This window comes from Carettochelys insculpta, chromosome 1, assembly GCF_033958435.1.
Source record: "Carettochelys insculpta isolate YL-2023 chromosome 1, ASM3395843v1, whole genome shotgun sequence".
In the NCBI taxonomy this organism is placed as follows: Eukaryota; Metazoa; Chordata; order Testudines; family Carettochelyidae; genus Carettochelys; species Carettochelys insculpta.
In genome coordinates this window covers 182,947,106-183,091,284 of record NC_134137.1, presented here as the reverse complement: position 1 = coordinate 183,091,284, position 144,179 = coordinate 182,947,106, and the positions used below count along the sequence as shown (strand labels likewise).

Here is a 144,179-nt window from a genome sequence, read left to right as displayed (position 1 = left end):
ACCTGATCCCTCCCACCCCCTTCCCATGGCACTGGATCCCTCATATCCCCCTCCCAACTCTACAAGGCATCAGATCCCTCCTGCACATCTGATCCTTCCTGCCCTCAATTGTTCCTGCCCCACCGTATCTCTCACCCACCTGACAGCTGCACCCACCCACTTTTTCTGTCATAGTTATGCCACTGCTTTGAAGTCAGAAAAGGGCATTCAAAAAAGAACCTGGCTAGCTTGCTGCTATTATTGCAATAGTACTTAAAACCCCCCGTCGGAGCATCCTGAATGTCTCATCTGAATTTTGATTACTTGATCAACAGAAAGCTAAAACAAAGAGGAAATAGAGGCAGTTTACCCCACCCAAGGCAGCTGCCGTAATTATTATAAAGGAAGCTGCTGTCTCTACCTACAGAGTATGCTTTTTTCCCATTTCCCAAAACCACATAGCCTGAGAGGGAGAATCCTGCTGCCTGCTGGGTCTGTGGCAGACACAAATCAGCAGGGACAGAGGAGATTCCTGGGAGTTTGACACTCACAGCCTGTTGCCAGACCCAGATCCCGTTAGCACATTGGATTTCTCCATAGTATGAGATTTTAACCCAGATATATTTCCTATTGAGACTCAAACACAAAACATGGTTTTCTGTCTCCAAGAGCTTTTTGGCAGCTCTTTTTACTTTTTTTAAATTTTATTTTTAGGATATTAGGCAGTAGCATATATGCCCCTGTGAGGCTACATCTATACTACAGAGTTGTTTCAAGATAATAGCTATTATCTCAAAATAACTTTGCTAGTGTCTACGCTACTCTCACACTATTTCAAAATAAATTTGAAAAAATGGGTGCGCTATTTCAAAACTGATGACCCTCAGTGCAGGAGGAATAATGCTTATTTCAGAATAGATATTTCAAAATAGGCGCTATAAAAACTCAGAATAGCGTACTTTGAAATGAGTCATAATGGCACCCCAAGGCACTATTTTGAAATAGCGCAATGTGTCTGGAAATGCTATTTTGAAATGCATGTTGTATGCAACTATTATTTTCAAATAAGATATTTCAAAAGAGCTGTTTCAAAATATCTTATTTCTAAATACCACTGTAGCGTAGTCCTAGCTTGATTGTTTCTGAAGCTTTGCTCAGCACTGCAGGATATGATGGTTCCTGCAGGACAGCAAGGAAATGTATAATTCAATAATTCCTCCTTCAGTGAAGAATTTCAAAAGCTTGTGTGCAATACTCTTCGGTTGTTCTCGGTATATGACAGTAGACTAACTCTGGTTAATGATCCTGTTCTATCTTCCAGTAGATATAGGTTAGGCAGACCAAGGAATTTAGCCCTACAGAAAAAATCTGTTTGTAGTTAGTGTTCGGAGTGCAGATTTGTAAAACTTCTCAAATATTTGATAAAGATGGCAGAGCCATTATGCAAGGACTCAAATGTTATAAGATTTTAATTAATGCTTATTATTATTTCTATTACAGTAGCATCTAAAAATCTCAACCAACATTGGCACCCCATTGTTTAGGTATCATGCCCACAAAAGACCCTTTCTGTCTGCAGGTGTAGAGGACTGATGAAGGTGGGGAAGGGCAAAAAGACACACAAACATAATGTTATATTTCTTTTTTCCTAAAATTAACTTTCCAGTTTGTATTTATAAGTTACATTGTTCATAAAACAACAAAATTTACTAATTAAAGACTACATCCAATTTCTAGTAAAGTCAGTGGGACTTTGTCATTTATTTCAGTGGGAGCAGACCTGAAATGACGAACTTTTGTGAGTACCAAGATTTTAAAAAGCGAAGACTTTTTGGGTTAAATTCTCAACAACTAACCAAAAAGCTACCATGGATTATTTAAAGGAAATTCTGCTAAAGAGTTGAGCAGTTCCATAGGCAGAGGTTGTGTGTGATGCTGTCACTAACACTAAAAGATATAAAAAAGAGTCAAGATAAAACTATTCAAATTCTGAAAGTACAGATTCATTCAATAATTAATTTATTTCTTTAAGTGGTAGTTGCAATGTTAATTATATTAAGTTCTGCCTTCATTCGTTCAGCTCCTACACTGAAAAAGTGTGCAGCAACTATTTATGAATCTTCTGAACATTAGTAAACAACATTCAACTAACTTAGAAATGTTTGAATTGAAGCTGCTCCAAGGAATAGCTGAGAAGGTTTGAAAATTAGATGGTTATATTACTTGTGTTTAACTAAAGCTGGTGTTGTTTGATAAAAACAATTAGATTGTGCAATTTTTTTTTGTTCTTGTTGTTTTTGAAATGCAAGGCGTTGGGCTACGTGAGTGGCAGAATAGTTTTCTCTCTTCCAGCTGGCAAGTTCAAAAATGCCTACAGCTTTTTGCTGTAACAAGCACACCTCCTACTGACTGCATAATGAAATTGTGTTGTTTGAGTAATTATCAAGAAGGTGATCTTGCAATATCAGGTTATGTGTACACTTCAATTAAATATACTCAGCTGGCCCTTGTCAACTGAATCAGGCTCACAGGGCTTGGACTACAGGGATATAAAATTGCAGTACAGCTCTTCTGGGGTCAGGCTGCAGCCTGAGGGTTCCAGAGTCTGGCACAATTTTACAGCACCAATGGCTGACCCTTCAAATTCAAGTCAGCTAACCCAGGCAAGCCCTAGGTCTTTAACTGCACAGTAGATATAACCCCAGAGACCTCTTCTGGTAAGCCCTCTCTAGATGTCTTCGACGGTTTAAAAGAAGGGTAGCTAGAAACCTACTCTGAGATTTAGATCTTCAGAAATACTGTCATCTTTGAAACTAAGCAGCAACACTCGGTGAGAATAAGCACTTGCAGATGCTTTAATCTGCTCAACATTTACTTTCATTCCCATTCACAACACCGAAAAGCAGTCCTGTAGCACTTTAAAGACTAACAAAATAATTTATTAGGTGGGGCAGACCCACTTCTTCAGATCTGTAAACATACACTACTTCTTCAGTTCTAAAGAAGTGGGTCTGTCCCACCTAATAAATTATTTTGGTAGTCTTTAAAGTGCTACAGGACTGCATTTTTGTTCTGTGACGATATAGACGGCCTCTCTGTGACTGCTTCCATGCCCGCGTTATGTCATCCACATATCAGCTTCAAATCTCTCACTAGACCTTTTGCTTATGTTGAACATTCATATGCAATTTCACTTCACCAAATGTTGATACTTTCCTGTTCTATTTCTAGCTTTTTAAAAGAGGAAAAACAATCACAGTGCTCACAAACCATCAATAGAGCAGTGATTCTAACTGGCCATGTTTTTTCCAAGATTGCAAATGTTAATTTATAACTTCAAGGGTCCATTGTGCCTCCTAGCACTGTGCACTGAAGGAACTCTGCATTGCTGTTAATGGAGAACAGCTATAATGAACTCTGCAACAGGTTTAGTCATTACATTTTTATGCTAGGCAAACACATGCTCAGTTGTTTCTTTGGTACTGTTGTTACCTTTACCTGGATACTTTTTCAACAGCAACAGTAAGACATAAAAGGAGAATAAAGCCCTACACGCTTGCTAAATGTGCCCAAATATATATCTGGAATTCGGTATCAAATGTCTTTTTGGAAAGAGGAACTATTCATAGTCTGCCTGTTACTTTTAAAATGGGAATAGAGAATAACTGGAGAGTGCTGCAATTCAATACTAGAAAGAAAGTTTGACATTAACAAACTTCACCAATGCTTAAATGGATGATCCAGGGTAGAACACAAGATAGACTAGACCATTAATTTATTATAACCCTGCCAAATCACATGTTTTACAAAAGATTCATGCAAGAATGTGCCATGCCATCTACAGCCATCTCTTTTGAACTAGCAGATTTTCTGTTAAAATCAGGATCCACTCTGCCTAATAGTTGCTGCATCCACTTGTGCCAATGGTTGTCTCACTTTTACCCCTTCCATCGCCAACACAGACATTCCATCAGTTGAAAGGGAGGCTGAACAACCACCTTGCCCTACGCTCCAGATAATTGGCTGAGGCACCCTTTGGAGCCTGCTATTTTCCTTTAAACTCCCTCCCTACAGTTTCTCTGTCTGTTCTCCACATTCCCCAGCAAATGTGCATGCGCATCCACAAGTGTGAGTGTGCACGTGCACAGATGTGTGCACACAAACACCGATTTTCCTGCATTCTATTGCAGTTCTCCTCCCTTCCTTGTTCCACCATGTTCAGCTAGTCCTTGCACTATATCAGCTGACCTCCTGATAGTTAGCATTCTCCCAAAGATGAAGCTAAATTCAGTCCTTTGGGAACAATGGTGATTATCTTCACCTCAGCTTCTTCCTGCAGAGGCAGGCATCTTAACTGAGGATAATAGGTGGCATCAGCTCCACAGAAACTATCAGATGTGGTGGACGTGCTGAAAAAGAGCAATTTTTGTGTTCACAGGAGGGTTTTTGTACCTTAATCTTAAATATATCTGCTTTAAAACTACCTTTAGTTGCAGATGACCTTAGGAACCACCACTCAGTCAATTATTTTGTAAACTTAAATATAAAATGTGAGGAACCTTGACAGATTACAACAGCTAGAACCAATTTCAAACATTTCCTATTTCAAATGTATTTAAAAAAAACCCCTACACTGAAAAGTCAAAGGGCATGAAAACTAACACTGAAATTTCACACTGAAAGACCACATAAAGAATAATAGAGAGAAAAAGAAATGTATATCTTATTAGAACACATCTAACACTGAAATTTCACACTGAAAGACCGCATAAAGAATAATAGAGAGAAAAAGAAATGTATATCTTATTAGAACACATCTTAGGTATGGACCAGCATCCCAAATATACCACCAATTATGCTCAATATAAAGAATGAGACTGTGTCTTTAAGGAACATCCTTGTGGGGAGTTTGTGGAAGGCATGCTTTCCTTATGATCGCTCATTGGTTTTACGCTAGAATAAGTCCACTAATTTCATGAAAGTTAATCCTGATTTACATGCATGTAAATGAGAGAATCACTATATATGGAGAAGATTCCCAAGTCCTTACCTTTAGAATATCTTTATTCCACATATATTCCCAAGCTTAACTTTATTCACAAGTAGACTCATTAAATATATGTGATTATCCGCATGCATGAAACTATTCATAAGCATAAACATTTGCAGGGTTGAGACCTAAGGTATAACTCAATATGAATGTAAGAATCTGGCCCTTGGTATTTATTTCTAATCCGCTCACTGTGCAATAGGATTTCTGTCCATTGAAAACAAAAAGGCAACAAAACAATTTTTCATAAAAGAAAATTCTGTACGATTCTTAGCATCTCATTTTTGAGGAATATTTTCCACTAATCAAAATTCAAGCCACAGCTTAGCTTTTCTCTTTCCTGAGAGTGCCTGGATTATATCATATCTCTGCAACTGAGCCAATTCGGCTTTTGTGTGATTGAATTGGTTTTGACATTAAATTGCATATGGTGCCATTTTAAGGTACATATCACTGGGGAAAGGTGGAATAGTAATAATAACTTTGTTTCCTCACTTGTGTTATCCAATAAAATCTACATAATTTAGGCAAAAGTGTACTGAAGTACAGTGATTTTTATAGAGTTTATATTTTAAAATCTGTGGGCAATTTTAGTATAACCGCATTTTATTTCATGAATCATAGGGAATAGTAATTTTGTTTTGAAAACAGATTTACTTTGCCAATATTTTAAATAATTTTATAAGATCCTGGATATAACCAGAATTTTATGGCATGTTAGTGGAATAAAAAATATGAAGAATTACTTCAGTTTATTTATTTCCTTAAATGAACCACACCATAAAACTAGCAAGCACTTTAAAAAAACTTCTCTAAATGGTCCTAATTGTTGGGCTGCTACATTACACTGCTATGAAATGGCTGATGGTCACCATCTGGAGATCTTTATTACACAAAGGGAAATCACTGAATAATTGAATTATATAAAATGATGACTGTTATTCAACAAGGTAAAACAATTACTCCAAATTTAGACTTTTAGAATCCCACTGGGGCTTGGATGGACTTTTTTAAAAATAGGTTTCCCCTGTAAGCAGCTTAGCAATGTGGGTAATATCCACTAAATTTCACCTATTTCTACACCAGAGTGTTTCTGTAGTGTACGTTGAAAACTGTAGCGTGTTTATAGTACAAACTGTACTATGAAATTAGGCATTAAAATTTGCTAAAGTTTTCTAATGTAAGAAGAATGTGGGCAAAGCTAAGGAAGCCTGGAAAAAAACAGGTTTTCAAAATGTTCCTTCATAAAAGAGAAACCTTTTATCAACAGTAACTGTGATATGAATAGGATAGTAGAGAGCTAATTGTTTTTGTTTAATGATCACTGTGCATTTTATTTGTGCTTACCTCGTCAATAGTGTGTGCCTATATTAAACTATGAAGTCTACTCAGGTTTACACTATATTCATAGAATCACAGAATCATAGAATACTAGGACTGGAAGGGACCTCGAGAGGCCATCGAGCCCAGACCCCTGCCCTCATGGCAGGACCAAGTACTGTCTAACCCATCCCTGACAGACATTTATCTAACCTGTTCTTAAATATCTCCAGTGACGGAGATTCCACGACCTCCCTTGGCAATTTATTCCACTGTTAGACCACCCTGACAGTTAGGAACTTTTTCCTAATGTCCAACCTAAACCTCCCTGGCTGCAGTTTAAGCCCATTGCCTCTTGTTCTAACCTCAGAGGCCAAGAAGAACAAGTTTTCTCCCTCCTCCTTATGACACCCTTTTAGATACTTGAAAACCGCTATCATGTCTCCCCTCACTCTTCTCTTTTCCAAACTAAACATGCCCAACTCTTTCAGCCTTTCTTCATAGGTCACATTCTCTACACATTTAATCATTCTTGTTGCTCTTTTCTGGACCCTCTCTAATTTCTCCACATCTTTCTTGATTATATTCTTTAGTGGTTATCTATGTAATGTTCATTATGACAGAAATTACTGTAAAAACAATGAGAAGTCTTGTGGCACCTTTTAGACTAACAGATATTTTGGAGCATAAGCTTTTGTGGGCAAAGACCCGCTTCATCTGATGTAATGTAGTAGAGATTCTAGAATTGAGTACATAGCTCTGGGAGTAACAAATTGACACCTCAACACAGAATGTTATTCAATAAGACCATTTATATTTTAAAATGCATTTGTTTACTCCTGGATGTGTAACCAAAACTGTAGTTCAGACAAAAAACTTGACTGCACACCCAATTTTCAAAAGTGCCTAAAGATCTCAGAATGTGGCTGACTTTCAGTGGATTTACGCTCTTGCAGGCTTATGCATATTCACCAATCTCCTGTGCTGTTGTCCCATCCTTAACACGCCCTTCCTTGCCCCAGCATGACCCTATAATGGCTTGATGAGAGCATCATTGGCAGGCAGACCCATAGCTGTCTGTCACAATGCGTGTGATAGATGAATCCTTCCCCACCCACATACAGGGACATTAGAGCTCATTACAACACTCTGGCCCTATTCCCTGACTTCCTGGCCAGAACAAGGGCAAGGATATTGACCATTGCTTTGACTCCTGCATTTCCCTCTGCATCCTCCTTCTATTTCCCCCTGCTCTCTATTATATAACATGCTGAATTAGATAGTGACTATGTCTACACTAGAGTGATCTGTCAACAGATGTTTCTGTCAGAAGGTGTCTGACAGACTTCTGTTGACAGATCTTCTGTTGACAGATCGTGGCCAGACTGCCAAGTGGAACGCAAGAGCGATCTGTTTTGTCGACAGAGAGTGTCCAGACTGCTTGGTCACCCTTTTGACAGAACGGCCAACCAGAAGCACAGCAGACAGGACTGCACGGTGTCCCAGAAGCCCTGTCTGTTGACAGAGGTCACCCTGGAACATCCAGACCAGCTTCCTATTGACAGACTCTGTCAACAGAGGCATTCTGCCTCATGGGGGGGAGCTGCAGAATGCTGTCGACAAAACTCTCTAGTGTAGACGTTGCCACTGCGTATTAAGAAAAGGAACAGCTATGTGGAATGCATCAGATGTATAACAGACTTTTGGAGGATGTAAAATATTATAATCAATATTGAAAACTACAAGAGAACAAAAATTTTTTTTTACTATGTAGGGTCCAAACCAGAGAACCTTCATCATGCATCTTCTACAATTTGGCAACTTAAAATATAAGAGGAATGTAACATTCCATTTCTTTTAAACACTCTTTCAAATGCTTCTGTGTCATATTTTACGTTAAAAATATGTTAAGAGGATGTCAAGGTTTTGAAGTCAAACACCAAAGTTAAGAAATGGAGGTATTAAGTTAGTCTGTGAAATCTGCGCTGCTTGTACCTATGCATTCTGATTCAGTCTTTAATTACATGATCACACATTGGGGTGACCCTGTGCCCTCCTTCGTCCAGGGTAGTCACTTTTTTAAGCCTGTCCCAGCCATCCCAACTTTTTGGCAAAGTGGGGCAGTTGTCCTGTTTGCTTATTCCAACTTGGTGAGTTGGCAGGAGCAAACAGGACAAGGACAAATGCCTACTTTTGTGAAGAAAGTGGCATGTGGTGCAGAAGAATATGAGGAAGGAGTGAGTGGAGATGCCAACCCCTTTGCAGGGAGGCAAGGATTGAGCAGGGCATAGGCAATGTTTCAGTGACCTAAGCCTTGTGTAGGCGGGCTTCCAGCAACCACCTACCCCCGCCTTGTGTGAAGGAGCAGAAAAGGGGCTCAGGCCAACCCTATGGGGAGGAGGGTTGCTCAGGCCTGTCCTGTGCTGGGGCGGGGAGGGGAGAGAGAACTGGGCCAACCCCATGTGATGTCCCATTTGTTCCTTTGGGAACTATGGTCACCTTAATGGCACACTATTTTTCCACAGAATTTGTTTCATTCAGTGGACTTTCCATGTACTGTTTCTTCTTATACAGGTACTACAACTACCAGTGCTCAGGTGTTGCCCCAGCTCACAGGCTTGACATGGTTTCCATCACACGCAGGGTTTATGGTTTGGTTCAATGGCTCTCAGCATAACCACAATAAAAACTGTTCCCATATTCCTGTTTTATCTTCCCCAATCACTGTGTTATTTAGTGCACACCATTCAAATTCTGCACCCCTAATAACTCTATACTGCATATAAAATTACATATGAAATTATGAATAATTAATAAAGGAAGATTTTTTTCTGGGGTGTAACTCCTACTGATTTCAATGGATTGCCATCGATTTAAATGGGATTTTAGGCACTTCCAAAAATCTCACTAGGTACCTATTTGCATTTTTAGGCATCTAAATACCTTTAAAAATCTGGCCTTCAATTAACATACCATATTTCTTCTCACGCCACATAAACATGAAAATAAATCTGTTTAGTTACCCAATTCTCCATTGCTATAAATCTTTGCAAGAAAACAGGTATTAACCAGTGATTGAGTAGTAGCAGATGTTCAACTGAAACACTGGGTTTCATAACATAAGTTGAACTTCTCTAGTCCGGCACCCTCGGGACTTGACCAGTGCTGAACAAGAGAACTTGCTGCGCCATGGGAGGTCAGTATTGCCTAGCAGCATTACGAACAGTTACATGGCTTCCTTGGCTGTTAGAAGACATTTAGGGGTAAATTACAGCTAAATAACAGCACAGAACACTGAGAGCCAGGACTGGTGACTGTAAACAAACCTTATGGGACCATGGGAAACTTGGCCACAACCATGATAAGTGGTCATCCAGCTAACTAAAATTATGCCAAATTATGGATGTTGCTGGATGAGAGAATGCCAGACTAGAGATTTTCAAGCTGCAGAATTGAAAAGAGAATATAAGTGATTCCAAACTACATGTGGCTTCAGTTATTAGTATTCATTATATATGTAGTGGTTGTGTCTACAAGTCCTAACCAGGGACCAACCTCTTGTGAGATGATGTGCTGTGATGTGATTTTCTGGGGATTTCCCAGATCAGTCAGGGGTTCTGTAACCCTTGTGACTTTGGGTGCCATAATGCTAAGCTGGCATGGCTCATAGACCTAACATTAGTAGCCACCCCACAAGCATAAAGGTCTCCGCTCAACTTCCATCGGCCTAGTTACTTCTTGCAGAGTGATCCCAACGTGCATTTTGGGTCCTCAGTTTCCCCAAATTTGTTCATCTCAAGTCTTAATTACTGGACATTCAAATTTTCCCTTCTGGTTTATTACTTGCCAGGGACAGAAACCAGCTTCCAGTTATCAGTGCACTTTGGCACACAGATATCACGTAGTTTGCACAGCAGAGACTTGCTTGGGGTAAAAACATACAAAAAGTTTTATGTAAAAGATAAATCACAAGGGCAGAGATAAAACAATAAGAAAAAAGCAAACACATACAAGTTACACAGAAAATAAATACAAAGATGCAACTTCAGGGTTAACATTTGTGTGTTAAATTCCCTTTTCTTATCCTAGTTACCTATTGCCTTTGAATAATTTCTCCCAACATGTCCCCTCACCCAGATCCAGCATTCACACAAAGCCCCCTGCCTTTGAAAGTGTCCCTCAGTTCTGCTTAACTTTGCCCTTCTAACAAAATTTGCAGGATGTTTTTATCTCATTTTATACCAGAGAGGAATCACGCAGGGAGAAATTCCCTCTCACCATCTCAGGGTTTGCCCTTCAGCTGTAAATGGTTCAGGAATTGTTTCTTGCTTTTGGTTTTGTGCAAACACCTGCTTTGGGAGTAGGGCCTCACTGCTGTGAGGTGTATTTGAAATTGCAGTACAGACCATGAACGCAGTGTTCTTTATACATAATGGCATAAATTCCTAACCACAGTACACATATCTCATAACGATCAACATGTTCAGAATATTATAAACTTTCATTAAAGATCTTGTGTGACATATTTTTTAAACATAACAACATTGTATACAACTAGTTGATTCAGTTGCTTGTTCTTTGCGTTTCAGACCCTATGTTCTCCCATTGATGTGTCTGGACTCTGCCTATCACAAAATAAACTGTAACCCTTCTGTTAACGCCAGACGCCTGCCAGAAGGGCCGGGTTCAACTCTTGTGGGGTTTTCCTATCAAGGATACAACCAACCGGCTCGAGCCCCCACCCAGTGGCCTGGGACAATTTCACCCCCGTGCTGGGTGCCTGTAAGGCGGTTCTCCCCCGCCCTCGCAAGCACAGAGTCTGAGATAGAAATGGCTTGTTTAATGACCGTAACCTACCCCAAGGTTACAGCGACAGATGCAGTATATCTCAGCACAGAAGAGACCAAAACCCCTTTTACCCAGATACCATCCCCATATGCAGTAGAACCCAGTCTCTTGCTAGGGCTCTTGGCCCTTTTCCACACACACACACACAGTTACAGGGTGTACCCTCTGCAGTGCAGTCCCAAACTCAAAGCCCACAGATACATCACCAGGGAAATACTAGCTGCCCACTTGTCTGTAGCCTCCCCTTGCTGTCACCAGCCGTCTGCCAGTCGCCGTCGTCCGCCGCCGCTCCTACCAGCCGCCCGCCGGTCGCTGTCGTCTGCCGCCGCTCCTACCGGCCGCCCGCCGCCGTCTATCCTACCGGCCGCCCGCTGGTCCTGCTGTTGTCCGCCGGTTCTAACCCCATTGCTTGGGACTGCCCTAAGGCAGAACCCAGTGATTTCAGCTCTGTGTGGCCTCAGCTGCCACTCTGTGATTTCAGCTCTTGGTATCTCTAGTGTGGGGTTTCACAAACACCCTAGTATCCAGCTCTATCTCTTAACAGGTGGGGAGGGTTAGTCAAGCCAGGCTTATAGCTATATGGCCAAGACATAGGCAGGGCCAAGGCACTCAGCAAGCTGGCTCAACCAGTACCCCTCCCCTGTCTCTCACAATGCTTTAAAACCAGGGAGCCCTGTGTAATCAATGTCTTACACAGCTAAGGCGACTGCTCTGTCCCCCACAACAACCCAGAGCATTGGTGAGATCTCACAACTCCCGCATTAAGTGTCAGCTTAAATTGTGATTTTACAACTACATGTTTACAATAGACCAAATCTCATGGCTTACTTGCTACCCATTAGGCTTTGCCTGAAAAGGTATCACACATGCACACCTTTTGCATTCTCATGCAGATGACCTCTGGGAGACTCATTCCTCCCAGCCTTCAGCAGCACTGCATTCCTTCTGCCACATTCCCTACATCACTAAAGATAGATTTGTCACAGTTCATGGCAATTACACCTGTATTCTCTCTCTGTGTTCCAGCAACATAACCCACTCTAGGCTCCCAGCTCCTCAGTCATTGTCTCTCCTGGGTGAAGACCTGTGTCTCTGGCCCACCTGACTGGTAGGTGGCCAACTTTCTAATAGCAGAAAATGGAACACCCTTGCCCTGCCCCTTGCCTCGCTCCTTTCCCTGGCCCAAGGCTCTGCTCCCTGCTCACTCCATTCCTCCCCTCACTACCTCATTTTCACCATGCTGAGGCAGCTTGTTGGGTGTAAGAGGGGGGTGAGCATACAGATGGGTAGGCAACTCTATGTGCTGGCCCCACTCACAGGTGCCACACCCACAGCTCCCATTGCCCACAGTTCCTGGCCAATGGGAGCTGTGCAGCCAGTGCTCAGGGTGGGGCAACACAGAGAGCACCCATGGCTACCCCTACGCCTAGGAGCCAGACATGCCGCAACTTCCTGGGAGCCACATGGACCTGTGGAGAGAGATGTTTGCAGTGCCAGACAGACTGGAACCACAGCTGGTCAAAACTCAGATGCCTGGCAACACAATTGACTCTTTGGTTGGTTGGCTGGTTTCCCCAGGATTCACAGTTCCTTGTCTACACTGATATACCCCAGCCAGACAGCCTAAGCAGGCCTGCATCTGAACATTGCTTTTTCGCTGAAGGCTATGAACAACACAATTGCCATCAGTCAAGTTACTACCCACCCCCTTATCGACAAGAAAGTGAAAAATTACAGAGAAAACATTAAAACGAATAAAAGAACTTGCATGCTAAAAACCTTACCAGAGATCATCCCTCAGATGCCAACTTTGAGATCTGGTAAGTGTCAGTTCTTTCAACCCTTCCCAGGAAGGTGTGGGGCCTCCTTGGACAAAGGGTTTTGTCCATTTGCTAGAGCAGAAAGACATATCTGACTCAGGCTAGTCTCCAGAAGTCCTTTCTTCACCTCTGGGTCTCTGAAGAGTCCAATAGGAACAAGTTCAGGCAAGTTTCCCTTAAATATATCATGGCATGTTAAAGGAGTTACACTTGCACTAAAGCAGGACCTTAACTTACTCTAGGGTTTATTTTCATGTTATCTATGTTAATAAAATCCACTAAGAGCTAGAATAGTAACAGAGAGGGAGCCGTGCTAGTCTATATAGTATCAAAACAAAAAAGCAGTCAAGTAGCACTTTAAAGACTAACAAAATAATTTATTAGGTGAGCTTTTGTGGGACAGACCCACCTCTTCAGACCATAGAACCTTGATTACTATTTTTTGTTCTCTGTACCTTAAATATTGAGTCTGTTCTGGTCTGGCTATGGTCTGAAGAAGTGGGTCTGTCCCACGAAAGCTCACCTAATAAATTATTTGTTTTGTTAGAGCTAGAAGTGAGCCAAACTTCCAGTAATCTCCTTGAGAAAATATACGGAAAAGCTAAAATATTTCATTCAAATATTGAAATTTTGCCTTGCAAAATTCCTGCAGCTGAGATTATTTGCAAAGCATTCACCCAATTTATGTTACAAATGAATAGTCCAAAGTAAAAACATTTAACTAGAAAACTATATGTAATATGATCTGTGGCATATGAAGACAGATGACTCCCCTCCTGCTTCACAGAAGTAATCAATGTTTCCACCATAATAATAATCCTCACAAAGTAGCTGCATTTCTGCTGCTTTTGATTCTCTTGGGGCAAATACGTCTATGTTAGCCCAGACTGCAGCTGTAGTGAGCCAGAAATTACACCAAAATTTTTGGGTCAAGTCCAGGAAACAAGAAAAACAAGGCATTTAGTGGCTGTTCTATTTTTAACCCTGGGCTTTTGCTCCCCAATCCAGCTGGCATTGATAATGCCGGTGAGACACTGAGCTCAGCCACTTGTGGGAAGAGGCGATTCACCAGTCTTTCACCAATAAGCTTTCTGGTTGTTTCAGAAACAACACTTTCCCGTTTCCATGCCCCTTCATCTAGTCTTCCTTGGTGGAAAAGCTGTTAGCTACAAAAAAAGGCCTAATTGGTGAAGGATTATAGAATATATATATATAGTATAGTGTATACTGAACCCTGAAGGATAAAGGAAGGACACCTGAAAATGTGTAATTCCAGATTAAATGAACCCTCCATCTCTTCAATGAACTCCTCTATGACAATATCAGTAGGGATTAAATGTTAAATGAACAAGAATTAACATTCACACTGTGGTTTCTTCTTGTTCATGCTGAATTCTAATTCCATGTAGGTCCGTCCTGCAAGCAGTGTGTATTTTACAAGGTTATGCCAATGTGAAAATGTTAAATAAATACTATTGTCAAATAAATTTAATTTTAGGCTTTAAGAAGTTGTTCACAATGTTTCTGACAGTCTAAGATCTCCTTGGGCAGATTTCATCTTTAATTTCCCTGGTCTCTGTTCTGCTTTCACAGATTACTCTGTATTTTCAGTGGAAAAACTGAGGTCAGAATTGGGCTCAGAATTTCTTTTATTCAGGTTATTCAGGTACAGGCCTCTCATTGACTTCAGTTAAGTCACCACCGGATGGCAGAGGTTTACATTACGCATCCTTTGCAATTCTGGTCGCAATACCTCTAGCAAAATGAGCAGGTGACCTGCCTGAGCTGCCTACAAAACTATTTTGAGTTGCGCCTGACAGTGAAAAACACAGCTGCATGCAGCCAGGAGAAGATGCTGCTCTGCAAGGAAATCTAAGATTGGTTTAAGAACATAGTTTGGATCTGACACCTTTTTTCCATTATAAAGTATATACCCTTCTGTATGCATTGGAATCCTACTTGCTATTCAGTTTCACTTAATAGTTTACCTACCTGGGAAAAATCCCCACCTTCTCTTTCTCCTAGGAGTGGTACGGCTTGCTTTCTGCCCTGTCAAACAGCTCCCCTGAAACTGCAAAAGATAATGGAAACTAAGGAGGAAAAATAGCATGATGAGGACGGAACCATGTTGCTGTCATTGTGCACCACAGGGTACAGCTATACAAGGCTTGCCCTGTTCTTCTTCATTCTCTGTGTTGTGTGAGCATATGTGTACTCTTTCTTTAAAATTGTAAACACATGCTTGCCAGGAGAGGGGCATGACAAAGTTCAAGGCAGAAGTTCTATGCAGGAAAGCTATAATGAAAAAAAAAAAAAGGAAAAATACCATTTTCCTTCTTCTTTAGAAAATTCTTGTTCAGTGTCAGAGGAAGAAGACTCTTTCTATAACTCTTATCAGCCTTAGATCAATGTTCTAAATTGATTTAGTTTGAAACTCAGTCCTGTAAGTCAAAAAAAAAAAAAGTCAAAACTTAGCCTGCCCAATACGTTCAGTGAGTTAAAATCCACAGAATGGCCTGACAGGATGGAATGAAGCATAAGATCAGAATCTATAAGAACAGTGGTTCCCAACTTGGGGTCCACGGACCCCTGGGAGTCCACCAGGGTATTGCAGAGGGTCCGTGAAAAAAATAAAGTTAAATAAAAATGATCTTAGAAAATCAGTTTAAATAAATTGCAAAGTTACAATCAATTGCCGTCCAAAAATCTATGTTGTGGTGCCTTTGTGTGATGAAGTGATCAGCACGGTTAGAAGCACACAAAAGTTAGCCACACATTCAAAATGGATCTGTGGCTGAAATCAGGCTCACGGAAGAGAAAGGAGACTGATGAGCAGAGCGCAGCATCCGCAAGTGGAACTTCTAAGCAAATAGACATAAGTAAATGAAAAGTGAGAAAATACTCCCCTGACTACTTGAAGTTTGCATTTACTTGGTCCGACAGCGAGGATGAACCATGACCAATGTGCATCCTGTGCCATGAGGTGTTAGCAAAAGCCTAAGACATGCCAACATTTGCCATCACCTAACATAGAAGCAGCGTGAATATGAGTCCAAGCCTCTTGATTTTTTTCACAACAAGCTTACCGAGTTCAAGGCAAGCAAAAAGATTATGATGACGATGGTTAAGGGTAGTGACAATATAAGGGTAATTGAGGCCTCTTACCAGGTAGCCCAGCTAATAGCCAAGAAGAGAAAGCCACACATAATCAATGAGGCGCTAATATTACAATGGCAGCTAAGACCATTGTACATGCTATGCTTGGGGAGAGGGCATGCAAACAAAATTCTAATCCCTGCGCTGTCTCTGATTATTAGGAGACCATGAGCAAATCACATGCCTCCTCTGACTGAATTTCCCCATTTTCAAATAATACAGTTCAACACAGAATTGAGGAAATGGCTGAGAACATGAGGGAACATTGATGACTAGAGTATGCCAGAGTCTCTTCTATGCACTACGAATTAATGAAACAACTGACATCACAAATCTGGCACAACTTCTTGTCTTTGCCAGGGATGAACACAGTGGGAAGGTGAACGAGGACTTACTTTTTTGCAAACCACTACCCACATGTACAACTGCAGGGGCAATTTTTTGGTATGCTGAAGTGTTTTATTGTTGGGAATAATATTGACTGGAAAAACACATTGAGGTTAGCACAGATGGGGCTTGTGTTATGACTGGTCAATACTGTGGAGTTATCACTTGTATTAAATGAATAGCTCCATATGCAACAGTGTTCAACGTAGCATTCACAGGGAGGCCCTAGCCACCAGGAAAATCCCTGCCCACTTAAAGAGCATATTGTATGAATCTGTGAAAGTTGTTAACTACATCAAGCCCTGTCTTCTCAATTCAAGATTGTTTGTAGTTCCATGCAATGAGATGGGCAGGGATCACTGTCAACTGCTGCTGTGCACGGAGGTCGGCTGGGCCTCCAGAGGGAAAGTCCTGATGCGTACTTTTGAGCTGTGAGACAAAGTGAGAATTTTTCTGGTGGACACAAAGTTTAAGCTCACCATTGCTTTCATGATTTAATTTGCTAAATTGGCTTACTTAGCTGAAGTTTTGGTCTCAACCTGAGTCTGCAGGGAAAAGCAGTGACATCTTTTCAAGTTCAAGAGAAAATTGAAGCAATAATAAAGACATTAGAACTGTGGTCCAGTCAAATCGATCAGTCAAACTACAACTCATTTAGCAATCCTTCTGACTTTTTGATTGCATCAGGGAGCATCTGCAAAGCCTAAAAACACAGCTGCAAGACTGCTTTCCAGTTCCAGAGACCAAAAACAACTGGGGATTACAAATCCCTTTGAATGCATTATTGGTGACACTCTTGCTAGTTTAACATCAAAGGAGCAAGACAGCCTAATCAAAATGTTTTGTGAAAGCTTGTTTTTTCCCACAAAAGTTCCTCACGAAGTACTGGCTTCATGTCGTCGCTGAGTATCTAGAGCCATCCGAGAGGGCCACATGATATCTGATGCCTTTTGCCACAATGTATGTGTGTGAAGCAATTTTCGTGGCTTTTATGGAAATAAGGACCAAATACCAGAGTAGGCTTTGTGTTGAATGAGACCTACAATTGAGACTGTCATCACTCCAAGCCTACATCCAGTATTTGAAGTCAATGAAACAACACCAGAGATCCGACTAGGTAAGCCAAAAGTTAATTGTTTGTTGCTATGTAGTCCCAGTCACTGTGGCAATATGTTGTGATGAGATGTTGTGACATCAGAAACGAGTATGTATCATTTTAAACGTTGATGATTTATATTTGCTTTTTCATTTAATGACGTGTAATAGTGGCTGGAACTGACTTTGGCGGGGGGGTCTGCGAACAGTTTTGGAGGGGGGTGATTGAAGGTCTGCACCGGTGAAAAGGTCGGGAACTCCTGTATTAGAGAATTCTAATCCCTGCGCTGTCTCTGATTATTAGGAGACCATTGGCAAATCACATGGCCTCCTCTGACTGAATTTCCCCACCTGTAAAATGGGGATTGTAATTTTACCTTCCTACTTCACAGGCAAACTGGACAGATTAATTACTGGGCACAATTCTGAGTTCACCCTACTCCATGTTTAGACCAATATAATTCCATGGTTCTGATTTACACCTAACACATTGAGAGGAGAATCCAGCACAACATCTTCGCAGTTATTTGAAGAACTACCAAAACTGCCACTGCTCACTGGGCTCTTAGAAGACATTGAAGGGTAAATTAGAGCTAAGTAACAGCACAGAACGCTGAGAGCCAGGACTGGTGGATGTAAACAAACTTTATGGGACCGCAGGAAACTTGGACATACCCATGATAAGTGGTCGTCCAGCTTACCTAAAATCACACTGGATTGCAGAGTTTGCTGAATGAAAGAGTTCCAAATTCAAGAGATTCAACCTGTATTACCTTTGGCGTTTAAATACAAAGGTAGTAAGTGCTTTAGAAATATCTAAACTAAGCAGCAAGAGCCAGAGTCCATTTTATATACTATGAAGATCTTCAGCAAGCAGACTGATCATCTCAGATGCAAAGTGACACAAGGTATAAATGAAAATATTAAGGTATTACCATTATTACAAGAAGTATGTGTTTATTGTGGTTTGTGTTTCCAATTTCTTGAACTTCGCAAACTCTTGTCGTTTTTCAGTCTCCTACTGCTTTTACACACTCCGCAGTTCCGAAGGGTTATTTTTTTAATGAATTATATAAGCAATAACAATCAAGCTGTATTCCTGGGAATTAATGATTGGCTGGGAGAAATTGAAGGCCCAAAGCACTGCCAAGGATCGTTAATCCTACTTGATCATTAATCCAAAACATTACCTTGTGCCAAGATCATTATTGCTATTATAAATTGCAGATGGAAAAATGCTGCCATATGGATTTTTATTGGAGATACTATCATAATTGTTACATTTAGTGCATTTCAAAAATTAATTATATTCAGGAGGATATATTCAGAAGAGTCAGATAGCCAGAATCATTTTCAACAGGTCATTTTGTTTAGTATATTTATTGGAAATACAAGAAAAAATATTTATTGAATTATTTTCCATGTGTTAGTGTTGTGGATTTACTCAGTAATAGTGTTGTTTATATATAATGTTTTTTTTACATTTTTATTCTTATCCTAAACTATGTATTTCTAAAGTTTGTTTCTCTTTCACACAAAATACCTCATTTGACTGGAACACTGTTGTAAGTTTTGTATATTTTTAAACTGATGTTTCAAAAACTTTAGCAAGAAAAATGGATGAGGAAATGTCTTTTACCGGACCAACTTCTGTTGATGAAAGAGATGAGCTTTTGAACATACACGGAGCACTTCAGGTGAAAATATGACTGTTCACAGTGACTGGCTATTTGGAATAGTGTATATTTAAATATGAAGCAGAACTTTTACAATAGCAGGGAGTAGTAGTGAGCCCCAAAAGTGCCACAGAAACTCATTTAGAGGAAAGTTGCATTGGTGACTTGGGCCTAAATTTTCAAAGATATTCAGGCAGTAAACTTCTATTGAGGCCAATGGGAGCTAGGCACCTAAATACCTAAGTGATGTAGACTAACTTTTAAATTTAAATCCATCACATAGTATTCCAGTGGTTTTCAATTTAATACAAAGTACTAATTGTTTCAAATTGGAATTTACTGTATTTAAACATACAGTTTACTCACATTTTTTACTCAGTCAGGGCCTGACACAAAGCCCAACTGAATCCATGAAGAGAACCCGCTGACTTCAAAGGACTCAGTCAGGCCATGGATCATGAACTACAGTACACCCATGATTTAGCAGACTAATGGGAGGAATGGGTGTGTCTGTTAATGCCGAAAGTCTATTATATCCAACTAGTTATACTGTATGATGATGCACTGACCTTCCCCGCCCAACACCCACTCCTGTCCTCTACTCTCCCATCTTCCCTTCCCCCTGCCTGCCTCGTTCTTCCCCTCACACTTCCATCTCCCTCTCCCAATTACCAGGAGCAGAGCTGAATGCCGGCCTGGCTCCTTCCACCTCCTGCACCTCTCAGCGCTGCAGCTCCTCCAGCCCTGGCTCCCAGCTGCCTGTGCAAACGTAGAGCGTGGCCGCCCCCAGCCTGCTAGCAGGCAGCAGCCTCTGACACCATGGCTGCTGCTCAGTGCCACTGCAGGCAGAGGCAGCCGGCCACCGACATGCTCCGCGCACATGGGGCTGGGGAAGGAGAGCTCCTTCAATCTGCTGCAGCCCCCGTCCCCCTACCAGCTCCTCTGGGCCTGGTGGCTCCAGCCGCTGTGGTGGCCCCTCCAGCCCGAGACAGACCCAGCTGTTCCAGCAGCTCCTCCCGCGTCTCTGGTGAGTCTCCAGCATTTATTTGGGGGTTGTGGGGTGAGGAACGGGGGGCTGGCAGACAGTGTCCATTATGTCCAAAGTCCGTTATATCAGGGTCCATTAAATTGAGGGTTTACTGTATCCCAGTTCTTTTCATTTGCTAATGAAAAGAAAGGTTATGGGTTTGTTTTTTTCTAACTTCCATGCCGTCTCAAAAGAAAGGGTTCTCACATGAGTCTGTTACTGTAGGGCAAATATTTAGTCCATGGGTGTTTGTATGTGGAAATCTAAACAAAACATTGGAATTATTGGTTTCACGTGGGACTATGGTAAAGTCAACTGTGTGTTACTCTCAGCTGAATTTCCTCATTTAAGACACTAAGGCCGTGGCCGCACTAGCCCCTCCTTTCGGAAGGGCTATGGTAATGTGGCACTTTGGAACATGCTAATGAGGTGTTGCCATGAATATGCAGCACCTCATTAGCATAATGGCAGCTGTGGGGGCTTCAAAACTGCTGGTTTCGAAACACACGCTGCCTGTGTAGCCAGGGACCTTTCGAAACGACCCCCTGATTTTGAAAGCCCCTTCTTCCCAAAAGCAGGTGGGAAGAAGGGCCTTTCAAAATCTGGGGGCCATTTTGAAAGGCCGCTGACTACACGGGTGGTGCGTGTTTCAAAACCAGCAGTTTTGAAGCCCACATGTCTGCCATTATGCTAATGAGGCACTGCATATTCCTGGAAGTGCCTCATTAGCATATTTCAAAGTGCCATATTACCATAGCCCTTCCGAAAGGAGAGGCTAGTGTGGCCACGGCCTAAGAGCAGCAAACTATATATGACTGTAAGGTATTAAGGTAAAATCATAAAAAACATTGTTCACTATGATTTGCATTTCTAGTTTTTGTGTTACTATCTTTAGTTGAAGCCATAACCTATGTTTATTTTCATCCCCTTTTAAAGTTCTAATTGTTGTTTTCTTTACCTGTCAAATTCTGTTTTTAACCTGTGCTGCAGTATTACAGAAACCATAGCCATGGCAGTAAGACCACAGATGGAAGTAAGCCAGAGCATCACTCCAGCAAGAACTCTTTGCTAAGCATGGGCAGCCAGGCAGGATAAAGGGACCACCTGTGGGCATGCCCCCCGGACCAGCACTGCCCCAGCCATGAGCTCCCCCACCTGACGCCATTTAAGGAGGGTAGAGGAGTTGAAGACCCCCAACCCCTGAAATTTGTACCAGGATGCTGCTTTGTTCTTCACCTTGCCACCATGCTCAGGGAGTGAGAGGAAAGCATGCAGCTGCAAGCATTCCTCCCCTTCCTGGCTGGGGAGGGGAAGGTTAGGAGCAAAGGAGAGAGTGATCCAGGCTGTGAGCTTCCCTCTTTCTCTGTGAAAGTGAAAAAGGGGATGGCTGAAGCCCCCCGCCCCAGCCGCCCTGAATAGTGCCTTTGCTGCCTCACCCCTCTCTACACACACATACTCCAACCCCCTGCACTGAGTCCCCCAGCTCTCTATCCTGAGCCCTTCCTTACACCCCCAACCCTGACTCCTACAGCCCTATACACATCCAGTTCCCTGCCCTGGCTCCACATCCCCAAGCATCTGCCCTGATTCCTGCATCCCTCACATGCCCATCCCTTGCCCTGGGCACCCACCACCCATACATCACAACTTCCTGCTCTGAGCCCTTTGCATTCCACCCTACTCTTGTTCTTCAAGGCCCTATTATGTTACAACCCTTTGCCTCCTCTTCCCTGCACCCTTACCCCCGGCCCTAGGGCAGGTGTGATACAACAGTATAGCCACTTCTACACATGCCACCTTTTCTGCTGGAAATTTATATCCGTGCCTCATTAACACTTTTTGGGCCATTTATTAGCATGCCACTTTCGGAAAACGGCCTACCTGTATGAAATTTAAGTTCCTTTCACCTCTTGTCAGTTCTTTCAATTAAACCATTTATACTACAACTGCTCTCAGCATGCTACATGTCATATCCTGAAAGAATGCTAACAAATTCTTGTGTTTTGATTAAAGATTCCCATTAGTAAGGGGAATGAGCTTTTCCTACTTACTCATAATAGTTTAATAAACATGAGAAAAACTTGGTATGTGAACAATTTCTGCAAACAGACTCTCTAAATCTATTTAGGAGCAAGACTGATAAATTAGATTATTTTAGCGAACAGATATGATTTAAACTCCTGAATGGATTGGAAAACATATTCGGGATAAGCACTTAAATCCTTACAGAACACTTTGGCAAGAAAGTGGAATAAGAGCATTAATTTAAAAAACACTGCCTCTTCAATTATTAGCTTTCACATCAGTACTTAATTAAAAAAAAATCAGTGCCTTTTGTTTCAGAATGGATAAAAATAGACTGTTTTCAGGAAATGTTTCACTGAGATATTTTTATAATCCTAGGATTATTTTCAATTATTTTATTGACTTTTTTGCAGGGCTGCATGCTTCAGTTCTTTTAGACGCATTCTGAATCTTAATCTAGTAAAACATATGTTAATTATGCATGCACCTTATGTACACTGTATGGCCACGTCTACATGGCATGCTGCTGCCAGCAGTCATGCAAATGAAGGCACTGGAGAATGCAAACGAGGTGCTAATTTACAAATCACGTTCCTTAGTTGCATACTCTTGCGTGATCACTGCCCCAGCAGAGGTTTCTGTTGCCACAAAACAAGCTGTGTAAATGGGGTTCTCTTGACCAAACCCCCTCTTGTCAATAGCCCCTAAGCCCTCATTTTTGTGAGGGATAAGGAGCTGTGGACAAGGGGGAGTTTGGTGGGCAGAATCCCATCTACATGGCTTGTTTTGTGGTGACAGAAGGGTCTGCTGGGACAGCGATCACACAAGTGTGCAAATGAGGCATGTGATTTGTAAATTAGCACCTCATTTGCATTGTCCAGTGTCCTCATTTGCCCGACCCTGCTGGCAGCAGCACACAGTGTAGATGTGGTCTACGTGTTTGCCACACTTTTTTGTAAAGCCTTAAGTTTAGATCTGTATTTTCTATTTCAGGAAGCACTTACAAATAATTACTCAATTAATATCAACAACCATTTAGCACTAGCAATATTGGTTTTGTACTCTCATTTTCTTGGTCAATATTTTCAAAAATAAAAGCCTAAAGTTAAACTCGTAAATCTGAATGCCTGAATAAATGGTCCGATTTTCAAATGTGTCCCAGCAGGTAGTCTCCAAAATATGGCATGGGACCTGAAAATTAAAAAGCCTTTGAGTCTCAGGACAGGATTTTCAGACAGCTGTAGGAATACAGACCCAAAATCATTCCATCAAAGTTCAATATTTTATATCTTCTCTCTGGCTTGATCTGTTTGTACCCTTTCAATTTCAAATTACTTTAAGTTCTTCCTCTAGTATGCCTCTACTTCCTGCTTACCCGTCAAGTCTTTCAGAGGCATCTTTACTAGTCACCCTTAGGAAAACTCTGGTATACAGAATACAGTGGCAAAGAATTTTCCTAGTCCTTTGTTTTGGCTATGTTATTTCTCTCTGCAGCCCTCCACTGGCTCCCCAGTCTATATCATATCAAATATCAGCTATTTGTCTTCACTTTTAAGGCCCTTTGTAATCAATCCCTGACTATGAAGAGTCAACTACTGTCTTCATTTAATCCATGATGCAACCTCCATCCTCTACTTGTTGAAGTCTCAAACAAACCCCTTTGCATTTTGTTCTGTGCCGTCTGCAAAGTTACCTCAGAGTCATCCTGTAAAACCCTCAACTTTCCTTTGGTGTGATGCCCACAGAATATTTAGCAACAGTTAGGCTGCTAGTGTGTGAAGACCGCCACTAATTATGTTGACCAATCTTGTCTTTTTTCCGAGTACTCATCTGTTTGACCATATACATTGGTTATCTCTGGTTTTATCCTTAGATTGTAAGCTTTTTGGGAAGAGGAGAGAAGATGACTCTTTTCTATTGTTCTGTTCATACAGTGTTTACATCCTGAGGCCGTGGTCCATATCTAGGCTACAATAATAAAACAATTAAAAAAATTTAGAGCTGCCAGCTTAATAAGGTGCATTAGTACATGTTTGGGTCTGTCCGTCAGTTTGTTGCCATAGTCCCCTTCATGCCTTCTTGTGATATATCTTCTATTCCAGGAGTTAGTCTTTGTGCTTTGGCGAAACCAATCACAAGTTTGGAAAGCACTTCCCTGGGCTTTTACACAACTCACATTCTGCCCCGAACAATAAAAGCTGGTGGCTGCTGTCCTCCTCTAGATCTCTTTGCTCCTCTTCCCGCACTGACCTCCTTCTGGCTGCTGGAGAACCCTACTGAATCCTTAATTTCCAGTGCTGGCAAAATTTCAAGGAACATGCAAGTATGATACAGGTATCAGGTATGGAGTATCCTTTACAACATGGTCAGTGCATATTCTGTCCATTAAACCTTGAATAATTTACTCTGCATAATCCATGTCAGATGCATGCACTTTTAGAAGCATGGATTTCAGTGTCTCTCCACCCCTTTGCCATCAAGTGCTGTTAGACACTGCCTTTATAACTGTGCTGGGGCAGTCAGTTTATTTGATATTCCCTAACACAGTGATTCCCAAACTTTTTGGCATTATGCCTCCTCTGAGATTTTTCAGAAAGCTCTATGCCCCCCCACCTCTTCTTTACGATCATCCAACCTGCCTTCAACAACAAATTCAATTTGTAATTTAAAATTTAAAATAAACACAAAAACTTTGTATAAACATTTATTTAAAATTAAAAATAAACACAAATTGTTTTTCTTGGCCCCAAAGATTTAATAAAAATATACTTTAGCATCAGAAATAGCAGAAATAAAACAAATTTAATGTGAAGAATGCTGCTGCATTTTTTTCATGAGTAGGGACATCCTAGGTTTGAAAGATGAAAGCATGCAACGCAAATTATTTTCGACATCCAGTCGATTTGTTTCGTACTTAAAGTGACTAAACTTGAAAAGCTTTTTTCAAAGAGGTACATTGATGAATACGGAAGAATAATACATAGGCTTCTTCTCCAACTTTTGAGTACATTGGGAAATATTTTACCTAAAGTTCCTCCAAGCTTTAGGTTTCAAAATTATCTTTTGCACTGGAATCATTTTATTTTGAGTGCTTGTTCTTGCAATACTTCTGGCAATAAATCAACATCAATGTTGAATGGATTGTGTACTAATTTATGAAAGGGGTTGCCAGAAAAGTTGTCTGGAAAATAGCAGATGAATTCATCAGCAAGACAGTCCAAATGAAACACAATTTTCTTCTTCAAATCATCTTTACAAATTTCTTGGAAACCTTCATTTTCATCAAGTGACGAAAATGTTGGAAAAGTCAAAAAGTTAAGCATCTGAACTTGTGTTTGATGTTTCCAAAGCTGGTTTTAATTTTCTATGTATGGTTTGATGGCATCGTGGTGTGCTTTAATATTTGCAGCATTGTTTTCTTGCAGCTTCAAATTGAGGTTGTTCAAAGATTCAGAAATGTCCATGAGGTACACTAGTGAAAGTCAAAACATTTGGTCCCTAAGCGCAGAATATAACTCTTCATTTTTCTGATGCTTAAGGAAAATTTCCACTTTGTCTTTCAGTTTGAATAATCTCAAAAGCACGTTCCCTTTGGAAAGCCATCGTACCTCCATGTGAAACAAAAGAGTTTATGATCCCCTCCCAAATCTGCGCACAGAACTGCAAAAAGTCTCATATTTAAAGTGCTTTTCTTCACAAAATTGACAACTTTGATGGCCAAATTCAATGAGTCATTTAGGTCATCTGGAAGGGCTTTAGCTGCCAATGTGTCTGTGTATGACACAGTACATTGTGGTTATGGCTGAAATTTTTTCTTTCACCAATATCACAAATCCAGAATGAAAGCCAAACATTGCTGGAGCACTGTCTGCACATAGACCAACCAATTTTCCCCATGAAAGTCTATTTTCTTCAAAAAAGTCAGAAATGGCTTTCATAAAATCAGAAGCCTTTGATGTGGTCATCCATTCCTTCAAAAAATAATTTTCCTGATTAGAATAAATTTAATGGATGCAAGTTACTTTGATAAGTTATCGTGTATGTTTATTTACTACTACTATTATGTACAGATGCGTGCTGCCTTATATATATATATATATATATATATATATATATATATATACACACACACACACACATACACGTACACACCCCATTTTATATATATATATACACACACACACACACACACACACACACACACACACACACACACACACACACACACACACCATTACCCATAACCGTGCAAGACAGGCTACCTACTCACATAATAGAAAAGTCCCAAACGCTCCCATGAGTGTGCTAGAAAGTCTGAAAAAGTTCCATTGCCTTCTGTGTCGTTCTTTGGCCTCCCCACTGACCGAACTGGTACCCCATATATTGAAAAGCAATAAATAAATAAATAAATAAATTGCATTTTGTGATATGAAATATGAAAATAAAAAAAATTACAGCACTGGTCTCCAATCTTTTTACACCCATGATCACTTTTTAAATATCAGGACAAGCCCCAAGACTCCACTTCTTTCTTGAGGCCCTGCCCTCTCCATTCCTCTCTTCTCCATCATTTGCTGTCCCCAGCCCTTACTTACTCTGACTGGGTTGAGATGGGAGGTATGGGCTCTAGGGTGGGAATGAGAGATTTGGGTGTGGGAAGGGCTGAAAGGTGCAAGCTCTGGGAGGGAATCTGGGTGCAGGAAGAGGTAGAGAAGGGACTGCTGGCTCAGGAATGGGGCTCCAGGTTGGAGAGTGCTGTGTTCAGGTGGTGTTGGGGTGCTGAGCAAACCACAGGCTTATGGATGGAGGGTGCAGGAGTTCAGGCTGGGGACTATGTGCGGCTCAGGGCATGGGGGTTGGGAGTATGATGGGCTCAGAACACAGATTTGCATCATGAGAGTTTTGCAGTAGTCTTGTGGCAGAAGACTGGGGATGTGAGCAGCACAGGACAGAGGGTTTAAGTGTATGATAGGCTCAGGGCTGAGGTATGTGTGGGGATGCAGGGGTGTTATCATGCTGTGGCCAGATGGGGGCTGGACTCCGACTGGGGGCTTGTTGGCCAGGCTTCAGTTTTACATAAAGTATGTCCAACACAAATGTTTCTGCATCGTCTTTATTTATGGGAGGGGCAGGGAACCTGTACTCTTGAGTGTCTGGGCAAGGAGAGGGGACAGCTTGGCTGATACTTGGGGGTCCCACAGCTGTATGCCAGGTCTGGGGTCTCAGGAAGCATGTGTGCTGTTTCCCCTCCACAAACACCCAGTGCGTTTCCTGAAAAGCTGGGTATGTTGCCTGCTGGCAACTTCCTTCTGCCTTCCTGTGCATAGGGTAGAAGAGTGGGAGTCCTGGGTCCGCACCAGCTCAGACTGATCAGGCAGCGCATGCCCTACTCCTTGCTCCCCACGGCAGCTGTGCACTGTCTGAACAGCGGGAGCTGGCATGCACCTGGGACTGTCACTCTTCCCCCACCCCCCCAGGAGGGCAGCAGGCAGAAGGAAGTTGCTGACGGGCAACAAACCCAGCTTTTCAGGAAATGTGCCAGCTGTTTGGGGAGGGGAAGCAGTGCATGCACTTCCTGACACACCAACTATGCACACAGCTGTGGTACTTCCCCCCATGCTGCTGGAAGCCAGGGCTACCTCCATTTTTGCAGGAGGTAACACCAGTGCAGGCTCTTTCCTGGGATGGGCAGGATTGACAGGGGGTCTGGGTCACCTTGCACCCTCCTGAAATTTCTTCATGCTCCTCAGTTTTGGAGCCTATACCCTAACATATACAGCTCTACCACATGCTATCCAAATGATGTCCCAAGGAAAAGAACTCACTAACATACAAACTGTCCTTTTTATGTAATTTTGTTTGGTTTAGTATTGCTTATTTGGCATTTACCCTATGCTAAATTGCCAGAACACACTGTGGTCATAGACTTTGCCAGTTTATGTTCTTTTGGTTGAAAACATACTTATGAGTAACAACAAAGCCCAAAGTGTGTGTTTTTGCCTACTCTTTGTTTCCTGTGAAATTTCCCTGTGAAGACTAAACTGTGGGCACGCATGATTGGCAGGACCAGACGGGTGGGGCTCTCTGACCCTTTCCTCATCTGCGTATGGCCTATAAACCCCATCATTTACTCCACTATTACATTATGCACCTTGTGCTTTTGGAGGTGACGTCTATTCAGATGAAATGTAAAACCAAGGTCTTGTTCACTTGTGACTTAAAACCCCATGTCAGTTTTTCCCAGTAGTAGTAGGCTTACTCCCAGGATCTTTGCCTAAATTTAAGCAATTATATTCTACATACCTATATGTTTCCCTTTATGTTCCATTGGTTATAGTATTATTCACTGTCTTAAAATGCGGCATAGTGCATCTCTATAGTATTTAAAAGTTTCTTGCCTTCTTTTTGGACAATGCAGGAAATGATTTCTGGAATATAAAAGTTTCTAGCCGTTTTCTGAAGTTTAGCATATATTTCTGGAACTTTGGAGGAAAGATACAATGTCATTTTTTATCCTAACTGCTTCATCTCTGGAATGATGTCAAAAGCGCCTGGAAATTCCACTTCTGAAATGTTAATCAGACAAATATGGCTTTCAAAAGTTCCACTTTCAGAAATTAAAAAACCTTGGCCCAGTATTTCTCACTGTAAATAATTCAAAACATTTTCAGTATTGGTTCCTACTACAGTATCAGGCTCTTAAATCCACATTTATACTCTTAGTTTTCAGCTGCTCTGTATACTTGCATCTTTTACTAAACGTACTTCACTGATGCACAAAGTGATCTCTTACATCATCAGGTTTGTATATATGTGATTAAATGCTCTTGTGCCACAGAAGCTATGTCACAGTGTGATAGCAAATGTTCTCAGTCAGTCAGTGGGGGTGTGAGGAAGGGAAAGGAAATTATCAATCTATCAGCCTTGCAAAGTGAAACAGAGGAGGTTCACCTCTTCCTCCTCCTCTCAAGGGCATGACTTGGTAGCAGTTCCACTCTTATATACTGAGACAATTGCAGTGGCTCCTTTACACATAATCCACCGGGAAGAAAATCTCAGCTATTTTACCTGCTCATACCTCCAATGATGTATTGATTTGTCAAACCCACGCAGATGAGCGTAGTGCCATTTAGATAGGCATAGTTTCTAAGAACCTCATGAAGGCCACAAATAGCTAAAGAGTCATGGATTAAGTATCAGTGGTTTACATGAATTACATGGAGTTCAACAGGGAATGGGCCACAGAACTTACTCAGTGCAAACAGGCAAGTTATGTCTGTCAGAAACAATTTTTAATCTCAATAAAACCTTGTTTAATAACATGGCAAAGATACCATTAAAATGGGAATATTAACTTTCAATAATTTCTAGAAATTGAAATAGAATCTGTTTTGGCAAAAACATTGCAGTCTTTTACCAAGAAAAACATTTTATGCAGTTATGTAAGCAATAAAAATAAATGTTTTATACCATTTACCCAGAAGGACCTATAAAATATTAAATAAATAATTATCCAGAATTCTTGATGTGTATAGCAGCCAAAAATAACATCTAGTACAGCTGAAGATGGTGAGGTCATTTCTTGTATTGCACTCCCAACACTGACCACCTGCAGAGATGCAAAAATATAATTTCCCAAATATAGACATACTGAAAAATTCTCAGTCTCTTACATGGATTTTATTTTGTCAAGGTAAGGGAATTCAATACACATTTGATTTGCATCACACATAGTTGTTCCAATGTAAAACTTCCCCATGCATTTCTGAAGCTGATACTGTCTTTGCCCAAAACAAAAGTGCTCTGATGCTAGTCTTCAGCATTCTCTTCCAGCTAATTTAAGTTGTAACATTGGAATCACCATCTAAAATCAAAAATTTGCTCTTATAAAATGAGACTGTGCTCTACCACAAACAATCATGCAAACTAATTTGAGGGGGATGTAGCAAATGTCCAGATTTACTGAACAACAGATAATGTAATACTTATCCAGAACTAAAACAAAGGCCAATATAGAACAGGATATTCCAGTAAACGTAAGTCTTATGTTTTAAGTCATGACCCAAAAGTTATTATTTCATAAATTGCTTAAAAAAGTAACTTACTCTTGTTTCGGTATGGAAGGAGTTCTCTGCATAAGGGGTACATCAAGTGGGGGACAGGCCCCCTCAGGGAGGGTGTGAAACTTCATAAGGGGACAGAGCATGATTAGCTGCTGGGTCTCAGGCTCATCCATCTCATTGAAAATGTTGAAATATGTTACTGTTTTTATGTCTGCATATTCACATTTATATATCAATTGATAAAGTTTTTACATTCTACATACTTTTTTTTTTTTTTTAAACACATGCCAAAAGGGTTTTTTTTCCTCCCCCCCCCATATGATCAACAGCAGCAACTAGCCTCCTCCAACCCTACATCTTGGAGCATAGGCCACTGACGATCATTCACGAGCATCCCTTGTCCTAAGTGATCTTTTCTGGTTCTGACCAGGTGTATCCCATCTTTTTAGTATCTGCCTTCAGGTCTCTATGCCAGATGTTTCTTGGGCACCCTCTTTTCCTTGTGGGTTCCAACTTAAGGCTTGCCTTGTGATGTTAGTGGTTGGTTTTCTGGGGGTATGTCCAATCCATCACCATCTTCTCTTCCTGATTTCTTCTTCTGCAGAGGTTGGTAAATCTGTTGCCACAGGTCATGGTTGTTGATGGTGTCTAGTCCAGTGGATCCAGAGGATTTTATGGAGGCAATTATTGATTTGATTAATTAATTAATGATTGATCTGGATTTTTTGACTGTCATCTTTGTCATTCTTCAAGTTTCTGCTCCACAGAGTAAAACTGATTTGACCCTGGAGTTGAATAATCTGATCTTAGTTTGAGTTCTGATCTGCTTAGAATTCCTGATGTTTTTCATCATAAAAGCTTTTCTTGCTTTCCCAATCCTCACTCTCACATCAGCATTGGTGCCCCTCAACTTATTCCAGTGTCCTGCTGCTAATATGACTGGCTCTGTGCTACTGATGTTGATTTTCAAGATCATAGTTTTTCCCTTGTGGATGTTCAAACCAATTGTAGCCAAGATGTCGGCAAAGTCCAATATCTGCTCTTGCATCTGTTGGTAGCTGTGGGACAGAAGTGCCACATTTTTCATATGAACATAACTGAAATTTCCATCATTTGGATTACATTAAATGGGTTGGGGAGGGCTGCTAATTACAGGGATGAAAAGTGGGGCCCAATGTAAAAAGTTTGCTCACTCCTGTTCTATATCAGAGAGTGAGTGGCTGTTTAACTACTGGAAACACATGAAATTATTGGGTGGTTCTAAACCCACAAGACAGATCAAACAAATATACAATTACACTTGTATTTTCCATTTGAGAATATCTGTGTATTTTCAAAACATTAATTATGCCTCTAAGCACACAATGAATATAAACAATATTAAATTATCTGAAAGATATTTTATTCAGCAAAAGGAAACTAAGTATTGTTACAGTTTATATTATTTCTCACACTGGTAGGTGGTTTGACTGTGCCTATGGCAAATGGAATGCTTATCACAGCATTAATATTTTCAAACAGTATAACAAGAAATAAAAACTAAAATACTGAGGTTGCTCCCCTTTTCATATTTAGTCCTATTCATTACCTCTTCAGCTCATGCATTTTATCTTTTTCCTTTCTTTGATCTCTATCACTATCATACAAACAGCACAGTCCTGAGGTCCGGGCAGAGCCTATGGCAACCCCCTACCAAGTGCCCCAGGCACAGGGCCTGGAGCAACCCCAACCCTCTCCCCGATCCCTCTGTTTGAGAGCAGGCACTGCATTAAAGTACAGAAGAAATAAAGACCATGCAACCAGCTGATGCTCCTTTTGTGATCAACCCTTGGGGGTGAATATGGCAACAGTGAGAACTTCTGGGTATGTTTACACTGACTCTTCCTCACATAACCATTCAATTGAATTATTTAAATTCAAATGAATTTGGCCAAATCTGAATATAAAAAATTAAACTGAATACTCAATGGCTTTGGCACACTGGAGCTGGTGCTGCCTGCCATTTGTGGTCACCCTAGGCATACGCAGTAATGGGCACTATTAAATGTGCCCTGTTGAGCCGTGTGTGCCTGAGGATGGCCCTGAGGAGGAATTCTGCCATTAGCATAGGTAATCCCCCATCACCAAAGGAGGTAGCAAGGTCCATGGAAGAATTCTTCCCTTACCTACCGCTGCCTAGATAAGTACTTATAGTCTAATTACATTGCTGAGCATGCCTGCAGATTCTTCACATACCTGAGCAACATAGCTATTAAGGGATATAAAATCCTGCGTAACATAACGTTTAACCAGTTAAACAATGAAAAGAGGAATGAGTCTGGAGTTGGCCTCCCCCGCAACTGAGCTAGAGCTGCCTCTGACATGCCTGCCAAACACAGGGGCTGTGGTGGGGTCCATGGGGCTGGAGAAACCCCCTGCCTGTGGCTGGCAGGGTACTGCTCCAACCCCCACTGGTTAAGGGGAAGCAACAAGCATTAGCTCTTAAGGGTGACATTTACCAGTTAACCGTTCACATCCTTATCAGTTTTGCCAATATATTTTCTAGTGTAGACCACACCTCAGTCTCTCCTCATTGCACTTCCAATGATTTTCACTCCAGTCTCAGCTAAACAATAATTAGCTCCTTAGCCCTCCCACTCCCCAGCGTGGTTAGATAATCAACTATTCCACTTCTATTCCTGAGGAGGGTGCAGGCTAACGAACAGGCTAGTGATCAGAAGCCCAGCCTACCAGGGACTCCCAGCACACTGTTACAAATCTCTTGAACGGATCTGAAGGCAAAACAATAGCCCTTGCACATAGGGTTACTATATTTAAACTTTCAAAAATGACAGTCCTGAGAGGGAGTGTATCTGTATCAATAACCACCAACTCACATGATAGCCATGTCCTAGGTATAACACATTAGTACTAAACAAACCAGCAGTCCTGCAGCACTTTAAAGTCTAAAAAAATGATTTATTAGGTTTCACGGGCCAGACCCACTTTGTCAGATCTATAGAATATCCAGTCCAGATCCAGTTATGTAGCAGTGGGTCTGTCCCACAAAAGCTCGTCACCTAATAAAGTATTTTGTTAGTCTCTAAAACGCTATAGGACTGCTGGCTGGTTCTGTTAGAATACCGACTAACAGGGCTACCTCTCGCTAACATTACTACAGCGTGAGCTGCCAGACAGGGATACTGATAAGCATCAGAGGCAGCCGCGTTAGTCTGTATCTTCCAGAACAAGCAGTCCTGTGGCACCTTGGAGCATAAGCGTCCGTGGGCAAAGACCTCATGCATCTGACCTGGCCCACAAAAACATATGCTGCAAAATATCGCTGAGCGATGCTGACGCACGGCCTCTTTTCTGAAGGCTCAAACACAGTAACCCCGCCCGCACAGCGTGGGGCAGCGAGACAAAACAGGGTGGGGCAGCGGCTCCCTACGTCCCTACCAATTGTTCTGCGGGGGGGGGGGGGCGGCCTTTTTCCGACCAACCCGCAAGGAAAATATGAGGCTCCTTCCTTCCTTCCTCGCTCCCTCCCACCGCTGCCCCACAGCGTCAGGGACTTGAGGTTTTAGCTCCGCCCAGCGGGGGCTGAGGGCCGTTTGCAGCGGCGCTGGGGAAGGGAAGCCAGAGGCGCTGCCGTGCAGAGATGCCGCCCGCCCGAGCATTCCACGAGAACGATCCATTGTTCTGGGATCGCCCCGCGCGCACGCCAGGCGACCGCGGCAACCGTCACGGCAGCGGAAGCTACGCGCGTGCGCGGCGTGAATCCAGGGGAAAGCGGGGGAGGATCCGCGCATGCGCATTCCCACCGCGGGAGGAAGGGGCGGGCCTGGCAATGGGCCGGGATGATCCCCACGCCGCGGCATCAGCACGTGGGCCCGGGCGGGGCCTTCCGCGAGGTGTACGAGCCGGCCGAGGACACCTACCTGCTGCTAGACGCCCTGGAGCTGGATGCGGCCGCCATCAGAGGAGCCGGGTGCGAGCCGGGAGGGAGAGGTAGCAGGGGGCAGGGATAGGGGCAGCAACCAATGGGAGCAGCCGTACGTGGGGGGAGGAGCTGTGGGGGCAGGGATAGGAGGGGCTGTGGCTGTTAGGGGGCGGGGCCGGGTACTGAGGGGAGGGGCAGACTCACCGTTTCCTGGGCTGTCAGCGGTTTCCCTCTGGGACTATCCCAGCCCTGGCCAGGGTGGTGGCAAAACTCCCTAAACTCCCTGTGGCTTCAGCAGAATTGCATTCTTGTTTGCTGCAGCCACCTAGTACCTTAGCCCTGCAAGTTGCAGGGCTGCAAAGGGCAGGTCCTTGCATTGAGATCCACTTCTGTTCTGCTGTTATCTGCCCTTAGCGACGGTGTCATCAACCCATGCTTGTGCCAGGGAAAGAAACACCCTACAGGCTGGGCAGCATGTAGTGGGGCCTGTGTGGCATGGCACTGTGTGGGCAAGAAGGGCTACCCCAGCCTCTGTGGAGACAGGGGGTATGACTGAGCTGTGCAGCAAGCAGACAGTTGTTGTGAAGACTGTTTTATCCACTGCTAAGTCTGCAGTGAAAGAAGGAGGATTGGGCCATTGGAGTTCAATCACTTTTTCAAAATGCTAAAACAGAACACATGCAGGAACTGCATCCAACCTAGTCTTGTTCCCTGCACCTCCTTTTCTCCCTGGCCAAGTCACGGAAAGAGCCACTGCGGCAAATCTCCAACCCTCCTCCTGCCCTTGGTGGGTATCAAGAGCAGCTCCTGGCCAATATCCTCACCACCATTGGGGTGCACCATAGAGGGCAGGTGGAGAATCCAGGGCTCTTCACAACAGTTTGGTCTCCTTGAGTGGCTCTTACTACAGCCCACCTCTGTCTTCTGGCCTATCCTGAAGCAGGGCCTCAAGGGAAAGAGGAGGAACAGTGGGAAGGGGAACTGAGATTGCCTGAGGGTGCTCCTGCCTGCACTAGATAGTGGCTGGTGCTGCTTCTAAGCCTTGGGAAAGCGCACAATGGTGCCACAAGGAATCCAAGATAATGTTGTCCTAGGGTCATTCAATTTGGGATTGAGATTTGGAATTTTTATTTTGTGATTGTCCTGCTCAATTAGGGCTGAGTGGTCATCGTACTTTTAGCTCCAAGTGGTTTCACTAAATAGTGTAAACATCTGCTAGGTTTCAAGTTGCTGTGGTAATTTAGTCCTTGGCATGATGATCAGTTTTTCCAGGAATGATATGCCCCAAATGTCATTACACCAGCTTTTCTCTGTGAGGCATGGAATATTTTTAATTATTGGCATATAGAATGTGGTTCTCTGTTGCTCCTTTTCATACTCAAAATATTTCAAAGTGCATTGCAAACATGGTTAATTTGAATGAGACTCATACAATGAAATATCAGTATTGGCGCTCATCTTGAAACATTCTTTATTTATACGAGTCCAGGGCCAGATTAAACAAATGTGGATTATTTGCAAGTCATTGGTTTATGCAGCTGGAAGTGTGCTCCTAGATTTGGGTGAGTGGAATGTGAGCTAGTGCTCTAAGAATAACATGGGCATTGTACCTCAGGCAGCAGTTTGTGTTCTCAAGCAGGTCTGACCTTGGGTGGCTAGACTGAGTTTCCACCAGAACCACGGCATCTCATGCTGCTATTTTTAGAGTCCTAACTTGAGCCAGACTAGCGCAAGTTTGTCTACCAAACTAGCAGGCTTGCTCCCACCTGGATTGTGTAGATACACGCTTGGGATCCCAGTTTTATTTTGGCCCACTTTGAATGCTTACATCATGGCTGCTTGGTAAAGGAGGTGGAGATGTGTCTAGAACTATTGTTTTTGTGTGGTCAGTGGATGTTTCCAGAGAACAGATGGAAGGAAACTTGCAATGTGCCCCAGCAAGGACTGGGATAAGTTGGAAGCACCTTGATTTTCCAGAGGGCACAAGTTATCACAGGAGAACTGTCTGTCAGCAGAAAGCAGATTATATGGCTCACCACTCTTCTTGACCTTGAAGGCAGTATGACCAGTGAGCCTCATTATTAGTGGGGTCCTCTGTGGTTGCAGCAATACCTCATACAGGCCTGAATATGTCCATCCTCCATACTCTTGTGAAGCTGGTATTTTACTCACTTTGAATTGTTTGTTTGTATTTCACTTTAGAGTTGAAATCTCCCTTGAAGTAGGATCTGGATCAGGTGTGGTTTCAACATTTCTGGCTTCCATTGTTGGACCCAGTGCATTGTACATGCAAGTATTATGATACCAATTATTTTTTGATTGTTGAAGCTAATAGTATGAGACTTGTTAGCTCTTACGATATATACTGCTTTTCATTTCATTTCACCAACCCATTTTTCAAGTGTTATCTTCATTTTATAATGGATTTTTAAAGACATTTAGATGACTGTCCCCCAACTGATTTCAGTGAGAGTTTCAACACCTAAAAGCTTTGAAAATCTGGCCCTAAATTACTTGTTCAAGACTATCTTTTGGTTTGACAGGGGAGCCCTGGATTAGCGCTCTGAAATTCTTTCTTCCCATCTTGAACTTAATCTTTATTCATGTTGCCTCTACTATGTTTACTCAGAAATGGATCCTGCAAACACTTGTCTAACTTCACTCATATGAATCATTTTGTTGAGCTCAGTGGGAATGCTCAGATGTATGATTTCCCATAAATTGAGCCAGCCAACCACAGGGAGCCCATGTTGCCACCAATCTCTATTTCAGACATTAGCACTGATAAAATATTAAGCAAATGCACATGAGTTTGCAGGACTGGGCCTCACTGAGAATTTATTGTGCAGTGTCGTAGTCGGAAAGGCAGTCTGGTTATAAACATTTGTTTTCACAGACCAATTCATTTTAGACTGAATTTCCAATACCTGTTCCCAGCCCAAGTTTCACTTGAAAATCTGGTAAAATTCTCTTGGACTTTTTTGAGTTATCTAAGCATAACATGTAGAAAAGTTGGGTATTGTGTTGTATTGGTTGTGAAATATGTGATAATTTAATTCGAGACAACTGTAATGCATCTGCAGATGAGGACAAAGTTATAGTTCTGTCTGAGCATGCAACCTTAACTTCAACATTTCCTGGACTTTTGAGTACTTAGGCAATCTTAGTGTTTCCTTAGGATAATATTACTGTATGAAATTTCATCTGTGTGTAGTCACAGTGCGAGTAACAAGAATTGTATGTTCTTTTTGAAGGTTTAGATTAGTGTTTGCCAAACAATTGATCAAAATTGACTGGTTGATTCTGGAGACTCTTCCAGATGGTTGTGATCAATGGGCTCCCTGTTTGCCCTAACCCCATGCTGCCAACTGTACCCGGGAGCATCCAGTGCAGCCCTGGTGGGTGTAGAGATGTTGGGGGTGGGGGAGGTCTGGAGTTTTGATGCACTGCTCCTGCATGCTAGTATCAACCCCTGCAGCTCCCATTGGCTGGAACAGGAAACTCTGGCCAATGGGAGATGAGGCAGCAGTGCCAGCAAACAGGGGCAGCGCACAGAGACGCATGTCCCCCGTCCCAAGGGCATGTTGGTTCCTTCTGGAAGTAGCACGAGTCCAGGGGAGGCAGGAAGCCTGCCTCAGGTTTGCTGTGCTGACATGCAACAGCCTCTGCTGCTAGCCCCAGGATCCTGGCCATCTGCCCTGCTGTCATCTTAGGGGTTCTGCTGCTGGCTCGGGAGTCCTGCTTGGCTGCTGGCCCTGTGTGCAGGGTGCCAGCTGCCAGCCCCAGCTCGAAGGATTGGTGGTGGGTGCAAACAAGCCTGGAAAGAGTGCAGCTCAGCACCCCCAGTCCAAAAATAGCTCCAGTGTGCCTCCGCACCTTCGCTTAGCCAGCACTTCATCCCTCCTCCCCACTTCTGCTTCCCAAGCTCTAGTCCTGAGCCAGCATCCCAAACCCTTCCCTCTAGCCCCCTTTTTGCACCCCAAGCACCCTACTATATGCCAAACACCTGCCCCAGCCCTGAGCCCCCTCTCTGAGCCAGCATCCCTTCCTTCATCCCATCCCATCCCAGCCCTGTCCCTTGTCCCAGAGCCAGAACTCCAAATCCTGATCCTCCTCTGAGCAAGCATCCTATACATCTGCTGTACCCCAAGCACCTGCTCTAGCCCTGATCCCCCTCTCAGAGCCAGCTCATGTAGCCTGTCCTTCATTCCAAGCCCCATCCATGAATCCCTCCCAGAGCCAGCACGCATAACTCCTGCTGCATCCCAGTCTGCCTTCCAAACTCTAACCCCTTGCCTCAGCCCAATAAAAGGGAGTGAGAGTGCAGAGAGAGCAGCCGATGGAGTGAAGCAGGGATGGAATGAGCAGGGTGGGCTTTTGGAGAAGAGACAGGGTAGAACTTGGGTTGTCCTTCACATTCAGTAAGGCTACGTCTGCACTACAGGATGGGGTATGTACTCAGCATGGCTCAGCCATACCTTTGCTGCTGCAACTCCAGTTATGCTGCTATTTATACTTGTGCTAAGTGAATGAAAGCTGGCACAAGTATGTATGAGTGAGCAGGGGAATCCCATTTATTCACATCCAGGGCCTGAGGTGACATATTATGTTAATTTTTAACTGTATTTTGTAATGTTGATATGATGTTAATGTTTTGCTTTCAGATGTACAGATATCAACCCAATGGCAGCATTTTGTACCTTGGAGACTGCTGTACTTAACAACGTTCACCTACACCCGGTAATTACTGACTTGGTAAGATATTATTTCCTATAAGGGAACCATATAATAATTTTGTAATTGTTACAGGAGGTTTGCCTGTAACCATTCAGATACTGTCCCACCATGCTGAAAGTGAAAGGGGCAATGGATGTGTTTTAATTAGGCCACAGTTTTATTTACTTAACCTATCTGGGACTATCCAACAGTAGACAGTGCAGCAGGTCATCATTATTTTCTTAATTGTTCCCACCTACTCCAGGTAGTTTCCTCTTCTTCGCCTCCCCTCCCTGCCCCGCACCTCCCCCAGCTTGTTGCAGTCCTATTTCACTTAAGTCATATTAAGTAAGTCAGTTTTCCATAGCTAAGTACAGGAGATTTTCTATAGCTCAATAGCATATTAATGTTAATTTATTTATTTTTTCTGTTTTGATTTTGATCGATTATACGCAAAAAGTAATTTCCAATCCCACATATCACAAATCTGCATTCTCACAATATCTGTTGTGTAGTGAGAAGTGAAAATGTGTGTTCCTGCTATATTTAAAAAAATTAGCTAATAAAAGGACTGTCTAAATAAAACTACTTTGTTTCCTACTTCAATTTCATCTCTAGGTCACAGGATTGTTACCAAGATTAAATGGGAAGGTTGATCTACTCCTGTTTAATCCACCGTATGTGGTAACCCCCTCTGAAGAGGTAGGAATCTCTAAGATTTGAGGAGATGCAATGCCCAAAGCCGGTAGATATTCCAGATAATAGTTAATTTAACAAGACAGCACAAAACAGCTTCTACAATACCTTACTGGTTATCCAGAAGCCAGCAATACAGTTCCCTTTAAGCAACCCGGCTTTGATCTTCTACCTGAACATCCAAGTCAAATACAATGAGAATTACCAAAAGTTCTACCAGTCTGAAGGGATTGGACTCAATGGCTACGTCTACACGTGCCCCAAACTTCGAAATGGCCACGCAAATGGCCATTTCGAATTTTACTAATGAAGCGCTGAAATGCATATTCAGCGCTTCATTAGCATGCGGGCGGCAGCGGCACTTCGAAATTGACGCGGATTGCCGGCGCGCGTCTCGTCCAGACGGGGCTCCTTTTCGAAAGGACCCTGCCTACTTCGAAGTCCCTCTACTTCGAAGTCCCATGAGCTCATGGGAATAAGGGGACTTCGAAGTAGGCAGGGTCCTTTCGAAAAGGAGCCCCGTCTGGACGAGACGCGCGCCGGCAATCCGCGTCAATTTCGAAGTGCCGCTGCCGCCCGTATGCTAATGAAGCGCTGAATATGCATTTCAGCACTTCATTAGTAAACTTCGAAATGGCCATTTGCGTGGCCATTTCGAAGTTTGGGGCACGTGTAGACACGGCCAATACCTCCCAAGTTAATGGATTTTTCCAGAAAATCAGAATTTTCAGAGATGAGTGCATTGGCTCTCATGTCTCATAGCAGCCTGCCCGAAGGATTTTTCTGCCTTCAGGGAGAAACAGAAGTTGACAGGAGCCATTAAGATAGGCAGTTGGGAAGTCCAAAGTAATCTGTTTTAATTCTTCCAAAAATGAAATTGTTCAGAATTTCTGGCTTGTGAAATATCTTAAGTTACTTACTTTATTTGTTCAGACTTGAAACTAAATTCTTTCAAAACCTTAACATTTTCTATGGGACAGACATTCCTTTTTCTGGGCTATACTTGTCTTTTCTCTTGTATTCTTCAGGATTCTGTATTAATTTCTGCACTTCAAAAAGACATCCATGGGTGGCTCGTGTCAGCTGACTTAGATTGGGGAGTTCAGGCTCGAGAGTTATAAAATGGAGTGTATAAAATTGTGAAGGGGCAGATTTTGAGAGTCCACACCCTCACCCAAATCCAAACATTTTAAACATCCAGTTTTATAGTCCTGCTTCCTAAGCTCTTTGAGCCTAAGTCTGCTGAAATGGGCCAGCTGCAAGGGTTTTATTGGAATATAGACATACCCTTGGTGGAATTTATGCTAATACTTTCCATATGCAGCTAGGAAAGTATATGCTTTGAATGTTACAAAACATGCCTGTTTCCAAACAGTATCAGCAAAGACCTCCTTTAAATCCAAACAGAGCTCATGTGTTTGGAGGATAAGTCTGAAATTTGACTTGTATGCTGCATAAACTAAACTGTCATTAAGCAGTTTTACAACTGAAATTATTTTAATTCAATAAGCTCCTTATGATAGGGATTGTGGTACTGTTCTTTCTAAAGTGTAAAGAACATGTATAGCACTCTGTAGTCATCTGTAAACCATTAATAAAAGAAATAAAATAATCATCTTTCTTTAATTTCTCCTAGGTAGAAAGCCATGGAATAGAGGCAGCCTGGGCTGGAGGTAAAAATGGCAGAGAAGTAATGGATAGACTTTTTCCTTTGGTATCAGATCTGCTTTCAACAAGAGGATTATTCTATTTGGTTACAATTCAAGAGAACAATCCAGGTAATAGAATCCTTTTGTTTGCCAAACTATGTATCACTAATGCTGACATGAAAACTATGATCAAAAGACTAAGGTAGTATAGCTAATGAGACATTCCCGTTCTTGCATAATAGTTGTGAACTTTAAATTGAGTTATGTGCTTAACTCTGACGATGATGGAAATACTTCCCTCTACTTGGACTTTGCGATAGTGATCCTTTCCTTGGACATGGGTGCCTAAACCAAGTGAACCCTCCTTCTTGCTCACTAACTGGAATATGATATTGAAGGTATTGCTTCAGATTCCCACTCTGCAGGATTGGGAGCAGGGATGTGGGTCTCTTGTTTCCCAGCTGAGTGCCCTAACTACTAAACTTTAGGGGGACACACACGCACTCTTTTTCAATGAATACTTAACTATTTTATACAAGAGAAACAACTTTAATAGGAGATACTGAGAGAGACCCTCCCTCACCCAAACTAGCCCATTACCTAACAGGGGATTAATGTGGGAGACCCATGTTCAAGTCCCTGCACCATATTGGGCAGAGTGGGGAGTTGAACCCAGGTTTCCCACATGCTGTCAGAATGCTCTAACTGTCGGGAGTAAAGTGTGTGGGAAGGGCAACACCAGTTCTTCCTCAATTGCATCTGTGTCTGAGCCCAGTCCAGTAGATGTGCTCTACTGCAGCCTCTGAGCATGTGTGCTGGATTGGGCTCCACAGTTAACCTAAGTGAGGGAATGTTTTCTTTATGAATCCTGCAGAGGCTTAGGCATGAATTAGGTGCCAACTTGCTTGGTAAAATCAGGACTGAGGCAGCTGTGCATAGAATCATAAACCTGGAAGTTTCCTAGAGGAGCCTTCTAGTATAGCCTCTTACACTTATGGCAGGACAAAGTATTATTTAAACATTTCTGCTCCCTTTCCGTATTATGGAAAACCATTGGATTACAGGCACATCCCATTTTACTGGCACAGCCAAATCCGATCTTTCTTTACATTAGGATAAGAGGAAGCTGCATACCAAATTTGATGGCCCTAGCTCTGAAGATTTAGATCTTGAATAAACGGACTTGTAGACAGACGGATGCACTCTAATATATATTATACGTGTGTGTGTGTGTGTGTGAGAGAGAGATCTTTTGTTTTGTAGTTTACTTTTAATGAATCAGTTAAAGGGCAGGATTAGCTTGTGAGTAACGCAAATGGAATTGTAATGCTGTGCATTTTTAATTACAGATGAAATTTTGGAAGCAATGAAGAAATGTGGTTTAGAGGGTACTAGAGTACTTTCTCGACAAGCAGGAAGAGAAACTCTCACAATTCTCAAATTCAGCAAATCGTGATGACTAGTCTTAAATATTTCATTGCAGAAGAGGTTGAAAAGTATATGGTGTAATAATTATCAAGCTATGTTGTAACTATCAACTATAACCCAGATGAATTTTTTTGAAAGATTATACTATCTCCTGCTCACTATAGAAAAATTGAATAAAACATTCACTGTTATTTCCTTAACTTGGCTGTCCACTCACTGTGATCTGTGACGGGGCAGTTGTTTCTGAACTTGGTCTTCTGTGAAACAGTAGCTGAAATGTACACTTTAAAATGCTCACACTTTGAAATGAGAAAATGCAGTGGTATTTATTTTGTTTTATGACTGGATTATTTATATGTGATCATGCATTTTTTTTACCTACCTTTGTCTTTCATTATAGGTTCTCAAAACAATGTTCTTGCTTCAGTATTTTGTTGCATTTTAGGCTGTGTCTACACTACAAGATAAATTCAAATTTAAGGCAGTTAGCTCAATATTACCATGACTGTCTTCACTGTAAATACCATTAGCTCAATTTTGGGAGCACTAATATCGAGATTACAATATCACAGTTACCTGTTGGCTGTAGTGTGAAGCTCAAATTCAGAAGTTCGATTAAAGGCCAGTATGGAAGCGCTGTGTCTTAACATCTAATATATTAGCCACCACCAGTGTCCTGTATGTATCCCACAAAGCTGTGTACTGCACCTGGCTCCCAGCTCTCCGCTACTAGCGGGAGCTGGGAAAGTGACCAGGGCTGCTGTGCTGTCAATTTGCTGGGTGCTGCATCTTTGTTGGAGTCAGAAATTGACCAGGGCTGCTGCACTGTCAATTTCCTGGGTCCCCCAAGCTGTGGGGATCTGGGAAACGGACAGCACTGCTGCAGCTCTCGGCTCAGAATGTGGGGCTGAGGGAACTGTGGGGCAGAATCCCCCAGTGCACTGCTGCTACAGTCGGTGTTTGTTGATTTCAGTGTGGAAACAATATGTTGCATTTGTTGGGAGCCTGTGAGAAGTGAGGAAACTCAAAATCAAATTTAAAAAAAGGCATAAAATCGATTTTCATAAATTCAAATTTACCTTGTACTGTAGACACAGCCTTAAGGTACCTATTCTATATGGGTATCTGGTTTAAGTTAGCACTTAAGGCACTGATCTTGAAATTTGTGGCCTCAGTCATATTTTGCACATTACAAAATCACCAAAAGCCTGGTGCATGCATGTTAATTTTGCTCCCATAGTGGTAAAACTTTTGCTTTTCTTTTGTTACTGTATTATAGCTATGAATATGCCAATAGATATAACTAACATGGAGTTCTATTATGTGTCATCCATGGTCTTTAAGCTAAATGGAGTGGGTTAATAAAAATGTAAAAAGTTGAGTTCAACTTCACAAAATTCTTTTACAGTAGAGATTAGTTGTAGACTATAAAAAGTGAGGCTTAGTTCAAAAGTATTTTCAGCTGTCAGTATAATAAACCAACAAATAACTGTTCTTTACTAAACAGGTCCATGTGAGACTATGGTATGTTACCATTCTTATACTAACACACCATAAAATGCATACAATGGAGACTCGTATGGTCTAACAGTCTCCCTGTATTTAAGCATCTTCATTTTCAGTTTAAATTGTTTTTGCTGAAAAAAGCCTGCTTGTTTTTTTTAAAGTATTTGGTTTTTTTCACCCTATTTTTATGTCATTCAAATGTATAAAAATAACTTGCTTTATTAGGGAAATGCAATACAATACATTATATTAATACAAATTACAATAATACATTAGTCTTGCATATACAGTAGACCCTTGAGTTACCGCAAGGGTTCTGTTCCCCACACCTTTGCATAACCCAGATTTTGCGTAAGAGGGGGTCTGGCTTTTTCCACATCGGAACACACATTCTGCAGTTGGGGAAGCAGCAGAAAGGTAAGTCCTGGTGTTGGGGGCAGTTGAGGAGGGTTAAGCCTGGCGGTGGGTTACGGCCATGGGAGGCAGGTGGGAGGGGCTAAGTCTGGGGTGGGTTAGGGCTGTAGGGGAACAAAGGGTGGAGCAGAGCTGGATCTGTGTGCAGGTGTGGTGAGCCGGGCCACCAGGGGGGCAGTGGGTTGGACCAGGGCGGTGTGGTGGGCTGTGAGCTGGAGCCAGACGTGGGTGGGGAGTCAGCAGAGGGGTTGAACCAGGGCTCGGGAGGTTGAGCTGGAGTTGCGCCTGAGGGGTGTTGCGCTAGAGCCAGAGGCAGGGGTTGAGGGTGAGCAGGAGCTATGTGTGGGTGGTGAGTGGTGCTGGGATAGGAATCGGGGGTCAGCTGCATAAGAGCGGGGTCGCGTACTTTGGGTTTGTGCACTCTGAGACCTTATTGTATGCAAAGTTGCATGCTGAAGTAAGGCTATATATGACTTTAGAAGATACACACAATAAACAAACAGGAATACACGCAAGCTCTAAAGTGTGTGCATATCTGAATGGTCTGATGAAACCCTTATCCACCACATACACATTTTGAGTTGTTAGAAGAGAACAGATTAAAGATTTGGCATACTAAAGTGGGAAGACAAGAAACTCTGTATCAGAATACATTTCAACATGCAAGAAAAAATTCGAGGTTTTTAAGAAAACAAATAGGAGCAAAGGATGAAGGAGGGTGTGTGTTGCAAATGGTGTGGCCCAATTAGTAAATATAAATAATTATAGGTTAATAGTTCTAAGTCTGCAACAGTAAACTGTTTATTCAAAGGAAAAGTTTTGTTTGGGGAGTTAAGATATATTGTTGAACTCATGGCATTATGTTTTGAATTCTGTTTTAGTACATCAGATTGATGTGCTGAATTCTGTTTATCAGTCTGAGTACTTTTGCCCTATCTTTCTGTCCACCAAAATAAACTGATACTTACCCCAAATTAATAGTTATATATTTTGAACTGATTGTCATCTTTTGTTGTAATAAACTCTGATATATTCCTGGGAAAAACGATATAAAATAAACACTGAAAACAAAGGCTCCTACTTTAAATAATACGAATATTTTTGCAGTCAGTTTTCTTTTTGGCAGCAGAGAGTCTCTCGCAAATCTGAAGTATGGTCTATTCCTCAAAGTTATAATATTGCCCTTACTGATCACGTTCCCTTCTATAGCTTGCGGTTAGACTGTTTATTTCAGATATGTACAAAAAGCTCCCAGAAGGCAAAACAACTTCAATAAGAGCCTGTAAATTTATGTACAGTAGGCTAATTAGCTGACAAGCTGTAGATATAAACATTCAATTTTGTCTCTTTGCTACAAAGCCATCCGTGGGGTATAATTACGGGTAAGAAAGAAAGGAAGACGAGTAGCATGAGACCAAGTCCTCTCCCAACGGTAATCATCAAAATGGCAGATTATTTCTGGCTCACTGCATATAACATCTTGTCAAAGGAGGCCCCTTAATCATGTCTATTCAAGGTTTTAATTGACCATGTGGCTAACCAGCAGATACCCTGAGTGAAAGGAGAGGCGCTCTGTGCCCATGGAGATCCTGTAGAACGTGCCTTAATTCCATCACCAAGAGGTTTAGCTGATGTCTTACACCCTTCTGCACTGAGTAACTTGCCCGTTCTGGCTCTCCCTGAGAGAGTCCAGAATAGCTGGAACATCCAGTCCCTGGAAGGTTTGTTGTTTTCTTGACATCATTACCTCCTGCATGAATGGGGAAGTAGGCCCTGAGCATTGAAATCTTTTTGCAGGAGAGGAGTCTTGCAATGACCATGAAGGGTAGTCCAAGCATGATTAATGTTTCCTTTGCAATAGCCATTCTGGCAGCTATGAGCTGTCTGGGTCTGAATAAAGACTATGACCTTGGTGAAGGATATCCAGTCTCACTGATAAATGCAGTGGGGTGTTCTTATGCCAACTCCACCAACCCTGAAACCCATGGTCTCCTTGGCCAGTGTGGAGCCAAAACTAGCGCCATTGCATTTGTTGCTTTCACTTTTGAATCACCTTTGCAAGTAAGTGGAGTGGTGGAATGCATAAAGCAGGTTCTGTAGCTGTCTGATAAAGAGAGTATCCATCCCAGCAACTTGGCATGTGCTTCCTTCAACAACTTTCTGCTTTTACAACTGGGAAACAGGTCAACTGTTAGGACATTGCAATTCTGCTACTTCATGGAAAAACTCTTTCAGATGTTCCTTGGGATCACCCACCAACTGAGGGAGTCCAGTGCCTGCTTCCATTCTGAGCAGACTGAACCACCACTGAACTGCTACCATGGGGGCACAAAATTGGGCAGCAAGCCAAAGTGGGTGTAGGCAGCAGCAGCAGCTGCTGTGTTACTGTCCTCTGAAACTACAGGCAAGGAGGATTATCCCATATGTACCAACGAGGTTATACTATTAACGTTCAGTTTACAAATACTTTACGATTACCTTATATTTCAGATCAAGCTTTAACATTAAATTACCACTGACTTTCTTATCACATGCTTTCAAGTTAACTTTAATGCAACAGTACCTACAGCTAATAATTCACATGAGGAGCATTTATAAATGGAATTTTAATGGTTCCAGAAATTCAGATCTCCATGCCACCTACCTAAATTCACTTCTAAATGAGAGGCACCATCCTTCTTAATTACAAAACATGTTGCATTGTACCTACGTAGGTTAAGTTGAGTGAGCTGTAGTTGAACCCTACTTTGGTGAAAACATGACTACTGAAATAATCTCTGAACTTTTAAAATACTTTAATATTTTAAAAATATACAAATTAACACAAACCATTTTTATATATTTTCTTTTATTTCAAATAAATGTTTCAGAACTCTTTACAAAAGCACAGTCCAGAAAATCAGTATAGATCATTCCTGTAGTCTAACAATTAGTTAATTCTGATATTTCCAAAAAGTAAGTTGGCTTCCTTCAAAGTACAATTCTTGACAAGACCAGTGTCTCCACTTAATTTACTACTTTGTTCATTTTTTGAACAGGGAGGAGATAGTTGTATTTCAAAAAAAGGTCTCCCGACAAAGTGGACAGGTGGATTTGTTGCTAGATGTGAACCATTTGTACTAAAAGAGAGAAAAAGAAACGTAAAATGTGAACAGAATGAATTTTAGAAGTATTTTACACTCGAACACTTTCATTTTGTTTGACAGGTGTAAAGTTTTATCAACTCTAGTGACTTACAACTTACTAGTGAAGAGCCTCTGTCGACAGCATACGGACAAAACCCAGCACTATCCCCAACAGGGTTCTGCCTCTGCTATGAGGCACAGCGCCTTCATTGACAGATTTCTGTCAACAAAACAGCTGTGTAAATGCCCCCACAGACCTTGCTCGACAGAGCATCCACAACAATGGGCAGCCCTACCTTCTGTGATTCCTGCTGCTTGTTTTTTTGAGAGAGCAGACAGGCAGTCCCGCTGCTTTGTTGACAGAGCAGTGCGCTCTCCGAATTTACTTTTGTGTGAGGCTGCACTCTTTCAACAAAAGTTTTGTTGGGAAATCTCTTCTGACAGTGACTTCTGTTGACAAAGCGCTGCAGTGTAACTGTAGCCTTTATGTTCTAGTAAAAGTTATTTGCCTAATAAACACTGCATAAGCAACTTCTGCCAGCAGAAGCAACGTATATAAACATTAGTTTCTGAAATATACTATCAAGGATTCTCTTTGTTGTCTCATTTTAAGATGTAGGATCCACAAGTGAGAATCCCCTTGGGATTTTTATTCAGAAAAGCAGTAATTTTATTTTGTGTGGCAATACGGACATCAATCTTATCTGACATACTCACAATTACCATTTTGTCAGCTCTAATATAATTTACATACTGCCATTTGAACCAAATATTAAATTAAGGCAACATATAATCATGTATACAAGGCCAATTCTGGGCACTTACCAAACAGGCTGAATGAAATTTTTTCTTGCACGTTCTGCAGGCTTTTTTGGGAAGAGAATAATTTGAGCCATGAATGACTGAAAAACAGATCATGCAATCTTCAATGCCTTCAAAGCGCTTATCCACGTTATTCTTCCACAATGCCAAGCCTTCCATAATACTTCCATTCTAATAGAGGGAAAGAGTCATGACAGCAATCAGTGGTAAGTTAACATTTTAGAATATCTTATTTCTATTCTAGTAGCCCCCAGAAGACCCAAGCAGGACTGGAGAGCCAATGTATTAGGTGTTGTATAAATATATAGTGGGGGCTTGGACCCTATCCTCAAAAATTAATTTAAGATGACATCCTATTTATGAAAAGTATGGTAAAGGGATGAAACATTTACAATTTTTATGTATATAATCAAGTAAAGCCATGCATTTCAACTACAATGAATAGTATCCAGATACACATTCCTCTCTACAGAGCTCATAGTGTACAGTGTCAATTTAAGAACATTTATAAAGCTATTTGCATTAGCCCTTTTGTTAGTTTCTTACAAGTGTAGAGCAACAGTTGTAATTAACAATCAACTAAATCAATTTCAGAGGGCATCATATTAGAGGAAGTTTAGAGATTCCAACAGTTCATCATCCACAGATGCAGAGCCTGCTGTTAAAGTTTTAGTCAATACTATATTGCTAAGATTGTGCTATTATTTTTGTGTCACAAGATGTCAAACGAAGAGCTTTGCCTAAAACTTCACCTGGTGAGTGAGGTATGTGCTTAACTGTAGCATCCAATTGCGCCACTGCTGAACAGCCACACCGACTCTCTTCCCACTCTCAACTGTTATTGATCCCAGTGGATAATTTGGCGGAAGATGTATTATCAGTTCAATAAATATATCATCAACTGAATAGGTAGCAATAACTTCCCGAGTAGCAGATCGAGCTTTTACCTGGAGAAAAACAAACAAACATTCAAAAGACTGGCAAGAACCCATTTTACGTTTAACATATACTTTGTCAAGTCCTTTTATATTACATCACACACCCATCATTTACTGCATATACTTGGACCAGGAAAACAAGGGACCAATAAATCTTCTCATTAAAGAAATATGTCAGTCTTTGTCATGCAAAACAGAACAGAATGGGTACTAGCCAATTGGATTAAAAGATAGTTGACACTCACTGATAAACAAAAAATTACATTAACTAGAAGGTATCACGCTGACAATGGTCTTACAGAAAACAGCACTTACACTGTACGAATAATCTCCCTCACTGAAGTGCATGCAGCAAAATTTTCCAAACTACTCCAAATATAGGAGATCAGCAATTATATAATGAACAAATATCATTCTCTTAGACCAATAACAAATTCAATTATGCTATCAATCATTTATGATAATAGACACAAAGCTGTTCTAGTAATTGTCAGAGGATCAGTCAGGTTCTGCAAAAGCATCTCTGCTTTGACCAATACAGCATTATGATGAAGATCTAGGGAAAAATCTTGGCTCTACTTAAGTTTATGGCAAAATTGTTGACCTCTAGAGGTCCAGGAGTTCAATCCAATCACAACTGCAAGAAACCACTATCCTGTGATAATTCTTTTCAATTGTTACTGTCTCAATGATCTTTATCTAGATGACACTTAAAAGCACCTTTCTGGATTTAATGCACAGTTAACTTTAGAAACATTGGAGAGTTTATAATACAGTATTTCAGTTATTACAAAACGGTTCACAACTTTTTGAGAAGATAAATGCCTTACTAACCATCATGCCATTAAATAACTGTGTGCTAGTCTGCACAGAAGTTATTTCTTGTAAAGAAAGTACACTGCTGACATATTTGGTTGTAAATTTATCCACAACATTGAAGACACGTTTCTCACAGCTATTCCACCAAAGCCTAACCATGGCTGGCAAGTCCTTCAATGTCATATGATACACTGAGCAAGCCAAATGTGGAATTTGAGATGACAGTACTGCTGTATCTGGGGGAAAAAAATAAAAATTTTTATAGCTATATCTACCTACTCATCTAGATAACAAAGCATTGTTTCTGCCCCATGCCCACAGGAGCATTATTTTATTTTAATAATTTAATTCTATCACAGAACCCATTGCTGGTGATAGAAAGCATGCCAACAGTTCCTAACCCTCTTGTTCATTCATGATACTCTACTTGTAAACATTCAGGTTGAACAGAGTCAGAAAAATTTCAATGGAACCATGTTCCCTTGGAGAAAGCAGCTGTGTCTAAAAGGAAATGCTGTGCCAAGTTGCGTTCAATTTGCTGAAATTTTACCCAAAAAAGGGAAAATTGTTCCAACAATGTTCAAGTGTTCCATTTGACTGTTTTTACAATGAAATGTTTCATTTTCTTTCTAAGCAGTTTTTCATTTTGTTTTGGTTATGTTATAAATATAGTAATATGAAAAAGATGAAATCAAAAGAAACATTTTAATTTTGAAACTATTTCCGTACTTGTGTTACCAATATCACTAGATTATTGGAAAAATAATTTTCAAGTTTAATTTGCTTTTTCCACTTCTCTGGTAGTGGAAGTGAAAACTCACTAATCTACTTAACTTTTATCTTTAGAAAATTTAACCTTCTGTTAAGTATTTTGAAGAAAGTTTTATTAGCTTTATATAAACAATCTAAAATGTGGCTTAAACTAACTAAAAATGTCCATTAAGAAATGAAGCAAGAAATCTGCATACAGATTTACCTTACTGTAGACTTAAATATTTCCCCTTTCTTGCACCAGCTAAACCCTGAATACGTGCAGACACAGGGCACTATTATTTGCAGAGACATGCTGGTATTACCTATTCACCACAGCCTTTTCTGTGATGAAACTAAAGAAGGGAAACTGCTCTCTAAGATGTATTCAATTTCTTTCACTAAGAAGCACATTTTAACTTTATTAAGGCTGAAGTTACTCTGTGTGAACAAATCTCAAATATATTTATACTAACCTCTGACACTTAAACAGAGCTCTTCAGTAAAGAAAGTTTTTGTGTCCTTATCTGCGACTTCAGTAGCTGGCCCTGAAACAACTGGGTTTTCTGGCATAAGCCTGAACAGGTGATAAAGCAGTTTATTCAGATTCTTTGTCCTTCGAAGGTACTGTGAATATAAAGCCCGCAGCTGTTGGGGGGGGAAATAAAGTATTCATGAATCCTAATAAGCAGCAGCTTGTTGCAAGGATATAAACAGATATATGTAACACAGGAAGGATGATCCAGTAACTAAGACATTTGCCTTGGTCTTGGGAGACTGGTTCAATTCTTTGCTCCACTGCAGAATTCTTGTATGACTTTAGGCCAGCAGCTTAGCCTGTCTGTACCTCAGTTTCCTGTCTATGAAATGGCAATGTTTCCCTACCTAAACAGGGGTAGTGGGAGGGTAAATACATTAAAGATGGTGAGGTGCTCATATACGGATGGTGATGAGGACTATATAAATACCTAGGATACACAGATATCTACATGGGGACACTAGCGTAATGATACATATCTGGAAAAGAATTCTGGCACCAAGGTCTAGTACTTTCTTTTAAATGAACTGATGGAGCCTCCTGACTCAAGCTATTGAACCAGACTAGATCAAGAACTGAAAAACATACTGTAAAGAACAATCTTGTGCTTGAATAGGTGAGATGAGCTAAAACGATTGAAAAAAATCTAAATTTAGAATGTTATTTTAGCATTGCTTCCAATGACCTGTTAGCACAGACTTTATTTCCATTTCATTTATGCCTACAAAATGAGAGAGGAATCCAAATGGCTCACTACGGTATAGATTTTATGTAATGTCATCCTTTAATGGGGGGGGAGGGCGACTCCTCCTAACTGCACCAAGCGCCAGGGAAGCGGCAGCCGCGAGCACCCCCCACCCACCCATCCCCGGGGGCTTAAATATGAGACTATTCATCCCTTTTAAAAACTAAGTCAGGATGCCTTTTTGGCATCCAAAGCATGGGACCATCCCCGCCCAATATGCATTGGATGGTCACCGTAACTTTTAACAATAAAGGTAACATTTTTGGACAACTCTTTAAATGCTATTTACTTTATAACACAATACTAAATTTAGACTTAGGAGTCACTGATGTATACAGTAGACTGATTGTAAGAAAAGCAATGTATGCAATACACCTTACACTATGAACCATCACGCTGCCTTGAAAACACTGCTCCATCTCCCTCAGATATAGATTTGCATAAAGAAAGTCTGATAGCTACTAAGGTTAACTACAGCTGTATATTTAATTAAATGCACCAAATATTTCATGTTTACACATTACAGTTCAAATTCAAATTAGGTATCTCTTGCAGCAAGGTTGTTCTCCTTAAACAATCTACGGGTTCTACTTTGATGTGGAAGATGATTTCTAATGCCAATGAGTTTGTTTTAAAAAGGGCTTACATAGTATATATATTTTAAAACATTCTTACAGCATTATATTTACTATTCAGTTCCCTAGTAACAGCTTTCTGCACTACTGGGTCAAACACACAAGCTCTGTGGATAGCTTAATTGCAGAGCTAATAGTGCTGTATAAGAAATGCTCAGCATTAGGGATAGGCAAGATGGGTTACAAGTTCTGTCAGTGAATTAATGATCAGGGTTGATGGGTTCTAAAAAGAATGCCATTAATTCTGCATCAGCTGAAGACCTGAAGCCCCTGTATACTTAAAAGGAGGAAAAATACAAAGAGGAAACTTCAGGATGAGACATAAATGGATCTTGGCCAGATGGGAGTGTAAAAGAAAAACCCTTGGGAGGGAAAAAATCATTACATACATACTTGAGAAGAAGCTGCCTGGAAGAAAGTTAATATTAATTTCCATGTGAGAAGATATCCTAAAATGAAGCAGAACTCTTCACTCAGTGGTTGAACAACTGCAAACTCTCCAACTGGGATGCATTCTAGGATGTTTTCTAGAAAGAGTTCTTGTGTGGCAAGGACAGACATAAGAGCTGCAGGTGGTGACCTATAGAATGGCAATAAGACATATTTGGCATGTTCATGAGACATGCAAAATAAAGTTTTCTTATAACCCAAAATGGCTTTATTTTTTACAGTGTACTCAGCTGCCTCTCAGTACCAAACATGTCTATATCTCAAAAGATGCTCTCATCTTACAATGAAATTCTCTTCTCAATTCTGAACAGCACTATTACATTTTACTTCTTTCCCCTTAAATTGATAAACCTCTATTAACTTCTTGCAGAAAGTGCTGAATACAGAAATTAAATGCTAACAGGGGGATCTGAAAGGAGGATCTGGGCCTTTATTTGAGTTGCTTTAACTTATTTTTGGACAGAATGGAGAGTGTGATAATGCTGGATGAACACAATAAAAAGGACAATCGTTTCTTACCACCCAGGAAGGTGTTAACTAAGTGCTTTTGAAGTTTGATTTTTGCAGTGTTCTATATGAAATAAACCCCATGACATGCAACACCGCTTCCCCCTGAAAGATACAAAACTGAAGACAAAGTAAGTAAAAAACAAAACATACAAAGCTGATTCCTCTTCTTCATCACCATAGGATTTGAGATCTTCATTATCAAATTTAGGTAATTCACGCATTAATCTGTAGAGTTGAGAGAAAGGTGGAAAGTACCAGTTTTCAGTTTTACTACCTGCACCGTTATCACTTACACCAAGAAAAAGCATTAAATTGCTGGCAATGTATTTATTAAAAACAGTGGGGTGTCTATAAGACACGCATCCACATATTGAAAACTGGTTGTTTAAATTATAGGTGCCGGAAGGCATATAATCTTGCTCAACTTTTCCCTTTTATTATCTTTAATTTAAAACAAGTGTGGACAATAAGCCAGGGGGGTCGGGGATGGGACACAGACTCCAAGAATTTGCAAAGTAGTCAAGAGCTGCACTCTTCCATGGTATTAGTGGAGGAGGTACAGGGTTTGGGATCAAGGCTGGGTACAGAAGGAACTGGGGTGCTGGTGGGAGCGTGGGGTCTGGAAGGGAATTTGGGTGAAGGAAGCAGTTGAGAGCTGGGGCAGGAGTCTGGGCTGTGATGTAGAGCAAGAGGGGGTTGTGACCTGGGGCGAGGGATTGGGGTGCAGGATGGTGGGCAGAGGGATGAGAGGAAGAAGGGTATGGGGTGTCAGTGACAGGCTGTCGACAGGAGACTTATCTGGGTAGCTCCCAGCCAGCACCCCTCTGAGACAGACACTCTGCCTGCCGCAGACCCAAACCACTCAAAACTGCTGCCTTCTTCATGTAGTTCTCTGCTCCAGATGCTGGGGGAGGAGGAGGCTTCTGGGCTGCCCCTACACCCTACCAAAAAATCTCTCAGTTGCTATTGGCCAGAAACTGTAAACTGGCCAATGGGAGTTGAGATATTTGGCAAAGGCGCAAGAAGCAGCATGCAAAGCCTCTGCCTACCCCCCAGCACGTGCAGCAAAGAGCTACATGGAGAAGGAAACCACTTAAAGCAGCAGCAGTCTGCTCTGTGCCTGAGGCAGCTCACGGGCCAGACCCAGCAGCTTAGCAGGATGGATATGGCCCACGGGCCATATCTTGCCCACCACTGCTTAGGAGAACTCAGAAGTCCTAACATCTCTGCTTCTGATCAAGCCTATCATCTTTTAAAGACCTTTGAGGCTACTCTAAATGAGAGGTACAAGTTGCTGTGGCGCCTACGTTTCAGGTCATATGTACCACATTTCAATTTCGGGCACATGAGCTGTCCAAAGAACAGAACAATTTTGAGAATAAGAAAGAATTATTCCCCATTTTTCTCATGTACAAATGTCTGAAGATTTTGTTTCAAACACGTTAGTAAAAATTAACTTTAGGTAGAGATCAAACTAGGAAAATTTCAGTCCACTAGACAAAAGTTTTGGACAGCTATGCATGTCTCAAAACGCAGGGCTAGACTGAAAGCGCTTCCGCAACCCTGGATCGTCGTAATGTTGGTACTATACTTAAACCAAATATACAATTCTTTCAGAAAATAAAATTATGTTTTCATGTTCCTTGCTAAAGTTTTCCCTTTATGTTACTACATTAGTGTTAAATTAAAACATTTATAAAATTAGTCAGTATTTACACAGCATATATATCAAAGATCACTATATGTACATAGATTACCAGTTAGTGTTTTTTCTAAATGGAAAATTATATCACTAGTCTCCTCACACCTCAAAAAGCAAAACCTCAGAGTTTAATACAGAGAGGGAAAGATCACTGGTTGATTCCTTACTTATACAGCATGCGGTAGATGGTGATTTGTACAGGTCTAGCACGGAAGAGCAGCAATGGAGATAATGTGTTTAACAAGGTCTGCAGGTTATCTGGGAGATTTGTTTTCTGGCCAGCAACAAACTTCGCTGGCAGTTTGTGGTTCAACAACTGGTCCTTTGAAATGTATGTTAGAACTTCACCTAAGGACTGCAGTACAGAGTTCTGAAAGGATTTTTCAGATGCATCTTTGCTTTCCCCTGTTCATAATGAAAGAGAACAGAAAATTACTTTTGAAGATCAGTTTATTAGTTATAAGTAACTTCAGTCACACACAACTAAGAAATACTACTTCCTCTTATCTAAACAATCCAATACTAAATATTCTTAAAAATCTAAGTGCAATTATATATCCCTTAAATATTTTTCACAGATTGTTGCTTGTCTATTATATGCTAGTAAAATACTAAAATATAAGCGGAGCACCCCATTAAGTCAAACTTTAGGCCTGTTCGCTGTTCGACTTGAAAATATCTCAAGTCAAGTACTTTTTGCAACTATTGTAAATGTCATTTGCCATATACTTGCCTGTGACTTTTACCAATAAAGTTAACAGCAAGTTGTGAATGCCTTCAGAAAAGAATTCCTTCCATTCAGTGATCAAATTCACAGGAAGATTTGTGATAGCCTCAGGAGTTACTGTCTGGAAGTAAGCACTAAGGGCAGAAGCCAAGTCACAGCTGACACAGGCAAAAATTTGTACAAGTGGAACATGATAAAGAGAAGGGCTTTCACTTGTTGTCTGGAAAAAAATGACAGTAATTTCTTAGTCATCACTCTCCAAGAGACAGTTGTTTACTGCTACAGTTACACAGCTACATATCACTTCAGAATTTTATTTCATTGAGTGCTTTGAGATGTTTGTAGGAAAACCAAGTTTTAGTTACCTCTACAAAATATGCTATGAGAATTAGTAAAAATTGGCTCAACCCACTTCAGAGCTCCTCGTATTTGACCTCACAAGGTTATTTTAAAACTTCTGTTGTACCCCATGAAAGCAAATAAAATACAACAACTTTCCCCACCTCATATTAAGGTTTAGAATAATAGATTGTTTCCATTCTTAAAGAACCCTATATACAGTGATAGGAAGAAACTGCCACCAAGTGGATTTAAACAGAAGTGTATGTATCTGCAACACTAAACCTTACACTGCCAAGTAGGCCAAAACAATAGCTTAAAAAGCACCTTTCTTCCCGCCCAAATATAAAAATGTCATAACTGTCATTCATTACAGAATTTTCACACTGTGGAAAACTTACAGTCAACAAGAATTACTAAAAATAGAGAGAGAGCCGTGCTAGTCTATATACTAGACCAGAACAGACTCAACATTTAACGCATAGAGAACCAAAAATAGTAATAGTGATTTGTCAACCTTGATTTATTTTTGGTTCTCTATGCGTTAAATATTGAGTCTGTTCTGGTAGGGCTATGGTCTGAAGAAGTGGGTCTGTCCCACGAAGCTCACCTAATAAATTACTTTGTTAGTCTTTGAAGTGCTACTTTACTGCTTTTTAGTAATTCTTAAAACAAAAATGGTGCTTGCTCCCTTGGACAAAAATAAATCTCCTCCCCCAAACTGGATTCTTGCTTTTATTTTGTCAAGATCCACAAAAAGTCTTATGCCTCACTACTGAAAATCTTTTAAAAATGACAGGTCTATATAACAAGTCTGCAAATGTACCTGCTCCTATATTTTGGGCTGATAGCTTTAATATCCTTCCATTTTATAATGTTACTGGTGAAAAAAGATGAATATTTTTCTAGCCAAGGTAGATGATTTAATCATCATCATCATCAACAACCATGGGCTCAGCGCCCAGTGGTGTCTGACTCCTCTGTTACTATTTCCTTCCATAGATGGTGCAAACCCTGTACTTATATTATGTAAAGCTCTCCCACACTCTTGAAACAAAAACTGCTATAAGAACATATAGAAAGGTATTAAGGCTTAAAATGTTTATTGGCTTCCTTATTTAAAATACAGAAAAAAAATTGAGCTGAGTGTCAAATTAATAGTGTAAAATGTCTGTTCTCAGAGTCCTATTTTAGGATGCAATATTCTGTTCAACATTTTACCTCTAACCAAGCCAGCATGGAGCACATTATGAAGTCCCACTCATTGTCCACAAGTGGAGATGTGGGATATTTTAGCAATAGAGGTAAGTAACGGATCATCTCAATATTGAAACCAAGCAACTGAGGTGTTGCTTCTTTCAGATTGCTGCAACAGAAATACATACAGAGGTTATAATCATCTTCATTAATGCAGAGAAAGAAAATATTACTGTTCTAGCCTCAATGTCTTCTCTGAGACCAAATTCATATTCTAAACTGGAACCTGCTCAAGTGCTGAAAATACCCTTGCTGCTTCTGATGCTAGACTCTTATATAAACTACTAAGTCTATGTAATAGGATCAAGATAAATCAACATGTAAACCATCAAAAACTTCTGTGATTCTAGAGAGGTCATCAATGGCACATTATACTTACCTATTTGCTTAAACAATAACCTAATGTAAATCACTTACAGAGAGGTAGTCATGTTAGTCTGTACTCCAACTAAACAAAACAGCAGAAATGTAGCACTTTAAAGACTAACAAAGTGATTTATTTGGTGATGAGCTTGAAGTGGGTATGTCCCACGAAAGCTCATCACCAGATAAATCTCTTTGTTAAAGTTCTACATTTCTAATGTAAATAAGTTAGTTTAGTAACTGGAACTACAGTTTGCATTATATTCCAGGGCATAATTCAACACAGTGCACAAGATTTGATGATTTCCTGTATCCAATATGAAGGAATCACAGAGTTTAGTTTCAAGTGTGAGCATGGGTACAAATATATGGGTGTACAAATCCTATATTTTAAAGCACAAAGTGGTAATACCAACACCTACAATGATGGCCTATTTTAAATTCATAATGCAGGCACAATGCAATTCTCTTGCCAGTTTGTTCTCATTTCATGATACCATTACACAGATCTCTTCTGTAAACCCAAGACAGATGAACGTCAGGCAAATTAAAGTATTTCTTCTCTGAGTGTTAAGTCTTTCATCAGATTTTCAGGCCCAGATTTATAAATAAAGGTGTCTGAAATTCACCTCCCAAGTATTTATTTAGTTATCTAAGCTAGTGGTCTGATCTCCAGAATTCTTGGTATTGAGAAGCTCCCAAAAGAAGCTAACAGAACCTGATGGATGCTCAACAACTTTGAAAATCCCGCTATGTATTTTGGTTCTTCACCGAGGAAAATTCTGAAAGGATGCATGTCCCTAACTTCGGGCATCCAAGTACTCCTACTGAACTGGAAATTCAATAGACAGATTGTTCATTTTTAAATTCTTTGTCCTTCTAAATAGGCTGTTTAAAAATACAGAGTCAGATCTGGCTATGTTAAGTTACAGCTAGGTTACCCACCAGCTGAAAAGGAAGCTGTCCTCGCTATCATTTCTCCATGACATGATGATTTTCAGTATTCCAGGCAGTAGCTCTCGACAATCAATGCTTCCATTACGTAAGCAGGAGTTCAAAATGGCAAGATATCCAAAAGCTCCTACAGTACAGTCAAATACCATGTAAAAATAGCACATAGAACCAATACATTGAATGCTCTTGAATATATTCATGTGTTCTATTATCAAAACCACACCAGCACAAGAAAGGAAAAATGTATATCAATTATACTTTTTGTCTGTATCTTACATTACAAAAATAAAAACACTTATTTTGGACACTGTGTAGATCTCTCTTATTCTTTCAGTAATTAATCCACTGTTACTACAACCAAATGCTGTAAGTTTTTACATAGTTATTAGTAAAAATCATTTAAAAGCACAAACTTGTGTTGCAACAGCACTTTATGCTTTACAGCACAGATTTAAAAAACAAAGGTCAAGAGGTTAAACTATACATTTAGGCCACATCTATACAAGTGGCTTTTCCTGGCAAAATTGGGCTTTTGCCAGAAAAAAATGTGGAGTGTCTACACTGCAAATGACCTTTGTTGACAGTTTGTTGACAAAACCCAGCACATCCACTGGCAATGTTATACCTCTCCTCGTTGAGGTATAACGCCTCTCTCGATAGTGTTCTGCTGGTAAGAGCTGCGTAGATGCCCCGGGGCCCTTTTGTCAACAGACAGGGCTTCTGGTTCACCGGGCAGCTTTGTTTGCAGAGCTTCTGGTCTGCCATTCTGTTAAGAGAGGGCTGGGCAATCTGACTGCTCTCTGTCGACAGAGCAGATTGCTCTTTCGATCTACCTTTGTGTGTAGACGCAATCTGTCGACAGAAGTTTTGCAGGGGAAACCCCTTCTGACAGCAACTTCTGTCGACAGAGGCTTCTTGCATAGACATGGCCTCAATGACGTAATTAGGAAAAGAAAATATTACACGTGTAACATGCCGAGTTAATAAAACAAAAAGCAGTCAAGTAGCACTTTAAAGATTAGCAAAACGGTTTATTAGGTGAGCTTTCGTGGGACAGACCCACTTCTTCAGACCATAGCCAGACCAGAACAGACTCAATATTTAAGACACAGAGAACCAAAAACAGTAAGCAAGGAGGACAAATCAGAAAAAGATAATCAAGGTGAGCAAATCAGAGAGTGGAGGGGTGGGGGGGCAGATCAAGAATTAGATCGAGCCAAGTATGCAGACGAGCCCCTATAGTGGCTCAGAAAGTTCCCATCACGATTTAAACCATGTGTTAACGTGCCGAATTTGAATATAAATGTCAGCTCGTCCACTTCTCTTTCTAAAACGGAGCGATAATTTCTCTTCAGTAACACACATACCTTGAGGTCATTGACACAATGCCCCACTCCATTAAAATGTTGACTAACTGGTTTGTGGATCTGGAGTGTTTTGATGTCTGTTTTGTGCCCGTTGACCCTTTGTCTAAGGGAGTTAGAAGTCTGTCCAATATACAAAGCATCTGGGCATTGTTGGCACATGATGGCATATATGATGTTAGCAGAGGAGCATGAGAAAGTGCCCGTGATTCTGTGAGTAACCTGGTTAGGTCCAGTGATGGTATTTCCAGAGAAGATATGTGGACAAAGCTGGCAGCGGGCTTTGTTGCAGGGAAAGGTTCCAGGACTGGTGTTCCTGGGGTATAGACTGTGGCTGTTAGTAAGGATCCTCATGAGGTTGGGAGGTTGTCTGTAGGAGAGAACAGGCATGTCACCCAGGGCCTTCTGGAGTGTGGCATCCTGATTAAGAATAGGTTGTAGGTCTTTAATAATTGGTTGCAGTGGTCTGAGTTGGGGGCTGTAGGTGATGACCAGTGGTGTTCTGTTCTTGGCTTTTTTGGGCCGATCTTGGAGTAGCTGGTCTCTGGGTATGCGTCTGGCCCTGTCGAGTTGTTTTTTTACTTCTCCTGGTGGGTAATTCAGGTTTATGAATGTTTGGTAAAGTTCTTTTAGTTTTTGGTTTCTGTCAGTAGGATCAGAGCAAATGCGATTGTACCTAAGAGCTTGACTGTAAACATTTGCTCTGATCCTACTGACAGAGACCAAAAACTAAAAGAACTTTACCAAACATTCATAAACCTGAATTACTCACCAGGAGAAGTAAAAAAACAACTCGACAGGGCCAGACGCATACCCAGAGACCAGCTACTCCAAGATCGGCCCAAAAAAGCCAAGAACAGAACACCACTGGTCATCACCTACAGCCCCCAACTCAGACCACTGCAACCAATTATTAAAGACCTACAACCTATTCTTAATCAGGATGCCACACTCCAGAAGGCCCTGGGTGACATGCCTGTTCTCTCCTACAGACAACCTCCCAACCTCATGAGGATCCTTACTAACAGCCACAGTCTATACCCCAGGAACACCAGTCCTGGAACCTTTCCCTGCAACAAAGCCCGCTGCCAGCTTTGTCCACATATCTTCTCTGGAAATACCATCACTGGACCTAACCAGGTTACTCACAGAATCACGGGCACTTTCTCATGCTCCTCTGCTAACATCATATATGCCATCATGTGCCAACAATGCCCAGATGCTTTGTATATTGGACAGACTTCTAACTCCCTTAGACAAAGGGTCAACGGGCACAAAACAGACATCAAAACACTCCAGATCCACAAACCAGTTAGTCAACATTTTAATGGAGTGGGGCATTGTGTCAATGACCTCAAGGTATGTGTGTTACTGAAGAGAAATTATCGCTCCGTTTTAGAAAGAGAAGTGGACGAGCTGACATTTATATTCAAATTCGGCACGTTAACACATGGTTTAAATCGTGATGGGAACTTTCTGAGCCACTATAGGGGCTCGTCTGCATACTTGGCTCGATCTAATTCTTGATCTGCCCCCCCCACCCCTCCACTCTCTGATTTGCTCACCTTGATTATCTTTTTCTGATTTGTCCTCCTTGCTTACTGTTTTTGGTTCTCTGTGTCTTAAATATTGAGTCTGTTCTGGTCTGGCTATGGTCTGAAGAAGTGGGTCTGTCCCACGAAAGCTCACCTAATAAACCGTTTTGCTAGTCTTTAAAGTGCTACTTGTCTGCTTTTTGTTTTGATAGTGTATAGACTATCACGGCTTACTCTCTGTTACTATGCCGAGTTAATATAGCTCAGGAAAATATGACACGTTGACAGTGAACCCTTACTATTACATTCACTTATTTTTCCATTTCAGAAGAAAGAAGAAATGCATATCAATATCTTCTGGAGAAAAGGTGCGTTTTTTGCAAGCACCACATCAGTGACGTCAGCATTTCATTAACTGCACTCTTTATATGTACATGTCAAGGAGCATACACAAGAGTTGGTACTGCACTTACAAAGAACTTTACCAGCTCTTTTAAAAGTGAGCAGAGTACAGACTCAATGGAGAAGCCACTCTCTGACTAATGTTCACAAAATTGGGCACACATTCTTTGGCCAGGACACTTTGATGAAATAGGTGGTGAAAGCAGTTCCTCAGTCACCAAAGAACATGCCAAACACATGGGCCTCAGCTACATCAATCTTTTGAAAGAAGTTCTTCTGTAAGATCTCTTCCGAAAAAACTTCTTTCAAAAGAGTGTGTCCACACACACAAAAAAAAGCACACTGAAAGACTGACATGCTCTTTAGACAGACAGCAGCCACACAGCCCCCACTCTTTTGAAAGCATGTGCCAGTGACTGAAAAATCTGGTCCCATGAGGACTGCTCTTTTGAAAGAAGAGCCTCTGGACTGTCTACACATGCTTTTCTCTGAAAGAATCTTTAGGAAAAAGGCACTCTTCCTCATCTGGAGAGGAAGAGGGCTGCCAGAAAAAGTGCTGCATTCTTCTAATTTCAGATCAAAAGAGCACATTTTACGTGTGGCCACTCTGCATGTTCTTTCGGAAAAGGATCTGCTTTTCCAAAAGAACTTGCCAATGCAGACGCGGCCATGGGTATCTCCTATGGAGCCAGGGAATAATCTGAGGAGCCACTCCTCTGTTTAGAAAGTCTGAGATTTTCAGATTTGGCAAGAGATACATTCCTCAGTGAGGGGAGAGTGACGTGACAAGTATTGTGCTTTTTACCTAGCTTTCTGAATATGTGTGTGGCCAAAAATGTAAGAAAACTGGGAAGAAAGGGAAGGAAGAGTGTTTTGTTTTTATCTTAACAACGCTGTACTCTTCTTTGGGCAGAAACACAACTATGAAAAGTTTACGCAAAAAAGGAAAATTTTTCAGAGAGTTATAAAACTTTTCAGAAAGTTACAATTTTCAAAAGTCACCAGGGTACTTAACAGCCTAGGTCACATTATGTCCCACTGAACAGTGCTATGTCTAAATACATGAAAACTGGGGTCTGGGTCATTTGCTTTCCATTGTGGATGAGCCATATGGGTAATAGTTATACACATGAGAAAAGTCCTTATTAATTTTGTAGGACTGCTGGTTCAACATGAAATCAATTGAAGATAATGCATTTTCATTCCATTAACAACAATACTGTAAACAGTTGCCTTATCAAATAGTTTATGAGCCATTACTACAAATAAACTAATTAAAAAACCACTCTATCTTAAATAAATAAACTGGCTGAAGAGTGTATAGTTATATTACTAACCATCAGTACTGAAAAGCTCTGTTTGCATGCATGCCATAAGTTTAGCAGTACATTGGATAACTAATTCTTCCTTCTCTTCTTCAGGTAAAAATGGAGACAGGCTCTGAACCGTATGCAAGTTGCCCTCCGTTAATGGGAAAAACCTGTTTGTGCAAACAAGATGCCAAAAATGAAACTGGGAAACAAAAATCAGTTTTATTATACGAAAATATAAATTGGTTCCTGGGCATCATGGATCAAAGGATTATTTTCATATTCTGCTATTTTCAAGCTATTTATATACATAGTACATGGCACTTCTTTTACACTGAATATATAAATGATAACTTGTATCTATTCTGTATATTTTATTTATCAGAACCAGTAGCAACACAGTATCATCAGCAACAACATTCACTCACAATTACAAGCAATTAGGAAGTGCAGAATTAGAAGTACCTGTCTGTCATCTTATAAAGTTGTTTTATTTTACTGGACACCATATTCTTTGTATGGATCAATCTAACCAGGGCTAAGGCCCAAAGTCTTCCATACTCTTTTGATCTACAGAAGAAGGAGAAAAAGACAAATGGATATTTACATGTAGATTTTACATACACACAAATGTGCGAACATATCAAGGAAAAGACATTAATGAAAGAAATCGAAATGAAATCACATCACCAAAAGTGATAGCATTTAATAATCTCTATAGTTCAAATGAAAAAGGCAGAACAAGTCAAGAATGCTGTATTTCATTAAGTATCTTCTAAATCAGGACCCACCTGTTGAATAATATTTGTAAAAGGTTGGCTGTATTACCAAATGTACTTAAGTCTTCGTATGTAATACTGAGTACTTGGAGCATGTTGAGAAATTCCAAGAGGAGACATGGAGGATCATAAAGTTCTTCAATCCACTGCAATGAGTACAACAGTTCTGCAACTAACCAAACCAACAAAATTGACTGTTTTCATATCTGCATGGTGTATGTGGGGAACCTCTCTTTACATTTTCAGGTATCTTGATAACTCATCATAAAAAAAAAAACAAAAAACATACATGCACACATAACTTCAGGGGCTGAGAAGAATGATCTGGACTCTTGGCACCAACCCTAATGTATTTTTAGGTTAACAAATGGTTAAGTCAAGTCATTTTAAATGTTTAGATACTATTAGTTTTTTTAAAGTATGGCAAGGACTCTAGTTAGTGGCTCATCTACTACCCCTTCATATTTTTTTTACTCTTCTTGGCCCTAATTTTCGTGACTGAAGTTGTTAAACTAGGCTGTCAAGACTGAATTACAGATCGTAAACCCAGTCTGAATTTAGAAGACAGTTTTAAAATATTACCGTGTGTTTGTTTCTTCCTCATCCTCTTATAAAGGAGTGTGCTAAGAAATTCCATTCCACTTCAACAGCAACAGAAGATGACTATGGATTAGCATCATTACATCATAAAATGCTAATGTCAGTGGTCAGGTCTGATTTAAGAACATGAAAATAACTAAGCAATGTCACAAGAAAAAGTAACTGAACAAGAAGGAGGTATGGATGGAATGAAAAAGAAAAGAAAAATGGTTGCAGTGTCTTCGAGTTCCTGCCTAGCACTGAAAATGTACTAATACACTATCATGGATACAATGCGTGCATGCTCACCATGCACAAACAGTGATTTGGGATAGCTGGTATTTTGGCCAAGAACTACTAACACCTCAGTTCAGTGTAGGCTAAAGGTTAGTTGAAAGAGTAGGAATACAAGCAAAAATGCAACACCAGAAGGGTTCTGGATAGCTGACCACCACACTTAAAAGATATTTGTGCACTTAAAGCAGGAGCAGAGCAACAACTCTAAGACATAAAATAATTAATTGTCAGTTAGCCATACTCCAAACCTTTCTTTACTAATTGCTTTCGCTAATTAACACTATTTGGTTTTCAATTATTATTTAAAATCAACTGTTCTCTTTCTTACTTACTTATATTCTCAATCGTCTTTCTTTCTGCATCATAGTTTTCAAACACGACCTTGTGTTCCTGTATAAGCAGCACAATTTTACTTAACAGTGCTGCAGTACACAGGTGATTTGGAAGTTTAGTTGTTTTGTATAGCTTAACTTCTCTTCCTGAGTGTTCACAGTTTACACTCAGTCTTCCTTGCAAAAGAGGTTTGTGTAACCACTATAACAAAACACAAGAAAAGAGCTGTCCATAATTAAGCATAATTTTGCAGAATAATATGAAGACTTGGGCATTTGTGTAACTTTTCAAGTTCAAAACTAATTATCATGTCACTTATAGCTCTTATACTGAGATTCCAAATGTTCATAACAAATAACAAGTAAAAGCACCATAACTGAAGAACTATTCCCAACACAGGCATAAAACGTGCAGCAATGCTACTGGTGGGGGGATTCCTCAATTAAATTTAAAATCTTTTTCCAGTGTCACTCATATTAGCAACCAAATGAAAGAAAAATAATTTTAATTTCAAAACTGCAATTATGTCTGAAAACTATATACATGATATAGCTGCAAGAAATACTATGAGTATTACACTCTGACAGTAGTTAAACTGATAAAAATATGTTTTTGCTTATCTATTTGACAGTATTTTGAGGACAATCAGTTTTGCTGTTTTCTCTCTATAATTAGTAAATGAGTTAAAAGACAATAAAGGACAATAGGAGAACAAGAAAACACATATTAAAAGGATTATTTTTAAACAGGATTTACTTTTAAAAGGTCACTATCAGAAACTGCATTTTTAACCCAGTAACTGCAAAATAAAGCAAGCTAATGATATCCTTGAAACTGTATTTTATGCAGAATCCAAAAAGAGCAGTTTTTATATTTGCAGATTTTGTATATTGTTATTTAGGGTTACAACAGCCTAAATGTTCTGTGCAAGACTGGCCCTGTATACACAAACATCTGTATATATCCCTATCTTTCCATCCACCTCTGCTGCTTTCTCTTCAGAAACCTGGTCCTATATGTCTCTGAGCACTTTGGCCTTCATCCAGATCAGCACTTAAACATGTGATTACAGTGTAAGTATCCTCTAACTTCAATGAGACTACTCCTATGCTTACAGATAAGTATGTGCATACATATCGTTGTGGATCATGGCCAGAGTAGTGGACCTCACAAAATTGAGGGGATGGAATCCAGACAGGCAATGCAAGGGGTAGCATATATTACATAATTTCCATAGATTAAGCAGAAAAGATTACAGAGAACACAGATACAGCAGCTGTTTCATTCTGCAGCAGTTTTCAGACTACAGTCATTTTCATACCTCACTGGGTAGAGATTCTCGCAACTTTTCCCATTCAGAGCTGTTTGGAGTAATCTGTCCAAAATAAGCACTCAGAAGACAGTAAGACGGTTGATTAGCTTCCAGGAGCTTAGTCAGCAAATCATTAACTGCAGAGATCAAAACGTGAAGGCTGAAAAAGTGAGAAAAAAAAAATCTTCCTGAGAAATTAAGCACAGTCATTTGACAAGACGTGACATTTCACATCAGTAACAGGACACATCAATGGCTTTTCACTTTGCATTTTAGATCATGCTGTTACCTCACAGACAGAATTCTCATTGTTTTGACTTAAGTATAGGCAGATGCTGTTAAAGCCTGAGTCTTGATTATTTCATATTTTAATATCCCAAAACAGATACACAGTGAACATAGTTACCTTTTAACATCCAAAGAGGATGACTGAATTTCATTCTTAACCCACAATGCAGATTTATGCAGGAACATGCTCTCTTTCTGTCCATAGCCAACCTGATGCACAAGGGAGTTTAGGCCAGACAGCCAAGTATGCTTTAGTTTATTGACAAGTGAATCTAAACATAAAAAATAAAGTAGTTAAAACATGAAATGCCAAATTACATACTGCACAGTGACGAGCACATTCACTACATCCCTGCTCTGTTAATATGTGAAGTAGTCTATCTTGATCTTTTTTAGGCTGGAACCCAATTATTTTGGGTCAAAAATTTGGAGGACCCTTTTGCATTTACTATAAAAGTAAGTAAAACCAAGATATAATTATCAAAAACACCCCTTGAAAATTCAAGCATATAAAAGTTGTTAGGAAATGCCAGAAGTAAGGCTGCCTGCACCACTTTAATTTGGCCATATGTATGATGACAACTTTTTTAATTATACCGAATTATAGAAATGTAGGGCTGGAAGCGACTTCAAGATGCCATCAAATCTAGCCCTATATGCTGGAACAGGGCCAAGGACACCTAGACCATCCCTTGGAGGTGTTTAAGTTCTTCCTAAAATCCTCATGACAGGATTCTACCATCTCTCTTGGAAGCCTATTCCAGTGTGTAATTACCCTTACACAGCTGGAAGGTTTTCCCTAATATCTAACCTAAATCTTTCTTGCTTTAGATTAAGCACATTTCTTCTTGTCCTTCCTTCAGTGGACATGGAGAACTGACCTTTCTATAACAATCCTTAACATATGTCAAGAATGATCAGGTCCCCTCTCAGCAGGAGAGCCGGCAGATGTGCCAGACCCATGGGCAAGTTGGAAAGGAGTGTGGCGCCATGCTCCCAGAAGCAGTGGGTCTCTGGCAGAAGGGATAGGGCTGGGGCACACTCCAACCAGGCAGCCTTTGAGCCATCCAGAGCATACCATTCCATGCTCTGACAGCAATCTAAAGGGACTTGGACTCTGGCAATTACCACTGGTGCAGTAAGTAGTGGTGGCGGCAACCTGGAGCAAATGGTCCTTTTGAATCTCCAGGCTCTGGGGCAATTCACCCCTTTCCTCCTCCCTCCCCACGAATTGTTGGTGGGCCTGCCTCTCAGGCCTCCTTTTTTTAAAGTCTAAACATGTCCGATTATTTTATCTTCACAGGTTAAGATTTCTAAATCTTATATAATGCTTGCTGCTCTCCTCTCAACTCTCTCCAATTCATCCATGTTTTCCCTAAAGAGTGGCATCCTGGACTCATTACTCCAGCTGAGGCCTCGCCTGTGTCAAACACATCAGGATACTTACCTCCCATGTCTTACCTGCAACACTCCTGTTCCTAAAACCCAGAATAGTATCAGTTTTTTGGAGCTGCAGCACAATGTTGACTCTCATTTAATTTATAATCTACTACAGCCCCCAGTTTCTCTTCACTTCCACATATCCAGTTACTCTCCATTTTGTAGCTGTGAATCTGATTTTTCCTTCTTCAGAAAAGTATTTTGCCTTATTTTATTGTATTTAATCTTATTTCATACCCAAGTTGTTAAGGTTATTTTTAATTTTAAATTCTAATTCTATCCACCAAAGAGCTTCTAACCCCTTCCAGCTGGGTGTCAATTTTTTTACATCTACTCTCAACTCCATTATCCAAGCCATTAATGAAAATATTGAACAGACCCAAGAATGACACCTGTGGGACACCACTAGATGCACCTTCCCAGTTTGACAGCAAAACCCCAACATTCTCCCATTATGATCTTTCAACCAGTTTGCACTGGTTTTATAATAATTTATCCATACATCTTTCCCCTCGTTTGTTTATGAAAGTGTCACATAAGACTGTGTGAAAACCCTTCTAAAGAAACCAAGATATATCACATCTACTGCTTCCTTGCTATCCACTAGGACAGTAACCTTGTCAAAGAAGGAAATTAGAGTGGTTTGGCATGATTTGTTTTTCACAAATCAAAGACGGCTATTCCTTGTTGACCCTATTACCTTGTAGGTGCTTACAAAATGAATGTTTAATAATTTATTCCAGTATCCTTCCAGTTAGGCTGACTGCTCTATAAATCTCTGGGTCCTCTTTGTTAACACTTTTAAAGAGAAACACTAGATTTGTCCTTCTCCAGTATTCTGGGATGCATCCATTCTCAAAGATAATTGCTAATGGTTCTGAGATTGTTACAGCTAGGTCCTTAAGTACCCTACCCTACATTTCATCAGGCCCTAACAACTTGAATACACTGACCTAAATAATCTTATACTGGTTTCTTTCCCTGTTTTGTGTTCCTTCCTTTGTATTAATATGAATTGTGTGGACTATTTGGTCACTACTAAACTTCTTAGTGTACACTAAAGTTAAACAGGCATCTTTAGACACCTCAACCTTCTTGATGCCATCAGTTAGTAGTGCTCCTTTCTTATTAAACAGAGCACCCACGCTTTCCTTTGTCTTTCTTCTTCTCTTCATGTACTTGAAGACCCGCTTCTTATTGCCTCTTGTGTTCCTTGTTAAATGTAATTCACGTTGGCTGTGTCGACACTAGAAAGTTTTGTCGGCAGAAGAGGCTTTCTGTAGACATAACTCAGGAAGTGTCTACACACTTAAAGCGTTCTATCAACAGAGTCTTGGCAGAACTCTGCATTTGCCTCAACGGTATTATCCCTCAAAAATCTGAGGCATAACACTGTCAACAGAGCACTGTCAGTAACTTCTGTCAACAGAAACTTCTAGTGTAGACATGGCCGTTGTGTTTTAGCCTTTCTGTCCTTACAAAAGGGGTGAGCAACAGGAAGGACACTGTTCACCAGGGTTACCCCCTAGTGGGCTGTCAGCACAGCATTTACCTGCGCCTCTGCAGGTATGGGCACCTGCAGCTCTCCTTGGCCATGGATTGCCATTTCTGACCAATGAGAACCGTGGGAAACAGTGTGGACCGGGATCCCGGGACACTGCTTCCTGCAGCTCCCATTGGCTGGGATGTTGATCTGTGGCCATTGGGAGCTGCAAACACCCATATCTGTGGGATGCAGGTAAATACAGTGCTGGTGGCCTGCCAGGGGTTAATCCAGACAACCTGCATCTGGCCTCATGGGCCAGTTATTACCCACCATTGCCCTACATGCTTATGCTACTCTCCTGTATTCCTGCTGAGCAATTTGTCCAGATTTTCACTTTTTGCACATTCCTTTTTGATTTTCAGGTCATTAAAGAGCTTGTGATCTGGCCATATTGGTCACTTCCTATTCTTTTTGTTGTACCCCTGGTGGAATTCTGTGCCACTGCATAATACAAAATTTTACACCAATTAATGGTGTGTGTTTTAATTTTCCCTCTCAGAAATGATCTGCAGTACTGCTAGCCATCACTAGAGGCTGAGGGACCCAGTAGCAGAGCCCAGCTCACACACAGAAGACATGGCCTCAAGTGTTGGGGAAAGAGTTAGAAGGTTCTTGGCAGCTACAGTTCCCAGTACACCCTCAGGGAGGAAAATGGCAGCATACAGGAAATTCCATACACCAAGCATGGATCTTTGGGGCCTGGGGAGAGGGGGAGGGATGAGTGTCAGGCTGAGGCATCACAGCTGGGCTCCTGGGGGAAATGGGTGCTGGTGGTTGGGCAAGGAGGGGTTGCAACTAGGCTTCGGGGGTGGGGTTGGATATATTGGTTGGGAGGCACAGTGGCTGGGCTCTGGGCGAAAAGGGGTTATGAGTGTATGTTACCTCAGATGGACTCTGGGAAAGGGAGCAGACAAACAGGAACTGGCTTGGCATAGGGGTTTCTTTAACTCCCTGCCTCTAGGGCAATTTTCTGTGAGTGTCTGTATTATTAGAAGCACACTTACTGACTAGTATTTTGAAATAAATTACCAAAATAACTGAAATTGGTATGAATATGTAGTGTTATTTTGACAAATGAAATTTGTGGAATTTTAAAATATTGTGTGCAGAATTTTTATTTCTTTGGTGCCAAATGCCCCCAGGAGTACTATTTAGATAGTTGATAGTTGCGTGTTTAATACAGTCTCCTTGACAAACTGGCAGCCCTCCCACACTCTTATCTCTGAGATTTTCTTCCCATGGGACACTAACAAAGTCAGAGGACTGCTAGGTAAAGTCTGCTTTTTTGAAGTCCATTGTCCTTATTCTGAAGCTCTCACTCCTTCCTTTCCCTAGGATTATAAAGTCTATCATTTCATGATCACTTTCATTCAAACTGCCATCGAGCTTCAGATTTGCAAACAATTCTTCTCTGCTGGTCAGAATCAAGTCTAAAATGTGTGTCCCCCGCAGTTATTTCCCTCTCTTTCTGAAATGAAATTTTGTCCCCAGAACACTCAAAGAACTTACTGGACATTTTGTGTTTTTCTGTGTTATTTTTCCAGGTATCTGAGTCGTTTCAGTCCCTCATGACCACACACTATTTTCTCCCACAGGATCCCTGACTGAGTCAGTGCACAGAATGGACAGTGCTCACTTACTGATTTGATATTTTATTTTCTCCTCAGTGTTCAGTGCGTGACACCAGGCCTTATTTATTGCACTGTTCAAACTCTGCTTTGAAAACAGAATTTTTTGCATCCTCACAGGCTACATTACTGTGATCTTTAGTATCATATCAGAGTGTTTCACAAATACCAATGAATTTATTTTTATAACAGCCCTGTAACATAAAGAAGGTGTGGCATTATCCTCATTTTACAGGGCTAGGGTAAAAAGTATCCAATCTGATATATGTAAGACCTGATTTTTCAGTGTACAAAGCATTATGCAGCAAAGTTCAAAACACAGCTCTCATTGACTTCAGTTGTAACTGTGAGTGTTTAGCAAATCAGACACTGGAGTTGCTCGAGTCAAGCATCCAGAAAACAAAAACTATACCAAACTTTCATATTTTTTTAAACAGGAGGTCCTTATGCAACTTGATTAGCATTTCAGAGGGACAGTGTGGCAAATGCAGGGCCAGATTCCATTTTCCCAAGGCAACATTCAGCTGCCTTAACCATGAGACCTGCCTTCTCTTTCAGCATTCCCTTCCTTCATTTACTCCATACCTTCCAACTTCTTCAACAAATAAGGCATGGATCCTAAAGGCAAGTTCTGCTTCCATATACAACCGGGCCCAATGCTTATCCATTTAGAGTAACTATTCCCAGTCATTCTATCACTATCTGTCGTTATAATGGATTGGGGAAAGAAAGCAAAAGTGACTCTCTAATCTGGTAATTAGGACACTCACCAAAGAGGGCAGACCCCAGCTCAAGTCCTCTCTCAAATAACTAACGATGTATACAAAAAGTGGAACATTCTCACAAGAAGTGAATGAGACAGACACATATTAAAATAGCCCACAGTTCAGTAGCTAGGGCACTCCTCTGAAATGTGGGAGACCCAAATTCAAATCCCTCCTTCCCACCAGGAAGGGGGAAGAATGAGGGGAGGGGACAGACTGAACCCAGGTCTTCCATATCTTAAGTAAGTGACCTGACCAACGTAAAAGGTAACCACCACCATGAACACCTGTTCTTGGATCCTTTTCTTTGCTTTTGTCAAACTGTCTGAAAGTCTAAATAAAGTTTTTCCAGGTTAAAAAAATGTTTCAACATTACTAAAATGCTATGACTTTTTCAGTTTAGTTAAAACTAGCAAATTAGAGCCAGCTCTACTTCTAAATGACCAGTTGAAAAAATACTGATCCTGTTTTATGTGGATATTACTTGGGCAATATGTTGTGGATTTTTTAAAATAAAACCTTAAATTTCCAGAGGTGGCTTTTCTCTACTATTGTCTTGATCAACCTTTAATACAAACCAACATTAAACACACATGCAAATAAAATCAGAAAAATAGATGTTCCAAAGTCAGATTTTAGTTTGCAAAGTAATTCCTGCATTGCGTTACCTGACAAGCGTGTAGTAGCCTGGTTCTGAGCACACAGTTGGAAAATAGTGAACAACAAGTCTTCAGAAGATGGCATTAGTAAGCACCCTTTAACTGAGCTGAAAAAGTTAGAGGCCACGTCACATATGAATGATACTGATGGTTCAGTATTTCCAGCTTCAGAAAGATCCTTAGCTTCTAAAAGAGCTGCTTGAAGTTTATCAATAATTCTTTCAACATATATTTCACAAATCAAGGACTCTATTAAAAAAAGACATTTTATGATTACCCTGTAACAAAAGCCTTTACATATCACCAGATGTTAGTATCTGCCTGCTTTTCCGTATTTACTAATAATAAAAGCAAGATCAAGATCTGCTTTAATTCTGCACATGCTAAAGCTTAATTCATTTCACTGTAGTCAAAGACATCCTAGCTCTTCAACACCCAACTGAATACACCCAACATCCTCTTGATAATTTGCTACATAAACACTTCGTAGAGCCCTGTGCAGATACAATATTTATATCCACATCTGTAGCCACAAAAATGGGCAGCAATATCCACACTGACATCCACAGATGTGGACACCTGTGGATATACAGCGGATATTGGCACATTTGCAAGGTTCTAGTTAAAAAATGCGTGTCTGCATCTGCAAAAATGAGCTGCAGATACCCACAGATATAAAGCAGATACCTGCAGATTTGCAGCGTGCTAGTACTTTGTACATAATGAATGGTATACAGTGAAGCTATACCTCCTGTTTCATAGCCATCCACGGAAATACCTGACCCTGATTCATGAAAAGCAAACACTCAGTCCTGGTGCACTGCATTAGGACTCATAAGCTGGTGAGTCTGATTATTTACTTTTCTGGAGTGACAAGCAAGTTTGCCACACACTTCTCTGGGATGCAACACCAAAACAGAATAATAGTTCTTCGGCACAAAAAGAAACCAGCCTTCAAATAAGCTAGGAAACATTATTGCAAGCATTTTAATAACTATGAGGAAGATAACAAAATGATAGCATTATAAATACCTTGACTTTAAAACTGAGTAATATACCAGAATATGAAACTCATTAATAAGGATGTTGACACTTGCCACACTAAAGAAGCATCAAGTGAACAGGTAGCTACTCACAAAGATGAGCACCACATCTCTCAATGTACGTGCCCCAAAAATAAGCAGTCTGAGGACTTATAAACTGCTTCTATCATATGAGGTCAAAAGGCTAAGATATGGATTCATAACCCTTCAGAGGTGCCACTACTTTTTGAACAGTAAACTTGAGATGATATGGTCTGTTCTGCAGTTGATGATTTTGTAAATCTAGTCTTTGCAAAGAATTACACAATTAGACAACTGGAAAATCTAGAGAAAGAAGATTAACACTGAGCCTGTAAACTGGTGCATGGAAATGGATGCACATCAAGTCACAACAGCAGTTTAGTTTTTGTGACATTAATGGAACATGGGATACTAGCACTAGCAAATATACACAGAGAAGCAGTTAGATGTTACAAAATGCAGCATGATGAAAGACCTCACAAAGTCCCTCTCCTCTCCCCATTGATCCCCCAGTAGCAATTCACTTACCATTTTTAACATGCTGTGACAACACCAAGCTCAGGAGGGTCCACTTTTCTGAACAATACAATTGCGATGAGCTTGTTGTGGTTTTCAAACCCTTATTGCACAGATCATCTGCTAGTATTACAAGCTTCTCCCCTAGTACATCTCCTTTCAGCCATCCGGAGACTAATGAATGTTTCACTGACTCTGAACATGCCTGAATTACAAGAAAATAACTTTTTGCAAGGTTAATGACTTTAAGGATATAGGATTAATCTGATGCCCTTAGAAACAGTACTTCATTCCTATATATTAATGACCCCAAGTTATAATGTCAGCATTTCTCCAGAAATTAAGGCCAAGTCACATACTGGGGAAAAATTCTGCTAGGTGACGAGCCAATCATTATAAATAATAAACAAAATAAAAAACAGGAAGTAATTTTTAAGTGTGAGGCATCGATAGATGAGGAGGGATGAAACTGACACTGGGTATCAAGAGATCTGGGTTCAGTGCCCAGCTGTGCTACCAACTTCACATTTCACTTCAGGCAAGACACAAATTTCTCTGCGTCTCTGTTGTCTATCTGTACAAAATGGGGATCATAATATTATATTTTAAAGGCACGTTTTAAGGATAAACATATTAATATTTGTGAGTTGTTCAGATAACATGCTGATAAATTCTAGACAAATGCCTAAAAAGTAAAATAACTTGGTCCTAGTTTGTCAGTATTTCTGGGGTATGCAAATAAGTGGCTGAGTTTACACATCACAATTTCTATATATGTAGAATGCAGTGTTGTTTTATACAGAATAAATGGTTCTGGGAAATGCAGATCTATATAAATATCATATGATCCTCCCATCTCATCACCTTAGAGACTCCTATATGGTTATGTCTACACAAAAGACTCTGTTGACAGAAGTCACTGTTGGAAGGGATTTTCTGGCAAAACTGCCTGTCCCTCTCTCGACAGAATGGCTGATGAAAAGCTCTGCAAACAGGGCTGCCTGGTGAACCAGAAGCCTTGTCTGTGGAGACAAGGTCCCCAGAGCGTCTAAATCGCTGCTTTGTCGACAGAGTACTATTGGGAGAGGTGTTACACCTGAATGGGGAGAGGTATAACTCTGCCAGCAGATGTGCCAGGTTTTGTCAACAAACTGAATTTTGCATGTAGATGTTCCACGTATTTTCACGGCAAAAGCCCAGTTTTGCCAGGAAAAGCCTCTTTTGTAGACGTAGCCTATATGAATGGACATTAGACAAACTGAAGATGGAAGTTTACAATACAACCAGTGCAGTGCCTCTATCAGTGGTTTTCAAAATTTTTTTTATATTTGTGATTCCTTTCACATCGCAGTCCTCTGAGTGTGACCCCCGCCCTTCCCCCTCGCCTACCATATACATTAAAAAAAAAAAAGGAAGAGGGTAATTTGATTTCATGGAGTCTCAGGGCTGCCAGTGACCCACCAGTTACAGGATCTCGAAAGGAAGTGCTTCAGTTTCTAATGCTACATATAATAGGCTTGTGAGAGAGGTGCTATATGTAAATAATGGAAAAAATACATTTTCAAATTTCATTAGCAGCAGATTTTCAAACTGTGAATCAGACTAGTTTATAGTCTACTCCAGTTTAACTAACTGAAAACCTATCACTTAAAGATTGGCAAGTATCCAAAAATAAGAACACAAATAAGAACAGAACTTCACAGGAAAATACCTTTTGAATTATTTGTAGGAAAATATTCCATTTCAGATCCATCTAGTGGAAAAACAGATAAAACAAAACTATAGTTAATAAAACATATTCCACCGGGGCTACATCTACACTTCAGCGATCTGTTGGCAGAAGGCCCTGTCAGAAAACTTCTCCTGACAGTGTGTTCACACACAAAAGAAGATTAAAAAAGCGATCTGCTCTGTCAACAGAGTGTGGCTGGACTGCCTGGTCCTCTCTCAACAGAACGGCTAACTGGAAGCACAGCAGACAGGGCTGTTCGGTGACCCGGAAGCCCTGTCTATCAACAGAGGGGCCCCCAGAATGTTCACATGGCTTTTCTGTCGACAGATTCTGTCAAGAAAGGAGTTTTGCCTTGTGGGGGAGAGGCAGAAGGCTGTCAAAAAAAAAAAAAATGCTGAGTTCTGTCAACAGAACACATTCTAATGTGGACGTGCCGCAGGTTTTGTTGACAAAACGCTGGTTTTGTTGGAAAAGGCCTGTACCATACACATAGTATACAATAAGAAAGCTTAATAAAATCTCTGTTTATTGTCCAATTTTAATTTCTGAAAAAAGATATGTAGCGCTTGTAATGCCTTAGTAGTGAGCAAAGATTAACTCCAAATCATGATTATTTAGCAGCCAGTAACCAAATAAATTATAAGTGCCCAATGCCATGGTAAGCTGTTTCCCCCATCACCAGATCAAAATAGGGAGAAGTGATTGATTAAGGTTAATACGATAAATCATAGCGTAGAAAAAAAGTAGCTATTTAGAAACCAAGATCTTCAAATGTATTCATTATTTTCAGTAAATTATTTTTATGCAAAGTAAAATGGATAAACATTAATGTCATAACACCTTTCCTAGTATTCCAATTCTAAACTCTCCTACTTCCATTTTCGCTTTGCAAGATATATCCAAAACAAGTACACGCGTCCCTCACTCTACAAGCACAATTGGTTCCTTTTTGCTCGTAGGTGAAAAACTCATGAGGGACACTAAATTCCCACTAAAATACTTGTAAAAGTCTCTGATTGGTTCCAAGTGCTCGGCAGCAGGCGGTGCTGCTTTTGAAAGGTGAGTGAGAGTGGGGTTAAAGGCTGGGGGCAGTTTGGGGACATCAGTGGGAGGGAGGGTTAAAACCTGGTGGCGAGTTGGGTCCACGGGGGGCGGTGGGGGGTGTTCAGGCTGCTGCAGGTTGGGTCTGTGGGGCCAGCGGGCGGGGTTAAGGCTGCAGCAGTTGGGGTGCATGGGGCTGGCAGGGGGTTTAAGTTTCAGCAGTTTGGGTGCGTGGGGCCGGCGGGGGGTTTAAATTTCAGCGGTTCGGTTGCGTGGGTGTGGCAAGGGGTTTAAATTTTGGCACTTTGAGGTGAGCGGGGCTGGGGTTAAATTTTGGCAGTTCTGGGTGCAAGGGGGCGGTGGAGGGGTTAAATTTCAGTGGTTCAGGGGAGTGGGGCTGGCGGGGGGGTTAAATTTTGGCGGTTTGGGGTGCGCAAGGCTGCGGGGGGGGATTAAATTTCGGCAGTTCTGGGTGCAAGGGGGTGGCAGGGGGTTTTAATTTCGGCAGACCCGGGTGTGCGGGGCCGGTGGGGGGGGGGGGGTTAAATTTTGGCGGTTCTGGATGCGTGGGGGGTTTCAATTTCAGCAATTCTGGGTGCGCGGGGCAGTGGGGTTAAATTTTGGCAGCTCTGGTGTGCAGGGCTGGCGGGGGGGTTAAATTTCAGCGGTTTAGGTGCGGGGGGGGTTAGGTTAGGTTTTGGTGGTTTGGTGTCTGCGGGGCCAGTGCGGGGGGTCACACTGCAGCAGGTTTGAGACACGGGGAGGGAGTAAGTCTCGTATTAGCGAGGGGAGTTCACTTCTTGAGTGAACTAGGGGAGGTATGTGTGTCCCTCGTTTAAGTGAGTATTCGTAAACATAGTACTCGTTTAATGAGGGATGAGTGTATGTTCATAAATCTGAGCCGGAGTACATTTTCCACATACAAAAAAACCCAATTAATCCTACTGACGTCTGTAGCCCTCAAATTAGAACAGCCATCATATAAATGCTTCTATTTGCACGTAAAAAATAAAGTCTTACCTTAGTTAAATCATCAAGAATATTTTTTCTCTCTGTATCAATGTTACAGCAACCAAGGACACTATATAAAATATCAACCAGAAAATCTGTTTCTTTCCTCCAGTCTTCTTTCAACCAAGCTATCAAATTTTGATACAGAAACCGTACTGATGGATTTTCATGAAGTTTTATATCTACATGGGATTCAGTCTGAACACCATTTTCCTGCTCTAACAGAACTTGGAAAAGTCTGCTAGAAGAGAAGGAGTTGAGCAGAGCAGAAAGAAACTTTAAGTGACAATCAGACTTGTGTTCACTGATATACACAATGCTCAGTTCAGCGAGCTTACAGACTAAATCTTCTAAAGGTTCTTTCCTCAAAAACAAAAATTGTGGAGGATCAGTCAGTATTTCAGATTCACGACTGTTTGTCACTTCAGCAGACTTCCTGTTTTCTGTGTTTATTTCAGCTTCATTCTCATCTATAAATCTGATCTTTACAGTTCTTCTTTTGCTAGATTTCATAGCGCTCTCTGGGCTCTGCAGAATTTGTAGCATACAGGATATAGCAATCAAAGACCTCTCATTAGCATCTGTTGTATCAACATGGAGTAAACACATTTTTGAGAGCCTGTCCCAGAAATTTGACAATAGTCTCTGGAATGTTTCACCTGTGTCATCATCATTTAACATTTCTGCCTTTGCTTCCCAAGAGTTCAATGTTTCTGCTGTTTGGTAAAACAATGGACCAGTTTGTAATCTTGTCTCTTTAAGCACAACCTCAATGAGAGGAATTAACTACAAACAGAAATGTAAAAACATTTTTTGTAATTAAACATTTTCACAACTAGACAACAGTTTTAATTTCAACAATTTCAAGAAGCTCTGCAAAACAAACTGTTTAATATCTATTAAATATCAATTTAATACCAAGCCTGAATTAGCAACCCGCCCACTCTCTTCTATGAAACGAAAGTGGCATTAACAAATTCCTCCCCATTCCATTCATACTTTACTGTTAAAGATTTTAACATTTCATACAGTAATTCCACACTGTATAAGAAAGGCCTGTTTCATAGACAGGAGAATACAGAAACACAACTAATATTACTTTTACTTAAATTCTCTAGAAATGTTTTTATTGGTGAATAAATTTGCATTAGAGTGTTTCACAATTTTTTAAAGTTAAAATTGTGATATTTCAAAATAGAGAAAAAGATTTTTTAAAATATTTACATAATATATATACCTGATCACATATAAGCATCTGCTGAATTTGTTTCTGCTCATCTTCTTCACCCAAATTCTGCACCATGACAAATCGTAAACATTCCATAAATGCAGATATGATTGCAGAACACTCGGAATGGCTAGCTAGAGCTCGCTCACTTGACAACCTATATATATATAAATCAGGAAACATAAAACAAAAACAATAAAATAAACCAGTCACTCTTCCTACAATATTACAATACTTAAATGTAACATCATAGTAGCAGTTAATTTGAAGAGAAAGGGATAAGAAAGTCTATAAGTAACCTCAAAATAAAAATTGAGGAAAACAAGTTTTACATAAACGAAATCTAGAAATGTGGGTATCTAAGCATACTATTTTTTGCCTAGTTTACATATTCATAAAGACACAATTAAGGATGAAACACATTTGTAGCTTAAAAAACAAACACAGCCTCTACTATTTAACCAAATCTAATGTTTTAAATGCACCCAAAATAGTGCCACTTTTTACACTTGTGCTTTCTATGTGCAGTCACAGAGGCTATGTTGAGATTACAGGGATTTGCTGGCAGAAGTTTGTGTAGAAAGATATCTTGCAACAAAACCTCTGGTTGGATTGTGGCCAGACTAAGTGGATCGAAAGAGAAATCCACTCTGTTGACAGAGAGCGGCCAGACTGCCTGGGTGCTCTATCAGCAAAATGGCCACCCAGGAGCACAGCAGACAGGGTTGCCCGGTGTCCTGGAAGCCTTTCTGTCAACAGAAGGACCTCAGAATGTCCAGGCTGGCGTTTTGTAGGCAAATCTCTGCTGACAGCAGCGTTCTTCCCCATGGCGACCTGGGTATGGCTGTCAACAAAAGTGCTGCATTCTGTCAACTCACTGTCAACAGAAGACCCTTGGGAATCTGGACATTCCACGGGTTTTGTCAACAAAACAACCATTTTGCTGACAAACCCCTTTAGTCTAGACATAGCCAAAGAGAGAAAGTATCAAGGAATCACAGCAGGCAAACACTTAACAGAATTAATTTTCTGTTATCTACTTGTTTTAAAACGCTTTAAGTAGCATAGCTTTCTTTTGCTCCCAAACATAAATAAAATATTTGATCTAATATCATGAATTAGTGACACATACCCTTGAATTACTGAGCTGAAAAAAGTTCTATAAAAGTCCAGTTTGGGTTCTGTAATGCCATGAGGTACCTTGCTAATCAATGGCAAAAGATTAGGATATATAACAGTAGCTAGACCTCGTCCACCTTCTCGAAGCACTATCCATAGCTTTGGCAGAACTCCTTTTTTGGCATTTACGTGACTCCAACAGTCCTACAGAAAGAAGTAATTACAGGAATAAATTAAACTAAACTCTGTTTGGAAGAGCTCTCAGGTGGGTCACTTCATGTAACTCCCCACACAGCCGTAACAGCAACCTATCACCAAATCTAAATTTTTAAAACTCATTTTCTCGCTAAACATTTCAGTTTAACTCAATGAATTTTAAGGAGTAGAACACTTTAGAACAAAATCTTGATTTAATAAACCAAAGATGATCTGGGTAATCAACTTAAATCAAGAAGGTAATATTTGGAGAGATCTTTTGACTCATAATAAGGCTTTGTAAAATAGCTTCTCATAATATATTGCTACTTTTATGACATGTCTTTGTGTAACCCTCGCCTAACCCACCACTCCCAAAAACCAGGTGTTAGATTTCACAAAGAGTTACTATAGTTACAAGCATTAGTGTTTTGCAGTTTTAAATTATTTAGATCAGGATGGCCAACCAGTTAGAGATGAAGAGCCAAAATAGCAGTAGACAGAGTACAAAGAGCCACATACTACATATTTATTTATTGATAGCTACAGATATATAAAAACAAATATAGATAACACATAGATATATAAAAATATAATACATGGTTTGATGCCCTCCCTCTCCCCCAAAGCCAGGCACTGCCAGCCCTCCCCGCTCTAAATGTATGCCCTCCCACTTCTCCAGAGCCAGAGTCCTCCAGAGCCAGGCACTCCCGCTGCACCCCCAGCTCTAAATAAATGCTCTCCCCACCAGAGCCAGGCACTCTCAGCCCTCTCTGCTCTAAATGAATGCCCTTGCCCTCCTCCATAGCCAGGCTCCCCCAGAGCAAGGCACTCCCAGCCCCTCTCTCTCCCATTTTAAATATATGCCCTCCCCTCCCACAGAATCAAGCTTCCCCTGAGCCAGGCACCCCCAACCCCCTCGTTCTAAATAAATGCCAGCAACTCACCTGAGCCACTGCTTGAGCTGCTGCCACCACATGCTTCTCTCACCAAGCAGTGGGGCGCAAGTGCAGAGCAGTGTGAGGCTCTGAGGAGCCACATTTAAAGGCTCAAAGAGCCACACGCAGCTCAAGGGTCACGGATAGGCCACCCTTGATTTAGATTACTGGAGCAGACAATAAGAATCCAGGGTTTATATAGCGAGGCGGGAAAGGAAGGAAGGAGGGGAAAAGTAGATGAAGAAAATTAAGTTAAGTAGGATGTCTGCTGCTCCTGTGAATATCAAAGTCGGGGAAATTGCCCTTGTAATGCATTAGATATTTTACACATATCTTCGGCTTAACAGCAAACCGAGGGCACTGATACGTTAGGAAGGGTTAAGTCTCACACATTTAACCAGAACACTAGTCTCTGACTTACAAAGAAAAAAAAAAGTTCTCATTAAGTTTCCTGCATTACCTCTATGGTTACAAGGATGTAAAGCACAGCTTCCCAAAGAGCTGGACACACCACTGCATCGCTGTCATCAATACTCAGAAGAACTGTAGGACAAACTCTTGGGGCTTCAGCTTTCATTGACTCAGGAAGGAGCTGACAGAAAGTAGACACTACCTCAAAAAAAGCTGAGCGAACCTACAAAGAGCACCAAAACCAAAATATCTCAGTAAACCATGTATTATAATAATTATTCATTATTAGAAGTCAAAGGTCTATTTTCTCCATGCTTGTTACTAACATACTGTGATTTACTTTTAAAAGACACGGTAAATAAACATATGCATATCCAAAATGCTACTTTTTGCACAAAAAAGTCAAAACAAGTTTATCAGCTAATGCAAAGAGCATTAAAATATTTTGAAAAATAAGGAAATTATGTGACAGCAAATATTAATAGACCACATACTGCAAGAGAAGATCAGATTCATTGTTTTAAAAAAGGACATTATTTAGAACCTATATGGCACACATTTTATTCAGAAGCATCCCAAAATGAGTTAGCAGGCTAAGCAAATCATTTTGTGCAACAATGAAATGGAACACCACAGTTATCCCTCACAGATAAACACAAACTAAAATTTTGGCAGAATAAAGGTCAATCAAATAACTTAGAAAATGATCTGCCTAAATGTATCCAAAAGTTTATGAAGCTTGCCTACCTCAAAGGAATGTAATGAAGGAGATAGCTTGGATACTTGTTGGCCTATTCCAGGGCCAATACGTCTTGTGACTGGAAAACTGTGTTATATACAGTTGGGCAAAGCACCTGGTTCTTTCCCTATGTCTCTTTTCCACACTTTTGTGTATGACTTAGTGCCCTAAGTTTCCAAGTGTTGTGCTTATAAAAACACTTATAAAAATAAAGATGATGAAAACAGGTTTAGATACCTGCGGTACACTGTGCTTTCCATATTTCCAAAATTTGTGTTGAGACTGAAGGGGTATTAACTTTTCTTCCAGTGAATGAGTTTCATTCTGTGGCAACATGCAAAGCAACTTCTTTAAGGCTAATAAGGAACATGTCAAAATTCGAAAGTATTTGGCTTCTCTTTCTTCCTCTGGTACAGTTCTCAGGGAAAAAAACAAAACAAAAACAAAAACAATTTTAAAACATTAACTGAAAATTAACAGAAATGTGTCTTTACATAGTCTTCAATGGGCTTTTCATATGATTTTGATAATAAAATCCCAGGAATCTTCCTAGAGAGTGAATCAGTGTATATATATAACTACAGTATATACTTTCCAAAAATTGTGTGTGTTAAACACTAAACACATATTTACATTGTGAAATTGTAGCAAAAACAATATGACGTTGTCTAATGCTGTCTCCTCCAGTTTCTAGTGCCCTGTGTCAAGCCACCCTAAATCAGACAGAAAGGATTACTAAACAATAGGTAAATTTTTCAGAAGTGAATTAGGGATTCATATTTCTAAGTTTCATTGAAAGTCAACAGACTTTAGGCTCTTAAGATTTTTAGGTGTTTCTGAAAATTTTACCCAGTACCACCACCACTAATGCTGTTTGGCTTTGTTCTCCAACACGACAAAGGGACAAATGTGCTGCTAGCCCAAAAGTACAGATGTAGCAAAATTTCCAAGCACAGTTGCCACACATGGTATCATACTGAAACAATCTGGTGCAGCAGCCTCGTTGTTCAGAATAGAAAAAAGGTACCTCCCAAGGGAAAACAGAAACAACAACAATTTCTATCAATCTGTATAAGGCATAACAGGTTTTCAGTATAATTTACATTTTATTTTCTGCAAAAATCTACAACTTGTTCTTTTGCAAAATACATTTTATATCTACCAAAATTAACTGAATACAATTTTGGAAGAAAAAACAAACTTTTAATCTGTATGCTTTGAAGCAGAAAAACATACTGTGGATCACTGAGTGTATCAGGTGTTTCTTTCAGAAGGTGATCTTGTAGCATCTAGACAAAATACATGAGAACATATTTATTCACAGGTGAAAGTTAAGTACCAGCTCTAAGCCATGTGAGAGCAAGCGCTAAACAATGAAGCTTCAGCACCCCTCTGATGTAGGCAGGTAGTTTTCAGGCATGTTTCACAAGTGAGGAAGCAAAGTTAACGACAGTTGAATTGACCAACCCTGGTCACTGAAGACAATGGCAGATCCAGGGTCAGAAACTTCGTTTCCTGACTGCTAGTCTAGGGCGACCACATCTCCCTGTCCCAAATACAGGACAGGGAGATATGGTGGGAGAGGGGAAGCTCCTCCTGGCTCTACCAAGCCCCAGGGAGCTAGGAAGGAGACAGCAGCCCCCAGCGTTCCCCGGGAGCCCCAGGGAAGCAGCAGCCGCCTACACTCCCCCCTTTCCCCGAGGCTTGGGGAAGTGACTCCTGACAGCAGCTAGAGGAAAAGGTCAGCAGGGGAGGGCCCAAATATGGGACAATTAGTCCCTTTTAAAAATAAGTAGGGATGCCTTTTTGGCGTCCCAAATAAGGGACGGATGGTCACCCTACGCTAGCCCCACGATCCAACCAATGCTTGATCATACAGCCACTGTTCTGACAAAGAGTAATCCCATTTCTCCAGGATTAAAACAAGATATTCTAACCAATCAACTAAACAACCATTAAGAATTCCATATCAGGGCATTGTAATCACAAACCATCAACCTCGTAATCTAATTTTTCCCTATTTCACGTGGCTCTGCTGCAGGCATAACTTCCTTGTGTAGTTATATCTTGCACTGCACAAGGTTCAACCATGGTTTCAGAAACGGGTCCAGTCTACTACAGTAATTAAATCAGTTCAGCTGAACATCCTGCCAGCATCTGTTACCAGTGACAGGTAAATGCTGTTTGGAACGTACTCGGTGACTGAGTACCATCTGCTGGGCATACTGAAATGCTGAGCAAAGAAATTAGTCCCTATACATCCACATAGCTTTACAGACCCATGCAGTCTCAGTATGTATGAAAAAATAAGGGAAGTATTCAGGAATGTATCATCATCTGAGTGTCCATTAGCATAAGTATGGGCTTCCATTGGGAAGAGAATACCTTTCTGAATGCAAATACAAAGAGTATAGGAGTTAACATTTGCAAGAAATAAAACCCATCTCTCTTCATTAAAAGATGACAACTACTTGAGTAAAGCTTTATGGACTTGGTCTTCTGTAAACTCACATTCAGAACTTCTTCTTTACAAAATGCTAAGGCTTCAGGCTGTTTACTTGAAGGGAAAGCTGTCTCAAATGCCACTTTAGCTGCACATGCGGCAGGGGAGTACATATCACACTGAGCAACCAGCCAGTATCCCATGATACTTTTTAAATAAGGAGCCAAGTGCTTCTTTACTTTAAGAATAAGTTGCTCAAAAGCTTGTTGCGTTGCTTCTCGAACACGGCGGTCATGATCCTGTTTTAAAATAAAGGTGTTTTTAAAATAAATACTTTTTTTTTACACCTAGAATTACAAATCACAAATTCTTTTGCTCTTTTGTTATGCCTCAACTTCCCCCAATCAAAGGCTGCATCTAAAATAGCAAGTTCTTTTGGAGAATCCAGCCCTTTTCTGAAAGAACATGCAGAGTGTCTACACATAAAATACGGTCTTTCGATCCAAAAATCAAAAGAATGCGGCTTTTTTTCTGGAAGCTGTCATCCACTCCCAGATCAAGAAGAGCACCTTCTTTTGGGGGGGGAGAACATTTAGATGCTCCAGGGGCCCTTTTTTCGAAAGAGGAGTCCTCATGGTGCCAGATTTTTCGATCCCCGGCCCATTCTTTTGAAAGAGCGAGGACTGTGTGGACACTCACTATCGAAAGAGTGGATCAATCTTTCCATCTGTTTTTTTGCGCGCAGATGAGCTCTTTCAAAAGAAGTTTTCTCAGAAGAGATCTTCCAGAAAAACTTCTTTTGAAAGATTGCTGTAGTGTAAGCATAGCCAAAAGGAAAAGGTGTCTGTATTCAGATGTATGGTTTTAAATTAAGTCCTAAACCCTAAGCCTAAGGGCTTATATTTGCTAATTCCCCCATCCTATTCATCAATGAAATGAAACAATATTAGTCACAAACAATGCAAAATACTTCAATTAAAATGTCTATAAATAAAGTCTTAAGAACTAAAAATTGATTTTCGACATATATTTTCTAACTTTTAGGATTAATTGTTAATCATGAAAGTAATCCTGCTGATTCATTAACTTTAATGAGACTATTATCTTTATTATAAGAATGACTTTCAATTTCTTAACCTCTCTGTATTAACAGTATTGTCACCAAAGAGAGTAGGATGGGAAAAAGATAAATCATTTCTTAAAACAACCTTCATCCATATATAAGAGGAAATGCTAGTTTGAGAATTTCTGTGATTTTTTTTAACTACATAGATGTTGGAATACAGACAAGAGAGAACAATCTATTTCAGTATACTTTTGTTTAGTGTATATTTGTCTTTTTAGTTTAACCAACATGCCTATATTACATTTTACTTAGAACAGTTCTATTGATTAAGCTGCATGGAAATAGATTTGCAGACATTAGTTACGCCTCCATGCCACACACCTTCCCAAAGGCTGAAGATTATCCTAAATATTACAAATATTTTCCTTAGTGCTGTCGACTAATCAAAGTTAACTCACATGATTAACTAAAAAAATGATTTGTGATTAATCACAGTTCTAAACAATAGAATACCATCTAAATTTATTAAGTATTTTGGATGTTTTTCTACATTTTCAAATATAGGATTTCTATTGCAATACAGAATATAAAATGTAGTGTTCACTTTACATTGTTATTTTATTACAAATATTGACACTGTAAAAATTATAAAAGAAATAGTATTTTTCAGCTCATCTCATACAAGTACTATAGGGCAGCTGATTATAAAAACACAACTTACAAAGGAAACAATGCAAAACTCCAGAGCCTACAAGTCCACTCAGACCTACTTGTTCAACCAATCTCTAAGACAAACAAGTTTGGTTACAATTTGCAGGAGATAATTACATGCCAAATATTTGTGTGGCTCTTCATATTTCAGCCACCTTCCAGAGGACATGCTTCCATGCTGATCATGCTTTTCAAAAAAATTAGCTATAAATTTAATTAACTCAAACTCCTTAGAGGAGAACTGTACCTCTTGTTCTGTTTCTGCCATATAGTTCATGTTAACAGTCTCAGATGATGACCCAGCACATGTTCATTTTAAGAACACTTTCATAGCAGATGTGACAAAATGCAAAGAAGGCACCAATGGGAGATTTCTAAAAACAGCTATCACACTCGGGCCAAAATCAAAGAAATTGAAGTGCCTTTCAAAATCTGAGAGGCACAAGGTGGGGAACATTCTTTCATAAAAAAATGAGCAACACACTGCTGCAGATACTACTGAGGCCAAACCACTGGAAAATAAAATCAAATTCCTACTGGTGGTGCCCGACTCGCATGTTCATTTTCATTATCTGTCAGTTCACTGAGCTTTGGATTGTCATTGAGCAAAACCCATCATCAACATGGACACACGTCTTCTGGAATCATGGTTGAAGCATGAAGGAATATATGACTCTTTAGTGCATCTGGCAGGCAAATATCTTGCAATGCTGAAAAAAGTTCCATATGAACACCTGCTCTCATTTTCAGATGACATTGTAAATAAGAAGTGGAAAGCATTATATCCTATATATTGTAACCAAACTTGCTTGTCTTAGCGATTGTCTATATAAGAAGTAGGATTGAGTGGACTTTATGCTATAAAGCTTTACATTGTTTTATCTTTGAATGCTGTTATTTTTTGTATATAATTCTAATTTGTAAATTCAACTTTCACAATAAAAAGACTGTACTATGGTATTTGTACAAGGTGACTTTAAAATACTATTTCTTTTATCTTTTTTACAGTGCAAATATTTGTAATCAAAATAAATATAACATGATCACCATACACTTTGTATTCTGTGTTGTGACTGAAATCAATAAACAGGAGTGTCGCAACATTTGTGTTGAGAACCCTTGTGAATGTTAAATTTCATTAATATCATTTGGCAAATATCATTTTACCCTGGCTGGGGGAGAGAAATTTGGCGTGCTCCTGGGCAGCTCTGGGGAGGCAGAGACAGGCAGTGGGGCCATGAGAAGATGGCCACGGCACGGCCACTGACCCTGACTGGTTCTCAGAGCCCCGGGGAGGCGGCATCTGCTGGCACTCCTTACCTGGAGCCCCACGGAAGTGGCAGCCGCCAGCGCTCCCCGTCTGGAACCCTGTGGAGGTGGCAGCTGCCGACGCTCCCCGCCCGGAGCCCAGGCGAGGCAGCAGCCGCTCAAGAATAAATGAATTCGTGAACCTTAAACTCGTGAATGTCACGACCTTGCTGTATTTGAAAATGTAGGGAAATATCCATAAAGATATACAACATATGACTGAATTTATATTGCATCTATGTCTAGATTTGTCCATTAATATTAGAATAAGATAAATAGGACACTACCCTCAATTCAGAGAAAATTCTTATTAGCATAAAAAAAATCTGTGAATTTACATATACCATGCATAAATAATCTGTAAACCTCAAGCATTCGTTGGCACTGATAGAGTCATAGATTTTATGTTCCATAGCCCCTAATAAGAATACGAATTCCTCTAACACATCACAACAATGGTCCATCTATTCCAGTAGCCAACCTTCAACAGTGCCAGTGCTTCAGAGAAACATATTAGAATTTTTATAATGGAAAATTATGGGGTACTTGACCTACAGGTGAAGTTTCTTCCTAACTCCTGTCGGAGAAAGGTTTGTGCCCTAAATCATGAGAGTTTATATTCTTTAACTCTCTTATCCTAGCTCATAGGACTAGGAATGTTCTCGTGATGTATCCATATTATATATAGATACATAGATATATGTATGTGCCTATACAGTTAAACAGCTTTTTTATGTTCTTAGTAAAAACATGTTAATTTTAGATGCTAATGACTGAAAGTTTATATCCACAGAGCAGGCAAAAGCAATGCAAGCTACCTTATGTTGTCCTGATGATACATCCCAACCACTTAGGACAAAGTGCTCTTCTCCAAGCTTTATCAAGTTTTTTTTTTTAAATTAGCCATATCACAACATTACACAGTTTGATGTGTCAACACAATTGCCTTGTGGATTACCACAGAAACGGTCCAGAGCAAGTTTATATGTTGTTTTATTTCTTTCACAACTTAAGCCCTTTAATACTTACGAGTGAGATTTTACAGTAAATTCTCGGCCAGTAAGGAAGAACACCTTTAACTGCTGCTGATTCTCTTTCCTTACACAACGCCGCAAACTCCTGCATAGCCTAAAATCAAAATACCAACAGCACGAGATTAGAAAAATTCTCGGTGAATGTGTATCTTGAAATGTATTAAATTTATAAAACACTGCTTGATACTCTAATTCTCATGAAATTAGAAATTGATACACTTTTTGCAGTTGGCTCTGACACACTGGATAGCCAGAGTTACTCTTGTAAATACCCTATGCACCAGAACCAACTGATAGAACTTTCTAGAGGTCTTCTGCTACATCTTAAGACTGCATACAAATAAAATCAAGCTTCTGAGGTGTACAAAAATAATTTCAAAGATGCTAAACAAATCACAGTATCACAGTATATGCTATGGAATTTGCTAGTGTGAAAGTAACATGGATTATGTTGGCAGATTCCTTTCTATCCCTTTACACAAAAATATTCCCTTTCCCAAGCAAAATATCAAAACCATCCTGGCACAAACGAATACTTGAATTAGATGTCTGATGCACTTCTGTTTCATACAACCTTTTTCACATTTTTTTAAAGATTCTATGGCTTAAATCATGATCTCTTTGAAGTCAATAAGAGTTTTGCAAATGACTTCAGTGGAACCAGGATTTTACCCTATAAATCTTCAAGTTATCTTTCTCTTAAAGGAGTCATGTAACACTTTAAAGACTAACAAAATAATTTATTAGCTGATGAGCTTTCATGGGACAGACCCACTTTTTCAGATCATAACCTAACCAGGACAGACTCAATATATAAAGCACAGAGGTCCAAAAATTGTTATCAAAGTTGACAAATAAAAAAATTATCATCAAGGTTGGCAAATCAGAACAGCTGGGCGGGGGGTCACTGTAAAGAGTTTGGTCAAACATCAAAGTATGTAAAAGAGCCCTTATAATGGGTCAGGTAATTGCTGTCCCTGTTCAAACCACGTGTTAATGTGTCGAATTTGAATATGAATGTTAGTTATGAGCTTTCTCTCTGTAGATGGTTGTTAAAGTCTTTTTTCAGCAAAATACAAACACGAAGCTCATGACCTTTTAAATTATTTTGCTAGGTTTTAAAGTGCAACATGACTGCTTTTTTGTTTTGATAGAATACAGTCTCACACAGCTCTCTCTCTGTCACTATTTCTGTTAAAGGATGTTTAAAAAGTCTTCCAAGGGATATAATATACACATACTTTTAATTTTGTTATGACATCTCTTTTGGAAAGTTTTCGCAGCACCATTCGAAAATCAGCATCTACAAGGCAGTCTATTTCTTCTGCTCCTTGGACTGCAGGTACATATCCTAGATCACTCTGAGATGTTCCAAAGCCAATGAACCCAGGCACTGTTCCCCTTTCCTTGGCAAGAAGTTCTGCAGCTCTGCCACTGCTGGAGGGCTGGTACAGACAAGAAAGGAAAGTCAGTTAATTATTCATGTCCCCTTTAACTATTTTATTTACTACTAAAAAGCTGGCTGTGGAAACCATTTTCATGCACAACCTGAATCATTACACAAAGAAATGAGCTTGCAGGTTTCTGTCTTACAGTTGATCTGCTGGTCCCAGGAAAATGTTTCACATTATATGCCTTATCAATAAGAAATTTCACTTGTGTGTGCAGATGTGGTTACCTGATCTCAAAAAAGTTACCTTGATATTGGAAGAAGGTCAGAAAAGGGCAACAAAAATTATTAGGGTTATGGAATGGCTTCCAAATAAGGAGAAATTAATAAACCTGGGACTTTTCAGATCAGAAAAAAAGACAACTAAAGGGGGATATGATAGAGGTCTATAAAATCAAGGCTGATAGTGAGAAAGTAAATAAGAGTTATTTACCTCTTCCCATAACACAAAAACTATGGGTCACCAAATGAAATTGATAGACTGTTTAAAACAAACAGAAGAAGTACTTCTTCACACAATGCACAATCAAGCTGTAGAACTCCTTGCCAGAGGATGTTGCAAAGTCCCAGACTATATCAGAGTTTAAAAAAAAAGCTAAATAAATTCATAGAGGACAGGTCCATCAATGGCCGTTAGCCAGGATGGGGAGGGATGGTGTTCCCAGCCCTTCTGTCCCAAATTAAACACTACACTACACACGATTCTTCCCCTAGGGAGAGAATGAACAAACAGCGGTGACAGATGTCATGTCATTTCTAGATTACACTCAGGACCAGATCCGCGAAGGCATTTAAGTAAAGCTCTGCGAGAACACAAAATCTCTATCTTCATCTAGTCTGTAAACATGGTCCACAGATATCCACATCTACAAATGTGGCTATTCAGTTTTGCAGTACTCTAGATATGAAATTTGAATCTGCATCCCTTCACTATCCATAAACATGGTCTTCTGATATCTGCAGATACAAAGCAGATAGCCACAGATTTGTAGGACTTCCATAGACTACTACCTTCCACTGAAATCAGCGTAAGTTAGGAAAGTAATAACCTGTGTGGATCTTGGCCTTGGATACTACAATGATCAGCAGTAGAAGTGCCTATGTAGAACAGAGTCTGAAACCTAGATCTTTTTAAGCAAAGTAATAGTAATTTAAGATACCACATTAGTCCAAGACCCCTGTCAACTTTTGATTACACCTTTATATTCTTAAGAGAAGTCTCTTCCCCATGGCACTCTGAAAGGTCTGCACAAGCATCAGAGAAAATGACATCCTGAGATACCCATGGACATTTATGCAGATACTTTTCACATGACAAGCCCCAGTGAAAAGTCACCAAGTTTTACCAGCAATTATGCCAGTTCTGCCAACTCTATTAGCAGAAGAGAATCAGTCTATGGAAATGACAGACACCTGAAGGCAATGCTATATTTCAGGACGATCATATTGCTTGCTCCATCTCTGCAAGGTGTATCTCTAATTTAAATATAAAAGGGTTTTCTACCTGCTCCATTCTACACCAGTTGGTCTCAGTCATAGTCACTAACACAACACTACAGTTTCTATTTTGTGATGCATTTTTATAGCAGGGCTATTTTGAGTGCGGTATTTCATTCCTGGTAACTGTCATTGTAAAAGGATTAGTAGGAAGTTCAAAATAGCCCCTTATTTCAAATCCTGTTGCACTGTAGTCTGCCCCAGGTTTGAAATAAGGTAGCTTGAAACAACTTATGCAATTTGTACACCACAAATTGTGCAAGGATGCATCTGCCCTATGAGCTAAAATAGACTTTATTAAAATTGATTTATTACCGCTGGGTTTTATCAATTTGATTTTGAGCATCCTCACCTTCCTATGTGCTCGCAACAAAATCCACTTATTGCTGCTACACACAAGTTGCCAAAATTGACTGTTGCAGCAGTGCATTGTGGGAACCCATCCCACAGTTCCCTGAGACCCATAGCATTCTGGCTATTTTTACTGATATAGCATAGGCAAAAAATTGCCCTGCAAGTGGCTCTGAGTATCTGACATCTTCCCACATTTCATTTTCTACATTTCATTCCCCTCATACCCCTGCTGTGTTAATCAATCATCCCTTTTTCCAGGCAGAATCTGGCTTGCATGTATAAGACATGTGCTTTTTATAATTGAGTGGAGAAGGGTAGTAAAGCACTTAGGAAACTTTAGGAAAAATGTGTCAAGTTTCCCAACTCACAGGTTTTCAAAACAGGATGCAAAAGCACTGGATCTTTGGAGGTTCGGATCTGGATTTAGACATTCTGGCAAAGAAGATCTTCAGATCAATAATTATGTCTCAAAGTCCAGCCACTCTAGTGATAAATTTCTGAGTGCACCCGAATAGCAGAGCTACAAGCTGCTGTGCAAACACCCTTATACCCACCCCTTTCCAGCCAGAGTTCTACATGGTATACCAGGAGGGAGCCCAAGACTCCCTGAGCCCTCAAGGAACCAGCTGGAGGGGTCCCAGGGCACAAAGAGGCAGGACCCTCCTGGACCTGTGGGACGAGGAGGATCTACACCAAGACCCCAAGATGAAGCGCCGTAATGCCCAAGCCTACGCCGGATGGTCTCACCCCCTGATGCAGCATGGAGGAAGTCCAGGCAAAGGTGAAGGAGGTCCAGCAAGGCTACCTCCATGCCCAGGATGTTGGTTGATAGTCTGGGACAGGACCCACCATCCACATCTGGATTTAGACCACGTTGCAAAGACGACCCTCAGAACAAGAATTTGCACCTGAAATGTATGTGTAGTTAGACACGGGTGTTACACTAAAAATGCAATGGATCATTCAATCATTTGTGGTGCCTTTGGTCTCAAAGGACAGCTAAGCTAGTGACAAAGATTTTTCTTGGTTGACCAAAAAGGCCTCTACATGTGTAAATAGACACGAGTGTTATGCTGAAAACGCAATGGATCATTGAATCAGTTATGGCTGCTTTGGTTGTTCACCAACACCATGGGACAGGACCTGCCCCTATTAGCAGCAGACCCAGGCTTGGATCTGGGTTTAGACCTTCTGGCAAAGGAGATTCTCAGAACAAGAATTTTCATCCTTGCACCCACGCCAATTTCTGCAAATGTTTGTGCAAGTAGTAGACATGTGCATTACACTGAAAACAGAATGGATCATCAAATCAGTTATGGTTTGATTGGTCACTGCAAGCCTTACTTGGGGAACTCTGGTAACTGTAGAGCTACTATATTGTCTTCAATGGCCTTCAGATCAGGCCCATACAAAAATTTGGCCGTAAAGGACAGTCACTTTAGTGACAAAGTTTTTTCTTCTGTTGACTGAAAAGGCCTCCAGGTGTCCCAAGGGACACCCTGTCCATAGTAATCAATGCTCTATGATGTCTGCCTCTAGCCCTTCTCAAAGCCGCTGGGAGCACATGAAACCCGATGGCAGGACTCATTCCCAGCCTCTATGCCCAGTGGGCCCAGAGGAAAATCTTGGCTCTGAATTTAGACCTGCTGGCAAAGAAAATTCTCAGAGCAATACTTTGAGGATTCCAAACCACAATCTACAAACGTGCATCTAGGTACACAGGGGCGGTACACTGAATGTCCGCCCGATCAACTTCCGATGGCACTTCCTGTACCTATGGGTAATGGAGAACCAGAGGTTAATTATGGAGAGGGAGCCTGAGAAACAGCTGCCACCTTGGACTGCGTACAGTTTAAATCCTTTAAACATGATCCATTGGAGGGCAAGTCTGGTCCCAGCTCCTGCCTCTAGGACCTTGAAGCGTCTCAGCTGGCCCCTGAATATTAGCCACTGAGGGATACTTCCGCGGGGCACTTGCAAGGCCCCCGAATTGATGCCAGGTCCCTCCCTACCCTCCAAGTATCTTTAGCCAAAGAGGGAGACTTCTCCTGGGTGGCTCTGGGACCCTCACCACGTGCAAGCAGCATGGCAGCCTGTGCAGCATGTCATTTTATTGGTTCAGGGGCAAGCCACATGATGAAGCTGGGTGTGGAAAAGTTACAGACTGTGTGGTGCCTCTCAGAGAGGGAAGAAAAGGCATGTGGGAGGCAGGACAAAATGGAAACGGCTGAAAAGAAGTTTCTTGTACTATCATACAAGCACAACCCCCACCCACAGCCTAACTGCCACATGGTGTGGGGGTGGGGGAGCGCCTGGCACCAGGTAGTGCAGAAAAAAAAAATCTAGCAGAGGTAGACACAGAACCAGACCCCCACAGCTGCACTAATAGCAAAGAAAGAAAGAAGATTTTTCAGCCTCTTATACAAGCATGACCTACAGCCACAGGCTTCCAGGTGCCGAACTGACATGGTCTTCCTATTGCCTAATTCCTGTGCACCTGAGAGCAGCGGACATGGAAGAGGCCAGAGCGGAGAACTGTGGGGCACATACAGGACATCACTGGAGGCTAATGATTTTGATTTAAAGACTAGCGCTTCCTCACTTACCCTTCATTTGGAATTTTAGATTCAACCTGAGAGCTACAGCCGTCAGGTTATTACGATATTATTTCGATATTCTATTGATTTTAGTGCTCAATAAATCGAGCTAACAGAATTCACAGTAAAGACAGGCACTTGGTAAAACCAGGCCAAATGCCTTAAAATTGATAATCTCGTAGTGTAGACATAAGTTATTTTGAGCTAGGGCTACAGTGTCGCCCTAACCTAAGTGAATTAACAACAAAGTGAGAACAGACATACAAACTTGGGTGGCTAATTATTTCCTCATCGATTGATAACAGACTTCAGAGCAGTGGTTTCAACTTGCAGCCCAATCAGCACATGGATGTGGCTCATGTGACATTCTCAGGGCCATATAGGTAGTTTCTATATTGTTGTGTACATGGCCCACAATGATCAGCACGTTGAGAACCACTGCATTAGAGCAGAGGCAGGCAAGATACAGTCCACAAGCTACATGCAGCACACCAAGCCTTTTCATTCAGCCTGCGGCCAGGAGTGGTGCCACTCAAAGTAGCTGCCCCAGCAAAATCTCTCAGCTCCTTTTGGCTAGAAACTGACCTATGAGAGATTTTGCTGTGGGCAGGGTGGGTGGGGGTGGAAATGCAGCAAATTTTCTCAGCTCCCATTGGCTGGTTTTCAGCCAATACGAGCTGAGAAATTTGGCAGGGGCAACACCTGAAGCTTCCTCCCCTCTTACCATCCATCTCCTGCAGCACAGAGAGGCACATGGAACGCCAGTCACTGCGAACTGTCTGGAGTTGCTTGCAGGCAGGGAAGCATGCCTGAAAGGGCTGCTGGCTGGGAGCTACTTAGGCAAACCTCTGGCACCTCACTCCATCCCATCCTTCATCCCTTCCTATATTACTTCCCCAGCCCAGACTCCTCTCCTGCATCTATACGCCCTCCCAGCCCCTGCACCCCAATATCTCTTCCCAGGTCAGTATCCAAACACTCTGCTCCTCTGTCACAAGTCACAACTCTCTCTCAGACCCTGCACCAGTTCCTACAACCCTCCCCCAGACCAGAATCCTCTCACGCACTCATTCGATACCACCTCCCAGACCTGACACCTCAATAACCTATCCCAGGTCACAACTCCCTCCTACACCCAAACTCCCCTTCTGACCCCAAATCCTCTCTTGCACCCCAGACCCCTACCCCAAGCTCTCGTCTGCACCCAACGTCCATCCCAGACCCGGCACACCCTCCACAAAAAAATGTAAAAATGTGACTCTTGACCATTTACAAAATCTTAGAGTGGACCTCCCCTCAAATGAATGCCCAGCTCTGCTTTAGAGTATGGCTCATGGACTCATTTGTTGCATTTCAGTTGATGACCAGATGGGGACTCTGATCCCCTGGCCTCCTAACACAGGCCATAGCATACCACACTCCTGCAGGAGAGTCAACTATTTCCTAAAGCATGTAAGCAACCACTATTGCTTTTCAGCTCTGATTACTCTAGATGCTTTTACAGGTATAGCCATGGCAGCTAAGGATCTTTTTTCTTTGCGTGTGTGTGTGCGCACGCGCGTAACATTTGTATATGACCAAAAGCCCTAATGCAGAGATGGTCACCCCCCCCCCCAAAAAGTGTTTTTGACAACATGATTTATTTCACTGGGGTAACTGATGTAAACAACGCCAGGAAAGCACTTCTTCGCCCAGGCAATGTACATCCATCCCACTCGGGTTTACCACTCTAGCGAACCGCCCAGTGCAGCCCGGACCGTGGCAGCTTGTTTGTGCTAGGCTGGTAACATCTAGTAGGAGGGGGTCAGATGAGCGGCAGCATAACACCCCCTGCCCGGCCCGGCCCTGCTCTTCCCTTCCCTAGGCTGATCACTCCCCGGGCAAAGGCCGAGCCCAATCACCCCAGACACTCATCGCCCTCTGGCTTTAGGGCCGGGGCCCAGGGCAGACCAGGGGAAGGGCAGGGGGTGCCACTATCCTCCCCGCCCTGCCGCAGGCCTGGGAAGGGGCCAATTACCCCCTGCTCCTGGGGAAGCGGGAGCACCCAGCCCACGCTGCCCGGCCCGTGCCTCATCCCGGCCCAGGCGGACTCACCCGCACGTTGCCCTTGGTTCGCTGCTTGTTTTTCCCCCCCATGGCGATGGCAATGGCGGCGGCGGCACAGCCGGAAGCGGCCGGACCCGTAGACAGCCGGGCCGAGAGGGGCGGCGCCGGCCCTGCGTCACAGGAGGCTACCGCGGGCTGGTCCTGTTCCGAATGCAGCCAAGGTCCGGCCCTGGGGAAGGCGGTGTCGGGCCCGCAGATCACCACGTGGCTTAGAAATCGTTGTTTTAAAACAAATGACAAACGTTGGGTTTTAAGCCCCGTCTGGGTTTCGTGCCCTGGGGTACCCTGCGAGCAAGTTTTGGCTTTGTCCTTAACAACGAGGGGGGTAAACACGTTTCATTGTATCAGTCACAAAAGTTAACATTCTCCAGCTGAATCACTGGATTCCAGGAGATGGGTCTTGAAGGGGGGAAAAAAAACACTAACACATGCCACAAGATTTGGTGATAACACTGCTTTTCACAGATGTAGGATTTTCCTTCACCACCATTTCGACTTTCCCAGCTGCTGGGTGCTGGCTGATTACCACTGAGCCAGAGATAGCAGCATGTAGACACAGGAGACTTCCATATCCCTCACATTTCACTACACTATTACAATCCACCATTTGATGGTTAATACCTTTAAGTCTTCATGTAGGGCTTGATCCAAAACTCACTGAAATTAACACAAGTTCTTCAATTTACTTAAATGAGACAATTACACTTTAATATCAATGGAAACATAAGAGAGAAATCTGAAAGGACAGTAAAAATTCCATGGCAGCCTTTCAGTTGATCAATGCATAAAAGTACTTAAAACATGAATATACAACATGTACATTTTGATGTACTTGGAGCACTTTACTTCAGAAACAAGACAGCTTGATAGTCCTTAAAAATATTTTAAAATATCTATAGCATACTGAATAAAGGTGTTCAATAAATGGGAAATGAACACTTGTAGTATTTGCTGCTGTATCTTCATAATTATATTACCATAGTTTCAAACTAATATATCTTTTTAAAATCATAGCTTTTACTACCATATTTGAAAATACAGTACTACCCTAGTACTCTTCATATAACTTCATTAATCTTAAGTAGATCCATTCTAGTATAAATGGCCAACACTTTAACAGGGTTCAAAAGACGAAACAGAATTGTCTTGAGAGCTGAAATCAAAGATCCTCCACAAAAGCTGTCTCACCAATTTTTGCCTATAGAAGTAATCTGAATGTCAAGATTATTAATGGATTCAACTGCTAACATATTAATTGCCATCATACATAATGGTGGATGCTGCTTATTAAGTGTACACAACTTTCATAGTTCTTTACCATGTAGGCAACGATAGATAGGAAAATAATACAGTTCAATCTTTTCTTATGAATTAATATGTATGAATTTATTGAAATCTGATGCAAAAATTACAGTCTGATCCTAAAAAATCTTTCTTATGTGAATAGTTATTATTTCGATTTCAGCTGCTACGAGTAATTATACAAAAAATGGTTTGATCTGATCAATTATAAACTTGTTAGGGCAACCAGTGTGTTTTATCTGTTGGCCCAGTCTTGCAAGCATTTTTCTTCTCATGTAACTAGTCCTTTTTCATGTGACTGTTTCCATTGGTGTCAATAAAACTATTTGCATGAGTAAGGCTTTGGTGGACTTAGCCTTACCTTGACATAATGCAGGCTGCATCTCCGTAAACCAGAATTCCCTGGGTCTGGCAACATCCTTCGTCCAGCAGGATGAGAGATGTTCTTGGACCAGAGGACCTGGGCAGGAAAGCACCCAAGGTGGCCTCCTGGCAGCCCTACAGGGGGCAGTAGGACAGCGGCAAGAGGCAGCATTCCACAGCAGCCCCAAGCGGGGCTGGCATTCCAGGCAGAGCCAGGGCCAGGGTGCCTGCTGCAGCAGGCAAGTGAGGACGGCCAGGGACCAAGGTGCATTCATCTCCCCTGGTCCAGCAAAATCCCTCCTCAGGGACCACTGAGGTTCCAAGGGTGCTGGACAAGGGAGGTGCAACCTGTATCATGTTCAAATTAAAGTATTATAAGCAGTAAATAATAATTGTTTTTTTTGCAATGAAAACATTCCTGGGTAGTATATATAAATGCATTGCTCAATAATGCAGAAAATGTTTCTTTACAGAGATGCCTGTTCAAAATAACTGTAATCATTGAAAAATCACACATCCATGTTTGTTTTCCTTCCCATGTCATATAAATACAATCCCTTATCTATAATGATGTGCTGTATCTCTGCCCAAACTAACACTTTTTTACAAATATCTGGACTTTTTTTTTTTTTACTTTATTACATACTTATAATCTATTCTCCAAAGTGAAGTTTTAATAATTCAAATTATAAATTGTGTACATCTCTCAAAAGATTCTTGGTGGTTTATTACTGTTGTTTTTATAAGTAACATTCTTATATCTTTTTCTTAAAAATATCTTTATACTAAAGCATTCATGTTGGTTTTTTCATGACTGTTATTTAAACAAATACTCATTTTCATGGAAAACTGAATTCACTTTATAAAACAGAAGTAATCATTCCCCTCACTGATCAACTATTTCAGAGTGGAAAAAAATCATCTATCCAAGACTGCCACATAATTTTTCAGATTCATGATTGAATCCTTGCTGATCTAACATCCTCCAACTCCAAAATACATCTGAAAAACATCAGCACACGCCTTTTCATCTAAAAAGTGATACAGCTGCCCCAGATCCATATGATTTCCTCTGCTACCACGTGCGTCAAAAACTTTTTCTTCAAAAGATGAGAATTTCCTTTGTTTCTGCATCTCAGCATGTGACCCATCGAGAGAAATGTCCTCTCTGTGGCGAATTAAAATTCTCTTCCATGTTAATCTTCTGACTCTGAAAACAATTAGGGAAACATGAATTCATAAAATGTAGCACATTTTATACAATGCTATGAAACAGGTATTATGAAAGTAAAGTAAAAAAAATACAGACAAATTTCAATTGGGTAGATATCTGTTATACACATCATAACTCATCAGCCAATCAAACATACACATACCTGCTAAAAGTTTTTTAACCAAGTATCGGAGGGGTGGCCGTGTTAGTCTGGATCTGTAACAGCAACGAAGGGTCCTGTGGCACCTTACAGACTAACAGAAAAGTTTTGAGCATGAGCTTTCGTGAGCACAGACTCACTTCACCAGATGCTGGTCTTGGAAATCTGCAGGGCCAGGTATAAATAAGCCAGAGCTAGGGTGGGGATAACAAGGTTAGCTCAGTCAGCAAGGGTGAGGCTTACTACCAGCAGTTGATCTGGAGGTGTGAACACCAAGGGAGGGGAAGCTGCTTCTGTATTTAGCCAGCCATTCACAGTCTTTATTTAAGCCAGAGCTGAGGGCGTCGAATTTGCAGATGAATTGTAGCTCAGAAATTTCTCTTTGGAGTCTGGTCCTGAAATTTCTTTGCTGTAGGATAGCTACTTTTAAGTCTGCTACTGTGTGGCCTGGGAGATTGCAGTGCTCTCCTGTGGGTTTTTGTATATTGCCATTTCTGATATCTGATTTGTGTGCGTTTATTCTTTTACATAGAGACTGTCCAGTTTGTCCAATGTATATAGCAGAGGGGCATTGCTGGCACATTATGGCATAAATTATATTGGTAGATGTGCAGCTGAATGAACCCACGATGGTGTGGCTGATCTGGTTAGGTCCTGTAATGGTGTTGCTGGTGTAGATATGTGGGCAGAGCGGGCAACGAGGTTTGTTGCATGGATGGGTCCCTGAGTTAGAGTGAGTGTGGTGTGGTGTATAGTTGCTGGTTAGGATTTACTTCAGGTTGGCAGGTTGTCTGTGGGCAAGGACTGGTCTGCCTCCCAAGGCCTGTGAAAGTGGGGGATCATTGTCCAGGATGGGTTGCAAATCCCTGATGATGCACTGTAGAGATTTTAGCTGAGGACTGTAGGTGATGGCTAGTGGTGTTCTGTTGGTTTCTCTCTTGGGCTTGTCCTGTAGTAAGAGGCTTCGTGGCACACGCCTGGCTCTGTTGATCTGTTTTTTCACTTCCTCAGGTGGGTATTGCAGTTTCAAGAATGCTTCGTAGAGATCCTGTAGGTGTTTGTCTCTGTTGGAGGGGTTGGAGCAAATGCAGTTATATCTTAGTGCTTGGCTATAGACAATGGATCGTGTGGTGTGTCTGGGATGGAAGCTGGAGGCATGAAGGTAGGCGTAGCAGTCAGTATGTTTACAGTACAGGGTGGTATTGATATGGCCATTGTGTATTAGCACCGTGGTGTCCAGGAAGTGGATCTCCTGTGCGGACTGTTCCAAGCTGAGGTTGATGTTGGGGTGAAAGTTGTTGAAGTCCCGGTGGAATTCCTCCAGAGTCTCCTTCCCATGGGTCCAGATGATGAAGATGTCATCAGTGTAGCCTAAGTAGAGACGGGGTGTTAGTGGACGAGAGCTAAGGAAGCGCTGTTCCAGGTCAGCCATGAAAATATTGGCATATTGAGGGGCCATGCGGGTACCCATAGCTGTGCCACTGATTTGAAGGTATATATCGTCGCCAAATCTGAAATAGTTGTGTGTGAGGATAAAGTTACAGAGCTCAGCCATCAGATGTGCTGTAGCATCATCAGGGATACTGTTCTGGACAGCATTTATTCCATCTTTGTGTGGGATGTTGGTATAGAGAGCCTCTACATCCATAGTGGCTAGGATAGTGTTTTCTGGTAGGTCATCAATGTCTTGCAGTTTTCTCAGGAAGTCAGTGGTGTCTCAGAGACAGCTGGGAGTGCTGGTGACACAGGGTCTGAGGACAGAGTCCACATAACCAGACAGTCCTTCAGTGAGAGTGCCAATGCCCGAGATGATGGGGCATCCAGGATTTCCAGGTTTGTGGGTCTTGGGTCATAGGTAGAATAGCCCCGGACAGGGCTCTAGCGGTGTGTTGGTATAAATCTGTTCTTGTGCTTGTGTAGGGAGTGTCCTGAGCAGATGGTGTAGTTTCTTAGTGTATTCCTCGGTGGGATCTGAGGAAAGTAGCCTGTAAAATTTGGTATTGGAGAGTTGTCTGGAAGCCTCCTTCTGGTAGTCAGACCTGTCCATGATGACAGTAGCTCCTCCTTTATCTGCCTCTTTGATTATAACGTCAGGGTTGTTTCTGAGGCTGGGGATGGCATTGCGTTCTGCACGACTGAGGTTGTGAGGCAAACGATGCTGTCTCTCCACCATTTCTGCCTGTGCGCGCCGGTGAAAGCATTCTATACATAGGTCCAGACTGTTATTTCTACCCTCAGGAGGAGTCCACGTGGAGTTATTCTTCTTGTGCTGCTGGGAGGGTGTCTGTGTAATGGTGTGCTGGTCAGTGTTGTGTTGAAAACAAAGATGGAATAAATGCTGTCCGGAACAGTATCCCTGATGATGCTACAGCACATCTGATGGCTGAGCTCTGTAACTTTATCCTCACACACAACTATTTCAGATTTGGCGACGATATATACCTTCAAATCAGTGGCACAGCTATGGGTACCCGCATGGCCCCTCAATATGCCAATATTTTCATGGCTGACCTGGAACAGCGCTTCCTTAGCTCTCGTCCACTAACACCCCATCTCTACTTACGCTACATTGATGACATCTTCATCATCTGGACCCATGGGAAGGAGACTCTGGAGGAATTCCACCGGGACTTCAACAACTTTCACCCCAACATCAACCTCAGCTTGGAACAGTCCACACAGGAGATCCACTTCCTGGACACCACGGTGCTAATATACAATGGCCATATCAATACCACCCTGTACCGTAAACCTACTGACCGCTACGCCTACCTTCATGCCTCCAGCTTCCATCCCAGACACACCACACGATCCATTGTCTATAGCCAAGCACTATGATATAACCGCATTTGCTCCAACCCCTCCGACAGAGACAAACACCTACAGGATCTCTACCAAGCATTCTTGAAACTGCAATACCCACCTGAGGAAGTGAAAAAACAGATCAACAGAGCCAGGCGTGTGCCACGAAGCCTCTTACTACAGGACAAGCCCAAGAGACATACCAACAGAACACCACTAGCCATCACCCACAGTCCTCAGCTAAAACCTCTACAGCGCATCATCAGGGATTTACAACCCATCCTGGACAATGATCCCCCACTTTCAGAGGCCTTGGGAGGCAGACCAGTCCTTGCCCACAGACAACCTGCCAACCTGAAGCAAATCCTAACCAGCAACTATACACCGCACCACAGTCACTCTAACTCAGGGACCCATCCATGCAACAAACCTCGTTGCCCGCTCTGCCCACATATCTACACCAGCAACACCATTACAGGACCTAACCAGATCAGCCACACCATCGTGGGTTCATTCAGCTGCACATCTACCAATATAATTTATGCCATCATGTGCCAGCAATGCCCCTCTGCTATATACATTGGACAAACTGGACAGTCTCTATGTAAAAGAATAAACGCACACAAATCAGATATCAGAAGTGGCAATATACAAAAACCCGTAGGAAAGCACTGCAATCTCCCAGGCCACACAGTAGCAGACTTAAAAGTAGCTATCCTACAGCAAAGAAATTTCAGGACCAGACTCCAAAGAGAAATTTCTGAGCTATAATTCATCTGCAAATTCGACGCCCTCAGCTCTGGCTTAAATAAAGACTGTGAATGGCTGGCTAAATACAGAAGCAGCTTCCCCTTCCTTGGTGTTCACACCTCCAGATCAACTGCTGGTAGTAAGCCTCACCCTTGCTGACTGAGCTAACCTTGTTATCCCCACCCTAGCTCTGGCTTATTTATACCTGGCCCTGCAGATTTTCAAGACCAGCATCTGCTGAAGTGAGTCTGTGCTCACAAAAGCTCATGCTCAAAACTTTTCTGTTAGTCTATAAGGTGCCACAGGACCCTTCGTTGCTATTCTTTGAACCAGAACATTGTTTCTTTACATCCAAATCTCTCACGTGATCAAAGACACTTAGTAGGACTTAAAGCTGGGATTTAAATATAATTGCATACCTCCACCTTGTCTGTGCTAGGAATTTTCTTACCCTTTCCTTTATTACTAAATGGGCAGAGCTAAACCAGGTCTACATTACACAAAAGTACAAATAAGACAAGCAATATAAAAATATTAACCAGACTGGTACAACACACTTTTGATATACAACTGACATACAGCTGAAACAAAATGAAAAAGCAGCCCTAGAACACTTTAAAGAATAATGATATAATTTGTTAGGTGATGAGTTTTTGTGGGGCAGACCCACTTCTTCAGATCTGGAAAATCCTTATGAATGATAACTGATAAGCGAGATGGATCTGATAGGAAAAAGTGGGTCTGCCTCACGAAAACTCATTCCCTAATAAATTATTTTGTTAGTCTTTAAAGTGCTACATGACTGTGTTTTTGTTTTGTGAAGGTAAGACAGCTATCTCTCTGTGAGATGGAAAGAATTTAACAGAGATAGAAAAAAAATGAAAAGAAGCTGACAAATCAGAATGGAGGTGGCGGGGGTGGGGAAATGGTTTCTCCACGTGTCTATTAAGTTAAGTGGTCTGCCTGTCCTTGTAATGCATACGGTAACTGATATCTTTGCTGAGTCTAAGGTGAAAAGTGTCAAACTTGAGAATTATCAGAGAGGTAGCCATGTTAGTCTGTATCTTTGAGAACAACAAGAAGTCCTGTGGCACCTTATAGACTAACAGATATTTTGAAGCATGAGCTCTGGTGGGCAAAGGCCCGCTTCATCAGATGCATGAGAATGAACTCAAATTCAGATATCTCCCCTTGTAATCTGGAGTTAAGGTCCACTTAACTTAACAGACACTTGCAGAAACTATTTTTCTGCCCTTTTCCCCCAACACCTCTGACCTATCAAGGTGATTCATCAGGTTTTATTTCTTTTCTTTTTTTTTTTCCTATCTCTTTGTTAAATTCTATTCATCTCAATTATCAGTTATCATTCATCGGGATTTTCAAGAGCTGAAGAAGTGGGTCTTTAAAGTGTTATAGAACTGCTTTTTTGTTTATGAAGCCACAGACTAGGAAAGCTACCTCTCTGAGACTATACAGCTGAAAGAGGAGGGATGAAGAAATGCAAAGCATACAGCAGTCAAAGAGAGCGCTTTGCAGGCTGTAAGTGGCAGATGTATATGCATTGTGATAAAATATAAAATATTTACTTTTCATACACAAGATGTAGATTTTACTATTCTTACAAGCTGCCTATCTTCTGACCAAATGTACAGAAACACCACATAAAAAGCACAATATTCTAATCACAAATGTTATTTAAAAACAAAATACATAGTATATAAAAAGCAAACCTTGACCAGAAATCTTCACAAGCACTCTGTGGGCCTTCTACACAAATAACACCTGGTTTCCCAGGCATGCTAAACCCCGACAGAGAGAGCTCCTTAGCCCAATCAATAATATTCTTTCTTTTATGCTTGTTGTAGATGTGATGACTATAGATCCATAATCTAGTAAAAATAACATCTTCTGGCTCTATAGTCCTCAATGTTGTCACTGACGAAGATGAAATCTCCTTGTCGATATAAGCAGCTGCATGATCTTTCACCCATTCTCTCGCATTTAATACACAGACCTCACCACTGCAGTTTCTCTTCAGGTATGTTTTTAGATCTGTGTTCAGCTGAATTTGCTGAGTTCGGCTTAATGATGGTGACCTAAGGAAAAAATGTTATCATGTGTTGTTAGCATATTTTTTAAAAGGTGGGAAAATCAAAATTTCTAAAAATTATGTTATTAGAATTACCTCTACAAAAGTATTTATTTGGCTAACACATTTAAGTATTTGCTAAGACAATCACATTTCAACCATTCAATGGAATGCTAACTGCACATTTCATGTATAGCACTACATATCTGTAAATTTCAAACAGGGAACATCCAGACAAGAACTGATGATGATCAGGGTAGTGGTTTTCTGAGATATACAATGTAACAGAAACACAAAAATACTAAAAGAGAAATAATGCAGGCCAGTGAGTATGAAACAACATTCTGCTAGATGAACAATGAGCTTAATCAAACAACTTTTCACTTCTTAGGTTAGAACAGACTGGAAGTATTGTCATGGTGGACTATGGGCCAGATTCTCAAAGGTAATTGGGCACCTAACTTCTGCTGAAATACCACTGGGAATCTGAAACTACGTTTCTTACTTGGGCACTAGTCCTGTAAAATTATCCATGCAAGGAGACCACCACTGTCTACTTGAAGCCACACTAACTTCATTGTGGTGGGAGCTACCACACCTCATTTTTCTAATCTCATCTGTGTCACCCACCAGCTGTATAACCCTAAACCACCCACTTCATCTCTGTTTTTCTTGCCACACTTTTTTCCGTCTTGTTTATTTAGACTTTGTGCTCTTTGGGGCTGCCTGTCTCTTGCTATTATGTTTAATGCCCTACCAAATTCATAGACCATTTTCATCAATTTCATGGTCATGGGATTTTAAAAATTGTAAGTTTCATGATTTCAGCTATTTAAATCTAAAATTTCATTGTGTTGTAATTGTACAGTCCTGACCCAAAAAGGAGTTGTGGGAGAGTTGCTAGGTTATTGTAACGGGGGTTGTGATACTGCTATCTTACTTCTTCTGCATTGCTGTTTGAAGTGGCACTGCCTTCAGAGCTGGGGAGCTACAGAGAGGCAGTTACTGACTGGCAACATGGTATGGTATTGCCACTTTTACTTCTGGTCTCCTGCTTCAGAACTGGACCCTTTGTCACCAGCTGCTACTGTCTGGGCACCATAAATGTACGGGTCCCCCTCCCCATATCTTTGCAACCCCCCTGCAACTCTCTTTTGGGTCAGAACCCCCAGAATTTGAGAAACACTGGTTTCCTCCCTTTGCCCCATGAAATCCATATAATATAACGTAAAGGCCCACAAAAGACAAGATTTCATGGTCCATGACACTTTTTTCATGGCTGTGAATTTGGTAGGACCCTAATTCTGTTTGTACCGATTTAGTTAAATTTTAGCTTTTAGTTCCTTGCTTATAAATATGCAGTACCTGACAGTTATTTCTGGTAGAACAGCTGGGTAGTTAAGTGGTAAAGCACATGCTAAGGAAAGCATTACCTAAAAAGCAAAACGAAACAAAAAAAGCATTAAAATCTGATCTGAAATGTTATATTTTTTTCCTTTAAAAAATATGACTACATTACCATAGTGGCATCAGCAATTTCTAGCTTTATGTTAATTGTAAACTGAACTTTTGAAGAGGGAATCTCTGATGTCTTATTATCAATATATTGTTTTAGTTCTGCTACAGCCAGTTGGTCAGTCACAATAAACTCATCCTCATCAGGAAACATACTAGAGAGTAAGTCTAACTCAGAAAGTTGTACTTCAGCTTCTTCCTGGTTATTCATTTTGGCCATATTTTACCTGTTACCTAAATAAAGAAATCAGGAAAACAATTTTAGACATACATAAGCACAAATTTAAGACCCAATCATGAGACTCTTACTTAATATTAATTTATAAGAGTAATCCCACCAAAATCAGAGTGCTCATGTGAGCTGGACAGATAAGGTTTTGCAGGGTGACGCCAATATAAAAATGTAACAGCAACGAAGGGTCCTGTGGCACCTTATAGACTAACCAAAAAGTTTTGAGCATGAGCTTTCGTGAGCACAGACTCACTTCATCAGATGAAGTGAGTCTGTGCTCACGAAAGCTCATGCTCAAAACTTTTTGGCTAGTCTATAAGGTGCCACAGGACCCTTCGTTGCTGTTACAGATCCAGACTAACATGGCTACCCCACCAATACTTGAATATAAAAATGGTGGCTGAAATCTTTGCCCTATTGAAATCATGGGGAACACTCATTACATCCTATTGATTTCAACAGGGGAAGATTTCACCCTATGTTTTCAAATTCATATGTCTTTGTACTACAGTGGAATTTTGAATTCCATCCTTTGTGTTGTTTTGGCGTTTGCAGTGCTGGGTAAGGATAAGCTTAGCGGTCTGTCTTTCCAACAGCATTTAGAGACGTAAAGCATATAGTGACAATTTAAGCATCAAACTGCAATTATGGTCAGAAAAGTGATGTTAGAAATGGTACATTCTTGCTCATTGGATCTGCTCAAAGTGCATTTAAAAACATATTTAATGGAGCGGAGAAATCTGCTACACTGTATTAGTTAATGTTAGCCCTCCAAAACTAATACAGACATGGGAGGGTGTGATGAATTTTATTGTGCCTTACAACTCAACCAAATGTGCAACTAAATTCCAATTACTGAAAGCTATGCAAGTGATGACACACAAGTCAGAACAATCTCTATGGACCTTCAGATCTCACAATGGATTTCCAGCTTTGTTAATTGTCACCATGAGCACTACTATTCTTATGGGAGGACCCATTCTAGAAAGAGGAACAAATTACATTTTTAACAACACATACCAAAGCCTAAAAAGCAGAGCCATAGTCTATGCCAAACCTACAGCAGGTTCCCGGCTAGTAATGCAGATATGCGCAAAGACTGACTATGATTGACTATGACTTTAGACCTGTCTTGCACATATTCACATACACAGCCTTAATTTTAAGCACAGTGAGTAATTAAATTGACTTCAGTGACAGAACCAATCGTGTGCAAAGTTAAGGATGTCCGTAAGATTTTTGTAAGGGCTGGACCTGAGTCAATCAGTCCTGAGCCCGCAGTGTGCTGTACTTCTAGTTCTCCCAGCCACAAAATGCTAAAGGGACAAAGTGGGTGAGGTCCGATCTTTTACTAGGCTGGCGAAAGGAACAACACCCAAGCCCGAAGAAGACCTGTTCCCACCTCCCCCACTTCTCCGGGGCAACAGACCTGGGCCGCTTACTCCGCACAACCTTTACCTCCACCCGCGTATCCACACAGAACCCACAACTTACACCCCTCAAACTGCACCTGCGCCCTGGGCTAAGCCATACCGAGCACTCAGCTACCGCGCATGCGCGGCAGGGCTTTCCCTTCCTGATTCGCGGGTCCTGGGCGAATCATCTCAACTGTCTTCCAGTTTCCCACTGTGCAACGCACCGGAAGTGACGTGTTCCATGCCCTCTAGTACTGGTTGGTCACGCTCACAGCTTAGCCGCTGGAAGGGCATGGAAGCCGTAAAATTACCCTGAGAATTATGTGTCGTAAAACAATTCGCTTCACGACACCGAGGTCAGGGACTTGGGTTTCGCGAGCGCACCTGGACGCCGCCAGGTTTTTTCCTCTACTTTATTCCTCCACTAGCTACCGAGACATTTCCGGGCCTGCGGCATGTCATCTCCCCCTTGGTGCGGAGCTGGCAGGGGGCTGTGGGGCTTTCGCTACTGGTTCTGGTGGCTGTCAGTCAAGGGCGGGAGGCGGGCTCAAGCGAGGCTGACTAGCCAATCGGAGCTAGCGGGTTGCGCCGCGTGGTGCGATGAGCTTCACTCCAAGGTAGCGTGAGAGGAGGTGGCCGGCTGTGGCAGCAGCGCTGGGGACAGGAGCTGGCAGATGCGGTGCTGGTCCCTGCTGTGAGCGGGTAGGCGGTGTTGTGTGGCCGCTGCCTGGGGCGGGGAGCCAGCTGCAGCAGCCTTTGCCCGAGGCCCCTTCCAGGGCTGGTACAGCAGCGGGAGGTGGGGCTGGGCGTAAGGGGCTGGAACAAATTGTAGCGGGGGATCGGGCTGAGAGTCCTTGACATTAGCTGCAAACCCTTCGTGTGAAGGAAACCACTTTGGACTCAAGGGGTGCAGTAACGTGCCTAGCTCTTGCAGCGATGGCAGCAGGGTCTTGTTGCACCCAGAGACCAAGAGCCCACCTGGGTTCAGGGTCCTTGGACAAGTGTGCAGCAAAGAGTCTGTGGCTACATCTACGCTTACGCTGAATATTGATGGCTGCTGTACTATTTTAGATACACCAGTTGAGTACCTAGAATTGATTTTGCAGCTGTCGACATTGGTCCCTGTCCTCACTGCAGAATGTCAACGAGAGTGCTCTTCCCACTGACATTTCTTAATCCTTGTGGCTCGCAAGGAGTTCTGGGTTTGATGTTGGTCCCAGAACAGCCACTTCCACATGCACAAAATGGTGCTCCTGAAGATCAAACCTAAGTGTTCGATCTTCCATGGCTAGTATAAACCTAGCCTATGTTGTGTGCTGCCTGATGCTCTGTCCTGTGAGCAGTGAGGCTCTTTCAAGGATATTCATTTCCTGCACGGTGGTGGGAGAAATACCTAGAGAGCAGTGTTCCCTGGAAATGGAGTGCTTGGGAGGTTGCCTGGAAAGATTCCAGAGCCACCCTGCTGATTATCAGAGTGCCCAGAGTCACCCATGTGTTTGTATGACTGGTGCACATCCCCCACATTTGCCTTGATGCACACAACAAAATTTATTCTAACCGTGTATGGAAAAAAACTAGAGAGAAGGCTGCTGGAGAAAGAGGTTATATATCTGGATAGCGGGTATCGCTTACATGGGACATTTGCCATTTGTTGGTAACTAAGTCTGCATCTGTATCACAGGCACGTCCTATTCTTGTTGTACCAGACTGCATAAAGTGAAGTTATAGTGGGGTGAACATCCTATTCTAAAAATAGTTCTATCTATGTCAAAGTCCTATTCTCTTTCTGTGGCAGGTGTATTTTTAAAGTCTTTCAGTACCTTAACAAACTTTTGGGTCTCAACCACACCCTTTAAGACTACATAAATAGTATTTTATAGTTTAGAAGCATTGAGGAGATCCTGCCTGACTTGTCTATCCAGCCATGACATGAATTCAATTAATACCTACCTATTCTCGTATGCCTCATTCTGCTGGCAAGATAGAGGTCAACCCAGACAGCTCTAGAAATGCACTACTGTGATTTAACTAAAAGCTGACATTTGCAACTTTGACCTGAGGTTTGCTTGACCTTAGGGCTCAGATCTAGTTGCAGAAGTGGGTTCTAAATGTGCATGAGCTGTAATGTACAAAAATGCTATGAATTCATGTCCCTTTAAAATTCAGTTAATTTAAAACTAATTTGTCAGATTGTTGCTGCCTTTCGTACAACCTCACAGAAGTAGAATCATTGATATGTTTTTTCCCCTTTAGGCAATTGTTGTGCATAAGAAAAACTACAAAGCATTAATATGGGAAAGAAACGAACAAAGGGAAAAAACCTACAGGCTGATGAGTCTCAGGATATTTTGGGTATGTGTCACAACAAAATATTTTCAGAAAGGCCTATGTGTGCTGGGGAAGAAGTGTAATTAATTTGTCTTCAAAGTGAGAAGCTTTGAAAAGTCATTAATAAGCAGAACGCATTTTCAGTAGTCACTTTAACTTCTTTGAAAATTTGATTGTAAAGAATAAGTTTTCCAACTGAAACTTAAATCCGTCAGCCTCAGTGTTGCTTCTTAAGCTTGCTATGAAATCTATAGTAGAATAAAATAATAAAGATTAAGTATATACTGTCATACAAGTCCAATCCTGAAACTCTTTTTTTTCCAAATTGTCATTTCAGTTCACATGGAAATCCCATGAGACCTACCTTCTGTTAAGGGCCTATAGAAACAGGTCCTGTATGTGTGATGACAAGTATAGATTTATACTTAGATTATGGATTTTTTTTATGTATGTTTTCAATTGTAGGTGGATTGGTGTGCTAACAGTAAAAAGATACAAATTAAAATGCTTACTTGTAAATGTGTATGGTATTTCAGAAAAATGTTTATTCTTTGTAGTAACAGCATCATAGTCCATCTGGCTATGGAGGTCAGTGCTGTCTCAGTTTCCTCACTGTGATCTGGCTTCCATACACTTATAGGCTACCATAAAATTTTTGACTTTCTGGTCAAAAGTCCACCCCTCTCTCTGAGTAAAATGAAGTTCTGAACAATCTGAGCATAATTCTTTCTTCTAGCTTCATTTTTCAGGATCTCAAGGCTGCTTCAAAGGTTTGTTTTCCTTAAACTGTAGCTTTTCTGTTTGTATGCCCTTCCACTAGGCTTGAAATAATTATTCAGTGTTCCCATTTACCCCACTGTTACATGGTGTTTCCATATTCCTCTCTAAATAGTGCCGTAGGTGGCGACCTAAGCTTACTTTCCCTCCCTGTCATGTAAGTTTCCTATCCAGGGTCCTAATGCCACAGTCTGTCAGTGTGGAATTCCAAACAATGTTGTTTCTGTTTCCCAGGGCCTCTTCCTACAGTGACCTCAACCTAGTCTCCCTTGCATTCTCTTTGGTCAGTTCCCTCGCTGGAGAGCCATAATGCAAGTCAGTTCTCCAGAGGGAAATCATCTATGGGCCAAGTCTTGTCATTATCAACCTCTGAAACTCTCTCCTTAACTGAGCTGGAGGTTATATGACTGTTACTTGGTATCAGCCCTTGGCCCCCTCAACAGGGAGGTAGGCTAAACAGGCTCAGGCAAGGTTGCCCAATTTCCTAAAAGAGGTCAGCTCACCTGTAATATTTCTGTCTCAATTTCTATTTTGAGCAATAATTTACAGAAAATAAGTAACTCTGGAAGTTGTCAGTAACATAACTTTAGGTTGTATTGGCTATGCAAGACTTTTAAGCCAAAAATTTCTTTCACTGGGAATTGTTGTAGACAAACCTCCCATTTTATGTAAGTTTCCTAGGCCATGTCTACACTGGCACAAATCTTTGAAAAAGCCATGCTAATGGCCATTTTGAAGATTACTATTGAGTCACTGAAGTGAATAGTCAGTGCCTCATTAGCATTAGCACGCTTCCAGCTGCAGCGCTTCAAAAACACCGCTTTTGAACCCGTGTGGCTCAGTGCAGCTACACGGGGGTCCTTTTGGAAAGGACCCCACATATTTCGAAATCCCCTTATTCCCCTCAACTGAGAGGAATAAGGGGATTTCGAAATGTGTGAGCTCCTTTCCAAAAGGACCCCCCGTGAAGCCGTTTCGAGCTGTGCGCATTTGAAAGCAGCGCTTTCAAAGCACCGCTGCCGGCAGCATACGAATGCTAATGAGGTGCTGAATATTCAGTTCAGCACCTCATTAGTATTCTTAGATTTGGCCATTATCGTGGCCATTTCGAAGTTTTGACCAAGTGTGGCCACAGCCCTAGTGTTTTAACCTGTGCAGACAAATTTCCATCACAGTTTGTATCGTTATTTAGCATTTGTATTGTGGTATCAGCCTGAATCCCTAGTCAGTTTCATAATTCCTGCATGTTAAGCACTGTACAAACATACAGCAAGACAGAATCAGTGTTTTGAAGTGCTTACAGTCTAAGGCTATCGTCTTGCCAACTGCTCCAGACAAAGGAGGAAGATCTTAAAGCTATTATTCGTTGACTTAAACAAAAAAAATAATTACTTTAAGGAAAGATACTAGAGAAAATAGCTCGAATTAAACAGACATTAATGTAGCTTTTTAAAAGAAGTTACTTAAAGTCTCTGAAAGCGTATGGTGGCAAAAGAAAATGCAATGAATATTAACAATGGATTAAAATGCTTTGTAAAATAAAATATTTCAGTAAATCTATTTATATGAAATAATTTACTGTAGCTTTTATATTTATGACCTTAAGCATTTGTTGTTTGTAAGTATTAGTTTATGAGAAAATAGGGAGATAAACAATGCAAAGCAGCATTAAATATTTGAGCGAGAGGCACTGGTATAATCCCCACCACATATTTCTTCCAAGCTTGTTTCTCTTTGCCTGTTAGGAATATCTTATCTTGCTTCAGTTTACTGACTAACATAAAGAGTGACTTGTAAGCTCTTTGTACATACAGTAAGGTCTCGGAGTACGCGAACTCAGAGTATGTGACCCCGCTCTTACGCGATTGACCCCGATTCCTACAGTAAACCCTGTAGCATGATTTCCAGTTGAGCTTAACTCTCTCCCCCTGCCCTGGCTCAACCCCACTGGCTCTGCGTGGCCCAGGCTCAGCCCCCCGCTCACCACCCGCACATAGCCCCTGCTCACCCCACACCCCAGCCTCTGGCTGTAGCTCACCACCCCTCAGGCACAACTCCGACTCAACTTCCCTGGTCCCTGTTCAACATCCCGTGCCGGCTCACCGCTTACATGTGGCTCTGGCTCACCTGCCACCCCCACCTCTGGCTCACCATCCCTCGCGCGTGGCTCCAGTTCACCCTCCACCCCCTGCCCTGGTTTAAACCCCCCACGTGCAGCTCAATTCAGACCTCTTGCACACGGCCCTGTTTCCATCCTCCTGCCCCTATTTAAACTCCCCCACGCGGCTCCAATTCAACTCCCCCTACCCTGTCCCCGGCTCCGTCTTCCCCCCTCCCCCCCGCCATCTCACTACCCATGCCTGGCTCTGGCTCCGGCTCTGGTTCAACTTCCCACTGCGTCCTGGTTCACTGCCCGAGAAGGGCTGTGACTCACCGTCCAACACACAGCTCCAGCTTAACTCCACCCCTTTCCCCCCTGTAGCTCTAACCCACCCCAGCCTTATCCCCCCCTACCTCCCATGGCTCCAACCCACCGCCAGGCTTAACCCTCCCCAGCTGCCCCCCACACCCCAGGACTTACCTTTGTGCTGTTTCCTCGGCTGCGGAACGTGTTCTGCTGGGGAAAAAGCTGGACCGCCACTTAGGCTAAATCTGGGCTTACCATCAGCCTAAAGAAGACAAACGTACTTGGTCAGGATGTTGCTGAATCCCCATCAATCAGCATTGACAACTGTATGTTAGAGGTTATCCACAAGTTCGTTTACCTCGGGTCCACCATCACTGACACCCTGTCGTTGGACACTGAGCCAAATAGGAGGATTGGAAAAGCGGCCACAACTCTGTCCAGACTCAGCAAGAGAGTGTGGAATAACAACAAGCTGTACACTCGCACCAAAATGCAAGTCTACAGAGCCTGCATCCTCAGCACCCTCCTTTTTGGCAGTGAGACTTGGACCCTGTATGGCCGCCAGGAAAAGAGGCTGAACGTCTTCCACTTGCGCTGCTTCAGGTGCATCTTTGGAATATCATGGAAGGACATAGTGACCAACACCGCCGTCCTCGAGCGAGCTGGAATCCCAACCATGCACACCCTCCTCAGGCAGCATCGGCTCCGCTGGCTTGGCCACATCCATGGGATGAATGATGGAAGGATTCCAAAAGACATCCTGTATGGTGAGCTAGCCTCTGGCAAAAGACCTCCTGGACGCCCCCAGTTGCACTACAAAGATGTCTGCAAGAGAGACCTCAGAGAGGTAGACATCGAGCTGGACAACTGGGAAGAACTAGCAGACGACCACAGCAGATGGAGGCAGGGGTTACACAAGGGCCTTCAGAAGGGCGAGGTGAGGATCACACAGCTAGCAGAGGAGAAGCGAGCGCACAGAAAGCACAATAAGGACTTGCCAGCCACCCACCACATCTGCAAGAGATGCAGCAAGGACTGTCACTCTCGTGTGGGTCTTCATAGTCACAGTAGACGCTGTAAATGAAGTCCTCAATTGAAACTCTAAAGGGCGTGATCCATAGGTTATGCAGACTGAAGGATGCCTACTAAAAAAGGGTTACACGAGGGGACATGGAATGGAACTCTCGCGTAGTCTGAGACCTTACTGTAAATTAAAGTTGTCCTTATGCAAAAAGGCAAAACCAACTGCTTTTCTTTATTCAAATCCCAGAAATAGCCAATTAGACATTTAAAAAAAATCAAACTCAAATAATATCCCTCTTACTAGCACACATTATATACTTAGGTTTAATTAACCCTGCATCATTGTATTCAGATGGACTAGATGGGTGCACTTCAGACCAAATCTCGACTATCAGATGCTTTTGAACAGACCCTAACATATTTTCATTTACTTATAGGTATTATTATTTTTGATTATATGTAGACCGAGAAATGTTGATCTTGACAAAAATATTACTACTTCAGGACTAAATGATCTTTTGTGGTCCCTTCCAGTCCTGCATTTCTGTGGGCCTGTGACTAGATCATTTCTTCTTGTGAAAGCCTGGGTAAATAGATGAATTTCACACTCTACCCGAAAAGCCAGCAGATTTAAGTTATTTTAGTTAAATGTGGAAAGTAACCCCCTCATGAAGAATAACTGCATGGAATATCTTGTTTTAGATTGGCAGAGAAACATTTGATGCATCTGGCAATATGCATAGGTAGCCTGTGAGGCTTTTAGTAATTTATTGCTCAAAAGTGATGTCTTTTACTTCATCTGAACTCTCACGGGTAAACAGTGAAAATCTTGGTTTCTTATCCTTCTTCTGAGAGGAGCCGCTGATCTAAGGATATCTCTACACTTAAAACACTACATCTGTGATATTCAATACTGCAGCGGGATCGGTTCTCCCACTGCTGTAGGTAATCCGTCTTGCCAAGAGGCTTTACCTAGTCAGAGGAAGAATTCTTCCGTTGTCCAAGTGCTGATGAAACTGGAAGTTAGCTGGGCATATCTGTCTCTTTCCAGGTGTGGATTTTTCATATCCCTGAGAAAGGGCTGTGCCAATGCAAATAGCCGGTGTAGACCAGCCTATAATCGCTGACATTCTGCATCAGCTTTAGTTTCTTGGTGGATTTAAGATGTAGCTCTACATAGAAAATGTGACAGAAATAATAGTATCCTGCACAAATCCTATTTAATTGATTTTAATGCATTGTGTTTGTGCAACGTTGTGTGTGCTCACGTAATTCCTTCAGTTATTAGCCCAATGATACAACAACACCCCCCCCCCCCCCGCAGGTTTGCTTATACTAGCTCAGACTGAATTTTCTAGGGGCCAAGAGACGAAGGATTTTAGATAAATAACCTGGTTTTAAAACTAGTTCTGGGTTTTCTTACTGATCCAGCAAATAGACAGAACCCTTGGTCCATGAAAGGCCCCAGCTCTTAGGAAGGGATTGGAAAGTCTTAGATTACTGATGCCCCGTAAGACTAGGCGCTAGTTCTCTGAAGCAGGCTGCTAGGAACTTGTATCCCCTTTTGTGGGGTTTTGAAAGCTTGCTCCTGCCAGAGCAAGTGCTAGAGTTGTCACGACCTTTGGTAGGTTTATTAGCAGGCATGTATATTCTTTCTAGGGATGTGGCTAAATGGTTCACTGGTAAAGGGTACTGGTAAGCAAGAGGTAAGGGCCCGTTAACCGATGAACTCCAGTGGGATCCTGCAGCTCTGGTGACAGTGGGCTGGGTGGCAGGCCCCAAATTCAATCGGTTAACCATTTTAACATTCCTAATTCACATTCTTAAATTTATTGTCTTAATGTTTTCTTGGTAATACTTTACACAAAGAGTAAATAAGCTTGCATAGAAAGAGTTGGTGGCAACTTACATCTGTAGCAATTACACAGTGTTTCATCTCTGAGGAGAGAAGCTAAGCAGGTCTGCATAGGGAGCCTGACTGTGCTGGTAAAATTTACAGTATAATCAGGAAACTGTGTGGCCTGGAAATATCCTGGTCAAAAGAGAGTGACATGGGGTTATGGGGCTCCACCCAAGAGAGGTGATCTAGGGAGCTGGAAGCCTGAGAGTGGGTACCCTTGTTTAACCACTGAGAGGAAAATCCAGATGCACGTGCTTTGAATTTTGTCAGAGGATAATGCAGTTATCTAGTCTTGAAATGACAAAGATTATGATGGCTGGGTCTTCATCCAGCTGAAATTTTCACCTACATCTGGTTAGAGATTTGGACAGTCTTGCTCAGAAATGCTATTGGTGGCACACTTGAGCAACAGCTGACAGTACAGCAATATTCCTAGATCACAAACTCTAGTAATAAAGGATAGATGCACACTCTTTGTCAAATCTTTGCCACAGTTTCCAATTACTTCTCCTCATCTGCCATTGTGTTCTTAACTGTGCAGCGGCCCTTTTAGCTTCAGGGCCTGTTGCCTTTTTTGTGACATCTAGAAGTTTGTGCCTATATTGACTACTAGGCAAAAATGTCTGTTTCTTATTATATCTGTGTATTTTGTGTTTCGTAGAACCTGTATGTAAGCATCTCCGCAAGGGATTGGAACAAGGCCATCTGAAAAAGGCATTGCTGAATGTGGAGTGGACCATTTGTCAGGACTGCAAGATGGACAATAAGACACAAGACAAATCTGAGGAGGAAGCTGATGAAAGCCCTTCAATATGGTTATGTCTAAAATGTGGCCATAGGGTATTTCTCCTTTTTTATTTTATTTTTTTAAATACGTGATGGGATCCTACCTGGCTTGCCACCTAGAACTGGGGGCCCTCTGACCCACCAGGCTGTTGTGGCAAGCTGTAGACCCAATCCTACGCTTCCACTCGCATTCACACGGGTAGGATTACACCTAGCTGCAGCTGCATGCAGGCCCCCTGATCAGCCACTTCATGAACCAACAATAGAGAGGCTATAGCCAAAACAACCATCAGCTTCCCAACCTAGGACCCCAGAGCTGTACAGTCCTGCTCTCCTCTAACCTACAATCAATATGCATTTGTTACCCATTTTGCCTGCCCCTCAATAAAGAGAGGAAGTGCAGTGTCCTTGGCTACTTGAGCTAAGATTTGTTTGTAGTCACTTACAACCACTCAATATTAATCTAGTTGTAGATAATAAGCTTATTTTATGTTTTTGTCTTAACTTGTAAGTTTGGAGCGAAGTGCTAGGGAGTGAAACGGGATGACATCATTCTCTGTCTTATATAGCAGGGGGGTGGCAAAACGGTGGCTTGTGTCACATGCAGCTCTTTTGGGACCTCTGCTTGTAGTGGTGTGGTAGGGTAGGGGCTTTTGCCCAGTGGGGAGGGAGAATCTCAAGGTTTCATCCTTGCAGGGCTGTGACGAAGTGGGGTGTCGGGGATTTTATTTCCCCTGATTAGGTGGCATGCATTTCCTGATGCCCTGCAGTTTGCCTAAGTTTCGCTGGGCAGCATAAGTGCACAGTGCTAATATGAGCTCATAGGTGACACCTTTGTTCTCTTGGAAACGGGACCAAGGGGGTAGGTGGAGCTTGGTAGTTTGAATTGGAACTGGGAGTTGGAAAGCAGTTAGCCTGGGCTGGGGGAGAGAAACAAAGGGGGGCCAAGGGCCTGGCTCCCCCCTGCCCCCAGAGCCTTCTCCCACCAAAATGAATTGGACTGACTGTTTCAGGTTGCTGTGCTGACAAGTCTGCTCTATGCTGTGTACCTGTCACCAAATAAACCTTCTGTTCTACCTGCTGTGTGAAAGTCACTCCTCACTGCAGATGGGGTGCAGGGCCTGGGGACCCCCACATTCTGTGACAAGGGCACACTGCCAGGGCTTTGGATTTCACCAGGAACAGGGTTGAAGCCCTAAGCCCTGTCAAGCACTTCCTGTAAGACAGGAGCCCTGAGCCCTGGCCCAGCTCTTGAACATCTGAAGGTTGGTGTAATGCTGCTTGGAGGGTCCATAAATTTAGCCATCCCTGTTGTATTTCTTTAGCATATGGCAGGAACAGTTTGTTTTAAATTTGATTCTCAGACCAGTTTGTGGAAAAATAGAGATCCCAAAATGGAGCCCAAGGTCACGTGACCTAGTCACATGCCATTGTGTACCTTGCTGAGTAACAGCAGCCATAACTTACAGGCTATCTGGAGTGATTTCAGGGAGATTAAACTGCTGCTCAGCCTGTTGTGTTTGTTGATGAGCCATTAGGTTTCTTCACATTTTTACTTGAAAAGCTGACTCTGGGTGCTTTCCAGAATAAGTCCATTTGAAATAGAGATCTATAGTCAATTTTATAACTTTAGGTACAAGAATGATACATACATAAAATAGGGTAATCATATTTAGCAAATCATAACTTTTCAAATGACTCCTTGCATGCTCAGTCTTGTACAAAATACATCATAATTATATCATAACCATATCATAATATTACTGTGAAGCATATGGAGTGCAGTGTCACACCCTTCTGCGCTGCATAACACAGTTAAGAAAGAGAGCTTTGAGTTAACCATCTGAATTTTCATTTACTGTTAAGCTTGTAGACAGAAGTCCTGCTACACAAATGATTTAATATAGTGCAATCTGGCAAAAGCATCTGTTCTGAATCCCTTCTATAAGTATGTAGAAACTTGGTACAAAGGCATTTAGCAGACTTAAGGACCAGACTCCATTGTGATGATTTCTGCTTCTTGAAAGTGCAGGTTATTTTGCTTGTAATAATATTTAATATTTCTGTTGCAGGATGTTATGGTTTAGTGTAGTACTAATGTGGCTTCCTTAATTTATAATCTTGTATGCCTAATAATTTTTTTCATTATTTTTTAACTTAAATTTGGGATTTTCAAAAGCACCTAAGGCAGTTAGGTGTTCAGATCCCATACTCTTTGATAATTATACTTTATCCAACTAGTACTTTTTCTGTAGAAATAAACTTCAGGAGGTATTCATACTAATTTTATTATTTGCTTATCTAATTGTTAGATATTTATTTTAAAATTTGGTTTATAGTCTAAATTTATTTATTTTTTTCCACTTGATAGTCCATTGGATTTTGTGACACTTCTGGTTATCAATGTTATAGGGCTGTGGCAGAAATTCTCAAGAGCAGCATGCTTTAAAGCATTATACAACACCAAGATCAGAACCCCATTGTTTGGTTCTCAGTTTGGACAACTGGAGTGTGTGGTGAGTTTGTCAGGCAGCACTCATAAGTCATAACTGGAAGAAAATATAAACTGGGGTGTGATTTATTTGTGTCTTGTTTGTAATTTTCTCAAAAAAATGCACTGAAGCATTCAGGATATTTTTATTAAAAAAGTGTTAATGTTACTTAAATAATAAAATCTTTCATTATAGCATTATTAGGGCCCTACCAAATTCACGACCGTGAAAAATGCATCATGGACCATGAAATCTGGTCTTTTGTGTGCTTCTACTCTATACAGATTTCACAGGGAATACCAGCATTTCTCAAAATGGGGGTCCTGAAGTAAAAGGAGTTGGAGGGAGGGAGGATTTGCAGTTTTGGGGTCCTGTCCTAAAAGGAGTTTGGTTGGGGTTTGCAGTATTGTCACCTTTACTTCTCTGCTGCCTTCAGAGCTGTGTGGCTGCCTCCTGAGTTGAGTGACTAGAGACCGAGCTGCTGACCGAGCATCTGGCTCTGCAGGCAGCAACACAGGAATAAAGGTTGCAATACCATATCATGCCTTCCTTGCTGCTGGCCAGAAGCTGCCACTCTCCCACTGCCCTGCTCTGAAGACAATGCTGCCATCAGTAGCAGCATCGAAGTAAGGGTAACAGTATTGCAGCTCCCCTTAATCTTCTGACACCTTTCCCCTCCTCCCTGCAAACTTTTTTTGGGTCAGAACCCTTGTAATATAATTTCACATTTAAATATCCAAAATAATTACCTTTATGATTTTTACAGTCTGGTGAGTGTGACGTTGACCAAAATGTATCCTGAATTTGGTAGGGCCCTATGCATGATAAGACTGACACTGACCAGTTAGTTAATATTCTATTAACATTTCCGTATTTATACATTTCCTTAATGACAACATAGTAAAAACTTTAACGGGCATAGTGGGAGAATGCAGGGTTACCGATAAGTCAAAAATTGTTAACAAAGGATGAGGGAGTTGACGTGCAGGAGGAGACTTGGGGCAGAGTGTAGGGGTGCAGGAGAGGTCTCTGGGTGATGAATTGGGGTGGTGCTTACTTTGAGTGGCCTCCTGCTAGTGGTGACATGAACTTTTAGCTCCTAGGCAGAGGTATTGTACTCTGTGTACTGCCTCTGCCTGCATGTGCAGCCCCCACAGCTCCTGTTGGCTGAGGTTCCTGGCCAGAGCCGGTGCTCACATAGGATGGGGGTAGTGCATGGAGCTCCCATGGTGGTTCTGCCTACCTAGAAACAGCAGGGACATGCTGTCACTTTCAGGGAATCACACGGAGCCAGGTAGGGGGCCTGCTGGTCCCATTCCAGCTGGACCTTATTAAAGATCAAAAATGCTGATTTATAGTGCTGTCTGGATTGTAAATGCCAGATAGCACAGGTATTACTGTATTGATGTGAAATGTTCATATTATGCATTCCAAGATAAACTTTAATGCTGACCCTTAAGACACAAACTTTGATTCTGAACATAACTAATATATGTATACCTTAGGTTACATCACATAATTGCTGATAAATTTTAAGTCTTTCGGTTTTGTTGTAAATTAAGATTTTAATGATCGTATTGTAATTTTGCTCTTTACATAAAGTTGCTTATGTGATTTAGACAATGGCCAACTAAATTAAGTGTGTGTGAGAGAGAATTTCCTTCTTTAAAATATATTGTAAATTGTGTGACATAACGATGTTGCATCTACTATCAGGCTTTCTGGTGTAAAAACAACTGAATTCCTGAAGAATTTTAAACTGATTCGTGTAGTACAGTATTTCATTGCAAAGTGGGTGTTTAAAACTAAAAGCCAAAAAGTATATTCTTTAAATCTCTTGTTGTGATCAACATACAAAGGAGATGCTAAAATCTTAGATTAATCTCTTATATAGTCTATAAAAAGAACTTCACAATAGATTTCCTTCTTTCAAACTTTTTAGCTGATACACGTGAAGAGGATGTGTAAAGAGACATATCTGTTTAAAGATTTTGCTATGTGTTGCCCATTTAAATGATTAAGACCCTGTTCAAAATTTTTCCAAGTTTTAAAGCAGTTGACAAAAAGTAGATTCCTAAATAGGTATCTGAATGATAATTATATGTAGATATTCTTTCCATGATTTAGTACTAGGGATTCTAGTGAGTTTAAAAAAAAAAAGAACTTCATTGTAAACTTCCTCTGCTCCCCAAAATGGTAGTGAATCCATGCTTTCTTGTAATCCTGAAATCTGCTAAATGCATTTGTGCCTACCACTTCAAAATAAGTGTATTTGATATATACTCATGTCAGATGATACGTCAGTGCAGTTCTGTTCAGTCATGTATGTTAGTGCTAGTCTGTACCGAGTAACAGGATGGGTGGTTCCTCAAAGTCAAGGTCGAGGTATGTTGACAGGACAGTGTAGGGGAAGATTGCATTGTTCTCCCAGGCCACGTCTACGCTACCCCTCCTTTTCAGAAGGGGTATTTAATACTGTGGATCACAAATACTAATGAGGTGCTGATGTGAATATTCAACTCATTTGCATAATGGCAGCCACCTGGAGCTTCAAAAGTGCTGCTTTCAAATTGAAGACTAGCCATGTGGATGGGGTTCCTTCGAAAGGAAACTCCAATTTCGAAAGCATCAGTCTTCCCAAAATGAATCGGGAAGAAGGTTGCTTTTGAAATTGGGGTTTCCTTTCATAGGAACCCTGTCAACATAACTAGTTTTTAATTTGAAAGCAGCACTTTAGATGCTCCAAGTGGATTCCATTATGCAAATAGAGCACAGAATATTCATATCAGTGCCTCATTAGCATTTTTGATCCACTGCATTTACATGCCTCTTCCGAAAGGGAGGGGCAGTGTAGATGCAGCCCCACTGTTGGGTCTGCTCTGTGGCTAAATAGAGTATTTCCATCTAACAGTATGGCTTTCCTTAGCAAAATTAAGTGAAACACAGTGCAGTGATCTAGTGGTACACTTATTTGTTTTTTGTTCTCATTGAAATAAAAATGTAACTGTATCAGTAATACAAAAAATAATAAAACTATATATTATCGTGACAAGTAGAATATACTTGCTGCTAAAGCCTCACTCAAACTAAATGTCGCAAAGTACATGTTTGGATAGAATAAACTCCAACTTTTATCTTTGTATCTGCTGATATTTGTAATAATTTCCTTTGGGTCCTGGTCCTCTATTTTCTTTATTCAGACGGAACTGTCGCTGAATTTGAGTTTTGCATGAGTAAGGACTGCACAATGGCCCTAAAGTCATCTTGCATTCAGACAGTTAGAGTTTATATATGATCCCCACCTCTCATATCACTAGCACATTTTAATGAAGGTAAATTGGTATGATTTTTTTTTAATGCCCGATTAAAGAAAATAGTTATAAAATCATAGCATGTTCAGATGTGTATAATGGAGTAGTTCAGAAATGACTCTAAATGTTGTGATTGGATGCACATATAAATATGATTTTAACTCAGTTTTGTTATTGCATTCTTTTGGCTTCCTTTTGGGAGACAGGTGCTACTTGTGTGATAATGAAGTCCCATATAATAGTTCAAATAGATTGGGCCAACTCGTCGATTATGTTAGAAAACAAGCTTGTGTTGACACACCACGTCTAGGTAGGTACCTGTAGAGTTTATCGTAACACTGAAGGTGCTTTGAGTCCAACAGGCACTCCTGTCAATCAAGACAATACAATAATTGTGGGGTTTAGATTTTAGGAAAAGATTTTGTCTAATGTTTCTCAGGCTTTTCAAAAGGAATATATGATAGAACAAATTCTTTCTGGAATCAGAATGTTCTTTTTAGAATGGGTTGTGTGGATACCACTATGTGAATAATATCATGTGTTCCTGTGCTGTGCACATCTTCATGTGGCTCTCCGAGAGGTCACAAAGGTCACAGCAGCTGCAGCTATATGTCAGCTCCCTTCTTATTGCCCATAACAACAACATCGGAGGTGAAATGTCTGTGCGCTGTCCTTAGTGGAATTTTCTTCTTCTTGCAATTTTTCTCTAGGTAGAACAATTTCTCATCAAATTCCCCCTCTTTTTATTTAGTTTTTATTAATTTTTTAAATTTAACTTCTCTGCTGTTTGCACCAATACTTAAATTTAAATAGACAAATTCAAAGCTGACCACCTTCTTGCAGTATTCTACAGTAATATGATGATGTTGAGATCTAATCCCAAGTTTATTTCCAGAGTTGTCAGATTTCCATTTTAAGTGGAAATCTACTAATCTTCCCATTTTCTTTCCCCACAAAACCCCATTTTTCTTCAAGGGATGAGAAATTTTACATCTTAGGTATTCTAGGTTGTTGCTATGTTATCTTGGTAAGCCAAAGCACTTCAGACAGTCTGTCTTTATTGCTGTAAGTAGCACTTCTAAGGCCTGGTCTAGACCTCAATGAAGTAAACACTACCTTTGTCATTGGGCTCTGCTGTATTCTTCATAACATTTGTGAGGCGAGTGGGGGCAGAGAGGAAGTTTCGTGCCTGCGTAGGGGGCTGAGGCAGAAGTCCCGGCAAGAAATTATCAGCAGCCAACCCCAAGGGAAATCAGGAAAGCCCAGAAAGATGCACTGAAAATCAGGATGCCTTGAAAAACCATGTTTGTGAGTGGGCATGAAGGGCATTGACTGGTTGTACACAAACACACAAACCTCAACTATGCTGTTTCCTTGCCCTTCATGAAACCCCCAATGAATAGCGAGCAGGCCCCAATGACAAGGGTCATGTTTACTTCGTTGAGGTCTAAGTGGGTCAGAAGGCACCTAAACCTGGCTTTTATGGCCAAAGGCACATTCTTCCTCCATTCTACACCTGCTCTGTCTGTAGTTAGAGCTCCTTACTGGAGTCCAGGGCGCCTGTGTCGGGATTCTTGAGCCAAGGGAACAAGGGGTAAGTAGGGCCACTTAAAATCGCTGTGCGCATTTTCACGCCATCAATGTTAATTTTCTGGTTTTGGACAAAAGTACTACTCTGGAGCCTTCTAAACAGAACAGGGTTCCTAAAGATTCACACATCATGCAATCTTACTGGGATGATGACATCAGAAACCCAGAACCACTTGTGGCGACTTTTTTCCCAGAAGACACTGGTACAAAATCCCAGAATGCTACGGGGTTGCAGGAACTATGGGATAGGTGCCCACAATGCACTGCTACCACAATCAGATTCAGGCAACCATGTGGGGACACACTAAATCAACTTTCTGAGCTGGTCAGGACACTCAACTTTGACTTCATAAAATCTATTGTTAAAAATTCGACTTGAACAAATTTGACTTTATTCCCAAGTATAGATATACCGTAAGGGGTAAGTCAGACATGATGTCATCTATGATATGGCTACTACACCCCTTCCTCTGAATAGGAAAAGTTCATTTTACTAGCGTACAGGATACCTTCTTTGCATGCTTTACATGCATCTCCCATATATGAATCCTGCCAGGCAGCTATGTGGAGTAATCCCATTGCTGTATTAAACAGTATGCCTACTAAAAGGTCATCTTGGTGGATCCCAGATCTGCCCTCTATTCATGTATTCCCCCCCGCCCCAGGAATCTCTTTATGTGTAAGAGTTTGAGTGAGGGGATAAGAGAGAAGGTTGCGTGTGGTTGCTTTTCGTTTTGTGTGTGTGGTTGTGGGGTGGGAAGACGCAAAGACTTTGCGGTTCTCATTTCATGTCATTGGCTTTAATGGAGTCAAGAATCTGCATACAAGCTCTAACTCCATCTTTTTAGGTGTTAAAAGGATTGACCTGAGAACACTTATATACAAGAGAATTCTGTTCTGCATTTTTCATTATAGGTCATGGTTGCTGTTTCATGGGCAGTGTGGTCTTAGATGCTGTAGTGATGTTGCTGTAGAAAATGCTAAGGTAGAATGACTTTTGACTCCACAGGTAGAAATTTCCAAGAACATACATTAATTTTAAGGTGTATGTATGTTAAATTTCAGGATTCAACTGATGTCTGTATTAAACAACATAGCATAGTTGGTCATGTTAAAGTGTGACATACAAGAAACTGAAAACCTAAACAAAAACTTCTAAAATATGCCATTTGAGTGCCAAGGGCTTAAAATTTTACCCTTCTAGTTTTCTACTACTGCTCGCCTACAAAATGTTAGGTAGTTGGGATGAGCTGGAAACCAATTCTAACTTTTCTTTTGCATTTTAGTATCAAAAGATGTAGAAAATAAAGAATTGGAAAATAAAAAAGTAGAAAAAGAGAACCAAAATGAGCAGGTAAAGGGAAAAAAGGAGGACATCATCAAAGAAGACAATTCTTCAAATAACAGCGAAGCAGTGACTGTAAAAGGACTTAGTAACTTGGGGAATACCTGTTTCTTTAATGCTGTTATGCAGGTATGCTAAACTGTGTTGGTTCTCTCACTCTTTATTCAGATTTTAATGTATTTTACTAGTATTAAAGAAGCTAACGTGGCAGGTGCTGTATAAATGTGCAGAAATGATCCCTGCCCTAAAGAACTTGTATTCTAATTGGAGGCCAAAGAGAAAATGTCACTTTAAGGGGGAAAAAATGAAAGGATTGGGGAAGAGAGACCTCCTGTACCTGATGTTGACAGTACCTAGCCATCACTTGTAGGCAGCACTAGAGAAATGTGTCATGAGAAAAAGGTGATATTCCATTCCTCATGGAAGTAAATGGTGGTTTTTGGGAGAAGCATTCCAGTTGGCATTCAGCACTGGTATCACTGATCGTGTACAATGGTTGGGAGAGAAGAATGACACAGTAAGGGCAGGTAGCTAAAAGGGAGCAGGTGCAGAGTTGTGAATGGTCTTGATGGTGAATATGAGAAGCTTGAATATGATATGATGAATAGGAAGCCAAAACAGGGACACAGAAAGGTTGGGATGCAGCAAGAATAATCTGAGTGGATTGGAGGGGGTGTGGTGTGTGTCGGTGAGGTCAGAAAGGAAGTAGCAGTAGTAATGAAAGATGAAGGCCTGAACTTGGGTTCTAGCGCTACCAGCCCCATTTTATAACTGAACCATGAGATACAAAGAGACTTACCCAAGTTCATGCCATGAGCTAATGACAGCCAAGAATAGAAGAACCACCGAGGTCTCCAGTGTCCCAGTCCAGTGCTGTCTCCAGTATGCTATACTGCCTTATTCACTAGCCCCTATTTGGAATTTTTATGAAACTTCAGGATTTAGGATACTGTCTCAATATGAGAGGCAGGAGTCAAATCTGTTCCCCAGTTTACAAGCCTAAATGATAAATAGGATGGTGATGCTGGCAGGATGTGGAAAGCTGGGTAGGGAGTTTTGGCTTCATGAAGTTAGAATGACTGATGAAAAATTTTGGAGGAGACACACAAAAACAATCTGGGAGTGGAAAGACAGGATTTGTGACTAGTGCAGACGAATTGCCCTTTTGTATTTATTACACTTCTATAATGACTCCCCTGTTTTGCCTATAATAGGAACTGTATACTGTAACTCGGAGTACAGAGGTAAAGAAACTAACTGCAAATGGTTGGTGCATAGTCTTTTAAATGTTTTAAGAAGCTCTTAATATCTGTAAAGTTCTCAACAAAAATAGCCCCACTTTCTCAAACTTCCTATAGATGTATTCAATGTGAGTTTTCTTATTAACTTCTAGGTGTCAAAAATGTTGTAAACACTATGGCTGTGTCTACATGGGTACAAATCTTCGAAATAGACATATTTAGAAGATTACTAATGAGGCACTGAATTGAATTTTCAGCGCCTCATTAGCATTAGGACGCTTCCAGCCGCGGCGCTTCAAAAACACGTGGCTACACGGGGCTGCTTTTTGAAAGGACCCGCCCCTTTCAAAATCCCCTTATTCCGATCAGTGATTGGATAAGAGGATTTTGAAAGGGGCGGGGTCCTTTCGGAAAGGAGCCCCGTGTAGCCACGCCGAGCTGCGCGTTTTTGAAGCGCTGCAGCTGGAAGCGTCCTAATGCTAATGAGGCGCTGAACATTCAGTTCAGCGCCTCATTAGTAATCTTCGAAATGGCCATTAGCCACACCCTGTGTTACTCATTTTAAATTGCATCAGTAGTTGACTTTTCCTAATTACCAGGAAATTAAGTAGATTTTTGCCTTTTTACAGAATTTATCACAGACACCAGTTCTGAGAGCACTTTTGAAGGAGATTAAAATGCCTGGAACAACAGTTACCATTGACCCACCAGAATTTTCAACAGTATGTACGCTGCAGTTTATAAAGTGAACTTTAGATTCATTAAAATAAAGCAGTTGTCTTTTTGTGGAGTTAAGGGAACTTTAGGGAAAAGACTAAGCCCTGGTTCCATTAAAGTCAATGACAGTTTTGTGATTGGCTACAGTGACACTAGGAATTCACCCAGGATGTGCAGTTAAGTGTGAGATTTAAAATGTTCAGTATTGTTAATTCATAGATGTGTTCACAGATGAAATGGCTATTTGAAGAATTGTGTAAGTTACCATCAATGAGATGTGGTCAGAGGCCACTTTCAACCAAATTTTAAAATTTGTAAATGAAAGAATAGTCACTGCCCTTAGATGGGACCCTGCTGTTCTTCGGCCTGTGTTCCGAGAAGCTTACACCTTTTTAAATACTGCAAAGCCTTGATTTAAAGGGTGTCTGTGTAACAGACTTTGGAAATAATGGACCTCGTCTGCAGGTGGTGCTGCTGAGGGCTCCATTGTCTGAGGAGTAGCTACAGTGCTGGTGGCGGGTCTGGCATGTGCAAGCCATGTCCCTTCTTGTCTGCCCACCTTCCCTTCCATGTCACCTGTGAGCTTCAAGGCCTCACCCTGGTGCCAGTGACCCTCACTTCACCCGGCATGTGTGGGCCGTGTGCCACTGGGTGGGCGGCGTGGCCCTGATGCTTGGGCTGGCACTGGAGGTGCTGGCATTGCTGGTGCACGAGTGGCGCCCGTGGGTCCATGATGTGAAGTGCTCTTCTTCCCTTCACCTGACGTGATGTGCCTGGGTGAGCTGGCAGAGGCACTCCCGGGGCTGCAGCAGGGTCAGAGACAGTGCCCACTCCGCCTTGTGGCTCGCCATTTCCCTGGCGGAACAAACCATTACAGTTTGCCGCGGAGGTGAGGCACCTGTCACTTGTGGCCCTACTTGTCAGCGCGCCCTTGCGGGACAGCTGTCCTGCACACCCAGGACGCAAGAAGCTGCATGGGTGGGAGGAGTGGGGCAGCTCTGGCAGGATGTGGGAGCTCTCCTGTCACAGCCCCATGTGTGTGGAGCGTGTTGGTGCCCAGCCGCTGCTGACAGGCTGGTGGTGGCAGCCGCACTCTGCCTTTGCATGGGTGGCTTGGAGCTGGGGGCGGGGGAGGCTGGAGGAGCCTCAGCACTGAGCATGTTGAGAGCCACAGGAGGTGGAAGGAGCCAGGACAGGGTGCAGCTCCTCTCTTCGTAATTGGGAGCGGGAGATGGAGGTGTGAGGAGAATAGGGCAGGAGAGGGAAGGGAATAGGGGGTGGGGAGGCAGAGGACAGGAGTGCGTGATGGGCTGGGAAGGTCAGTGTATTTTCATACTGTCTAACCATTTGCATTTAATGAACTTTCAGCATTAGTGGACACCCTTCCCCCCATCTTTGTCCGTTAAATCAACTAATTTATTGTGTTGTAAGATAAGCAAATCTCTACACACATAACTTGAGGGAATCTTTGAGTTATCTGTGCGTTGTAGATCAGGTACAAAACCAAAAACGTTGTCATTTTTTAAAAAAAAAATATAACGACTAGAAACCCAGAACATTCAGAGTTGAAATTAAACAATAATTTATCCTTTGTATGCTTAATGTTTATCTAAGGGCATTATGTAATAAGGAACGTTCTCCAACAATTTCTGCTGTATGTTAGCTTCTTTCCTATCGTTTTCTTTAGAAAATCCAAAGTTTAGGTTTTTTTTCTAAATGCTTTACAATGTATCATAATTCAGGAAGTTTTTAAAAAGTTCAGTTTTTCTAATACTGAAATAATTTTAAATGAATCTGTAATCCTGACTGAATTAAAAATGCAAATCAAATTGATTTTTGGTTTTGTTTTTTTTTAAAAGGAGCCTCTGGTGATAAAACTTGACCTTCCTGGGCCCCTTACATTAGCCATGTGCCAGTTCCTTTCAGAGATGCAAGAGACAAAAAAGGGAATTGTCACTCCTAAAGAGCTCTTTGCTCAGGTTTGTAAAAAGTGAGTATGTGCACATAATGCATTGTAATAATGACTGTAAAATGAATGGAATCATTGGATTATATAGTAGTAGGGCATGTTTTACCATTAACAAAGAAGTTTTAATTTAACTCTCTCAGTGCATGTGCTAGCAGAAGTTCAGATGTTACCTATAAAATTTTCAAAGACCTTGGGTTGACTAAAATAGAAATGGTTTAAAGTGAAGTGAAGAAAGCATATAAAATGAGACTTTCTACCCTCCTAGCTTTGTGTTTTTCAGAAGCTACCACATACATATGGGAATTTGTTTCATCAGAACTTGAGACTTGTTTTTGTCTTCTGTGGACAAATTGAAAATAATTAAAATTTTATGTATATATAATATAAAAAATTCTTATTATGTCTAAACAGAGCAATACGGTTTAAAGGTTATCAACAGCAAGACAGCCAGGAATTGCTTCGTTATTTACTGGATGGGATGAGAGCAGAAGAGATCCAAGTATGTATTTATTTCATTGTGGTAAATATCAGTGGTGGTGTTCAATAAAGCGCTAAAATCAGTATACTTAGAATAAACTTTATCCTTAATGTCTCTTAATGTTAGGTGCACTGTGAACAGAGCTAATTGTTTGTTGTTTTAGATCATTTTGGTAGGTTTGCAAGGAATTTTTAGACCACCTCCCTTGCAGCTCACACTGAACTGACTTCTCCAGATTATGATTTGCATGATTGTGTGAGCCACAGTAGGTTTTTGAAAAGGGCTAGTTAGATTTCTTTATCTTTTCTCTCTTCCCAAACTAAGCTGTTTCATCGTCCATACAAGGAGGCTTTTTAGGCTTCTACCTGCAGTCTTCAGTGTCAGAAGAAGGGAGTCCACCTGATTATTCTTGGAAGGGAAAATAAATCCATGAATATTATTCTCTAGGTGGTTCTGGGAGGTGTGTTCTGGTGAATCTTCCATTATTTTCTGTCTTCTGATGATTATGTACCAGTAGAATCAAGCTTACTAAATGGTATGTTGTGCCCATGTTGAAAGCAATTGGGCCACAATTAACGTAACAAGAACTTGGAATAAGTGTCTGAAGTCCCTCATAGATGCAGATATTAATATTGTAGAAGCACCTTTAAAAGCAATTGGTTTGGAAGGCTGGCAGTTGTCTAAAAAGTTTTGTTTTAGTAAGGTGAGGGAGAAATGCCTTTTGGAAGTTTCATGGTTTGTTGGCATAGGTGCTTGGTTTGGAGATTTTCATTCTTGGCTTTCCTATTAAGTACGTTAACCAAAACACCTGATAATGGCTTTAAATAAAAAGCCCAGATGAGGGATGTATTTCGTGGTTTTTGCAGACAGTTGTTAATTTCCTAGTATGGTTATATTTTATTAATCCTTTTTAATTGGTGAAAATGGAATTATATTCAACTGAAATGCTTAACTGAACACATATTTAGGAAGCAATGTTTTCTAAAGTCTTATGATGGAATTTTAATTTACTTTCAGCGAGTAAGTGTTGGAATATTTAAGGCATTGACTGACTCTGACCAGAAAAATGAAGAAGAGCTAAAAAAGAAAATTAAAGGTAAAATAAAAATTAAAAATTATTTTTGATTGAAACCAAGACAATGCATTACTCATACCTTTTTTTTACTATTTTTCAAAAGTGATTTAGCTGCATGAGTTCGAACACATTTTCTAAATTAATATATATTTTTAGAGCATCATCCTCTTCTTCAAAGGGCTTTTTGATGTCAGTGGAACACTATCATGGATAAAATAAGCAAGATTTGACCCTAGCCTTATTATACATTATGTGATCTCTAACTATTTTTTTCAAAAACTTATCTTCCTCTTTTTCACCATGCCTTTGTACCACTGCATTCTCTCCTCCCAAAACCTGTGAAGCTTATTTTTTTTCCTGCAGGAAAAGATACTCAAAGAAAAACAAATGCAGAACAGACTTTATATTGCATCTTCCCTATTTATGGCAGCTTAACATTGAATCAAAGCAGTCACTAATATGTAGGTGAAGACATAATTTAATTCTCTATTTTCAGAGTTTGAAAAGAGAAAGGCAATACCAACTTTTGTGGACAGAATCTTTGGTGGTGAATTAACTAGTACAATCATGTGTGAGGAGTGCAGAACGGTAAGTGGAACATCTGCTTGATATAGTCTGAAATGACATGTACAAGACTTACGCACAGAACCAAACAGTGATATAAGTAGAAATGTATTGTAAATCTCATCTGTGCTTCCAGGACATGATGATGGGATAAAAACTGAAGGTTGCAGAGGCTTGTATTGCAGCTTCTCTTCATTTTGAAAAACTGCAGAGATCTTGAGTTATGGCTTAGAGTAGGGATGTTGAGTTTGGTTCGTGGATTCGTTTGTAAATATAAATTATGACTGTGTGTAAGAAAGAGCGTTTATTGGGTGCAGTCACAAAAACCGGCAAAAGAAAAGAGAAATATATAGCAGAGATCTACATTCAAAAAATTTTAAGTCAGGACTGTTTTTCTTTAAATGCCGAAAGTTAAGAGCTTAAATTTCTTAGACTAGTATATCAATAAATGACTAGATTTCAAGAAATGGTGAGTCCTCCCCCATCCACAGTGCATCAGTAGGGGAGTGCTAGCTTCTAATTTTTGTTTAGATTTCTAACAAAGAAAATCTGTTCATATTAAGTAAAATCTGTTTGCTTAAGGTGTCCTTGGTCCATGAGTCTTTCCTTGATTTGTCACTTCCAGTGTTAGATGATCAGGTAAGAACCAGAGGTATTTTAAATGCTGTTTTGGTATGCGATTCTAATTGTTAGTTGGATACTAGAGAGGAAATTTCTAAAACGTAAGTAGTTACGAAAGGTTCTTATTTCCAATAAACTTACCTAATAAAATCACATAAAGAAATGCATTGCCATTTTCTATCATTTTATTAACTTAAGTCCTGTAGCTTGTGGTTACACAAACACTCTTGGAAAATTTTCTGATGATTGCAAATGCTAGCGTAAACAGGACACTGGGGATTTTAATGCCATGTCAGTTAAACTTCTAGCTATTACTTAGAAGCCTTGGTCAGAGCAGAAAAAATAATGTACTGTATTGAAAGACTGGCTGATTTTAAAAAGTACATAATCCCAGCTAGGCATTCGTCAGGGTCGTGAGTTTGAAATTTTAAATTTCATGATATTAGTGTGTCAAAATCCATACTTTTCAGAGGCAAATCAGAGAACTCTTCAGATATTAAGTTCCTGTCTGTTTACTATGCTGGGAACAGTCATAGAGGGTTCCTAGCTAATGCTGATCCTTATCAAATACTCTCAAGGTGAAGAGACATGTGGTTAGAGCAGATACCATGGGAATTCACTTATTTAACTAGTCCAGTGTATAAACATTTCAACTTAGATTTAGATTTATAGCTCAAAGTCTTTCATTTTTGCCCTCAGCACACACATTATCTCCTTTCATCTTCAAAACATGCACAAAGAGTACTACAGGTTGAATTTCCATAATTAAATTTCTGGACTTCCCTCCTCTGGCAACATCTGTGCTCTGGCATCCTCCTAGGTACACCCAGATGGGAGCACTCATGTAGAAAAGCCAGGGGGCCCCATGCTCAGCAGCTCTTCCCCCGCCCTTCCAGAGCACTACAGCTGGCTCATTTGTGGTTCAAGCTCAGGGAGGGAGGGGGAGAAGCCTGGTCAGTAGCGGTATCTGGAGGAGGAGGGAGGGTGGCCTCAGACCTCATGATCAGGAGCACAGCTCGACAGCCCTGGGCCTGCACTCCTGGCCCCTGCGTATAGGGCCGTGTAGCCACCCTGCCTCTTCTCCAGAGCTGCCCCCCAGTGCCCAATCAGTCATTGCCAGTCCTTTGTTGCTGCCAGAGTAAGGCTCCACAGCCAGCTGCAGCAGAGGAGCTATCAGTGACTTTTCCTGGTCCAGCAAATTCCCTGGTTTGGGACCAGTCAGGTCCTGAGGGTGCCAGATCAGGGAGATACAACTTGCCCACTAAAAACCAACACTGAAGGAAGTAACTTTGATGTATATATTTCAACCCAAGAGTGTTTGAATAAAATGTTACTTAACTGAGCTGGTATCTTTTCATACTAATAAAAGCAAACAAGACGGCCTGATCTTCCGAGCACTTACTGCTTAGTTTAGGGTGACTGCAATAAGTATCTAAGATATTTTGTATCTTTTCTGAATTCAGTGAAATTCATATCAGTAAACCTGAAGGTTAAGTGTCATCTTTAAATGTTTATAGCTTGTTTCTGCCACCTGGATTCACAGTGAGTAGGACTGTACTCTGCAAGCATAGATTTCAGTAGGATTGCTTGTAGAATAAGGTACTACTCAGTAAGAGCAGCAGAATCGGGCTTTTAGAGTGTGTGGGTGTAAATGTTTTATTCTAACCCCTAAACAGGTAACAGCTTAATTTGAAAAAATCAGAGTAATATACCAAACTGCAATTTTCCTTTTTGGTATTGATTTTGAGGGGAAAAAAAACATAACTGATATTAAATTAATTTTTTTATCTTTGAAACTATGATAGTGGCACCATTTTTGTCTGCTGTTCTGATTTTTAGAGTGTTAAGAAAAGTTCAAAAGAGAAAAATATTAAAAATATTAAGGAAAAGGAAGATGAAGATGATGAAGAGGATAAAGACAATGACAGTTATATGAAGGAAAGGGGTGATCATCCTGGTGCAAGTAAGCACCTGCAGAAGAAAGCAAAGAAACAGGCCAAAAAACAAGCTAAGGTTGGTTATGATGCAAAACCAAGTATTAAGGACTTTCACCCTAGGGCTAGTGCTACACTCATCTCTAGTGCTGGCAGTTTGATGCAAAGGAGCAGTCTTGAAAATGCAAACTGGCTGCTTATTTGCATATCTGAGCTGCTCATTTGCATTTTCACAGTAGAAAACTAACTGTTCTGCTGCAAACCCACCCCCCCCCCCCCGCCTTTGTCGGAAGCCCCTTTTGCCTGATTTTTTTTCCAGGGGTAAGGGGCTGCCGACAATGTGGGGTTTTGCCAGCAGAACCAAGTCTTCACTGCTTGTTTTCTACCGTGAAAATGCAAATGTGCAGCCATTTTGTATTTTTGAGACTGCTGATTTGCGTCAAGCTGCTGCCACTAGCAGTGAGTGTAGCACTAGCCTAGGTGTATTGCAAAATGCTAGACTTTTTGTTTAGTCCACTTTATATGTGGGCTGATCATTTGCAATGGGGCAATTAAAAAATTTCTCCCAAGTGCAAAGTTTACAGGAACAAATATCTTATTTTACCTGTTGTGAAGCTGTATTTATTTTCTGTTGCTGGATTTTCTAAAGCAACACCTGATTATATTCCCAGAACTACTAAAGTAGCCAGCCATATGCTTCCTCTCTAGAGTAGCATTAACAAATGTACATCAGAAGGCTTTTCTTTTTATCAGTGACAGCAAGAGAAACATTCAGATGGTTCTGGAGGAACGAAATTAAGAAAGAAAACATTTTGGGGACATAAAAGAAATTCATATATGGATTGCAGTAAGCTTCGGGAGACTTTGACTTAGAAGTTTGGTGAGAGTGATACAGTACTGATTTTATAATCATGCCATCTGATTGTCATGATCGCTAAATTAGATTAGCCCCATTACAACTCCTGTTGCTTATAGTAATAAGGTATTTTCTAAATAAAGGGTGCATAGCTAATAAAAATACAGCAACTTTTTTTTCCTCTGCTTCTTATACAATATTATACTGTGTGTCCACTGCATATTTTTATTTTAGAACCAGCGTCGCCAGCAAAAAATTCAAGGAAAGATGTTTCATGTAACTGATGTATGTTCTATGGAACTGTCTGAAGAAAATGTGAAGGATGATGAAGAAACAAAGGGAGAAACGAACTCTGAAGTCACTGACCTGAAAGAAGAGAAGTCTTCCAATGAATGTGAAGAACTTTGCTTAAATCAGATAGACTTAAATGATCAAGAGAATAGTGCAGATGTACATAGTGCCCATGAATGTGTAGAAAATCCACAACAAGAATATGAAGATGATGAAACCAACATGAATGTTGGTGTGGAAGACTTTGTTTCTACTACTGAGTGTGTTGGGGGATTTGACAATCTATGTGTTGAAGATTATCATGCGGAAGAGGAGGAACTTGCTACTAATTTAGAAGATTTACACTTAGATGTAGCTACTGACTCTGATATGGATATCTTGGATGACAGTCATATGACCAAGTTAAAAACATATGAGGTAGTGAATGAGGACCCAGAAACTGCCTTTTGTACACTTGCAAACAGAGATGATCTAAATATAGAAGAAGGTTCAATCCTTCATTGTTTATATCAGTTCACTTACAATGAGAAACTCAGTGAGACCAATAAGCTGCTCTGTGATGTATGTACACAAAGACATGGACCAAAGAATAGTGGAAAAAGTAAGCCAATTAGTTTTACTTAAAAACTAAAAAAACTGCTCTGAATCTTTCCATTTCTTCTACTTCATTCTCTGTTTTTAAACAGGTTTGGATGTGTATTTTCTATTGGATATATTGATGCCCATTATTTAAGGGCCAGGCTGAACCCTCTACTCTTATTATTGAGTACTTACTCATGAGCAGCCCCATTGTCTCCAATGGAATGACTTGTAAGTTACCTGTAGCATAGAGCAAGGGAGCTCACAGTCCTACTCATAGTAGAATGGAACATTAAATAGTTTTTTTTCTTTTTTGTTCTAGTGTATTTTTGTTTTTGTTTTGTTTTGTTTTTACATCCTTTAAGTGTTAAACTTTTATAGTTACTGCAGCACACGAGCCATAGAAGGAGAACACGTGGGAATTTGCCCGGCAGACAAATAAAATCACCATTCAGCATCTAAGTCTGTAGAAGTCCTAGAAGCGAGTGTTAGAAGTCACCCTATTCAAGCAGATGTGGTGATTTAATATAAACTAGCTAATCTCTTAAACTAGGACCATGCGAAAGATGGTAGCTTGTAAACATTCATAATTTTGAAGGGAAATCATCAGTTAAGTATATTATAATTATATATGAAATAAAGCATTGTTTCTAGTCCACAGAGGAATTTTCAGTGTTAAATTATTCATTCGATTGTTCTTGACTGTCCGTCCAATGGTGCGCTCTCTTTCCTTTAGGTGAGAAGAAGTATGTTTACACTAATGCCAGAAAGCAAATGTTAATTTCTCTTGCACCTCCAATTTTAACACTTCACTTAAAGAGATTTCAACAGGTATTGTTAACTGTTACTCTTGTATAGAAATGAGCCATTGAAGTTAGTGGATCTTGACTTTTTGATAAATGTGTTCCATTAACTACTATTCTTTCCATAACTTTAGAAATCTTCCTGATGCATTCATTTCTGCTACTCTTGTTTACTGTAATACCTCTTATAACTCTTGAGTTCTTCAAAGAAATATTACTACCAGGAACGAAGGCTTAAAAAATGGGGACAGAAACATTGACTCATGCTGAAAAACAAACTTAGACTAAATATGGAGATGGATGGTCTGCAACAGAGATTTGCTCACAGATGTACAATCATAGAAAGTAGTGCAGCTAAGAGACATTTGAGTGCTGGTGATGGGCTCATAAATTAGAAACAAGCTTGCAATGTGAGCATGCCTTTTTTGAAGGGCGTGAATATACAAAGCATCATATTAATTAGAGGTAATATTCCTTCAGTGCCTAAATTATGGCGTTTAGTTTGGGGTTCTTCAGAATCAGGAACACAGTGATTAAACAAGTCAGAAATGAGAAGGGGAGAATGAATATCAGGATCAACTTAAAGCTTAAAATACTAATTATACCCTAGCCAAATAATCAAGTAGACACATAACTATCTAAGTCGCTGAAAATCCAGGGAGTGAAGGGAATTGGGTATGGTGACCCAATGGGTTATATTTGCAATTAAATTAAAGACATTTTGCAAGCTTTCCTTGATATTGAGCTTGTGTCTTGAAGTTTTGTGGGAATGTTCAAAAATAACTAAACTTGTAACCTTGCAAGAAGAAATGTATATCACCTGTTTGTGTATGTCAGGTTTTAAAGGGCTATGTTTCTTCATTTCTATCCTATTTCTAGGCAGGATTTAATCTACGGAAAGTTAACAAACACATAAAGTTTCCAGAAGTGATAGAATTGGCTCCTTTCTGTGCAATTAAATGCAAAGTAAGTTTAAAAAATATTTTTGAAATAATTCAAAAAACCAGTCAACCCTTACAGCAAGAGGTTAAGTGTTTAGAAAACTATTTTGGATCATATCAAAATTTCACTGACCACATCATATAGCAATAGATAGATGATTGTCTATGTAGGTACTGTTAAATTCTTATGTTAGAAATCTGCTCCAGTGTAATTCAGATTTCAAATACTGGTCATAGCCACTGTCATTAATACAGTTTTTACACTGATGAGTAGAATCAGAACTGACTCAGTACAGAACAGTGGAATCAGAACTGACTTGTTTGAAAGGCTGAGATTTCAGCTGGGTTGACATCTCATCTGTACTATGCTGGAACTGTAACAAAATTGTCACTTTGCAGAACGTTGCTGAAGGGAGTACAAATGTCTTGTACTCTTTATATGGGGTGGTTGAACATAGTGGCACAATGAGGTCTGGACACTACACTGCCTATGCCAAGATGAGACCTGTGAGAAACCATCTTTCTGATTTTGTCCTCCATGGAGAAATTCCCCAAGGTAAGCATCACCCATATTTTCACAACAGTCTGATCTTAAGTGGAATTTCTATAACTGGTAGTATTTTATCATGTTTCTGCTTTAGCACTACTTTTTAAGGGTTTGTTTTTTTTTTTTACAGCCTTAGAAATGAAATCAGCAGGACAGTGGTTTCACATCAGTGATACACATGTGCAACCTGTGGCTGTATCTAAAGTGCTGAATTCACAAGCTTATCTGCTGTTTTACGAAAGACTGCTATAAGTCACCTGGGACGCATTTCTCATCCAATACTGTATGGTTTCTAAACATCTTAAAATAAAGGTTAAATCAGAGAAGAGTGACCTATAAATCATGTTCAGTTAGACTTGCAAGTGTCTACTGCATAAATCTCATGCTTCCTAGAAACATTAACTTATGCTTTCCCAGTAGTTCCATTGTTTTTCTTAAATAAAAGAAGCTATTTTGTTCTTTTTTCATAACTTCATGTCTGAAGCATTATTGACACCTTTGAACAATTATTTCTGGCAGTCAACATGTTTCTCATATTACTTTGAGTGGTGTTTGATTCTGCAGAAACCTGTATTTAATTGACTCTGCTAGAATTTTAATAAAGGATCTCATTACCTAACCTCATGTAGCTACTTTTACTCTGTGTTGCAGAACAAACATCTTTGTGGGCAAGTTGGGTTAGGTAATGTTTTTGGAACAACTACAGTTTGACTTGAATCCTTGTCTTTTATGCACAGACCTCTTCCTTGGAGCATATTGTGCCTTACCTAGCAGAATCCCTTACATATGTACCAATGTCTTTTTCCACCTAGTTGTGTCTGAAGGAGGTATCTTTTCCAGATTTCTAGGAGAATTTTCGGTGGCTCAGAAGCTTGTTTCTGACCAGTGTAAACCTTAAATATTGAAATACTGAACAGAAATATCTGTTCTGGTACGGCTATGATCTGAAGAAGTGGGTCTGTCTGAGGAAAGCTCATCACCTAATAAATTATTTTGCTAGTCTTTAAAGTGCTACTTGACTGCTTTTTTGTTTTGATAGTATACAGACTAGCACGGCTCCCTCTCTGTTACTAATTTAGAAATGGTAATGCAATGGATACTTTCATCTAAGCTCTAATTTCACATTGTTCCAGTTTGAACAAAAATTGTTGCCATCTAATCACTCTATAGTGGACTCAGTAGAATATGTTCACTTGACTTTTCTCTGCTGTCAGTTACTATTGGTAGCATTCTGAGACTGAAAATGGAGTGGACATAGGTACTGAACTTTGATTTTGTGCTCTGGTGAACGCTGCAAAGGAGAATGAAGGAACAGAAAAGGATTAGCTTTCAGAAAAGATTCAACAGCTACTGTAAAACTTCTGAGATCAGCATCCTCGTGGGCCAGGTGTGGTAAAAACACATAGGCCGCATCTACGCTAGCCAGCTACTTCGAAGTAGCCAGCACAACGTCGAAATAGCACGCACTGCATCTACACACACCGTGCGCTACTTCGATGTTGAAATTGATGTTAGGCGGCAAGACGTCAAAATTGCTATTCCTGTCAGAAGATGGGAATAGCGTCCTACTTTGAAGTTAAATGTCGAAGTAGGGCATATGTAGATGATTTGCGTCCCACTACTTCGAAATAGTAGGGTCCTCTGTGGCGGCAATCAGCTGAGGGGTTGAGATGTGCTGTCCAGCCCCTGAGGGGCTCTATGGTCATCACGCGCAGCAGCCCTTAAAACACCATGGACCCAGATGTCCTGTGGTGGGAAGCTGAGTGCGTGCAGGGAGCAGCACGCAGACATCCACTCAGTCATGGCATCCAGCCAGCCCCCAGAGCACCCCCAGGACCCCCCGGGGGCCAAAACGCAGTGGGGGCCCCTCCTGGTTGGAGGCCGAGCTCCGGGACCTGCTGGAGCTCTGGGGTAAGGAGGAGGTACTCCACGTGATGGGGAGCAAGCGGCGGAACACAGAAACGTTCGCCTGACCGGCCGAGGGTCTGGCTGCCTGGGGTCACCCTTCCCGCACTCTGGATCACGTCCGTAGGTGAAGGAGTTGCAGCAGGGTTACGCCCTGGCCTGGGACTTTGCCAGCCAGTCTGGGGCCGCCCCCGCCACTTGCCTCTATTACAGGGAGCTCAAGGCCATCCTGGGCCCCTGGGACGCCATCTGCCCCCTCAGCGACACTGGACACTGTAGCTAAGGAGTCCCAGCAGGCCTTGGAACTGGAGGCCTGATCCGCACCCCGGGGCCCACCCGAGGAGCCATCCCATGGGACTGCTGGAGAGGGGACCAGCAGGGAGGAGGGGGAGCTCCTCATTTACCTCCCCTCCTGGAGCACCAGCCAGGCATCCGCCCACTGGGTTTCCCCCCGACCATGGCAGTGGATGGTCAGGTATGTACCCCACAGGACACACACCCTGGCCCACAGGGCGGGGGCACCAGATGTGACTGGGGGCCTCCCACAGACCCCCGACCCACAACTGCCCAGCCACAGCATGGCCATCGGTGCCTGTCAGCACCCACACCCGTGGACAGTGCAGTGCCCTAACCCTCTGGAGGGGGGGGGTACCATGCAATGGGGCCACCAACAGGGACACCACACCCACAGAGGGGGGACGGGGGTATAGGCCATGAGCCAGGGCACAGTACTAACAGCCTTCCCTTCCCTCTCTCCCCCTTTCTGCAGCCGTGCCATCTAAGGCCTTGGGCAGCCAGACACCCTGTGCTGTCCTGGAGAGCCTGCCAGAGGTCAGGCACTGCCAGGACCAGGCGCACCGCCAAGGCCAGGACAGGCATACCACCACTGGACTGAGGTGATGGCCCCTGTGGACCCCCAGCTCCTGGCAGCTCTCTGGCACCAGGTGGAGGTTGCCGAGAAGAGGCTGCGCTTCGACCGCAAGTAGTCTACCTGGCGCTGGGCATCGTGGCAGGAGTTTATGGGGATTTTCAGGGACATAAGGGGTTGTTCCAGGAGGCTGTGGCCCGGCTTCTGTCCTGCGTGCCTCCCCACCTGCCACCCCACCTGTCTTGCCTGCTGCCCCACAGCTGAAGACCGGCTGGTGGAAGCATCCCGGCCCTACCTGCCGGTCCTCCTGACTCCCAGCCTGCTGCACCGGGGACTGCGGACAAGCGGGGAGGGCCCGCGACTTGAACCTGCTGGGGATCGCACCCCTTTACCCACACCCAGAATGATGGGCCAACAGCCGAGCCGTCTGCTGGCCCTCCATGTATATAGTTGTCCCCCCATACGTATATTAATTGCAATTTGTTGTGCACATACCATACCAGACAGTTCTATGAGTTATTCAATAATCCAGAGTTTTATTTTTCCAAAGAACTTTGTGAGACGCATGCTTGTTGGGGAGATAGTGCGCAGGTGGTGGGGGTGGTGCACGAGAGGCCTGCGGGATGGCCAGGGAGGTGCTCAGAGGGCCCCCTGATCTAAATGGGCCCACAGGGCCTCTCAGACCCCTACCCCCTTTTGATGGGCCTGGCGACTGGGTGCGGCAGCTGGCTGGGGAAAGACTG

The 144,179-nt window shown here is 41.3% G+C and overlaps 4 protein-coding genes across 15 annotated transcripts; 2 read left to right on the top strand and 2 right to left on the bottom strand.

The window, feature by feature from the left end:
* Window positions 1-34,263: 34,263 nt before the first annotated feature.
* Window positions 34,264-45,852, top strand: HEMK2 (HemK methyltransferase 2, ETF1 glutamine and histone H4 lysine). 2 transcript variants are annotated; one of them, XM_074983456.1, is made up of 6 exons: window positions 34,264-34,416; window positions 36,571-36,657; window positions 39,033-39,123; window positions 39,703-39,786; window positions 41,417-41,558; window positions 42,779-45,852. In XM_074983456.1, the coding sequence occupies exons 1-6, from the start codon at window positions 34,286-34,288 to the stop codon at window positions 42,883-42,885; spliced, it is 642 nt and encodes a 213-aa protein (XP_074839557.1). In that variant the 5' UTR covers window positions 34,264-34,285; the 3' UTR covers window positions 42,886-45,852. The 2 variants fall into 2 exon arrangements, with proteins under 2 accessions (XP_074839557.1, XP_074839556.1); XM_074983455.1 differs by having other exon boundaries at window positions 34,264-34,436.
* Window positions 45,853-47,618: 1,766 nt separating this feature from the next.
* LTN1 (listerin E3 ubiquitin protein ligase 1) lies at window positions 47,619-98,342 on the bottom strand. Of its 2 annotated transcripts, none has more exons than XM_074997270.1 (30): window positions 98,236-98,342; window positions 91,485-91,688; window positions 90,239-90,337; window positions 86,193-86,423; window positions 84,918-84,970; window positions 83,919-84,099; window positions 82,992-83,165; window positions 81,412-81,602; window positions 80,289-80,436; window positions 79,061-79,837; window positions 76,979-77,020; window positions 75,280-75,472; window positions 73,697-73,936; window positions 67,769-67,922; window positions 67,372-67,522; window positions 66,050-66,251; window positions 64,854-65,013; window positions 64,528-64,632; window positions 64,090-64,232; window positions 59,443-59,578; window positions 58,099-58,243; window positions 56,545-56,758; window positions 55,979-56,216; window positions 54,260-54,334; window positions 53,543-53,729; window positions 51,708-51,879; window positions 50,497-50,717; window positions 49,477-49,671; window positions 48,728-48,895; window positions 47,619-47,896 (listed from the first exon to the last, which is right to left on the bottom strand). In XM_074997270.1, exons 1-30 carry the CDS (start codon window positions 98,275-98,277, stop codon window positions 47,834-47,836), a joined length of 5,304 nt encoding a protein of 1,767 aa, XP_074853371.1. In that variant the 5' UTR covers window positions 98,278-98,342; the 3' UTR covers window positions 47,619-47,833. The 2 variants fall into 2 exon arrangements, with proteins under 2 accessions (XP_074853371.1, XP_074853382.1); XM_074997281.1 differs by having other exon boundaries at window positions 51,708-51,858.
* Window positions 98,343-99,478: 1,136 nt separating this feature from the next.
* Window positions 99,479-110,201, bottom strand: RWDD2B (RWD domain containing 2B). Of its 3 annotated transcripts, none has more exons than XM_074983453.1 (5): window positions 110,168-110,201; window positions 108,446-108,675; window positions 108,292-108,359; window positions 106,568-106,933; window positions 99,479-101,122 (listed from the first exon to the last, which is right to left on the bottom strand). In XM_074983453.1, exons 2-5 carry the CDS (start codon window positions 108,659-108,661, stop codon window positions 100,888-100,890), a joined length of 885 nt encoding a protein of 294 aa, XP_074839554.1. In that variant the 5' UTR covers window positions 108,662-108,675; window positions 110,168-110,201; the 3' UTR covers window positions 99,479-100,887. The 3 variants fall into 3 exon arrangements, with proteins under 3 accessions (XP_074839554.1, XP_074839553.1, XP_074839555.1); XM_074983452.1 differs by lacking the exon at window positions 110,168-110,201 and adding an exon at window positions 110,103-110,162; XM_074983454.1 differs by lacking the exon at window positions 110,168-110,201 and adding an exon at window positions 110,132-110,149.
* Window positions 110,202-110,351: 150 nt separating this feature from the next.
* On the top strand, window positions 110,352-141,627 carry USP16 (ubiquitin specific peptidase 16). Of its 8 annotated transcripts, none has more exons than XM_074997204.1 (18): window positions 110,352-110,444; window positions 112,342-112,440; window positions 119,185-119,363; window positions 121,722-121,825; window positions 125,319-125,422; window positions 127,989-128,176; window positions 129,918-130,010; window positions 131,865-131,995; window positions 132,386-132,473; window positions 133,470-133,548; window positions 134,024-134,115; window positions 134,674-134,730; window positions 136,552-136,725; window positions 137,737-138,394; window positions 139,109-139,203; window positions 140,055-140,141; window positions 140,516-140,672; window positions 140,794-141,626. In XM_074997204.1, exons 2-18 carry the CDS (start codon window positions 112,380-112,382, stop codon window positions 140,913-140,915), a joined length of 2,469 nt encoding a protein of 822 aa, XP_074853305.1. In that variant the 5' UTR covers window positions 110,352-110,444; window positions 112,342-112,379; the 3' UTR covers window positions 140,916-141,626. The 8 variants fall into 8 exon arrangements, with proteins under 8 accessions (XP_074853305.1, XP_074853320.1, XP_074853329.1 ...); XM_074997219.1 differs by having other exon boundaries at window positions 110,370-110,486; XM_074997228.1 differs by lacking the exon at window positions 110,352-110,444 and adding an exon at window positions 110,449-110,560.
* Window positions 141,628-144,179: the final 2,552 nt, after the last annotated feature.

Excerpts from the sequence above, each read along its gene's own strand:
- LTN1 (XM_074997270.1), bottom strand. The coding sequence starts at position 98,277 with ATGGGGGGGAAAAACAAGCAGCGAACCAAGGGCAACGTGCGG. Across the intron at positions 91,689-98,235 it reads GAACCAAGGGCAACGTGCGG|CCCTCCAGCAGTGGCAGAGC; the intron begins GTGAGTCCGCCT and ends TGTCTGTACCAG. Across the intron at positions 58,244-59,442 it reads GACAGCTTCCTTTTCAGCTG|CAATCTGAAAGAAGCAACAC; the intron begins GTGGGTAACCTA and ends TTTCTGTTGCAG.
- HEMK2 (XM_074983455.1), top strand. The coding sequence starts at position 34,276 with ATGGGCCGGGATGATCCCCACGCCGCGGCATCAGCACGTGGGCCCGGG. Across the intron at positions 36,658-39,032 it reads GGACCCAGTGCATTGTACAT|ATGTACAGATATCAACCCAA; the intron begins GCAAGTATTATG and ends TTTTGCTTTCAG. Across the intron at positions 39,787-41,416 it reads TGGTAACCCCCTCTGAAGAG|GTAGAAAGCCATGGAATAGA; the intron begins GTAGGAATCTCT and ends AATTTCTCCTAG.
- USP16 (XM_074997204.1), top strand. The coding sequence starts at position 112,380 with ATGGGAAAGAAACGAACAAAGGGAAAAAACCTACAGGCTGATGAGTCT. Across the intron at positions 134,116-134,673 it reads TGTGTGAGGAGTGCAGAACG|GTGTCCTTGGTCCATGAGTC; the intron begins GTAAGTGGAACA and ends TGTTTGCTTAAG. Across the intron at positions 134,731-136,551 it reads TTCCAGTGTTAGATGATCAG|AGTGTTAAGAAAAGTTCAAA; the intron begins GTAAGAACCAGA and ends TCTGATTTTTAG.
- RWDD2B (XM_074983453.1), bottom strand. The coding sequence starts at position 108,661 with ATGGCCAAAATGAATAACCAGGAAGAAGCTGAAGTACAACTTTCTGAG. Across the intron at positions 108,360-108,445 it reads AAATTGCTGATGCCACTATG|GTAATGCTTTCCTTAGCATG; the intron begins GTAATGTAGTCA and ends TTTGCTTTTTAG. Across the intron at positions 106,934-108,291 it reads CTACCAGAAATAACTGTCAG|GTCACCATCATTAAGCCGAA; the intron begins GTACTGCATATT and ends TTTTTTCCTTAG.